Genomic DNA, 144,179 nt, shown 5'->3' with positions numbered 1-144,179 from the left:
CTGACTTCAGAGAATGAATTGATAGCTTATTAGGTTTAAACTACTCTTATTTATACTAAGTAGTATTATTATTAACTAAAAATAAGATAAGCATAAGATAAAACCTAATTATACTCGACACTATCCTCTCTCGCTGTAGCTAGTACTCGATCGAGCATAAATCCACTCGATCGAGTAGATTCCAGCGCACATTTCCTGCTTTGCGCACTGAACTTCAAACGGCTGCCATTTCTTCGTTACTTGGGCAAACAGGGCGATTCCGGTGGCGTTGGAAAGCTAAGAGGACAAGATTTCATCTCCAATTGGAATCACCTGAATATCTGTTGTAGAACTCAAGATATAGCTCTCCAAAGTAGGCACTAGCAATTTGAAGTTCTTCCTTTGCTCGCCTAGCTATCTTACTTCTTTGCGCATCTCAAGATAGCTACATTCCCGCTCCAAATTCACTCTTCCTCCAAATGCATGCTAAAAGGATGGTAAAAGGCTTGATTTCACTACTTTCTGGTTCATTCCTGCAAATAAGACAAAACAAACCAAAGTAGCATATTCGGGGCATTTCGTAGCATAAAACTACGATAAAAGCATAGGAATACGTGCATAAAATAGGCTAAAAAGACTATATAAAATGTACGTATCAGCATACGCTTAAGACCTTTGGAAGCTACATGTCGTTCATGTGTAGCCTGAGGTAGAATCTTTGTTAGAGGATCAGCAATATTATCATCTGTCCCAACCTTACAAATCTCTATTTTCTTCCTTTCAATGTAATCCCTAATCATTTGAAATTTTCTAGGTACATGTCTAGACTTGTTTCTAGACTTGGGTTCTTTAGCTTGAAAGATGGCCGCTCTATTATCACAATAAAGTGTGATAGGATCTTTGGCGGAAGGGACTACCCTTAGTCCTTCTATGAATTGCTCAATCTATACAGCTTCCTTGGCAGCTTCAGATGCTGGAATGTACTCAGCCTCCGTTGTAGAATCTGCAACAACTAGTTCTTTGAAACTTCTCCAGCTAACGGCACCACCATTGATCATAAAAACAAAGCCAGCCTGGGACTTCAAATCGCCCCTATCAGTTTGGAAGCTCGAGTCGGTGTAACACTTCACACTTAGCTCGGTATCACCTCCAAACACCAAGAATAAATCCTTAGTCCTTCTCATGTACTTAAGGATATTCTTCACGGCTACCCGGTGACTCTCACCTGAGTTGCCTTGATATCTACTTATCATACTTAAAGCATATGAAACATCGGGACGAGTGCATATTATAACATACATGATTGATCCAACATCGGAAGCATAAGGGATCAATTTCATGCATTCAACATCTTCAGGCTTACTGGGTGACTGAGTCTTGCTCAAGGTGATTTCACTGCCCATTGGAATCAAACCCCTTTTGGAATTTTCCATGTTGAAACGTCGAAGAATCTTATCAACATAAGATTCTTGACTCAATGCCAATATCTTTTTCGATCTATCTCTATAGATTCGGATACCTAATATGCGTTGTGCTTCTCCTAAATCTTTCATCTGGAAATGATTCCCAACCACCCCTTGACAGAGGTAAGCATAGGTATATCATTTCCAATAAGTAGTATGTCATCCACATACAAGATAAGGAAGACGACATTGCTCCCACTGATTTTCATGTATAAACACGGTTCCTCGACACTTCGAGTGAAACTATTCTGTTTTATCACATGATTGAAACGTTGATTCCAACTTCTTGATGCTTGCTTAAGACCATAAATGGATCGCTTAAGCTTGCATACCTTGTTAGGATTTTTCGGATTTACAAAACCCTCTGGTTGTAACACATACACTTCCTCCTCTAAATACCCATTTAGGAATGCGGTTTTGACATCCATTTGTCATATTTCATAATCATGAAATGCGGCAATCGGGAACATAATCCGAATAGATCTAAGCATGGCCACGGGGGCCAAAGTTTCATCATAGTGTAAACCATGAATTTGAGTGAAACCATTCGCCACTAACCTTGCTTTGTAGACATCATCATGCCCTTCTATGACATTCTTTATCTTAAATATCCATTTGCATTAGAGAGGTTTTACACCTTGAGGCAAATCAACCAAGTCCCAAACTTGATTTCCTTGCATAGAATTTATTTCGAATTGCATGGCTTCTTGCCATAAATTTGAATTTGGACTAGAGATTGCGGCTTTGTAGGTTGCACGTTCGTCACTTTCTAAAAGTAAGACGTCTAAGTTGCCATCTTCCTCGATAGTAACTATGTATCTATCAGGTTGGCGGCTGACTCTCCCTGACCTCCTAGGTTCGGAAGGAACAACGTTCGGATTAGACGAGGAAGGAACATCTTCTAGCGTCCTCTCTTCCGTTTGTGGCACTTGAACTTCATCAAGTTCAAATTTTCTCCCACTCTGTCTTCTAGAAAAAAATTCATTTTCTAGGAAGACAGCCTCACGAGCCACAAACACTTTGTTCTCGTTACGGTTGTAGAAGTAAAAGCCATATGTTTCCTTGGGATAACCTAAAAAATGTACACTTTTGAGATCTTGGGGCTAGCTTATTGTCAGTCTTGACTTTGACATGAGAATCACAACCCCAAATCTTAAGGTAAGACAAATTAGAGACCTTCCCTTTCCACATCTCATATGGAGTCTTCTCAGTGGCTTTAGTTGGGCTACGATTGAGTGAGTGGACGGCCGATTGAAGAGAAAATCCCCAAAAGGAATCAGGTAAATCAGAATGACTCATCATAGATCGAACCATATCAAGTAAGGTTCGATTTCTCCTCTCGGCAACACCGTTTAGTTGTGGCGTACCAGGCGGAGTGAGTTGTGACACAATGCCACATCTCTTCAAGTGTGAATCAAATTCATTAATAAGATATTCACCACCACGATCGGATCGAAGTGCTTTAATCCTTTTGTTCAATTAGTTCTCTACTTTGTTTTGAAATTCATTGAATTTAACGAAAACTTCACTTTTAAACTTGACTAAGTAGACATACCCATATCTACTTAAGTCATCGGTAAAAGTGACGAAGTATTCATAATTCCTCTAGCGGTGATAGTCATTGGTCCACACACATTAGTAAGTATTACACCCAATAAATCACTTGCTCGTGAGCCTTTACTACTAAAGGGGTTACGAGTCATTTTGCCTAGAAGACATGATTCGTATGTACCAAATGATTTAATTACACCAGTCGACACTAGTCTTTTAATACGCTTTTCATTTATGTGACCTAATCGACAATGCCAAATGTATGAATAATTTGGGTCACTTGTTTTGAGTCTTTTTGATTGCATGTTATAGATATTTTTGCTTGAGCTAGAAATTTCAAGAACATAAATGCCATTAATTGAAATGGCTTGGCCTATGACCATGTCATTCTTAGAAATTAAACAACAATTGTTCTTAATAGCAAAAAAAAAAAAACGCTCTATGTCTAACATGGCAACGGAAATGATGTTCTTAGATAAAGAAGGTACAAAATAACAATTATGTAAGTACAACTCAAAGCCATTAGCTAAAACAAGTACATAAGTCCCCTTTGAAGTGGTGGCTACCATAGCTCCATTTCCAAGTAGGAGATCCGCATCACCTTTGTTTAGCTTTTCCACATTTCTAAGCCCCAGTAAATGATTACAAAGATAAGAACCACATCCGGTATCCAATACCCATGTTGAGGTGGAAGTAAGATTTATATCGATAACAAAAATTTCGGAAGAAATATTACCAACCAGAGTGATGAGTCCAGCTTTAATATCTCCCAAATACTTGGGGCAATTGCTTTTCCAATGGCCTAGGTCATGACAATAATGACACATTTCGAATGGTTAGGCACCTTTCTATCAAGGAAGTAATAGAACTGATGATGTCATCTTCATGAGATTCATTATTTGCAGGCAAAATTATTGGAGTGGGAGGAGTTGAAGTTGTGAGATAGCAAAGATACCCATCTTCACCAATGCTAAAGCGTAATTCTCTAGTCGAATTGTGATCATAGAGGGAGCACTTAACATCAAATGATTTAAGCCAAGTATAAATGGTAATAGGTGAAGGAGAATTATATGAATCCATAACGGTATATCAAGATAACTACAAAACGGAGATGAAGGAAATAATTAACATTTATTGTTTTACTTGCAAACATTTTAACAAGATCTTAAAAGTATGCATTTATATAATGACCTCGCACCTAGATTATATAATTGATTCTGAGATCCATCGTTACACAAACATGGGCACGAAAAATCGATACAACCCACACTTGCATAAATTTGGTGAATTAACTCTTTAATTGATTCTACCATAGAATTCTCGGTCGATGTATTTCATAAATTCCATCTCTAGCCCCGTAACATAAGACTAGTCTTTATATCCCATTGAGTCCAACCAAATTTCGCGTGTAATAACGTTTTATTACCCCACTTACCCAATGAAAAATGAAAGTACCACGGGAAACCGAATCTACCCCAAATGTCAAAGGGACTCATGAGTTCTACTATTTGGTAAGGCTAATCTCAATTTTAAATATGTGTGAGGTCTTGTCTATTTATTTTCTATCATCTCTAAGTGAACTAAGTCGATGAATACTCGATAATTATAATTGACAATAGTCAATAAAACGATTAAATATTCATGTGTAGTTATGGCGATTTGGCAATGCATGCAAACATATAAAGCAAGCAAATAAAGAAAACAAAATTCCTAGTATGGCCTTTCCTAAAATAAAAAATCTTATATTCTATTATATATTCGGAAACAAACTCCTTTGGTCCCTTAAATCTTCATTTGACATGCCTCCCAAGGACAAACATCGTCTTGATCGGAACTCCTTTCCGAATGGCACCGTCTTTAGGAAAATCCGGGATTACAAATAATTAAATAATAAAATGTAAACTTTACTTCCTATTATACATTTTTAAAATGAAATACAATAAAATAAAATAAAAGTGTTACGAGATCACAATAAATTACAATCGAATCAATATTCCCTTACATTACGGGTAATATCGATTAAACTAAGGCCACACTAAGATAAAATTACATAATTCAAAATTATATAAAAGAAATATGACATTCATAAATGAAAAAAGCAGAAATATAAAATGTGTCTAACACGCCAATTATGTGCCAAATCGCCCTATAGAAACTTATAACATAAATATAATCCGGTTTTATGGATATTCGCAATTTTAATTTATTAAAATTACACAAAATATTACTAAAATTTAATTTTAGTCCAAGTTAATTATTCTAACCATTTAGGATTCAAAAATTGGTCATAACTCAATTTTTGACAATAATTCAACTTGATTGCTCATTTTAGACTTTAATATCATAACATTTTATGAAATAAATCCATATTTAATTACAATAATTTCAAAATTTGAATTTTAAATTTTTTGAACATTGTGGAAAAATTCTATGACACTCATAATGTCAAAAGTCTAGGTTAAAATTGTCGAATTTATTTCAAGAAAAATATAGTTGCAATTTATCGGTTTTATCTAATAAAATATTTAAAGCATATGAAAATTAATCGAATCAATGTTCCAACTTTATATCTGATTTGTGGGATAATAATGCAACCTAAAATAATTTTCTCATGGCATGTAATTGGTTTTAGCTATTTATGCTAAAATAGTCACCATTTATGTCATTTTTACACCTAAAAATTCATAAATCATGCAAAATAAATCAACTTCATCTAAAGTTTTACACACATTGATTAATATGTGCATGTGATAACATATTAAAATTTTATGCCCTATTTCGAAGTTTAACTAATTTTAACCATTTTACCTCCATTTATGTTATTTTTATCTCATAAAAATCATAAATCATGCAAAATAAATCAAATTTATACGAAATTTTACATAAAATAAGTAAAATATGCATGTGAGGTCATATAAAAAATACAAGGTCAGAGACAAAGTTTATCTATTTTTAGCATTTTAAACACCACTTTCATTAATAAAATGTAATAAAATTACTAAAAATCATTAAAATGAGCTAAAAGTACCATAAATCATCAAAATGACCTAAATTCATTTTATGACCAGAATATATGACATGCAAAATAATTTCGTGGATTAATCATATAAATCACAAATTTCTAGTTTTAATTTAGTCGGAAAAACTAAGCCGATTATGCATGCAACAACCAAAGCTCTGATACGACATGAAAGGATTCAATAACCCTCATTTTAAACTTTTTAATCGCAAATCTAATTACTCATTAATTCTATATGATGATCTTAAGCATGCATAACAAAATATAACTAGATAAATATAGAATGTGCTACTTACATTGATGAAAAACGGTTTAAGGGCACAAGTAAGAACTCCTTTCATACTTGTTCTTGAGTTTAAAATAAATGGATGATCCTCCTTGTCTCAATAATGTGAGAACCTCCTTTCAATTGCACCAAGACAAACCCTTAATTCTAATTTATATATTAACTAGATATATTAAATTAGAGACCTTAAAAATCATCTAATGATTTATCTTATTACTACCTTTAGTAACTAAATAATATTAGATGAGAACAATTTATTCTCTTTTCTAAAACTAATTTTAGAGAGATAAAGAGAGAAGAGTGAGTTGTGTATTATGTAAGAATGAATGAATAAAAGTAAGAACAATTCGTATCTTATTGGGGTGGGAAAAACCGGTTGGGGTGAGAGGCCATAGAGCCAATGCATGCACATTTTACTTTTGCAATTTTTTGTTCTTCTCAAAATTAGCTAGAGTGTAGTTTTGGTTTTGAAGGTAATGATTGTGTTTACCACTAAAAACAATCTTAACCATTTCACCCAAACTACCCATAAAACCGGTGCCCCTAGGTTAAAATGGAGTCCATTTTATTTTTGTCAATTTGTCAATTTTGTCATATAATGTGTAACATGTAACATGTAACATGTTATTAATAATATTAATGATATTTAACAATTAAATATCATTACATATATTAATTTAATTATATACAACAATTGACTAGTAATTCACAATTACAAGTAAATAAAATGGTTCATGTTAATATAATCTGCAACATATTGCAATTATAATTTACTGTTCATTCTTAATTTTATTGTTTCACAAACAAAGTTTTAGTAATATATGACATTTTATTTACTAAAATGAATCTCATTTAATCGAATTACAATAAGATTCATATTCTTAGTCACATTCGTGAATTGTTCTATTTTAAGGAATTAATTAATCTGTATCATTATACAATTAATTAAATTATCTATTAAGGGAATTGTCCTTTAGGTGTGACCTTAAGGGATCAACTGAGCACCACCGTCAAACGATAGTAATTCAAACTCTAGTCAGCCAATCATTACCGATTAATGTTGATCAGTTGATGTATAAAATGAATCATCCCTTTATGTATTCTTAGTGTGAGTTTTACTAATGTGATCGCACTATTGTCGAGGAAACATACTCCAGCAGTAAGGTTGCGACACTTATCTCCTTGGTCATTGCAACTGGACCCTTGGAACGACAAACCAGCTTTCAAGTGGTCGACATAGACGCCTCCTACAACATGCTTCTGGGACGCCCCTGGATTCACGCCGTCAAGGCCGTTACCTCAACCTTTCACCAGAAGATCAGGGTCCCTTTCAACGGGAAGACAATCACAATTCCCGCTTCCCCAATCAAGGCTATCATGAAAAAGGGAATAGCCTCCCATGCCATTGAGGAGGACGACAGCAAAATGTGGGGTTTCCAAGGTGTGAACGCCCTAACCAATGAATCAGCACCTTTTGATTGTGACCCATTCTCCAACCTCACAGTCAACCGCATTCTGATGCGCCAGGGTTATTTCCTGGGTCTACCCCTCAAACCGCTAAAGAGCACCTTGCCTCCCTTAAAACAGGCTAAGGTCCCTAACATCCCCTTCGGGCTAGGCTATGAGCCTACTGATGAAGACATCCAGGAGATGAACCTCGAAGTACGAAAGTGCAAGAAGCACGGAGTCCTTCTCCGTCCCTATCGTTGGACTCTCAATGGATACTTCGTCCCCGGGGGAGAATCTGAGCTCTACCACGACTTTCCGAAGCCGATCTATGACTCCGTGGCCAAAGTCAGATGCCTAGATGTAGAAGTCTTTCAAGACTGCTACTTCATCCCTGACAACACCAAAGTTATGTCGACCAAATCTGATTCAACCCCATGCCTCGATGGACAAGCCGTCAGTCTCCTCTTCGGAGAGGTCAACATCAAGCACCTCGTCTACCAGGACATCATCAACATTGCTCTAAAGGACAACCAGTTCGATCCCAACACCTTAATCTCTGATACTGATCCAGAGAAAGCTACACAAGGCTGGAGGAAAACTGTCAAGTGGACCGATCGCCAAGGCCGCATTCTCAGGATTACAACTGGAGAAGGCCCTATGTTTAAAGAGGGAAGTGAAGAAGAGTCTAAGTCTGAGTCTAAGTTAGAGTCTGTCTTAGCTCCTAGCACTCCTGATATCCCAATCAGGGTCCCCTTTCCACTGTTCTATCACAAACTTGTGGCTGCTTCAGAGGCTAAATCAACTAGGGTCATCCCCACTTCCATGAAAGGTAGCAACCTGGAGCTTGTTCCAGGGGCCACCTTCTCCGCTGTGTCGCCTCTGACCACCCACGAGATGTATGGTCAGCTCAGAGCTTTTCGCTCAAGTCGACTTAATGAACGCTAAGTTTGCTTATGACTCGTCTCAATTAAACTGCAATGCGATTTTGAATGAATGTGAAGAATTTGACTTGAGAAACTACCCACCTCACCTAGCCAAAGAACATGACAATAAAAAAACTAGGACCCCCATCATTTAGGAGACCGAGCCTATTAACGTAGGAACCGACAACACACCTCAAGAACTTAGGATAGGGAAAACCCTTGACCCCTAAGAAAGATAACAGTTCATTGACCTCCTACACGAATATAATGACGTATTCGCCTGGTCCGATAAAGACATGGCTGGGATTGACAGGGAGATTGCGGACCACAGGATACCCATTAAACTCGGAGCTAAACCCGTCAAGCAAAAATTGCGCCGAATGCACCCTGAAAATCAAGGAAGAGGTGGCTAAGCAGTTCAAAGCTGGGTTCATCAAAGTGTCTGAATACTCTAACTGGGTTGCCAACATCATTCTTGTACCTAAGAAAGATGGGAGAATTTGGGTTTGCGTCGACTTCAGGGATCTAAACAAAGCAAGTCCATAGGACGACTTCCCTTTGCCACATGTTGACATCCTGGTGGACAATACCGCCGAGCACGCTCTACTATCATTCATGGATGGGTATGATGGGTACAACCAGATCAAAATGGCTGAGGAAGACATGCACAAAACTGCATTTACTACACAGTGGTGTATATAGTGCTACACGGTCATGCCCTTCAGTCTAATCCACACCGGATCAACTTATCAAAGAACTGCTACCACTCTCCAACACGATATAATGCACAAGGAGGTAGAGGTATATATCGATGACCTGATTGTCAAGTCAAAAGAACGGGATAGCCACATAAGCGCCCTCCAAAAATTCTTCGCTCGTCTAAGAAAATACAACATGAGACTGAATCCTCAGAAGTGCGCATTCGGGGTCACCTCCGGAAAACTCCTGGGACACGTTGTCAGCAAAAGAGGCATTGAGTTTGATCCAACCAAAATGAAAGCCCTTCAACAAATGCCTCAGCCTAAAAATGAGAAAAAGATTCGGGGATTTCTCGGTCAAGTCCAATACATCAGGCGCTTCATAGCCAAGCTCACCATGATTTGTGAACCAATCTTCAAGAAGCTTCGCTCCTCTGATCACACCGATTGGGACGATGACTGTCAAAAGGCCTTCGACAGGATAAAAGAAATCCTATCCAAACCTCCTGTCCTCATGCCACCTCAACAAGGAATCCCCTTATCCTTATACCTGACTGTCACCGACATAGCCATGGGAGCAATCCTAGCACAAACAGTCGACGACGAAGAACAAGCCATCTACTACATCAACAAAAGTTCATCGAGTATGAGACAAGGTACACCCAACTGGAAAAGACATGCCTTGCCTTAATATGATCAACAAAAAAGTTGCGACACTAAATGCTCAGCTACACGGTTTACATCTACTCCAAGATGGACCCGGTAAAACACACCTTCGAAAAACCCGTACTAAACGGAAGGCTGTCTAGATGGACGCTCATGTTATCTGAATTTGATCACAATTTCGTACTCCCCAAGGTTATTAAGGGAAAGGCAGTCGCCGATTTCCTAGCAGAAAATCCCGTCAATGAGGACACAACGACCGACACCTGGTCACTTCCTGACGAAGACATCCTTTATGCCGACTCCGACGCACGGGACCTATACTTCGACGGTGCATCAAATCTGAGAGGCTTCGGGATAGGAATCCTTCTAATATCACCAGAGGGAGAACATGTTCCGATCTCAGTCACACCGGACTTCGATGTCACCAACAATGCCGCTGAATATGAAGCATGCCCCATCGGCCTACAAGCAGCCATAGCACTTGGCATCAAGAGACTGAGAGTCCACGGCGATTCTTCACTCATCATCAATCAGGTGTCGGGATCATGGAAAATCCGACGCGACCACTGTTCGGTTCATATACCCTTATTAGACTCTTATAATGGTGATCTAAATAACTTATTAATTTAGAACTAGTTGATCTAGTTGCATGCATAACAAAATGAACAAAAATAAGAAGGAAAAACGATTTCCTTACATATAAATGTGACAGATTTAGGGCACTAGATTTGGACTCCTTCCAAATCTAGATCTTTAGCTAATGCCATTTTGGATGATCCTCCAAGAACCTTCATGCATTCAAATGTAGAATGCCTCCTTTAGTGAGCACTCAAGATTAAACACAAAATTACTACAAGTTTTAACCTAGAAAACTTGTAGTAATAACCCTTATAAAATATTACTACACTAGTAATTTATGAATAATATCACCGTATTATTTTAGAGAGTTTATAAGAGAGATATTAGAGAGAGTTTTTGCAAAAAATGAATTATCAAAAATAGAGCAACAAGTGCTTTATATGAAGAGCACCAAAACCGGCTCCCCTATGTGGGTGAGTAGGTTTTGCTTTTCAATTTTTTATTGTATGCATTAGACTAAGTGTAAGAGTAGGCTTGTGATAATAGAGAAAGTGTAATAATTTTGTTTTCAAGCATCTTTTCCAAACACAAAAGACAAAACCCAATGGAGTCATAAACACTCCTCATAACCGGTTTTGGGGAGTTTACGGGTCTATTTCGGTTTTTAACATTTGTTCCATAACTACTTATAAATCGTGCGTTTAATAATCTAGCATAAGTAAATATTAATTTGACCAAATAACTATTATGTGACAAATTAATAAACGATAAATATATACTCAACTTGTTGAGTAATATTCTATTATTATCACAACATATAATGGGTATCACAATTATGAGTTCCAAACTCATATAACTCAATATTTATAAGGGATCTATAACTTGCATCAAATACAAATAATTACTTTTTCCATTTGTGCGTCATCATTTAGGTGTGACCGAAGGGATCAACTGATCATCACCGTCAAACGACAGTAATGTTAAACTCTAGTCAGCCAATCCTTACCGATTAATGTTGATCAATTGACAATATATTTAAATCATCCCTTTTGTATTCTTGTTATGAGATTTAATATGTGATCGCACTATTGTTGAGGACACATAGTCCAACAATAGCTTAGCACCCTACCAAGCAAAAATTAATCAAGAGGCCGAATTCTTCGACCAAGTCGATTACTTCCACTTGCCACGAGAGGAAAATCAATTTGCGGATACCCTGGCAAAACTTGTCGTGCTCGTCAACATACCTGACGATATGGCATCGATGCCCCTATGTGTCGAGAGAAGGAGCGAAATAGCTCACATCTGCGTCATCAACAAAAACGAGGAAAACTATGTCAAAACTTAGTACCAAGCTATCCTCAACTATAAAACCAAAAACGAATTCCCTCCCAACTCTGATACAAGAGGACAAAGAGCCATCCGTTTACTTGCATTACAATTCGTGATAAACCAAGAACAACGATACAAAAGAACACCCCAAGGGATTCTTCTCCTTTGCATTGACCATCACAAAGCCAAAAAAGTATTGGGAGAGGTCCACGAAAGAGAATGCGGCCCTCACATGAGGGCAATGATGCTGACCCGAAAAATCATGCGCTTAGGCTACTACTGGACCACCATGGAAGCCACTTGTAGAGACTACTTCAAACATTGCCACAACTGCCAAATCTTCGCAACAATACAACACATACCACCTTTCCTTTTATACACCATGACATCACCCTGGCCTTTCTCGACCTAGGGCATCGACATCATCGAAAAAGTCAACCCAATAGGCACCAATGGGCATTGCTTTGTCCTCGTCGCCATCGACTACTTCACCAAATGGGTGGAAGCAAAGTCCTATGTAGTCTTGAGGGCCAAACAAGTGGCCAAGTTCATCTAGGACAACATCATCTGCAGATATGGGGTACCCCATGAAATCATCAGCGACCAAGGCTCTCACTTCCGAGCGGAAACACAAGCCTTGCTAGACAAATATAAAATCAAGCGACATCGATCGTGCCCGTATCATCCCCAAGCCAACGGAGCGGTAGAGGCAGCAAACAAAACTCTTGTCACCATCATCAAGAAGATGCAAGATAATTACCGCGATTGGCCGAGCAAACTTCCATTCGCACTTTGGGGGTACCGAACCTCCATTCGAAAACAAACAGGAGGCACACCCTTCTACCTAGCATATGTTATGGAGGCGGTTCAACCAGTAGAGTTGGAGGTCCCATCTCTATGCATCCTACTGGAGAGTCGAGTTCCTGAGGCGGAATGGATCCGTCGAAGGTTCGAATAGCTCACGCTTCTAAACGAATGGCAACTCACCGCTTTGCATAACATCCAACTATACCAACGGCGTATACAACGGGCTTTAAACAAAAAGGTCAAACCCAGGGACATCAAAGAAGGAGACTTGGTCCTCAAGTCGGTTCGAGCACCACTACCCATCGATCCGAGGGGGACGGGCCATACCTGGTCAAGAAAATACTTTCGGGGGGCGCAGTAAGACTGAGTGACCTAGACGGGGAGAATTTCACAAACCCGACCAACCTAGACCAACTCAAGAAATACTACCCTTGAACCCTAGCGACCAACAAACCTCACCCTAGTTTCACAAACTAGCGACCACTATAACCCTTTCAAGTCAAGTTCCTCAACGCGTTCTGATTTGAAATTGCATGTTTTATCGAGTATAAGTTGCGGCACATTGCCACGTTTCAAACGTCCTTTGTTCTGTCAAAGGCAACATCCAATTTCACTTAAACCAAAACACCTGAACAACGAGCATGGTTTGATTTCACCTTTTCAGGTGGATACGTAGGCAGTCCCTTCTTACACAAGAGGGATACAACCAAAAAACCCAAATAAATTTACGAAACTTTTCGAACTACGATCATGGTTTGATTTCACCTTTTTAGGTGGATGTGTAGGCAGTCCTCTCTTGCACAAGAAGGATACAACCATCCCCATAAAAAAAAAAAAACAACCATATCAACTTAAAAAAAAACAACAAAGGAAAAGGGAAAAGATATTCCCTTTCCCACGAAAAATACAAAAAAGAAGCCTTTCTCCCTTCCCACAGAAATCCCATTTCCCAAGTGCAATGTTTAGGATAATCCGAACCGAATTGCCTTTACAAAATGGATAAAAGAAACAAGCGTTCACAATATCTTCTAACACAAGCAATACTCTTATTTAATTAATAATGGGAAGGATTACAAATTTGACAACAAATAAAGCTAAGCAAGTCTACAACTTGTCAAAGCTAGAATGTCGACTAAGACACCTCACAAAGTAAAACTAGCACAAAACACACAATACATAGCTAGTACCACATAATAAAAACTCACAACACTAATACAACATAATAATAAAATGGGTAATGGACGTCTTCATTCTTCCATTCTACCCTTGCCTTTCCCTCGGGGCACATCTTCCCCTTGTTCTTCTTGTTGGCTCGCCAAACATGAACTTCCTCTTCTGAACGGATCCTCAACGGATCTACAACGACGACGGCCTCCTGTCTCTTGCATGACCCCATACTCGGTCCAAAACGAGCCCATGCATGGCCCACTACGTATTTGGGACTCGAGCTTCTCCTCTTTGGTGGCCTCATCACACCCGGGCTAGCTCAATCAACAAAGTCGTCAAAGAAGGCACGGTTAGCCTTGCCGACCTCTCCATACTTCAAATCGACTACCTCGTCCTTGCGAGATTTGGACCTTTCTGTTAGGTTCATATACCTATTATTAGGCTCTTTTAATAGTGAACTAATTAGTTCTTTATTTGTGTTCTTTAGATCTACTACATGCATAACTAAATAAGTGATTAATAAGGAAAAACAATGTCCCTTACATTGCAATATGGTTTGAAATATAGGGCACAAGTAAGGTCACTTTCCTTCACTTGTTCTTGAGCTTATTATGATGGATGATCTTCCAAGATCCCAAGTATAGAAATCCTCCTTAGATTGCACCCAAGACTTACCCTTAAACTAGTATACTAATTATTAACTAGATTATTATACTAGTATCCTTAAAATGTATTCTAATATGGTTATTATTACTACACTAGTAACCTTGTTTTAATATTAGAATGGATGAACAATTTATTGTGAATCTCCAAAAACTTGTTTAGAGAAAACTAGAGAGAAGGATGAGAAAAACCCTTGCATTTTTATATGAATGAATGAGTAAGTATAATAAGAGACCAAAATTCTCTATGAAGAGAATTGAAAACCGGTGGGAGGGGTTAAGGAGAACAAAACAAAAGATGGAATCTCCTTTCCCTTTGTCTCTTATCAATATGTAGGTAGTGTAAGCTATATTAGGCAAGGTGCAATTGTTTATATTTTATCACATATAATAAAATAATCACACCCACTTACACTCCCTCCATTTCGGTCCACATACAATAAAATGGACTGTCATTTTATTTTGTCAATTTGTCATTTGTCACACAATATGTCACATGTAGTAAGTTACATGTTATTAATTAATTTTAATGCATATTTATCACATAAATATCATTTTACAAATTAATTAAATTACATACAACAAATTGACTAGTGATACTTGATCACATAAATAAAATGGGTCATAAAATTATAATTCACAACATCTTGTAATTATAATTAACTATTCATTCTAATCTCTATTGTTTCTCAAGCAATAAACAATTTTAGTAATAAAGCATTTTTATTACTTAAAATAAATCTTATTTAATCCCATTACAATAAGATATCAATATTCTCTCTCACAAGTAAATTGTTCACTTTTAAGGAATTGATTACCATGTATCATCATACAATTAACCAATTTATCCATTAAGGGAATTGTCCTTTAAGTGTGACTGTTGGAGCTTGTGTTCTGCACAGTTAGTGTGATAACATATATAAATCTCTTATAGGTTCACAAGGGTATACTTGGTATTTTATCAGTTGATTAACGTTTACTTAATAACGGTTGGCTTGCTAAAAGTTTGACGTTATTATCATACAGATGGCGGTGATCAACTGGTCCCTAAAAGTCACACCTAAAGGACTTGTTTGAGAGATGTGATTGTATGAAAATATAATCACATTGATGCCTTATATGACTAAAAGGTTAGTCCATGTTTTTGACTAAACAGTTAGTCAATGTGATGATGAGACGATTATTTAATACAATTAAATAATATTAGATGAGAAGAATTAACTATCAATTCGTAAATTGAATATAAACTGTTATATTTAATTAATGTATATAATGTTAGCTTAAACGAATTAAGATGTTAATTCGTAATTAAACGTAACCAGTTATATTTAATAATAAAATTATAAATATGCGATATTTATAATTAATGTATATATTATACGATATTGTCATAATAAATGTTAACAGACCGGTATTAATAAATCGACTGCAAACTGTTGTTTGTGGACTTATTAAATACATATTGACATAATTGACAATTGATAAAAATAATACACATTTATATACATTATGATAACTACCAAAAATAAGGAGATTTTTCTCTCCTTATTTTTGGAGTGCCACGGCTCAAAAGAAAAAGAAAGGAAAAAAAAATAATCTTCCCCATTTCTCTCCTTTTTCGGTTATATTAGGTGAGAAGGAGGATCATTTTTATTCATTCCATTTTGACCTAATTTTCTCTCATCACACAAAAACACAAAACCCTAAAATTAATTAAGAACTTTTGGGGATCTCATTCTTGCAATTTGAGGGGCATTTTCTCAAAATATTTTGGGTTCAACGATTAGGAGAATATCGATTTCGATATTGTTCTTAGGCCGAATTTGCTAGGACTAAAGGTTAATTCTTAATCTTTATACTTTTTGTTTATGTAAATTCGTTTATGACTAGTTTTTCATAATTATAATTTCATTATAATCCGAATTTCTTAAAGGAAGTATACCGATATTTCCCACAAGTGGTATCAGAGCATAGGCCACGAAATTATTTTTATATGATTTTCATAAATGGATTGAAACATAAAATTTTGGAAAAGAAAAAAAAATCAAGCGGCCGATTTTTATTTTTTTTGCCGAATTCAAATTTTTTTGGGCCGAGTTGATTTTTGTTCTTGTTTTGATGTTTTTGTTTCCATTTTGATTTATTCATATTGTTGTTTTAATTAGTTAAGATGATAATATGATAATTTGTAGATATTTTGATTTAATGAGAATTAAATTAAAATGTAAATGGAAATTGTTTTTAATTGTTGATGATTTGTTTTTGCTATATAGTTTTGGCATACAAGTTAATTTAATTATGTTCAAAACAATTGTGATGAATCATATATACGGATAATCGATTTAATCATAATTTGGATATTCATTTTAAGAGGTTAAATTGAATCATCTAGTTTGAATCCAATTTTAAATTAAAAGATGATGTTTATGCCAGTCTTGTCATATTAGCAACAATAAACAAATTTGTTCATCTAAAAGATTTTGTTTTCTAAAAGAAAAAAAAACTGTTTTTTTTTTAAATTATGGCTAAATGCCGAGACAAAAAAAAATAGGAGAAAAAAAAATTTCTGTTTTTTTTCGGGTTTTGTTGATATGCCGAGAGAAAAAGGAAGGAAAAATTTCTGTTTTTTTTATATTTGGGCAAAATGCCGAAAGAAAAAAAAATATTTTGGGTATTTTGGCTAAAAGCCGAGAGCAGGAAAAGGAAAAAAAAGGGCTGTTTTTATTTTTGCAAAATGCCGTGAGCTGGTATTAAGAAATTTTTTTTTTCTTTGGTTGTTTATTTATGCCAATATCTATTATACATTAAATTTATAATGTATGATTAATTGTTGTGAAAAGGTTCACAAATTATGGATACCTAAATTATTTTAAAGAGGTTTAAAATAATGTTAGATTAATTCATATTATAGGTTAAATGTGAATTAAGATTGGAATTATTGTGAGTAATTGAGGAATTATCACATAATTTGATCATTTAAATAGGTGGTTTAGATAAATTACTCTACATAATTAAGGAATTATGTCTTGAATGTTTAATTTATAGTTGATGCATTTTATATAGTTGAATGAATCGTTGAATGGTTTTATTTACGTATTTTTGCAATCGGTTGTAATTTGTAATACCTAGTGTGGCCTTAGTTAATTATGTTTTCGTAATGATGGAAACATAATTTTAATGTAATTTTGAGATCTCGTATCTCCTTTTGGTTTTCTTTAAGTATTATGGTTTTGAAATTAGAATGTAAATAGGTTCATTTTGTAATTTATTAATTGTAATTTTAAGAAGACTAAAGATGGAAATTGGATTGCTCACTCCCGCTACATGGACCAAGATGGAACATCAAGACAAGCTTCTCGGGTCCTAGGAAGGATTCCAAAGTTGTATTTATGTTCATTTTGATAGAGAGGCCACACTAGGATTTTTATGTTTTTCCATTTTTATTGCTTTTCGTTGCATGATAGTTAGTGCATCATATTCCGCCTAAACCAAACCACCTACTACTTATATGCATGAAAATTGACTCATATAGCTTGGATGTTAGTTTTAATTGACATACAGATGTCACACAAGTTTAAGCCATCACCTTAGTTTATTCTTTCTCGCATGCTAGATATTAGTTCACTTAAAATGATTTAAAATAAAGTTGATGGGATCTTCCTCTAAAACTGAAATTGAGGCAATTCTTTATAAGGGCAAACAACTATGAATCCCTTCTTCGTCGGTAGGCATATAGGACCTTACTCTCCATATGACCCCTTCTACGTTTGGTAAGTAGTTTGTGTTGACTTAGTTTACCTCAACATTATAGTCCGAAGAGTTTCTCGTGATTATGATGGACTAAAGATAGAATTTACATAAATTTAACGACCAAGAATTCTAAAAGTAGAATTAGCCAAAAGCTTGGCTTATCAATTTACAGATAATTGAGTCTTGGGATCATTTATATAATTCTTTAAGGAGGTCAATTGTATAAATGCTCGAGTCTTCGCGTTATAACAGTATTGCATTAGACTTAAATCATAAACGATGAGTATGCTTATTATATTTTTATTCTTCTTTCGCAGTGTAGAATTCGTTTTATATCGATAATACTGTCACAACAAATGGCTGGAAATAACGAAATCCCTATGCCAAGTGCCACACTTGGACGCAAGTCCTGGCTAAAAGCTTTCATGGACCACGCGAATCAGTTCACACGACTGAAAAATGACGGGTCCAACTTTGCGGACTGGGAGGCATCATTGCGGAATGCTGTCATTGCTGACGGTAAGCTCAAGTACTTAACTAAGCCAATACCGCCAAACCCAGGCCCTAATACAAGAGCCAACGAGTCAATTGCTTATAGTGACTTCGTTATGGAAGCGGGTGAGATAAAGAACATACTCATTTTTGCAATGGAAACCAATTTGCAAAGACGCTTCATTGCCCAAGGTGCAAACAAGATTTTCACCACGCTCACTAATGAGTTCTCAAAAGCACCGAGAATCGTTACTTATGAGCATACATGTCGCTTCTTTGATGCGAAACTCCAGAAGGGCCAACCGGTTAGCCCTCATATTCTTAACATGATTGAGAATGTCGAGAATTTGGAGGCACTTGATTGCAAAATCAGTGAGAGCATAGTCATTGACCGTATGCTTCATTCACTTCATGATTGTTTTGCCTTTTTCAGGGCAAATTACTACATGAATGACATGAAGAAAAGTCCTCATGAGCTACACTCACTTCTCGTACAGACCGAGAAGGATATGAAATTGAGTGGGAGCATGAAGCAAGATGTTCTCATGATTTCCAACAAGAATAAGGGTAAGGGCAAAGCTCACGGCGACCTAACTGTAGGAAAGCCGAAGTTTAAAAAGTCGGGAAACGGTAAGAGTGGGCCTGGTGAGACTAGTGGCTCACTAGGCAAGGCCAAGAGCAAGGACGGTAACGTTGAGTGCCACCATTGTCATAAGACTGGACATTGGAGGAGGAACTGTCCCGTGTACCGTGAGGACATAAAAGCAGGCCGCGTCACTCCTGTTGGTATGTCATCTTATATTCATATGATTGAGATTAACCATGCAAGTTTCGGAACTTGGGTACTTGATACTGGTTGTGGTTCTCACCTGTGTGATCATTTGCAGGGCCTAAAAAACATCACACCTCTCGTAAAGGGTGATGTGGACCTGCGAGTTAGGTATGGAGCTAGAGTTGCTGCAGTCTCAATTGGAACATACGTAATCCAACTCCCAAGTGGTTTTGAGTTATATTTATATAACTGTTACTATGTACCCAGTTTATCTAAGAACATTATTTCTGTTTCCGTACTTGAGAAAGACGGTTTTTCATTTTCAATAAAGGATAATAGCTGCATTTTCTCTTTTAATGAAATGGTTTATAGCAAAGCAGTTTCCATGAATGGAATTTACATCTTAGATCAAACCACAGATATATTACATGTGAATAATAAGAAATTAAAGGTTGGTGACAAAGATCAAACTTATCTATGGCATTGTCGAATGGGACACATAAATGAAAAACGTGTAAAGAAACTCATCGAGAATGGGACTATTCCCACATTCGATTTTTGTACATTTGGCACGTGTGAATCATGTCTTATCGGCAAAATGACTCGAATTTCCTTCAAAGGTGTTGGAATGCGCGCTAGTGACCTATTAGGACTCATACATACTGATGTATGTGGACCTATGTCAATTACCGTTAGAGATGGCTATAGATATTTTATCACTTTCACGGACGATTTAAGTAGATACGGATATGTCTACTTAATGAAGCATAAAAGTGAGTCCTTTGAAAAATTCAAGGAATACCAGAATAAGGTTGAGAACCAACTGGGTAGAGAGGTTAAAGCACTCCGTTCAGATCGGGGTGGCGAATATCTTTCAAATGAGTTTGATAAACACCTTAAAGACTGTGGAATGGTTTTACAGTTAACTCCACCTGGAACACCTCAATTAAATGGTGTGTCCGAACGGAGAAATCGAACACTACTTGATATGGTTCGATCCATGATGAGTCACACGGTAGTACCTGATTCATTATGGGGCTTTGCTCTTTTGTCAGCCGCTCTTATACTTAACCTGTAATACTCCGTATTTTATATTACTATTTAAGTCGGGTAATTGTTTAGTCGATAATTACGTTAAGTTATTTTACTTGACTCGCGTTGTATCGTAAGTTCGAGTTGTTTCGTAAGTTAATTGAGACGGGTTTACATGGAATTCGAGATGTGAGCTAACCCATTTACCCTCGACCCATTGGAGTTTACCCAATAACATGTTTAACCCAACACCCAACATCATGTTTTAACCTAATTCTTAACCTAATTTTTACCCTAACACTACACAACCCTCATCTCACCCGCCTCCCTCTTTTCGACGCACACCAACACACACACACACACGATCCTTTCATTTGATTGAAGATTGCTCATCGATTCCAACCTAATTCGATTCCCTGTTTGTAAGTCGATTTCATTCCATTGTTTATACTGTTTTAAAGTCGTCTTTTTCAAAAAGTTTGAAAAGAGAGTCCTGTTTATTTGATGTCTAGTTTATGCATATAAAATCTCATAGTCAAATTCTTTGTGGTTTGTCGTAGGTGATTTATTTATGAACATGTCACTGAAAAGTCCGCGAATCTGATTTTGTTGTGGAAAATGATTTGAAACCTTAATTTTTATGTCGATTCAGTTATGAGGCTTCTTCATACATAATCTCTGTATAGTCTAGATGATAATAGGATTTGGAATTACTGAAAAATAATGTTTTAAACTCGTTTTATGAATCAATACTTTTTATGCGACGGTTTCTGTCAGTTTTTGGAAATCAGTCTGGGAACCCTTGATAAGTATGGAATTCGGGAAAAACACGTTAGATATAATTTGTAGCTAAGACTCATGGGGTTCCAATTCAATTGGCCTTGTATCAATTTGATTTTTCGGGAATTAGTTATGTATTTTATTCCGAGTCTGTCATGTGCTGGAAAATCAGGAAAAATCGTGTTTGTTCTTTAAGTTGATATTCCTATTAAGTTATGATGAGTCTAGGTTATGTGCATGATTATTTGATTGAGTAGGTGGTAATTATATATAATTATGTTATGTAGGTGATGGATATGTGAAGGTTCATAATTGATTGCTTGTGTGAGCTTGGATTGCGAAAGGTAGGGAAATACACTTGACTTATTATCGTTGTTGTCGAGTTGTGTTGACTTGTTGTATTTCATATGACCTAACTGTGAACGTTGACTTGATTCGTGGTTGTTGATTTATGTTCTAATTCATATACTGGAATGTGATTGACTGAATTGATCGTATTGAGTATGTTATCACAACATTTGGTAACCGGCATGATTTTATGATTGATCAGTTCAACGATATACATATTGTGTTGCATTAATTTCTTTTGAGCATTCATATGCATTGGAGATGGAGGATGTTGTGGCGATGTGGTGTGGTGATGATAATGTTGTGATAAGGCCCAGGCGGGTTCTGCAGGACTTGCCCTGGTGTCCTCAGTTGCGAGCTGGCAGATCGGCTACGGTCGATATATAGTCTACCGGGGATCGGTATGGCTGGGCGTTCCGGGTTATGAAATATGAGTTGAGATGGAGATGAAGGTGACGGAGGAGCATGCATATCATATTTTGTTGTTTCATTGTATTCCCTACTCAACCTCGTGGTTGACCCCCGTATTCGTGTGAACACCTGTGATGATCCAAATATTGGGGAGCAGACTTGACAGGTTTATGAGATAGGATGGGAGCTTGATGGGCGTGAGACACTGGATCAGAAGACTTAGTAGCTAGATCGTTATTTAGAAGACTTTCACTTTTATTAGTTCTTTGTAATGTGATGTAAAGGAGGTTTTGTAATAATTAAGTTAAAGTAATTATATAATTTGCCTTGGAGTTCAATTTGTTATTTACTACCTCGGGAAACCGAGATGGTAACAGTCCGGTTTATTAGGGAATGTCTTGCTAAAGGCTCCTTCATAAATCGGGGTGTTACAAAGTGGTATCAGAGCGAACGATCCTCAGGCCTAAACCAATGAACCCAATGAACGTAGGATGTGTCTAAATAAAATGAACCCCTGGGAATAAACTGTTAGGAGCTCACAGTGCGGTTAAGAAGGCGCCCTTAATACGTGCTCTTTTGCCCTCTCAGTTTTGAACCAGGTAACCCGAGATAAATTGAGTGAATGTGGTAGTTAGAAGGAAAACCTTGGATATAATCGAGTTGATGTATACCTTGAGACCCTTATATTCTAACCATGCTGCATGACAACGTTACGGTAAGTATTTTGTATGAATGATGGCGTGATCATGTGATGTTGTGGAGATGAGAATTAAAATTTTCGTGTTCAGGTTGATAATTGTTGGATTGTGGTAATCGTGAGCGTGAAAATAATTGCGAATGGATGATATTTATCTGGATGGATGTCGAATGACGTGTTGATAGTGCTATTATGTCTCGTGATATGCGGTTATGTGATCCCGAAGCCATGCTAGTATAGTATTGTGATAGTAATGAGAAACACTATTGAATTGCATGTTTCTAGTCATAGCAATCGTGATTTAGATGTAAGGAGTAGATCGAGATGCTTAGGGATGCTATGGGATAGATGTTTACGTAAGTACAAAGTGTGAGATTTAAGTTAGGATGGGTTAGTATCGATAGTGTGGTTGTAAGAGCTTGGAACATAGTAAATGAATGACCTAGTGCTGAAACACGTTTTGTTTGATTTTACTCTCTAATTGATCTTACTGCCATTCGTTTTCTGTTTGTCGCCTATGGATGAAACTTTTCTGAGAGATAGCCTCGTGAGTTAGTGTTCATTTGGCGTTGGTTTCATGCTTATAGGATATACGGATTAGGAGTAATAAATATTTTAGTGGGCTGTGGTCAGGAAGTTCCTGTGCAGTGATGTTTTGACCAACGATTTTGTAAAAATCCTCATTTAAATTGTATTAATAATTTTTGCATAATTCCAACTCCATCGATCAGAAGATTCGCATATGTTTTAAAATTGATAAGCCACGAAAATTCTTGATGTCTCTATCTTAAATGGTAAGTTTTGCAAACTGGCCCAAGTTTCGGACCAATTGCTGTCACATACTTGTTTGGACCAACTGAGTTGTAAAATTCTTTAAAAATGGAATTCTTGTGCTTTAGACCTAATTATTTTTCCCCCTGTTTTTTTAACTCTCCGTATTTTATAAAAGTAATATGAATCAAGTTTTAATCGAACGGTTATTTGTTCGTGGTCTTTGGAAGTTACAACGTGAATCATGACTTGTAAAATGTGCGTTCTATGTTGAGTTTTCATACAATTGTTTGGTTATTTCATGAGCCTTATTAATGTGACCATATAATGTTTTTATATGACGATAGTAGCACGCATGATCGGTAGTTATGTATCTTAACAAGTGACCAAAATTAAAGCTTAGTTGATAACATTGTTGGCATGATGGTATGAGTGAAATTGAATAGCTTAATTTGATCCGTAACCAAGGGTGAAATGTTTATTACGAGTCCGGTTGTTTGCATATTTTATATATGTTTGGCATGTTGTAATATCTCTGGTGTTCATCATATTTGTATAGTGGTCGGATATATATATATATATATATATATATATATATATATATATATATATATATATATAAATATAAAGCTATATAGTCATATCTTGGTAAAGTTGGTGGCGTTAAATGTTAACTTGATTGTTCTAATATACTCGCACGAATATTTATAATAATTATGTTTAAATGTTTACACATGGATGGTAGTAACGAGTATGTCTAAATGTTCACACATGTAGTATGCCATCTGAGTTCTAATGTCTTTAATGTGAGTTTGTGTGCCCATAGTTATATTTAATACCTTCATCGCATTAAATTATTTCAGTTGAATCTAAACTTATGATATGATAATAAAATAGTGTTGTTGTTCCTTATTGGATATGTTCATAGTTGTATTATCGTAAAATGCTAAAGTGATTCTTGCAATTGTATGGGCGTGATATAAAGGAAACTGTTGGATGTAGCACGACATTTGACATATCTATATTCTCGAGTCGTTGCTATCAATTATATTCTAATGAAGATTGTTTATGATAACTATGCTGGCAATTATAATGGGATAACCCTTTGATGATTCATATGATATGCGTTGGTTTAAATGATAGCCGTTATAGTTACATTCAACTGAGTCTACGAGTTGCCTAATTATTCAAATCGTGCAAATCGGAGAAGTTGTTCAAGTTGCTAATCTTTTATCATAGATAAGGTTCTACAAAGTATATGATGGCAAATGTGTATGTTTAAGCTATTTATGCGATATCTTTTGTTTTGCTGAAAAGGAGTTATACTAAGTTGCTGGACACAACTGAACGATATGGTTGCTAAAATGTTAAACACATGGGTGATATGGAAGTAATGTAGTGTTGTCATGGATCATATGTTGTAACTTTTATTGGGAAATATGTTTCCAGAATTTATATCATACAAACTGACTAACTCGTGTTGCATGCCTGATGAGTCAAATGGTTTTAATTATGTGTTACGTTTTCTATGGTTTCAAAGTGTTTAAGTAGTGCATATGCACCGCATGTTTTAATACTCCAGGTGATTGATTAGTAGTAGGGCGGAATGATTGCGCATATGGTTCAATTGTTCGGAATTAGTAATAGTTTTGACTTGGGAGAGGAATTTGGTGGGGTCAATGTTAGATTGTATGCTGGTATACGTGTATCCTTGTAGTTGACCTTTCTAAGGTTGTTGTTCTCTGGTAGATAATGCGAACTGTGATGATCTTGAGTTGACCAAAACCCTGGTATTACAACAGCTACTCTGAAAACTTGTTATATAACTTTCGCACACTTAAACCTCGTGAATGTATCCTCTATCTTAACACCCTTCTACGGTAGCATCCTTGTGTCTTAATTTCTTTAACTTCCCACTTTATAGGATGAATCCCTACAATGTACACCCGCGAGACTGTTACATGTCACTTGATGCTGACTTCAATGAGCATTGTGAGAAACTTTGTGCTGCCATGGACAAGTATGGCCATAATAGGCACCCTGAGTACTTAACTAATACTCAGTTAAGAGCGTATACCCTTATCGATACTATCCCTGACTCTGGCATACTAAAGAACGGCAAACACTTCTATATGAGAGAGTTGTCCACCCATTGTATGAGGTTATGCCGTGACCCCAATTATCATCGCGGGGGGGCCGATTTACCCGCCCGAGCATACCTTTGACTTTATATCAAAGGGCGACTGAGATACGAATTTTATGCTAATGTACCTGATGCCGAAAGTACGACTGAACCACCCAAACCAGACTTTGGGGAAGAGGTGAACCAGGAAGGGAATGACATAGAAGTCACCAGAATCAGAGTAAGCGCGACCTAAGGACTGTTATGTTAGAACTAGTAACACCATGATCGGTTCGTTATGAAACCGTGTAAACCTTTGGTTCTTTTCTTGTTGTTCTTTTAGTTGATGTTGTGTTTTAAGTTAAGAATGAGCTAAGTAATAAGTGTTCCTTGTTGACAATCAGTTAATTCCATATTAAAACCTTGTTTTCGACTTTAATGTTAATGCGCAGTCTCTTATCATGTGTTCTTTTCTGTTACATGTTATTGACAGTGATTTTGTTGCATACGTATATGAAAGTTGAAAAGAGGTTACGAGGACGTAACCATGTTTTTAGTTGGGTAGGATTGTAAAATCTTAATGTTATGTTGCACTTGTTTATAGATTGTGGTTTTGATCAAGTTGATGTTTCGTTGTGTGGTACCCATGCAAATGAGTTCTCTATGTTGTGTTCTTACTTCTGTTAGTTGGTTGATGTGTAAGAGAAGCGTGTAGTTAAACTACTGGTATGGTGCTCTAATAGGTTGAGGTGAACAACGGTAGTAGGATGATGGAATGATTCGTGGTGATATGTTTGCATGAAGTAAGTTCCGGGACGTAACTTTCTTTTTAGGAGGGTAGAATGTAACATTTTGTTTTATGGGCCTAAGTTCTTGAGTTCTTATACTAGAAAATCTGTTTTTGTACCCACGGTGATGCTTGGAGGTTTGATAGATGAGCGAACTTCGGTTTGATAGATGAGCGAACTTCGGGACGAAGTTCATTTTAAGGGGGGAAGACTGTAATACTCCGTATTTTATATTACTATTTAAGTCGGGTAATTGTTTAGTCGATAATTACGTTAAGTTATTTTACTTGACTCGCGTTGTATCGTAAGTTCGAGTTGTTTCGTAAGTTAATTGAGACGGGTTTACATGGAATTCGAGATGTGAGCTAACCCATTTACCCTCGACCCATTGGAGTTTACCCAATAACATGTTTAACCCAACACCCAACATCATGTTTTAACCTAATTCTTAACCTAATTTTTACCCTAACACTACACAACCCTCATCTCACCCGCCTCCCTCTTTTCGACGCACACCAACACACACACACACGATCCTTTCATTTGATTGAAGATTGCTCATCGATTCCAACCTAATTCGATTCCCTGTTTGTAAGTCGATTTCATTCCATTGTTTATACTGTTTTAAAATCGTCTTTTTCGAAAAGTTTGAAAAGAGAGTCCTGTTTATTTGATGTCTAGTTTATGCATATAAAATCTCATAGTCAAATTCTTTGTGGTTTGTCGTAGGTGATTTATTTATGAACATGTCACTGAAAAGTCCGCGAATCTGATTTGGTTGTGGAAAATGATTTGAAACCTTAATTTTTATGTCGATTCAGTTATGAGGCTTCTTCATACATAATCTCTGTATAGTCTAGATGATAATAGGATTTGGAATTACTGAAAAATAATGTTTTAAACTCGTTTTATGAATCAATACTTTTTATGCGACGGTTTCTGTCAGTTTTTGGAAATCAGTCTGGGAACCCTTGATAAGTATGGAATTCGGGAAAAACACGTTAGATATAATTTGTAGCTAAGACTCATGGGGTTCCAATTCAATTGGCCTTGTATCAATTTGATTTTTCGGGAATTAGTTATGTATTTTATTCCGAGTCTGTCATGTGCTGGAAAATCAGGAAAAATCGTGTTTGTTCTTTAAGTTGATATTCCTATTAAGTTATGATGAGTCTAGGTTATGTGCATGATTATTTGATTGAGTAGGTGGTAATTATATATAATTATGTTATGTAGGTGATGGATATGTGAAGGTTCATAATTGATTGCTTGTGTGAGCTTGGATTGCGAAAGGTAGGGAAATACACTTGACTTATTATCGTTGTTGTCGAGTTGTGTTGACTTGTTGTGTTTCATATGACCTAACTGTGAACGTTGACTTGATTCGTGGTTGTTGATTTATGTTCTAATTCATATACTGGAATGTGATTGACTGAATTGATTGTATTGAGTATGTTATCACAACATTTGGTAACCGGCATGATTTTATGATTGATCAGTTCAACGATATACATATTGTGTTGCATTAATTTCTTTTGAGCATTCATATGCATTGGAGATGGAGGATGTTGTGGCGATGTGGTGTGGTGATGATGATGTTGTGATAAGGCCCAGGCGGGTTCTGCAGGACTTGCCCTGGTGTCCTCAGCTGCGAGCTGGCAGATCGGCTACGGTCGATATATAGTCTACCGGGGATCGGTATGGCTGGGCGTTCCGGGTTATGAAATATGAGTTGAGATGGAGATGAAGGTGACGGAGGAGCATGCATATCATATTTTGTTGTTTCATTGTATTCCCTACTCAACCTCGTGGTTGACCCTGTGTATTCGTGAACACTTGTGATGATCCAAATATTGGGGAGCAGACTTGACAGGTTTATGAGATAGGATGGGAGCTTGATGGGCGTGAGACACTGGATCAGAAGACTTAGTAGCTAGATCGTTATTTAGAAGACTTTCACTTTTATTAGTTCTTTGTAATGTGATGTAAAGGAGGTTTTGTAATAATTAAGTTAAAGTAATTATATAATTTGCCTTGGAGTTCAATTTGTTATTTACTACCTCGGGAAACCGAGATGGTAACAGTCCGGTTTATTAGGGAATGTCTTGCTAAAGGCTCCTTCATAAATCGGGGTGTTACATAACCGAAGTCCGTCTAAAGCTGTCGACAAGACTCCATATGAAATGTGGAGGGGAACGGTCCCTAACTTGTCCTTTATTCGGGTTTGGGGCTGCGAGGCTTATGTCAAGTGGAGACACGAGGATAAGCTCGGCCCGCGATCGGTCAAGACATACTTTATTGGTTATCCATAAGGAATGTTTGGTCATTACTTCTATTCGCCTACCGAACATCGAGATTTTGTTGCGGCTAGTGCAAAGTTCTCAGAGAAATAATTTCTCGAGAACAAGTCAATTAATAGAACCTTCGAGCTGTCGGAGATTCCAGAACCAACAACCGAGGAACAGATGGAGGAAGTTGTTCCTTCAACTGATGATACGGTTAATATTCCTCAGGAACCTAGGAGGTCGGGTAGAATCTCTAATCTTCCAGACAGATACATTGGTATGGTCGAGGAAAATGACGTTTTGCTTCTAGAGAGTAATGAACCCGCTACCTATAAAGGTGCCATGGCCTGTTCCGACTCAAAGCTATGGCTTGAAGTCATGCAATCCGAGATGGTCTCCATGTATGAGAATGACGTATGGGATCTTGTTGATTTACCTAACAAGGTACGACCTCTTCAGTGCAAATGGCTTTACAAAATAAAGCATTCTGTAGAGGGGCAACCAGATACCTATAAGGCACGACTAGTGGCAAAAGGTTTCACTCAAGTGCACGGATTGCATTATGATGAAATTTTTGCACCCGTAGTTATGCTGCGTTCCATTTGGATAATCTTAGCGATTGCCGCTTTTCATGACTATGAAATTTGGCAGATGGATGTGAAAACCGCCTTCTTAAACGGTTATTTGGAGGAAGCGTTGTACATGGTGCAACCCGAAGGTTTCATAGATCCTGAAAATCCTAAGAAAGTGTGCAAGCTTAAGCGTTCCATTTATGGACTTAAGCAAGCTTCTCGGAGTTGGAATCATCGTTTCGACCAGGTGACAAAAGAGTATGGTTTCACTCGATCGGTCGAGGAACCATGTTTATATGTCAAGTCGAGTAGGAGTAAGATTGCTTTCTTGATATTATATGTCGATGACATACTCTTGATTGGGAATGACATTCCTCTCTTATCTTCGGTTAAAGGATGTTTGAAGAACCATTTCCAGATGAAGGATCTGGGTGAGGCACAACGCATATTGGGAATCCGTATCTATAGAGATAGATCACGACGGATGTTATCACTGAGTCAGGAGTCTTACTTAGATAAGATTCTTGAAAGGTTCAGCATGACCAACTCCAAGAAGGGGAACCTTCCAATGACGTATGTGATGCATTTGAGCAAGTCTCAGTCACCCACGACACCTGAAGGGGTTGAATGCATGAGTTGTGTTCCTTATGCATCTGCAATAGGATCAATCATGTATGCCATGATATGCACACGTCCAGACGTGGCATATGCATTGAGTATGACGAGTTGGTACCAAGGCAATCCAGGTGAAACACACTGGACAGCTGCTAAAAACATCCTCAAGTACCTACGGAGGACTAAGGATTGGGTATTGACTTATGGAGGAGATACTAAGCTATGCGCAATCGTTTACGCAGATGCTAGCTTCCAAACAGATCGAGATGATTCGAAATCTCAGTCTGGATTCGTCTTTACTCTTAATGGTGCTGCGATCAGCTAGAAGAGTTCCAAACAGAATGTTGTAGTAGATTCTACTACTGAATCCGAGTACTATGCCGCTTCAGAAGCAGCAAAGGAAGATATATGGATGCGTCAATTCTTACAAGGACTATCCATAGTTCCTAGTTCGAATGACCCGATCACTATCTATTGTGATAATAGAGGTGCCATCTTTCAGGCTAAGGAGCCTAAGTCTAGCAACAAGTCTAGACATGTACATCGGAAGGCTCACCTGATCCGTGATTATGTGGAGCAAGAAGAGATAGTGATTGACAAGATAGCTTCAGATGACAACATCGCGGATCCTCTCACTAAACCATTATCATATGATAAACATGAAGGGAACGTTATTTCCATGGGAATTAAATGTGTTCCTGAGTTGTACTAGTTGATTATGGATTCGATACATTATCTTTTTCATATGCTATTTATAACGTCATCGTTTTATTTCATATTTTATTTTTTCATGTGGTTTATACGACAACATTAAACGACACAAAGTGAACAGAATTACATTATATTTGTTTTGATCCGTAATCGCCTACATGAGCTGATAACTCTGTCTATTATATTGTGCAGTCGATTGATGGTGGGTTCAACGAGCCATAAGTCAAACGGTTGGCTGATCGATAACAGATGCGAGTTATAACGATACCTCGTAGGACAAATTTTTGTGACAACATAATGGAGTCCTAAATGTTTAAAACATTCGGTGCCAGGTCGTGGATTGGACGTCTATTGTGTTCCTAGAGTCGATTCTTTTGACTATCGGCTGTCTCTTGAGATTAAGGCAGTTTTTGGGTGACTTTGGTTTCATTCTCATGGTCGACCGTAACAGGAGGCTAAGCAGATTTTGGAAGTAATATTTACGTATCTCATTGAAATTAATTAAAATGAGATACGGTCTGAGTAATCGAATTGTATCATTACTCAGATGAAATTATTGTTTAAGGAAACAATTAAATTTGAATGAATTATTATACAAATTGTTGTGATTTATAATTGGTAAAATATTTTGGTACAAGTAATTATGAATTACTAAGTCGGTTTTTTTATATGACGTATTTTTAATAATACGTTGATTTTTAATATGTTAAAAATACATTACAACTTTATGTAACATATGACATGTGACATATTGACAATTGACAAAAATAAAATGGATTCCATGTTATCCATATGGACCGAAATATTGGGTGTGATTAACATATTCTTATAATGTTAATTAAAATTAGTGGAAGATCTAATCATTTTTTCTACAACTAGGCATGCATATATAGTGTCTCTTATGGAAGAGCACCAAGCCCATGCATTGGCCTTCCTCCACCCTCCTACCCGGTTTTCCCTAGAAAAGAACAAAGGTTCTTTTGCTTAAAATTGATTATTCACCATATGCATGTGTGTGTGTGTGTGATAATTTTATTCATTCATCTCATCAAAAATATTTTTAGAGAGATAAAAATATTTTCCTTTCTTCCTCTTTCTCCTACCCGGTTTTAGGAGACAAAAACCAAAATTATTTTGGGTCAATTTTTCCTACAAAATTAATATTGTACTAGTATTTATAATATTGATTTTAATTAAGAGTGTGCTTTGGGTATAATTCCTTAGGAGAGATCCTATACTTGGGTCTTTATTCATCCAAATGGAAAGCTCAAGAACAAGAGAGAAGGTGATCTCTCTTGTGCCCTAAAACCGAAAATCCAATGTAAGTATGGATGTTTCTTCCTTATTTTGTTTGTAAGTTTGCATGCATAAGATCATTTGTTAATTTTATGACAAATTAAATTAAAACATATATGAATATGTTAAGTATATAGATCTACTTTTCCTTCAATCGGTATCAAGAGCCATGGTTGTTTGCATGCAAATCGGTTAAAAGTTTTTCCGAGTTATAAAGATTAACATATAAAACTTGTATAATTTGTGTTATTATGATATATCACGAAATTAATTTATGCATGTTAAAATTTCTGGTCCTAAAATTTTTTTAGGATATTTTGGTTAATTTATGGATTTTTATTGTTCATATTATACAATAATGGCATTAAAATATGATTTTATGAGTAAAAATGTCATTTTCGGACTAAAATTAGCTATACTTCGTATTTTCCAGTGCTTTTTGGATATGTTGTCACATATATTATTTTGAGATAACCTGTAAATTTTCATAATTTTTGGACTTCTTATGCTCGAAAAATGGATTTTTTCATTATTAAAATCGGATTTAAGTGAAAAATAGGTTAATATGAGATAAATTTCGAATCTGGTCATAGAAATTTAGTATGTTGTCACATGCAATTTTACAAGATGTGTGTAAAATAATAGGCTATATTGAAGTCGTTGTGCATGATTTATGATTTTTTGAAGAAAAATAGCATAAATGGTGACATTATTAGTGAAAAATTAATAAAACATAATCTATGACTAAGGAAAAACGTCACATGTTGCATTTTATTGTCTTTTTTAGATCTAAAGTTGAAAAGTTAATGAATATATATTTTTCTCATGTTTTTATGATTATTTTGTTAAAAAACCGATAAACCGCAACATTGTTTTTCTGGATAAAATTCGAATTTTTTAACCTAAGTTTTTGAACATTATGAGTGTCATGGTATTTTTTTTCCAGAATGTTCATGGGTTTAAATTTCAAATTTCAAATTTATTTGAAAATTTGTGATTTATTTGAAGTTTATCGCTTTTTATTATAATTTTAAGTCCATTTATGAACAAATTTTAGTAATATGAGTTAATTATGGTCAAATAATTAGTGAAGACTAAATTTTGAGTCCTAAGAGGTTAGAGTAATTAACTTATGCATAAATATGAATTTATGTAATTTTGTGATTATAAAATGTTGAAATCACGCAAATCCGTAAAAACCGAGTAATATACGATATTGGCTAATTAAAGGCGATTTAGCTTAAAATTGGGCATGTTCATACATATTATAATGCTGCATTTTCTTTATGATTGTCATAATTTTAATTTATGTAATTTTTGAATTATGTAATTTTACTTAGTATGGCCTTAGTTTTTAATTGGTATTTCCCGAAATGTATGGGAATATCGATTCGGTTGTAATTTTATTGTGATCTCGTATCACCGTTTTGTAATTTAATAGATTTATTTTAGTTAAATGTATAATAGGAAATGATGTAATTTGCTATGTAATTTAATTTATCTCGGAGTTCCCAAAGACGGATTTCTTCAAGATGGCGATACATAAAGACGGTGTTACCTCGAGATGCGTGCCACAACCGAAGTTCAAGGGACCAATGGAGTTGGTTTCCGAATATGTAATAGTTAAATAGTTTTTCTATTTTAGGAAGGCCATACTAGGATTTATTTTATGTTTGCATTTTATTTATATGTCGCATGCATCGCTAAATAGCCATAACTAAAACATGCATTTTCTTTCATCGAGTTTATCGACCGTGTCAATTAGAATTATCGTAGTTCACCGCTTTAGTTCACTTAAAACGTGATAGATAATAAATTGACATGACCTCTCGCTAAAACAATTAATTGAGACATAGCCTTACCAAATAGTAGAAACCATGAAAACCTATTTCGCGAGGGAGTGCACTCGGCCCTACCGGGGTACAAACCTTGTTACGTAGGGGAAGTGGGTGATAAATGTCTATCCACCGTGTTCATATTGATGAGGGTTTCATCGGCCATACCGTGCCTAAATTGATGTGGACTTGGATCATGGACACATTTATTCGAAATTTGGATTGAACTCAACAAAAGTTTTTGATAAGGGTTTCATCGGCCATACAGTGCCCTTGTCGGATGTGTTTTGGGCTAAATATAATTATTAGAGTAATTTTATCGACCAAGAGTTCTAAAAGTAGAATCGATTAAAACGTTAATCCACCGAGTTATATTGATAAGGGTTTTATCGGCCATACCGTGCCCAAGTTAATATGAATTTGGATCTTGGAATCATTTATGATAGTTGGGTAGAGGTCACTATATAAATGCTCATATCTTGTTAATCTTTTACAAGTATGATTTAAAAAGACAAATGTTAATATTTTCTTTTCCTCCATATTTGTAGTTCATTACAATGAATCCATCAAACGCTACCGCACCGATAACTATTGAGTCTTACCATAATGTTTTTGACGACGTTTGCTCCAACAATGATTTCGACACTACTAGAGAACTTCATTTTGGGATAGGTTCGGATTGAAACCTTAACTTCATCACTTCTTCTAAACCACCTACTACTACTACTAGATCTCGTGTGAGCCCGTCTCAGGAAGACCACCTCATACAATCTATAGGGTCTTTGTCTCTGGAAGATAAAGATGCCAAAACTAGTGGGAGCTCAAGCAATCAAGCTCTTGCTTCAAAGGGCAAAAAGTTCAAGAAGAAGGGAAAGAAAATCAAAAACTTCAAGCAAGTTAATGATGAGTGCCATTATTGCTATGGCATGAGACATTGGCTTAGGAATTGTCCCGTATATTTGCGAAATATAAGGGAAGGAATCATCACTCCAAAAGGTAAAATTCCTAAGGAACTTTATGTTATTGATATAAATTATACTTCCACTACGACATGGGTACTAAATACCGGTTGTGGTTCTCACCTTTGTAATCAATTACAGGGTTTAAGAGATGTGAAGAGGCTTAGCAAGGGAGATGTGGATCTACGCCTTGGAAATGGAGCTCGAGTAGCGGCCGAATCCAAAGGAACTTATGTTTTAGCTTTGCCTAACGGATTTGAGTTGTATTTATATAATTGTTTTTATGTGCCTACACTCTCTAAAAACATTATTTCAATCGCCATGCTAGACATGGACGGTTTTTGTTTTGTCATTAAGAACAATCGTTGTACTATTTCTAGGAACGACTTGGTTATAGGCCAAGCTTCCTCTATCAATGGCATTTAAATTTTAGAGACCTGAAATCCGACTAATGATATTTATAACATTCAATCAAAGAAACTCAAATCAAGTGACCCAAGTGAAGTGTTCATTTGGCATTGTCGATTAGGTCACATAAACAAGAATCGCATCAAAAGATTAATTTCGACTAATGTGATTACACCATTTGATTATCAATCATATGGTACATGCGAATATTGCCTACTTGGCAAAATGACTCGTAATCCTTTTAGTGGTAAAGGGACACGAGCTAGTGAGCTATTGGGACTCATACACACCGATGTGTGTGGACCAATGAGTATCACCGCTCATGGTAATTATGACTACTTTATAACCTTCACCGACGACTTAAGTAGACATGGGTATGTCTATTTAATGAAACATAAGAGTGAAGCGTTTGAGAAATTCAAGGAATTTCAAAACAGAGTAGAGAACCAATTGAACAAAAAGGTAAAAGCACTACGTTCAGATTGTGGTGGAGAATATCTTAGCCTTGAATTCGATTCACACTTGAAAGATTGTGGTATTATATCACAACTTTCTCCACCTGGAACACCACAATTAAATGATGTTGCCGAAAGGAGAAATCGAACCCTACTTGATATGGTTCAATCCATGATGAGTCAAACCGAGTTACCGAACTCGTTTTGGGGATTTGCGATTCAAACCGCAATTAGATCCTTGAACAATAGTCCCACTAAATCCACCGAAAAGACTCCATATGAGATGTGGACGGGAAAAGTTCCAAATATATCCTATATGAGGATTTGGGGATGTGATGCTTACGTCAAAACTAAGAATGACCACAAGCTTGCCCCAAGATCCGAAAAATGCACCTTTGTAGGTTACCCCTCGAATTCTCGAGGATACTACTTCTACAAACCTCAAGATAACAAAGTGTTTGTGTCTTGCGAGGCTGTCTTCTTAGAAAGAGACTTTATTTCTAAGAGACAGAGTGGGAGAAATTTTGAACTTGACGAAGTTCAAGAGCCACAAACCGAGGTAGAGACGCAAGAAGATGTTCCTTCGTTGTCTAACGCGGTTATACCTCCTCCACTAAGAAGAACGAGTCGACTAATTCGCCATCCCGATCGATATGTGGGACTTATCGAAGAAGATGAAACACTTGATGTGTTGCTTATAGAAAGTGACGAACCCGCTACCTAAAAAACCGCAATCTCTAGTCCTAATTCCTCCTTATGGCTTGAAGCCATGAAGTCCGAAATGGATTCTATGCATGAAAACCAAGTTTGGGACTTGGTAGATTTGCCTAAAGGGGCAAGACCCCTTCAATGCAAATGGATATTCAAAATCAAGAATGGCATAGAAGGACATGACGATGTCTACAAAGCTAGGCTAGTGGCAAAAGGATTTACCCAAGTCCAAGGTCTCCATTATGATGAGACCTTCTCCCCGTAGCCATGCCATGCTAAGATCCATACGGATTTTGTTAGCGATTGCCGCATTTCATGATTATGAAATATGGAAAATGGATGTCAAAACCGCTTTTCTAAATGGGCATTTAGAAGAGGAGGTGTACATGATACAACCCGAAGGTTTTGTTGATTCTAAAAATCCTAACAAAGTGTGCAAGCTTAAGAGATCCATTTATGGTCTTAAGCAAGCATCTAGAAGTTGGAATCATCGATTCAATCATGTTATAAAGGAAAATGGTTTCACTCGAAGTGTTGAGGAACCGTGTTTATACAAGAAATTTAGTGGGAGAAATGTTGTGTTCCTAATCTTGTATGTCGATGACATACTACTCATTGGAAATGATATTCCAATGTTGTCTTCTGTTAAGAAGTGGTTAGGTAACCACTTCCAAATGAAGGATTAGGAGAAGCACAACGCATATTAGGTATCCGGATCCATAGAGATAGATCCAAGAGGATATTGGCACTAACTCAAGAGTCTTATGTTGATAAGATTCTTCGACGGTTCAGCATGGACAAGTCCAAAAGGGGATTGGTACCTATGGTAACCGGGACGATATTGAGCAAGACTCAATCTCCCTCTGAACCCCATGATGTTGAACGCATGAAGATGATCCCTTATGCTTCCGATGTTGGATAAATCATATACGCCATGATATGCACACGCCCTGATGTCTCGTATGCGTTGAGCATGACGAGTAGATATCAAGGAAATCCAGGTGAGAGTCACTGGATAGCCGTCAAGAACATCCTTAAGTACTTGAGAAGAACTAAGGATTCTATCCTAGTGTTTGGAGGAGACGCTGAGCTGCGTGTTAATGGATACACGGACTCAAGTTTTCAAACAGATAGAGATGACATGAAATCACAAGCTGGTTTCGTTTTCATGCTCAATGGTGGTGCCGTAAGGTGGAGAAGCTTCAAGGAAGCTGTAACCGCGGATTCTACAACGGAGGCTGAGTACATTGCAGCATCAGAAGCTGCTAAGGAAGCTGTGTGGATCAGGCAATTCACGGAAGGTCTAAGAGTAGTACCTACCGCCAATGATCCCATCACTCTCTATTGTGATAATAGTGGGACAATCTTCCAAGCTAAGGAGCCGAAGTCTAGTAATAGATCTAGACATGTACTTAGAAAATATCATGTAATAAGAGATTTCATTGAAAGAAAGGAAATTGCGATTTGTAAGGTTGGGACGGATGACAACATAGCCGATCCGCTCAGCAAACCTTTATCGCAGGCTAAGCATGATGGACATGTTGTGTCCATGGGACTTAAACGTGTACCAAGTTTTTGCTAGATTTTGAAATGAAATAAAAGTGTTGTTTTTGTTCATGTTCACAATCACATTTGTCTTTTATCTTTAATTTATACATTGTTACATCCAAACGGGTTATAGTGACAATTGAACCCCGTTAAAGTGAACGCGGATTAATATAGTATTTGCCCATAGTCACTTGTATGAGGTGACGTCTCGAAGTGACTAGAGTGTGATGCGATTGATGACAAGTTCAAGTGCCATAGAGGCATGTGAGATGACTAGTTGATCACATAGGCAGACTGTTAGGAACATTTTGTCGGGCCTTATGAGCGCTTATAGAGTTCTGGCAAATTTATATAGCCTGGTCGTGGCGAGAGCTGCTATAGTATTCAAATGAGTCGATTCTTTTGACTAAAGACTATTCGCCTAAGATGGCACATTTGATTAACTTTGATTTGTGTTACTACGACCTTCATAAATGGGGTCAAATGGGCATATTTTGGGTTATGATGGCTGTGGCTAGTTGAAGGGAATGAGTGCGATAGGAATTGTCCACCCCTAGTCAGGGTTATAACAATATCTCAGGGCCACTCGAGGAGTAATGAACTGGAAATGCGTGGCCATGCTCGGAAAGTATCTATGATAGATAAGTCCGGTCAATCAGTTATTCTCCAGATCGAGGAAACCACTCTCGATATGATCACTTGCAAGTACGACCTGAAAGACACCTTGCATTGAGTGGGAGATAGTAATAGGACAAGGGAATTGGTGACGCACACTTGTCGAGGACAAGTGGGAGATTGTTGGAATATGTGTCCTCCGACAATAATGCGATCACAACTGTTGATCATGATGATCACATGTTTAAGTCTCATTTTAAAGAATACAATTGGGAAGTAATTTTTACTGTCAACTGATCAACATATATCGTTAATGATTGGCTGACTAGAGTTTGACATTACTGTCGTGCGACGGTGGTGATCAGTTGATCCCCTAGGTCATACCTATAGAGCAACACTCTTAATTGATCAATTAATTGATCGTATAACGTTACGAGTCAATTAATTTAATTAAAATTGACGGACGATTTTGGAAGTAATATTTACGTATCTCATTGAAATTAATTAAAATGAGATACGGTCTGAGTAATCGAATTGTATCATTACTCAGATGAAATTATTGTTTAAGGAAACAATTAAATTTGAATGAATTATTATACAAATTGGTAAAATATTTTGGTACAAGTAATTATGAATTACTAAGTCGATTTTTGTATATGACGTATTTTTAATAATACGTTGATTTTTAATATGTTAAAAATACATAACAACTTTATGTAACATATGACATGTGACATATTGACAATTGACAAAAATAAAATGGATTCTATGTTATCCATATGGACCGAAATATTGGGTGTGATTAACATATTCTTATAATGTTAGTTAAAATTAGTGGAAGATGTAATCATTTTTTCTACAACTAGGCATGCATACATAGTGTCTCTTATGGAAGAGCACCAAGCCCATGCATTGGCCTTCCTCCACCCTCCTACCCGGTTTTCCCTAGAAAAGAACAAAGGTTCCTTTGCTTAAAATTGATTATTCACCATATGCATGTGTGTGTGTGTGATAATTTTATTCATTCATCTCATCAAAAATATTTTTAGAGAGATAAAAATATTTTCCTTTCTTCCTCTTTCTCCTACCCGGTTTTAGGAGACAAAAACCAAAATTATTTTGGGTCAATTTTTCCTACAAAATTAATATTGTACTAGTATTTATAATATTGATTTTAATTAAGAGTGTGCTTTGGGTATAATTCCTTAGGAGAGATCCTATACTTGGGTCTTTATTCATCCAAATGGAAAGCTCAAGAACAAGAGAGAAGGTTATCTCTCTTGTGCCCTAAAACCGAAAATCCAATGTAAGTATGGATGTTTCTTCCTTATTTTGTTTGTAAGTTTGCATGCATAAGATCATTTGTTAATTTTATGACAAATTAAATTAAAACATATATGAATATGTTAAGTATATAGATCTACTTTTCCTTCAATCGGTATCAAGAGCCATGGTTGTTTGCATGCAAATCGGTTAAAAGTTTTTCCGAGTTATAAAGATTAACATATAAAACTTGTATAATTTGTGTTATTATGATATATCACGAAATTAATTTATGCATGTTAAAATTTCTGGTCCTAAAATTTTTTTAGGATATTTTGGTTAATTTATGGATTTTTATTGTTCATATTATACAATAATGGCATTAAAATATGATTTTATGAGTAAAAATGTCATTTTCGGACTAAAATTAGCTATGCTTCGGATTTTCCAGTGCTTTTTGGATATGTTGTCACATATATTATTTTGAGATAACCTGTAAATTTTCATAATTTTTGGACTTCTTATGCTCGAAAAATGGATTTTTTCATTATTAAAATCGGATTTAAGTGAAAAATAGGTTAATATGAGATAAATTTCGAATCTGGTCATAGAAATTTAGTATGTTGTCACATGCAATTTTACAAGATGTGTGTAAAATAATAGGCTATATTGAAGTCTTTGTGCATGATTTATGATTTTTTGAAGAAAAATAGCATAAATGGTGACATTATTAGTGAAAAATTAATAAAACATAATCTATGACTAAGGAAAAACGTCACATGTTGCATTTTATTGTCTTTTTCAGATCTAAAGTTGAAAAGTTAATGAATATATATTTTTCTCATGTTTTTATGATTATTTTGTGAAAAAACCGATAAACCGCAACATTGTTTTTCTGGATAAAATTCGAATTTTTTAACCTAAGTTTTTGAACATTATGAGTGTCATGGTATTTTTTTTCCAGAATGTTCATGGGTTTAAATTTCAAATTTCAAATTTATTTGAAATTTTGTGATTTATTTGAAGTTTATCGCTTTTTATTATAATTTTAAGTCCATTTATGAACAAATTTTAGTAATATGAGTTAATTATGGTCAAATAATTAGTGAAGACTAAATTTTGAGTCCTAAGAGGTTAGAGTAATTAACTTATGCATAAATATGAATTTATGTAATTTTGTGATTATAAAATGTTGAAATCACGCAAATCCGTAAAAACCGAGTAATATACGATATTGGCTAATTAAAGGCGATTTAGCTTAAAATTGGGCATGTTCATACATATTATAATGCTGCATTTTCTTTATGACTGTCATAATTTTAATTTATGTAATTTTTGAATTATGTAATTTTACTTAGTATGACCTTAGTTTTTAATTGGTATTTCCCGAAATGTATGGGAATATCGATTCGGTTGTAATTTTATTGTGATCTCGTATCACCGTTTTGTAATTTAATAGATTTATTTTAGTTAAATGTATAATAGGAAATGATGTAATTTGCTATGTAATTTAATTTATCTCGGAGTTCCCAAAACGGATTTCTTCAAGATGGCGATACATAAAGACGGTGTTACCTCGAGATGCGTGCCACAACCGAAGTTCAAGGGACCAATGGAGTTGGTTTCCGAATATGTAATAGTTAAATAGTTTTTCTATTTTAGGAAGGCCATACTAGGATTTATTTTATGTTTGCATTTTATTTATATGTCGCATGCATCGCTAAATAGCCATAACTAAAACATGCATTTTCTTTCATCGAGTTTATCGACCGTGTCAATTAGAATTATCGTAGTTCACCGCTTTAGTTCACTTAAAACGTGATAGATAATAAATTGACATGACCTCTCGCTAAAACAATTAATTGAGACATAGCCTTACCAAATAGTAGAAACCATGAAAACCTATTTCGCGAGGGAGTGCACTCGGCCCTACCGGGGTACAAACCTTGTTACGTAGGGGAAGTGGGTGATAAATGTCTATCCACCGTGTTCATATTGATGAGGGTTTCATCGGCCATAACGTGCCTAAATTGATGTGGACTTGGATCATGGACACATTTATTCGAAATTTGGATTGAACTCAACAAAAGTTTTTGATAAGGGTTTCATCGGCCATACAGTGCCCTTGTCGGATGTGTTTTGGGCTAAATATAATTATTAGAGTAATTTTATCGACCAAGAGTTCTAAAAGTAGAATCGATTAAAACGTTAATCCACCGAGTTATATTGATAAGGGTTTTATCGGCCATACCGTGCCCAAGTTAATATGAATTTGGATCTTGGAATCATTTATGATAGTTGGGTAGAGGTCACTATATAAATGCTCATATCTTGTTAATCTTTTACAAGTATGATTTAAAAAGACAAATGTTAATATTTTCTTTTCCTCCATATTTGTAGTTCATTACAATGAATCCATCAAACGCTACCGCACCGATAACTATTGAGTCTTACCACAATGTTTTTGACGACGTTTGCTCCAACAATGATTTCGACACTACTAGAGAACTTCATTTTGGGATAGGTTCGGATTGAAACCTTAACTTCATCACTTCTTCTAAACCACCTACTACTACTACTAGATCTCGTGTGAGCCCGTCTCAGGAAGACCACCTCATACAATCTATAGGGTCTTTGTCTCTGGAAGATAAAGATGCCAAAACTAGTGGGAGCTCAAGCAATCAAGCTCTTGCTTCAAAGGGCAAAAAGTTCAAGAAGAAGGGAAAGAAAATCAAAAACTTCAAGCAAGTTAATGGTGAGTGCCATTATTGCTATGGCATGGGACATTGGCTTAGGAATTGTCCCGTATATTTGCGAAATATAAGGGAAGGAATCATCACTCCAAAAGGTAAAATTCCTAAGGAAATTTATGTTATTGATATAAATTATACTTCCACTACGACATGGGTACTAAATACCGGTTGTGGTTCTCACCTTTGTAATCAATTACAGGGTTTAAGAGATGTGAAGAGGCTTAGCAAGGGAGATGTGGATCTACGCCTTGGAAATGGAGCTCGAGTAGCGGCCGAATCCAAAGGAACTTATGTTTTAGCTTTGCCTAACGGATTTGAGTTGTATTTATATAATTGTTTTTATGTGCCTACACTCTCTAAAAACATTATTTCAATCGCCATGCTAGACATGGACGGTTTTTGTTTTGTCATTAAGAACAATCGTTGTACTATTTCTAGGAACGACTTGGTTATAGGCCAAGCTTCCTCTATCAATGGCATTTACATTTTAGAGACCTTAAATCCGACTAATGATATTTATAACATTCAATCAAAGAAACTCAAATCAAGTGACCCAAGTGAAGTGTTCATTTGGCATTGTCGATTAGGTCACATAAACAAGAATCGCATCAAAAGATTAATTTCGACTAATGTGATTACACCATTTGATTATCAATCATATGGTACATGCGAATATTGCCTACTTGGCAAAATGACTCGTAATCCTTTTAGTGGTAAAGGGACACGAGCTAGTGAGCTATTGGGACTCATACACACCGATGTGTGTGGACCAATGAGTATCACCGCTCATGGTAATTATGACTACTTTATAACCTTCACCGACGACTTAAGTAGACATGGGTATGTCTATTTAATGAAACATAAGAGTGAAGCGTTTGAGAAATTCAAGGAATTTCAAAACAGAGTAGAGAACCAATTTAACAAAAAGGTAAAAGCACTACGTTCAGATCGTGGTGGAGAATATCTTAGCCTTGAATTCGATTCACACTTGAAAGATTGTGGTATTATATCACAACTTTCTCCACCTGGAACACCACAATTAAATGATGTTGCCGAAAGGAGAAATCGAACCCTACTTGATATGGTTCAATCCATGATGAGTCAAACCGAGTTACCGAACTCGTTTTGGGGATTTGCGATTCAAACCGCAATTAGATCTTTGAACAATAGTCCCACTAAATCCACCGAAAAGACTCCATATGAGATGTGGACGGGAAAAGTTCCCAATATATCCTATATGAGGATTTGGGGATGTGATGCTTACGTCAAAACTAAGAATGACCACAAGCTTGCCCCAAGATCCGAAAAATGCACCTTTGTAGGTTACCCCTCGAATTCTCGAGGATACTACTTCTACAAACCTCAAGATAACAAAGTGTTTGTGTCTTGCGAGGCTGTCTTCTTAGAAAGAGACTTTATTTCTAAGAGACAGAGTAGGAGAAATTTTGAACTTGACGAAGTTCAAGAGCCACAAACCGAGGTAGAGACGCAAGAAGATGTTCCTTCGTTGTCTAACGCGGTTATACCTCCTCCACTAAGAAGAACGAGTCGACTAATTCGCCATCCCGATCGATATGTGGGACTTATCGAAGAAGATGAAACACTTGATGTGTTGCTTATAGAAAGTGACGAACCCGCTACCTAAAAAACCGCAATCTCTAGTCCTAATTCCTCCTTATGGCTTGAAGCCATGAAGTCCGAAATGGATTCTATGCATGAAAACCAAGTTTGGGACTTGGTAGATTTGCCTAAAGGGGCAAGACCCCTTCAATGCAAATGGATATTCAAAATCAAGAATGGCATAGAAGGACATGACGATGTCTACAAAGCTAGGCTAGTGGCAAAAGGATTTACCCAAGTCCAAGGTCTCCATTATGATGAGACCTTCTCCCCCGTAGCCATGCTAAGATCCATACGGATTTTGTTAGCGATTGCCGCATTTCATGATTATGAAATATGGAAAATGGATGTCAAAACCGCTTTTCTAAATGGGCATTTAGAAGAGGAGGTGTACATGATACAACCCGAAGGTTTTGTTGATTCTAAAAAACCTAACAAAGTGTGCAAGCTTAAGAGATCCATTTATGGTCTTAAGCAAGCATCTAGAAGTTGGAATCATCGATTCAATCATGTTATAAAGGAAAATGGTTTCACTCGAAGTGTTGAGGAACCGTGTTTATACAAGAAATTTAGTGGGAGAAATGTTGTGTTCCTAATCTTGTATGTCGATGACATACTACTCATTGGAAATTATATTCCAATGTTGTCTTCTGTTAAGAAGTGGTTAGGTAACCACTTCCAAATGAAGGATTTAGGAGAAGCACAACGCATATTAGGTATCCGGATCCATAGAGATAGATCCAAGAGGATATTGGCACTAACTCAAGAGTCTTATGTTGATAAGATTATTCGACGGTTCAGCATGGACAAGTCCAAAAGGGGATTGGTACCTATGGTAACCGGGACGATATTGAGCAAGACTCAATCTCCCTCTGAACCCCATGATGTTGAACGCATGAAGATGATCCCTTATGCTTCCGCTGTTGGATCAATCATATACGCCATGATATGCACACGCCCTGATGTCTCGTATGCGTTGAGCATGACGAGTAGATATCAAGGAAATCCAGGTGAGAGTCACTGGATAGCCGTCAAGAACATCCTTAAGTACTTGAGAAGAACTAAGGATTCTATCCTAGTGTTTGGAGGAGACGCTGAGCTGCGTGTTAATGGATACACGGACTCAAGTTTTCAAACAGATAGAGATGACATGAAATCACAAGCTGGTTTCGTTTTCATGCTCAATGGTGGTGCCGTAAGGTGGAGAAGCTTCAAGGAAGTCAGAATCATGGATTCTACAACGGAGGAGTACATTGCGGATCGGAAGTCGCTAAGGAAGGCTGTGTGGATCGTCAGCAATTCACGAAAGGTCTAAGAGTAGTACCTACCGCCAATGATCCCATCACTCTCTATTGTGATAATAGTGGGACAATCTTCCAAGCTAAGGAGCCGAAGTCTAGTAATAGATCTAGACATGTACTTAGAAAATATCATGTAATAAGAGATTTCATTGAAAGAAAAGAAATTGCGATTTGTAAGGTTGGGACGGATGACAACATAGCCGATCCGCTCAGCAAACCTTTATCGCAGGCTAAGCATGATGGACATGTTGTGTCCATGGGACTTAAACGTGTACCAAGTTTTTGCTAGATTTTGAAATGAAATAAAAGTGTTGTTTTTGTTCATGTTCACAATCACATTTGTCTTTTATCTTTAATTTATACATTGTTACATCCAAACGGGTTATAGTGACAATTGAACCCCGTTAAAGTGAATGCGGATTAATATAGTATTTGCCCATAGTCACTTGTATGAGGTGACGTCTCGAAGTGACTAGAGTGTGATGCGATTGATAACAAGTTCAAGTGCCATAGAGTCATGTGAGATGACTAGTTGATCACATAGGCAGACTGTTAGGAACATTTTGTCGGGCCTTATGACCGCTTATAGAGTTCTGGCAAATTTATATAGCCTGGTCGTGGCGAGAGCTGCTATAGTATTCAAATGAGTCGATTCTTTTGACTAAAGACTATTCGCCTAAGATGGCACAGTTTCAGATTAACTTTGATTTGTGTTACTACGACCTTCATAAATGGGGTCAAATGGGCATATTTTGGGTTATGATGGCTGTGGCTAGTTGAAGGGAATGAGTGCGATAGGAATTGTCCACCCCTAGTCAGGGTTATAACAATATCTCAGGGCCACTCGAGGAGTAATGAACTGGAAATGCGTGGCCATGCTCGGAAAGTATCTATGATAGATAAGTCCGGTCAATCAGTTATTCTCCAGATCGAGGAAACCACTCTCGATATAATCACTTGCAAGTACGACCTGAAAGACACCTTGCATTGAGTGGGAGATAGTAATAGGACAAGGGAATTGGTGACGCACACTTGTCGAGGACAAGTGGGAGATTGTTGGAATATGTGTCCTCCGACAATAATGCGATCACAACTGTTGATCATGATGATCACATGTTTAAGTCTCATTTTAAAGAATACAATTGGGAAGTAATTTTTACTGTCAACTGATCAACATATATCGGTAATGATTGGCTGACTAGAGTTTGACATTACTGTCGTGCGACGGTGGTGATCAGTTGATCCCCTAGGTCATACCTATAGAGCAACACTCTTAATTGATCAATTAATTGATCGTATAACGTTACGAGTCAATTAATTTAATTAAAATTGACGGACGATTTTGGAAGTAATATTTACGTATCTCATTGAAATTAATTAAAATGAGATACGGTCTGAGTAATCGAATTGTATCATTACTCAGATGAAATTATTGTTTAAGGAAACAATTAAATTTGAATGAATTATTATACAAATTGTTGTGATTTATAATTGGTAAAATATTTTGGTACAAGTAATTATGAATTACTAAGTCGATTTTTGTATATGACGTATTTTTAATAATACGTTGATTTTTAATATGTTAAAAATACATAACAACTTTATGTAACATATGACATGTGACATATTGACAATTGACAAAAATAAAATGGATTCTATGTTATCCATATGGACCGAAATATTGGGTGTGATTAACATATTCTTATAATGTTAGTTAAAATTAGTGGAAGATGTAATCATTTTTTCTACAACTAGGCATGCATACCTAGTGTCTCTTGTGGAAGAGCACCAAACCCATGCATTGGCCTTCCTCCACCCTCCTACCCGGTTTCCCCTAGAAAAGAACAAAGGTTCTTTTGCTTAAAATTGATTATTCACCATATGCATGTGTGTGTGATAATTTTATTCATTCATCTCATCAAAAATATTTTTAGAGAGATAAAAATATTTCCCTTCCTTCCTCTTTCTCCTACCCGATTTTAGGAGACAAAAACCAAAATTATTTTGGGTTAATTTTTCTTACAAAATTAATATTGTACTAGTATTTATAATATTGATTTTAATTAAGAGTGTGCTTTGGGAATAATTCCTTGGGAGAGATCCTACACTTGGGTCTTTGTTCATCCAAAAGGAAAGCTCAAGAATAAGAGAGAAGGTGATCTCTCTTGTGCCCTAAAACCGAAAATCCAATGTAAGTATGAATGTTTCTTCCTTATTTTGTTTGTAAGTTAGCATGCATAAGATCATTTGTTAATTTTATGACAAATTAAATTAAAACATATATGAATATGTTAAGTATATAGATCTACTTTTCCTTCACCCTCCTCCACCAATCACGAGGTCCAATAGGCCTCAGAGGATGCAAAAGTATCCGAGTACAATTTGTTCCTCATAGTAAGGTGACGGAAGGAATAAGAAGAAGCATCAGTCGGAGGCTCTACATACCTTAGCCTCTCCAATAGCCACAGTTGGAGGATCCTTGGAGTTCCGAACGAAGGAGCTTCTCCACTAAAGCCTCTCTTCTCTAAAGCTTGGATGATCTCGCCAAGAACCAACCATGATGGATCCCTACCATGCTCCATTTGTTCAACCACATGCACGAGGGTCATACTACCATAACATTTGAACCACTCCTTCTTCATGGCATCAACAAAGAGGTATACATGCACTAGGCAAAAGGCAAGAGCCCTTCTCCTAGCCACCTACGAGACATTGACATCTATCCGGTTTGAGAAAATGTTGATAAGAGCCAACATATCCTCACCATGGGGAGCAAGGAGAAAGTTGAATTAACTCGTTGACAAGCCCAACATTGAACGAAACTTCTCTTTCTAACACAATCGGGTCGAAGGAAGCACCGGAGTACAACCCGACCATCCAGCAATGGCACCTACACCTTCGCCAAGAGAACAAATTTCACCTTTCGGGAAAACGAAAACATGATGTTTCAAATCCCAAAACCGAGAGCATGCTTCAAGAAACGGAGATTGCACCTTAACTTGATGGAGCACCAACAATTGACCCACTCCCATTACAACAAGTTGATACTTTTCGGGAGGTGACAAATCCCGACACCAATGTCGCAACCTATTTTCGAAAGCATCCATGAATAATTTTGTGGAAGAAGAAGAAAGGTTTTTGTATGGATTTTTTTCGTGTTTCGGATGATGAAACAATGAAGCACAAACGTCCCTATTTATAGAAAACAATCAGCGCTTTTTTCCAAAAAAAAAGGGGAAGCTGACTTCCATCGCCCGTGGCCTCGCACCTCTTTGGGCTAGTCCTCAGGATCCACACCTTGAATTGTCTCTTTCAAATTGTGTTTCTTCCTGACACCTCAAACCTCCCGCCGTAGGACTCGGGCCTCTTCGGGCCTGTCCGGAAGTTTTTGTGTTTTCTCATACCCACATTTCCTTGTTTTCGCGTTTCACGAAATCCGACACGGTTTCTATGACGCAGCTTTAAACATACGGATTATTTTTTTCTTTTTTTAAGGGGGAAGGGCTAGTCGGCCCGATCTGCGCCAGATCATTTCCATGTTAGCCAAAACAGAACATTTCAATGTCAGTCAAAATGGATCATTTCCATGTCAGTCGAAAATTTCGAAATTTTTTCGCTTAAAATTGATAACACGACGTCAATTTTCTTCAAAAAATCGAGCTCTTACAAATCCAAGTCTTGCGCTCTCAAAAATCAGTTCAAATACATTCGCAAAAATCTATTTTAAAATTCTTCCGTGACGGATTTATTTTTACTTTTTTCGAGTCACAAATCAATTTCAGCAAAATTCGATGCAATTTAATTCAGACACGAGTTAATTGCTCAAATTTCAAATTAATTCATTTTAAAGAAATCCAAACGTGACGACCTGTCGCGGAATTTTTTCGATTTTAACTTCGAGTCATCGCAGTTATTTTGAATTTCTTTTTTATCAAATGCTTTCGCGTGTTAACGTTCGTGCGTACGTGCTACCTATTGTCTGTTTTCTACACTAACAATGCAGGAACAAATGTGAAGCAAAAGGGGAACTAACAGCCGACAATGCTTCTGATGTGACCATTATTTGAGCATATTTAGTCCCCGAATTAGCCTTGTTCCCATGCTTTTTAGTGCATATTTAGGTCATTTATTGTCTTTAGTCCTTTGTTTTGCATATTCTTTGAGGTTTTGTCCCCTTGGTAGGAAAGGAGTGCAAACCTTGCATTTTCATGGCAAAATAGAGCTAAATTGATTGAATTCAATGACAAAGCTTCAAAAAGAAGACACGACTAGAAGGCCTTTGTACATATTATAGTAGTTGGGCAATGATGAGAAAAGATCCTTCCATCTCCGACAAAATCCCCGAGGATTGTTGGAAGGAGGAAGAAAAGAATAAAGGAAGAAGCTGACTTAGAATCCGAGCAGATTACGCTCAGGACGCCCGTCCAAGACAATGAATCCGAGCGTCTTCCCCAAAGGGACGCTCGTCCAAAGATGCTAAAATCCGCCCGTCCAGCCAATGAATCCGCTCGTCTAAAAGCCAGACAATCCGCTCGTCCCGTGCCCTAGACGCTCGGATTGTGTTACAGCTATTCCGTTTTCTTCTTGTTCTATGAAGGATGGACCGGCAAAAAGGAGACTCGCATATTTTTCTGAGAAGAGCGATTCCTCAAGGACATAATCGTCATTTTAGCCCTTAGTAAACCCTAATTTTTGTACCTAATCCCCACTATAAATACCCCATTAGTCTAATTAGAGAAGCATATACTTCTTTTCAATTGCTAGTGTAGTTTATATCATTCTAATCTCTTTTTAATCTTGTAATCAACTTTTAATCAAATCTTAGTACAAATCTCATTTCCTTAATCTCTCTTTTGTTAATCTTTTATTTGGTTAATTGAAGATTATTTGGGTTATTATTAGGAGATTGACAACCTTCCAATCAATCATCAAGTACTTCTATTATTCTTTGCTTTATTATTGGAATCATTAGTAGGTATAATTTTCTTAATCCCTCTTTAATTATTGTTAATTATCTTCATTTATTCATCATGTCTTGCTTTGGTAATGTGATTGACAACCTTATTAACATGCTAAACTTAATAATGAGTGAGTAGTTTCCTTAACTAGGGTTAATGGGTAATTAGGGGAAACCTACATGGGGGTTGACTCATGCTTAAATTAATATGTTTTCATGGTTTATTTGCTTGCTTGTTGTGATCTCAACTCATGCACATGTTATGTTTCATGAAATGCGAGCCTATGAATCCTTGCATTTTTTACCCATCACCTACCTTTTCAATGAGACTTGTAAGACATAAACCAACTCGAGTCTCGTTAGACCATGCATGTAGTTGAGTAGGGAAGATTAAGTCGACTTGTAGGTGTTGTACAATCTAATCGATTCAGCTCCGGGACCCAAACTTTCCTAGGATTGTAAGATATAAACCAACTCGATACATCACAACAATAATTGCTTGCTTATAATTTGAGAATATGTTTGTATGATCAATTCCCATGAATTCCCTATGACCCCATGACACCCTAGTGTCTTTTATCAATTGTTTATATCCCTTTTTTACCATCTTGCTTGTTTACTTTCATTGCTATTTAGTTTAGTGATCTTCTATTCCAACCCCAAATTGTGACACCCCTAGACACTGCTACTTACAATTGAAAATCTCATTTCAATACCCGTCCCTTGGGATCCGACCTTTACTTGCCTCTTTACTAATTGTAGAGTTGTTTGTGAAGTTATAAATATAGTTTTGGTCTAGGTGCTCCTAACGACAAGTACCGAAAACTAAACCTCCAAGTGAGTCCGACCAAAAATGGCGCCGTTGCTGGGGACGGTGTTAACTTGATTTAGATTTTCTTAGATTGTTATTAGTTGTGTCTTTCTTTGCCTTGGGGAAGTAAAATCCTCAAGGTTTGTTCTAATCATTTTCAAGTTGTTCGATATTTTGCAAGATGGATCTTATAGATTGTTTTGTAGAGGACCACTTAAGTATACCTTTCTTCAAAGACCCCATGCAAGCATTGGAAGCCTTGGAAGCAAGTGAGGCTAAAAATATGTATTGGGAGTTGGAGGTAGATCTTTTTGAGGCCGCTCTAGCTAACAAAGAACTTACTCATGAGCAATCCGAATTAGTACATAACATCCTTGTGGAGTCATACCAACCTATAGAACATGAGCAATCAATCCTAGAAGACATCTTACAAGCCCAAGAGCAAGAGGAATTCGCCATGAAATTCGAGTATGACGAAATTGATGAGACCGAAGAACAAGTCGAACATGCCATGAGAATGGAGTGTCTAATGGAAATGGAACAAATTCTCAATGAACCTTCAAAGGAGGAAAGTGAGGAACAAATCCCTACTTTAAAACCCCTTCCCCCAAATTTGAAATATGTTTATCTTGATGAATCAAAGAGCAAACCGGTAATTGTTAATGATAGACTTGATGAAAGCCAATTGGGAAAGTTGCTTGATGTGTTGAAGCAACATGAAAAGGCTATAGGTTATAGTCTAGATGACCTTAAGGGGGTAAGTCCCAACTTTTGTATGCATAGAATTCATCTAGAGGAGAACCATAGACCTACCATCCAATCTCAAAGGAGATTAAACCCCCACATGCAAGAAGTTGTCAAAGGAGAGGTTATGAAATTACTTGATGCGGAAATCATATATCCCATATCAGACTCTTTGTGGGTTAGCCCCATTCAAGTGGTACCTAAGAAAGGAGGTACCACGGTGGTGACAAACGAAAAGAACGAGCTAATACCCACAAGGAAGATCACCGGTTGGCGTATGTGCATTGACTATCGAAAATTGAATTCCGCAACAAGAAAGGATCATTTCCCCCTACCATTCATTGACCAAATGCTTGAGAGGTTAGCCTCCAACAAGTTCTTTTGTTACCTTGACGGGTATTCAGGATTCTTTCAAATCTCTATACACCCGGATGACCAACATAAGACCACCTTCACATGCCCTTATGGTACTTTTGCATATAGGAGGATGCCTTTTGGCTTGTGTAATGCCCCTGCTACTTTTCAAAGATGCATGATGAGTGTCTACTCCGATTACCTAGAGACCATAATGGAAGTTTTTATGGATGATTTTAGCGTTTTTGGAAAAGACTTTGACTCATGTTTGCATAATCTTTCTCTTGTATTGCAAAAATGTGAAGATGTTAGTCTTGTTTTAAATTGGGAAAAGTGTCACTTCATGGTAAATGAAGGAATTGTTTTGGGTCATTTAATCTCGGAAAAGGGCATCGAGGTCGATAAAGCTAAGGTTGAGGTGATAGAGAAACTCCCACCTCCCGTGAATGTTAGAGGGGTGAGAAGTTTTCTCGGTCACGCGGGTTTCTATCGCCGTTTCATAAAAGATTTTTCAAAAATAGTGAAACCCCTCACTCAACTCTTACTTAAAGATGCCCAATTCCATTTTACTGATGAGTGTGTTGAAGCCTTTAATAGAATCAAGGAAGCACTAATCTCGACACCGATCATTCAACCTCCAAATTAGGAACTACCGTTCGAGATTATGTGTGATGCTAGTAACTACGCCGTTGGAGCGGTTCTTGGCCAACGGGTAGGAAGAGCTCTTCATGCCATCTACTATATAAGCAAGACTCTTGATCCCTCCCAAGTTAACTACGATACCACCGAGAAAGAACTTCTTGCCATTGTCTATGCTTTGGACAAATTTCGTTCCTACTTACTTGGATCCAAAGTGATTGTCTTTTCGGATCACCGTGCTCTCCGACACCTCTTGATAAAGAAGGAGGCAAAACCAAGGTTGTTAAGATGCATTTTGCTTCTTCAAGAATTCGACATGGAAATAAGAGACAAGAAAGGAGCCGAAAATGTAGTGGCGGATCACTTGTCAAGGATCCGGTTTCATGATGAACAAGGAGAAACGCCTATCAATGACTCATTTCCCGACGATATCTTGATGGCCATTCAAACACAACTTGAAAGGCACATCACCCCATGGTTTGCCGATTATGCCAACTATATCATTGGAAGAGTACTCCCTCCAAATTTGAATTACAACCAAAGGAAGAGGTTCTTATTCGAAGTAAAAAGGTACTTTTGGGATGACCCAAATCTCTACAAAGAGTGTAGTGATGACCTCTACCGGAGGTGCATCCCTCAATGGGAAGTCCAAGGAATCTTGGAAGGATGGCACTCGTCACCTTACGGTGGGCACCATGGAGCAAGGAGAACTATTGCGAAAATTCTTCAATCAGGCTTCTATTGGCCTACGATGTTCCAAGACACAAGGGAATTTATCATTCATTGTGATGTTTGACAAAGGACGGGGAATATCTCTTGGAGGAATGAAATGCCATAAAGGGGCAAACTAGAGGTGGAGATCTTGGACGTTTGGGGGATCGACTACCAAGGGTTGTTTGTGACATCCAATGGGAATAAATATATCCTTGTGGCCATAGACTACGTCTCAAAGTGGATAGAGGCAATTGCTACCCCAAATGTTGATGCAAAGACGGTCACCAAGCTCTTCAAGAAAATAATCTTCCCATGATTCGGAGTCCCTAGAGCAATCATAAGTGATGGAGGAACGCATTTTCATGAAAAGAAGCTCGCATCTCTTTTGACCAAGTATGGTGTTCAACATAGAACCGGCCTAGGATATCATCCCCAAACAAGCGGTCAAGTTGAAGTTTCGAATAGAGAGATCAAGCAAATTCTTGAGAAAGTTGTAAACAAGACCCGAAAGGATTGGAGCACAAAGCTTGATGACACTCTTTGGGCTTATAGGACGGCCTATAAGACTCCCATAGGAGCCTCTACTTACAAGCTTGTTTATGGAAAAGCATACCACTTGCCAATCGAATTAGAGTACAAGGCTTTTTGGGCAATCCGAGCCCTTAACCTTGATCTCAAATTAAGTGGTCAAAACAGGATGATACAAATTCAAGAGTTGGAAGAATTCCGACTACAATCTTATGAGAATGCCAAGATCTACAAGGAAAGGACAAGATTGCTTCATGACAAGAGGATCAAGCAAAAAGCCTTGCACAAAGGGGATAAAGTCCTTCTATTCAATTCCCGATATCGACTCTTTCCCGGGAAGTTAAACTCTAGATGAATGGGTCCCTATGTGATCACCGAGGTTGGAAAGTATGGGGATTTTGAAATCAAGGCGGAAGATGGAAGCAAATTCAAGGTCAATGGCCAAAGATTAAAGCCATATTATGAGGGAGCATTTATTGAAGAGGTCGAGGTCACCTACCTCGGGCCTCCTCATCCTTAAAGGAATCATCAAAGGGAGAGTTTGGTGGAGTCCTCCCTAAACCACCACTTGTAAAAATACTAACCACTCTAACTTGTGTTTATAATTTTGTTGCATTCTTTTTATCATAAACATAAATTCTTTCTATGAGAGTAAGTGAGGAAGGGTCACTAATGATTTTTGATGAAGGAAGGAACTAGTTTTCAAGTGTGGGGAAGCTTTTTATCGGAGTCAAGAAAATTAAGGAGAATTCGCAGCAAGGAATCTGAGCGTCTAAGGAGGAAATCCGCTCGGTTTGTACAAAGACACCCGTATTATTGATAATCCGCTCGTCCAGCAGGAATCCGAGCGTCTGAAGAAGAATCCGCTCGTCCTTTCGTTGCAATACTTTATGAAAAGTTCCTGTAACAGAATCCGCTCGTCTTTAAGAAAAGACGCTCATCCTACTTCAGAAAAGACGCTCGATCCGCTCGTCTTGGCTGCTTCAGTTTTTGGAAAAATCCGCTGTAAGAGAATCCGAGCGTCTTCCCAGGAATCCGCTCGTCCCAAATCAAGGAAATCCGAGCGTCCCAGGCCCGAATCCGCTCGTCTCCTTGCGGCCTTCACTCCCGATTTTTACAATTTTAATTCTCCCCACCACACAATTTGTGACACATCACCCTCCCTTCCACTTGTATTATAAAAACCCACCTTCTTATGACTCCAAAGCATATCCCAAACACTCTTTCATTCAACAAAAACAAAAACCCCCAATTTCAAGGGTTTCAAAAGCAAGATTCAATCGACAAAGAACATCTCCGTACTTCAACAAATCAAAATTCCAACTCCACAATCAAAGAATGGGACCAAAGGGATCTTCATTTAGGGATAGAAGAAGACCAAGAGTAAGAGGGAGCTCTTCCACTTCTCACATCAACACTCTAAGGAGAGAGCATGAAGAAATTGTGGATCTTACCAAGCTTGATGACTTCTCTAATGTTGAATTCGTAAATAATGAGCAAAGACTCGTTTTTCACCGGCATCTTGGTAAGAACATTCTCCCTACAAAGTTTTTATGCCATAGAACTTTAAGGAAGCTTGTGATTTACCATCAAATGGAAGCCCTTTTTGAGTTGTTTGGTCTCTCTACCCTATTTCGCATGCACGAGCAAACCTACCGATCCCTTGTTCTTGAATTTTTAAGCTTTTTGAAAATCACAACCTTTAATAGAAAGATTTGCATAAAATTTAGGTTGGAAGGTGTTTCGAGAATGATGACTCAAGTGGAATTTGCTAATGTGCTTGGCCTTGATGTCTCGCCTACCCGGACATCAAAACCGAAGAAATATAGTGTTGCACCCCTATGGAGAGCCATGACCGGCTGAGATTTCATGTAGATTAAGGAGTGTCTAGCTTTCCACATTCAAAATCCTATTTTAAGACTCACCTACCGGTTCCTTTCCGACACCCTCCTTGCACGCCGAGACCCGGGAATTGTGAACGAACTCGATCTTGTGTTCATGGAGTCTTATCTTGATATCCAAGGAAGGGGTGGGTACCATTTTAATGTCCCGCTTGTACTACTTGAGAAGTAGGCTAAGTTTAGAAACGGAGATGATGATAGGATGAAACATATCGTTAATAGAGGACTCATTACAAAGATTGCAAAGCATTTCAATCCAAAATTTAATGAGAACAATGAGTACGCTACTCTTTCCGGGAATACAAGGATAAATGAAGAGCTTCTTCTTGTGCATCACCATTGGATAACCCTTGAGGGGGTTGATAAAAGGATCAAGTGGATAACAAAGGGGAGAGATCCAATCTACCTACCAATGACCGGTCTACCAAGAATCTCACCAACAAGGGGTCCTTTATCACCGATCCCATCCTACCTCATCCCCGCAAACCCAACCCAAGCAAGGCAAGCACCACCACCACCAAATCGCTAACAACAACAACAAGAACAACAACATCAAGATGAGAAAATCAAGATACCTCCCTACCCTCTTCCATATCAACCATACAACCACCCTAACCCCTTTATCCTCCGCCGTGATGACTTTGTAACGGGAATTCTCCAAGACTTGCATTTCCGACAATATGAAGCTACCGTGGATAACTATTATGCACTTTACCCTCAATTCCACGATATGATTCAACGAGGGAAGATTAGTGAGGAGGGAGTGTTTCCTTCTTGGGCATAAATGGATATACTCTTCCCAAATTCGGAAAAAGCAAATGAAGGGGCAAATGGGCAACAAGATGAAGGGAGTGACAAATTTTGCGGTGTGGATACTGATACCCGTCGTTGTGAGTACCAAAGATAAAATTAATAATTCCTATTAAGACTAACCTAGGCTAGTGGTAACAGGGTCGAACCACAAGGAGGCAGATGTAAATTCTAGTTGATTTGTATTTAGTCTAAGGTAACAATTGTGGGGGTTGAGTTGAGATGGTCTATAGCTAAGAACAAATAAAGAAAATAAACTAAAAGGACGGTTTAACAGATAAAGAAAGGGGTACTAGGATGATCGGTTCATTATAGCTTTGGCGGCAGCAAACTAAGTCGGTCTGAGTCAACACAAGTGAGGCGGGAAATAAAGAGGTCCTCTCGGTCCACTCTTAACAAATAGCATCTTTCGATCTCGCTATAGGTCCCTAAAATCACTAATACTAACTTTCGTTCTGAAAAGTGACTAACGGTCTAAACTATACCTATCTTTCAATCTTAGCACAGTTTAGTCGATTCAATTGATGGTCTAACAACTTACCCTATCTTTCGATCTATTGGGTCAGTCATAAAGGGGTACTTAACTGGTCGCATGCATTCGATTCGTTAAATACAACAATTAAAATCAATTAAAACGAAAGGTAACCTCACGAGGTCAGTCGATCGACCGGGTAAGGTGGTCGATCGGCCAACACGCGGGTCAGTCCGTGTATAATCTATTGCCACCTATGCCATAAATCGCCTACATCCTAGCACTATAGAACTAGCTACTCATGCTTAGGGTAGAAACAACAACATAAACGATAAAGCTAACTACTGAATTCATGCTTAAAACAGTAAAATAAACAATTAACAAAAACAATGATAACGGTTGCGGGAATCTACTTAGCAATTCTAAACTATTGATAAAATAAAGATGAACTATAATTAGGGCAGAAGAATACCGAATTGCAGAGGAAAGATTAGTTATTAAGAACCGAAAATCCAATGCTCAACAATCCCAAACCCTAAGTATCAAGAACCGTATGCGAAAACTTAATCTAAATTACTGAATAAAACTTTGAATGAAAACTGAATAATAACTTGATGATGATTGAATGTTTCTAGGTTACATTATGTAGCAACTAACGTAACCTTATTTCCTAAACCTAGCATAACTTTGGGCTTCAAGATTCACGGTCTTTTAATTCTTGTCTGGAATAGCAGCCTGGTCGATCGACTAAGGTAGGTGGTCGATCGACCACTCAAGAATGAACAAAGGGCTTCGAACTCAGCGCATTGGTCGATCGACTGAGGGTGATGGTCGATCGACTACTTGAGCTGCTACTTGACTTCTTAAAACTCGTGGACTTGTCTTTTGGGCCTTGGATTGCGCACCAAGCTCGTTCCTTAAGCGATTCCTTTACGTCATTTGCAATGCAGATTACTCGGGGACGGATTTGGCTTGATTTCCCGTTGAATTCTTCACATTTCTGCAATAATGTACAAAATACGGAAGTAGACGGAAATAGGGAGAAATGTAGCATAAACTACAAGAATGATCTCTGAAATGCGTGTAAAATGGGATGTAAAACATCATATAAATGACACGCATCAAACTTCCCCAAACCAAACCCTTGCTTGTCCCCAAGCAAGAACTAAACTCGATCTAATAACCTAATGGAACGAGTTCAATCTCAGAGCGAAATGCAAACTGTTAAGCCTAAACCAATTTTAATGCACAACCAACAATCAATTAGTAATGTGAATCATGCAAACGAGTTATGAAGCCGTTAAAAACATGCTGAACCGCCAACTGTAGAGACTTATCCATTTGGACTCTCACGGGTCGCTCAAATCACTCAATAAGTACAGGTGAATATATGTAAGATAGAAAGAATTAATTTTGTAGTGACTCTCACCTAACTACGACCTATGAAGACATGCCAGCAATAAAACATGAAAGAAATCTCTATGACCGTACATATGCATTCCAACCAAACAGATGACTAATGACACATGCCGAGGTAAATATGGGATATGTGAGGTATGGGTAAGAAGAGGCAAAACATTTTGTGGAAAAGTGGAGGTACATGTGATCAAGCTAGTACCAAAACGGAACCAAATGGCAACATCCAACTTCTTGCTCATAATCAAACGAAACGGTGCTATAGCAAGCACAAAACTCACAATCTCCAAACTAACAAATCAATAAACTCCCCATAGGATATAAATGAAACATGGGAGCAAAAATCGCCAAAAGATAAGGATTAAATTATGCGAATTGACTTCTTCCTCGAATCTACGTCGATCGACCAAAAGGGGCAGTCGATCGACTGCTATGAACAGTGCAGAACCTCTTTTTCTTTCTTTTTCGAATCATTTTTTTCATTTCTTTCTTTTTTTTTTCTTTTTTTTCTTTCTTTCCTTTTTGTTTTCATTTTCCAATCATCATCTCAACAGAGCAAATGCCACCAAAAACGAGTAACAACCCCAAGAACACAAACTACTAGCTTGACAAAGGTAGGCTAAATGTAGGATGTAGTAAACGGGACAAACAGGCTATTTTTGGCAGTGTGGAGCTTATGGGCAAAATGAATAAAGGAAACCTCTTCCACATGTGTCAACTAACCACAAACCGAATGCATAAAGGTATTAAGTAGATCAAATTCATATTTATGCAAATTAAGGAAGCATGTCTCATAAGGAGTACTACTCACATTCCTAAATAAACCGGTCATAGATGTCACCAGTTATAGGCTCTAAATCTCAGAATGTATGATGTGGCTTGCCAATTTTCTAAGTCAAATCTCAAGTTCAGCAAGAATGTAACGAAAACTCGTAGATATGCATTTACGATTCTACTAATAACATGTTAATCTAGCAAGGCTCAGGCAAAACAGGTGCAAATGCAAAATCATCATGGAAATACTACCGTTCCGACTCGACCTATATGCTAAAATAAACGTGCATTTTATGGAAATTTTTTGAAATTTTTCAATTTTTTGGAATTTTGTATATATAAGAGAAATGAAATAAAACAATGCAAAACAAAATTAAACGTGAATGCAAACAAATGATATGCGACGCAAAACCCTTCCCCAAACCAAATCGCACAATGTCCCCATTGTGCAAAATCATATAATGAAGAAAAGAGAAATGGAAATTTGTGGGAAATAAATAAATATGACATGAAGTAAAGAAATCAGGAACTCACAAGACTTTAAGCGCAAAGGAAACCTCCCCAAACCAGCGTGAGCTAGGAGGTTTCAAAGAGTGCAACGTGCTACCATAAGTGCCTGAAAAGACAGAAATTACCACGCATAAGACTGAGAAAACAATTTTGAAGCGGTAAAATTGTGCATAATTGAGAAAATAGAAGAAATAAGGAAAGGGACGGAAAGTAAAGTGGAGTAGAAAACTCCCTTAAGTCCGCATATCGACCAAACACAGCAGGGGAGAGGTCGTGAATAAGTACAGCAGCATCATCGGTCGATCGACCACTTAACCCAGTCGATCGACCAGGTATACATGAACAGTGTCGTCTGGAACCTGCAGATCAGTCGATCGACTACTAGAACCAGTCGATCGACTGAAAGCACTGCTGCAACCTCATATTTCTTCGTAATTGCTCAATGATTTGAGCTAACAAGCTCTAAATACCTGCAAGTACACAATAATACGCGCCCAAAATTGCGCAAAACCCAGAACAAAGTCTAAAGCACTCAAAAATCCTAAATAAGCGAAATAAAATGCGAAGTTTTCGCGCACACAAAAGCAATAAAAATTGTTTTAGCAAAAGCAAATAAAATGAAGTTTATAACGAGCTCGATCAACTAATAGTTGATCAAGAAGGACCACGGTATGGCCCACTTCGTCGGCTTCTGGCTACTAGAGGTAGCCTCAATGGTGCTCATCTTATCAGTTGCACCCTTCTCATCTTCAACAGTCGGAGAGCTCAACGGATCAACTTCGTCATCTCCCCAATCAAGGACTTCCTTGGAATCGTCAGAATCCAAATCAGCCCATCTCACCTTGGCTGGCTCATCTTCCACTTCCTCATCAATCCCATAGCTTAGGCATCCAAGGCCTCCTCTTTGAATTATAGGCTTTGTCGCAGCTAGAGTGACCTGCAGCTCATCCTTCCCCAAACCAGTTCCTGCAATGTCTAAAACAACAGATTCTTCCTCCTTTTTGCTCCCAGTCCGGGGCGGAGCGGTTAGCACAGAAGTAGTAATAGAGACAGGCAATTCAGGAAGCACAAAGTACGATTTCTTTTCAGAAACCGTATTACAAGTAACAGGCCACATGGGATCCTTCTTTTTAGCAGGTTGGGCAAAAATGATAGAATGTTTCCCAACTTTGAAGGTCAAAGTTCCAGAGCCTACGTCAATAATCGCACCAAAGAAGTGTGCGAAAATGGCCTACCTAGGATGATCGGTATATGGGCATCCTCAGGCATGTCAAGGACAACAAAGTCAACAGGGAAGAAAAACTTCCCTATTTGGACGGGTATGTCCTCTAGGACTCCTATAGGCTCGACCGCAGATCGGTCGGCCATCTGAACTGTCATGTCTGTGATAGCAAACCGGGTCAACTTGAGCTTCCTAGCTAAACTAAAGGGCATGACGCTTATACTAGCCCCTAGATCACACAATGCCTTCTCAATAGAGAAGGTACCTATTTTGCAAGGGACGGAAAAGCTACCCGGATCCTCTAACTTATGGGGCGCAGTGTGGGACAGATAGGAGCAAGACTCCTTAGTAAGTGCGACAGTGTGCACTGTTTCAAGTGACCGCTTTTTGGACAAAAGTTGTTTCATAAACTTAGTATAAGTGGGTACTAGGTTAACTAACTCGAGGAAGGGGACTTGTACATTCAGACTACGGATAACTTTTTCAAATTTGCTGAAAGATACCTGTTACTTGGTCGGCACTAGCCTCTCCGGATATGGGGCTGTAAGGAGTAACTTAGCCCTTTCCTCTAAATCGCGCGTGCCGGTATCCTTGGACTTTGGCTGGAAGTCCACAACTTTTTCCTTGTTGAAGCTTGACCCTCCCTCAGACCGTCTCAAATGAGAACCATTAACTGTCATTGGGTCGAACTTCGGAGCCGGGATTGACCCATCAGCACTCGGGTCTTGTCCTAAAGTCTTCGGGACTGTGGTACCCCGAAACAAGTGGTCTCGCAGATTATTTGGCATCAAAGGACGAAATTCCTCAAGATCGCAGCGATCTCGCCGATCGACCCACGATCCTCGATCGATCGATCGAGATGTACGATACCGAGCTCCTCAACCCGTGCTTCAGTCGATCGACTAGGTATATCAGTCGATCGACTGAAATACCTGGTAGACGCCTTTTTCTTTGATTTGTTCGTTGAAGCTTTCTCTTGACTTGTTTCCGGGTCATCTTTTTTAACAGTGTCCTCAACCATGGCAGGTCCCTCCAGAGTGGACCCACTCCTCAAAGTGATGGCATTTAAGGTCTCCTTTTGGTCGGTTTGAGTCGGCAAGTGTCTGGGAGCTCGAGTGTTGCTTTTACTAGCCAATTGAGCTATTTGGCTCTCTAGTAGCTTCATCCCGGCCTCTCTTGCTTGGGACTCCTTTAGCAACAAGTTCTTCAGCTCGGAGAATTCAGAATTCTGTGATTGTTGCTGCTGCGGCACATAAGGAGATTTCTGATATTGTTTTTGCTTTTGATGAGGGGGTACATAGGGTTGCTGCTGCGGCGGAGCTTGAGTTGGGTTCATGACATTTTGGCTCCTTCAACTCAAGTTCGGATGGGTATTCGGCTCATAGTAGGTGTTGGTCTGCCTATAGTGTTGAAAGGCGGCACAAGATTCAAAGGGACTAGGGCGATTTTCGAGACATGGCCCTCACCTCCACACCTTTCACGAGACGAAAGGACCGTCGACACAAATTGACTTGGTACATCCCACCTTTAGAAGCTCCTCCTAGCTCATACTTGTCAAATCTCGCAGTAAGAGCCTCAAGCGCAGCGACAGAGGAAGATTCAACAGCTCTCCTCTGGTTCCCTCTAGAATTTCCATACTCGGCCTTGTGGGTAGCTAGATCGTCAATGATCTTCCACCCCTTGGTTGCTCCCAAATTCTCAAAGAAATCGTCCATTGGGCTGCAGATCCAAAATGGCCCTCTGATCGTCGTACAACCCATTGTAGAAATGATTGCACAAGCTCCACTTTTCGAACCCATGGTGCGGTATGGTTCGCACCAACTTCTTAAATCGGACCCATGCTTCGTGGAAATTCTCATCTGGCCCTTGTTTAAAGCCCGTGATTTGAGCTCTAATAGTAATCGTCCTTGAAGCAGAAAAGTACTTCTTGTAGAATGCCAATGCCAATGAATTCCAATCGGTGATCCCCCGAACGGTTCGGTCCAAATCTCTATACCACTCCCTTGCAAAGATCACGAAGGGAAAGATGAACATGGTCTCCTTGATTTGGTCCTGGTCACGCCACTGGTGGGGGTATGGAACAAAAGTGAGTCAATAAAGGTCTCCATATGCTTAGCTGCATCTTCATTTGCGACCCCCGAACCGGTTCTTCTCAACCATGCTAATGTATGAAGGCTTTGGTTCGAACTTCCTGGATCTCCTGGTAGTTCGAACCCCTTATATAAGTTTTCAGCTGTCGGCTCAGAATGACTAGCTATACTCGCTTCCTCGGCCATGACTGGAATTTCTGGAGAAGTAACTGTCTCGGCCAAGAAGTGGAAACGGTGAAGATCAGGGTCTTCTTCAACAGATCGTTCTCGTAATAGCTTGACAGAGTACTCAGCTCTTCCTCTGTCGGTAGTACCCTTTGTGTTCGTCTCAACTCGCGCAAGGATTTCTCTATCTCAGGGTCAAATGGCACTAGTTCACCACCTTGTGACCTGCGCATAAGAGGAAACTACAAAAAGAATATAAGAAAAGTTTAAGGAACAGAAGTCCCTTAAACTAAGAAAGACTAAAAATAAAATAACTAAAATTAGGACTATTGCCTCCCCCAAGAATCTTGGCGCCAAAATTTGATACCCGTCGTTGTGAGTACCAAAGATAAAATTTATAATTCCTATTAAGACTAACCTAGGCTAGTGGTAACAGGGTCGAACCACAAGGAGGCAGATGTAAATTCTAGTTGATTTGTATTTAGTCTAAGGTAACAATTGTGGGGGTTGAGTTGAGATGGTCTATAGCGAAGAACAAATAAAGAAAATAAACTAAAAGGACGGTTTAACAGATAAAGAAAGGGGTACTAGGATGATCGGTTCATTATAGCTTCGGCGGCAGCAAACTAAGTCGGTCTGAGTCAACACAGGTGAGGCGGGAAATAAAGAGGTCCTCTCGGTCCACTCTTAACAAATAGCATCTTTCGATCTCGCTATAGGTCCCTAAAATCACTAATACTAACTTTCGTTCTGAAAAGTGACTAACGGTCTAAACTATACCTATCTTTCAATCTTAGCACAGTTTAGTCGATTCAATTGATGGTCTAACAACTTACCCTATCTTTCGATCTATTGGGTCAGTCATAAAGGGGTACTTAACTAGTCGCATACATTCGATTCGTTAAATACAACAATTAAAATCAATTAAAACGAAAGGTAACCTCACGAGGTCAGTCGATCGACCGGGTAAGGTGGTCGATCGACCAACACGCGGGTCAGTCCGTGTATAATCTATTGCCGCCTATGCCATAAATCGCCTACATCCTAGCACTATAGAACTAGCTACTCATGCTAAGGGTAGAAACAACAACATAAACGATAAAGCTAACTACTGAATTCATGCTTAAAACAGTAAAATAAACAATTAACAAAAACAATGATAACGGTTGCGGGAATCTACTTAGCAATTCTAAACTATTGATAAAATAAAGATGAACTATAATTAGGCAGAAGAATACCGAATTGCAGAGGAAAGATTAGTTATTAAGAACCGAAAATCCAATGCTCAACAATCCCAAACCCTAACTATCAAGAACCGTATGCGAAAACTTAATCTAAATTACTGAATAAAACTTTGAATGAAAACTGAATAATAACTTGATGATGATTGAATGTTTCTAGGTTACGTTATATAGCAACTAACGTAACCTTATTTCCTAAACCTAGCATTACTTTGGGCTTCAAGATTCACGGTCTTTTAATTCTCGTCTGGAATAGCAGCCTGGTCGATCGACTAAGGTAGGTGGTCGATCGACCACTCAAAGAATGAACAAAGGGGCTTCGAACCCGAACATTGGTCGATCGACTGAGGGTGATGGTCGATCGACTACTTGAGCTGCTACTTGACTTCTTAAAACTCGTGGACTTGTCTTTTGGGCCTTGGATTGCGCACCAAGCTCGTTCCTTAAGTGATTCCTTTACGTCATTTGCAATGCAGATTACTCGGGGACGGATTTGGCTTGATTTCCCGTTGAATTCTTCACATTTATGCAATAATGTACAAAATACGGAAGTAGACGGAAATAGGGAGAAATGTAGCATAAACTACAAGAATGAGCTCTTAAATGCGTGTAAAATGGGATGTAAAACATCATATAAATGACACGCATCAGATACGATGGAGCTTAATAGCGAGGAAGATGAGTTCATGGACCCTAATACAGTTGATGCATCCAAGGAAATATGGGATAGTGACCTAGAGGGGGATGATGGTGATCGCTAGAAGATCTCTTCATAGTTAGATGGAGCGGACATGAGGCACCCATCTCAAGCTTAAGTGAAGTTTCCTTACTCTCTCTCTCTCTCTTTATTTTCAATTTTCATGAAAGAATTTAATGCTTTGTTAACTTGTACAATATTTGTCTTTGGTTTGTTCGGAGAGTCCTAGCAACACGGAGGACTAACACATTGGCTCCATTGAGATGTTATTTTTTGTTCCCACTTGAAAAATCCAAAATGACAATATATAGTTTCATGCATTGCATTTGGTGTGCATGAACTACCCCGAAATTTTAGACATTAGAAATATTGTCTATTTTGGTTTGGGGAAGTACATGCATACGCAACGGGAGGTAATCTAAATTACGCTCTCCGCCATAACAAAAAAAAACCATGCATCATGTAGTGTAGCTTAGTATAGCTTGCATTTAGTCTAGAAATCATGCATCATTCTTGTATAATTTCCTATCATATTGGCCATTGAGAAAAATGCCCATATTCAAAAAACCAAAAAATCAAAAAAATTCGAAAAAATCAAAAAAAATTGAAAAATTGAAAACCCAAAAACATGTTCATTTCCTTTGTAGTGTAGTCTTGTGTTTATTGTTCGTATATATTATGTTTGTCTATCCTTGTTCACATAGATCGACTACGCCACATCCGAGACATAAGGATATTGAAGACCGCATGGTATGATCTTTCCAATCTCCTTTTTCCTCTTTATGTTAATGACCATGTGGCTTTATTTTGATTGATGCGGTATAAACAATGTGAATTTAGGACTTGCATTTAGATTATTTGGTATATTAGTTGGTAGAACCATATGCATTAGGATGTATATATGTTAGTTGCATCATGGCATATAGTTGCATGTTAGAAAAATTTTGTGAAACCGTCTACTTGGGAAGCTTGACAAGTGTATATAGGTCCTAGTAAATGCTTTTTCTTCTTAAGACTTTTCTTGTTAGAATACTTGTAAAACACCCTAGGATGTGTCATGCTAGTATCCTTTGACCCATGGATTAAGGACTAGTCAAGAGTACCTTGTGGTGTGATAACTCCTTGGCTACCGTTTATTCCAAGGTGACCCTTGAAACCATGCAACCATCACTCATCCATGTTCTACCATATTTTGTCATCAAAGGGAATGGGCACAAAAATTGTTCAAATTTGAGTTCAAGAAATGAAATGAAAAGTGAAAGAAAGTTTGTAAAATGCATCAAAATAAAAGAGGAGTAACAAAAATGAAAACTCCTATGCTTCAGATTTAAGGCACCATCGTTACTAATTGGGGTGAATTTGAGAATGTTCAAAAGAAAATGCAAAAAGTTGAAAAGTTGTCAAGTATTGAAATACCAAAAATCAAAAGAAATGGCAAAAGAAAGTGTTCTCAAATGTTATATGCCACACGAAATTGGGGGGGAAAAACAATAACAAAATCAAACTCCCAAAATGAAACTCAAATTCTATCGATCCCTTTATCCATCGTATCCATTTTTGTGCATGGTAGAGAGGGGACGACCCTTCTTCTTGTCTAGGCAAGAGGGGAAATTCCGCGATCCTCCAGTGTTTCTAACACCATAGGGAGTCTATTCTTGATAAAAGCATTTAACGATTGAGGACAAAGGTACCCTAGCTTGACACAATTTGGAGGTGATTTATTGGTATCCTTCTAGGCTTAGTAGTTTGAAGAAATTGCATCTATGAAGGAGTGTGTACCCTTGAATTACTTACCTTGTAGGTAATTTCCGCCACTTAGATGAGGAAAGTGGCTATTCTTTTTAGATGCATCCATTACTTGATTTTATGTGCTTCAATGATTAGATGTGTCGCCATTTTGGCAAGATCCACCTTGCCTTGCAAGAAGGCATCCTACCTCATGGTTGTCTTGTTGTGAGTGGAAGGGGCGGAGTGAGACCCGCTAATTGTCTCATATCGGCTATGCTATTAGGTTAGTTTAAATAACGGTCCTAGTCTTTGTCACTTCTTTACTCGGGACGAGCAAAGGTTCGGTTTGGGGATATTTGATGTGACCATTATTTGAGCATATTTAGCCCCCGAATTAGCCTTATTCCCATGCTTTTTAGTGCATATTTAGGTCATTTATTGTCTTTAGTCCTTTGTTTTGCATATTCTTTGAGGTTTTGTCCCCTTGGTAGGAAAGAAGTGCAAACCTTGCATTTTCATGGCAAAATAGAGCTAAATTGATTGAATTCAATGATCAAGCATTAAAGAGAAGACAAGACTAGAAGGCCTTTGTACATATTATAGTAGTTGGGAAATGATGAGAAAATATCCTTGCATCTCCGACAAAATCCCCGAGGATTGTTGGAAGAAGGAGGAAGAAAAGAAGAAAGGAAGAAGCTGACTCAGAATCCGATCGGATTACCCTCAGGAAGCCCGTCCAAGACAAGGAATCCGAGCGTCTTCCCCAAAGGGACGCTAGTCCAAAGATGCTACAATCCGCCGTTCCAGCCAATGAATCCGCTCGTCCAAAAGCCAGACAATCCGCTCGTCCTGTGCCCTGACCCTCGGATTGTGTTACAGCTATTCCGTTTTCTTCTTGTTCTATGAAGGATGCGCATATCTCGGAAAGACCGGCAAAAAGGAGACTCGCATATTTTTCTGAGAGGAGCGATTCTTCAAGGACTTAATCGTCATATAAGCCCTTAGAAAACCCTAATTTGTGTACCTAATCCCCACTATAAATACCTCATTAGTCTAATTAGAGAAGCATCTTCTTCTTATCAATTCCTAGTGTAGTTTATATCATTCTAATATCTTCTTAATCTTATAATCAACTATTAATCAAATCTTAATACAAATCTTATTTTCTTAATCTCTCTTTTGTTCATCTTTTATTTGGGTAATTGAAGATTATTTGTGTTATTATTGGGAGATTGACAACCTTCCAATCAATCATCAAGTACTTCTATTATCCTTTGCTTTAGTATTGGAATCATTAGTAGGTATAATTCTCTTAATCCCACTTTAATTATTGTTAATTATCTTCATTTATTCATCATGTCTTGCTTTGTTAATGTGATTGACAACCTTATTAACATGCTAAACTTGATAATGAGTGAGTAGTTTCCTTAACTAGGGTTAATGGGTAATTAGGGGAAACCTACATGGGGGATGATTCATGCTTAAATTAATATGTTTTCATGGTTTATTTGCTTGCTTGTTGTGATCTCAACTCATGCACATGTTATGTTTGATGAAATGCGAGCCTATGAATCCTTGCATTTTTTACCCATCGCCTACCTTTTCAATGAGACTTGTAAGACATAAACCAACTCGAGTCTCGTTAGACCATGCATGTAGTTGAGTAGGGAAGATTAAGTCGACTTGTAGGTGTTGTACAATCTAATCAATTCGGCACCGGGACCCAAACTTTCCTAGGATTGTAAGATATAAACCAACTCGATCCATCACAACAATAATTGCTTGCTTATAATTTGAGAATATGTTTGTATGATCAATTCCCATGAAACCCCTATGACCCCATGACACCCTAGTGCCTTTTATCAATTGTTTACATCCCTTTTTTACCATCTTGCTTTTTTACTTTCATTGCTATTTAGTTTAGTGATCTTCTATTCCAACCCCAAATTTTGACACCCCTAGACACCGCTACTTACAATTGAAAATCTCATTTCAATACCCGTCCCTTGGGATCCGACCTTTACTTGCCTCTTTACTAATTGTAGAGTTTTTTGTGAAGTTATAAATATAGTTTTGGTCTAGGTGCTCCTAACGACAAGTACCGAAAACTAAACCTCCAAGTGAGTCCGACCAGCTGCTCCGAAACACAAAACAAAAAAGCCCAAAACACAAATGAACCACAATCCAAAAAAAAATATACAAACCGCCTCACGCAAAATACATTGACACACATTTGATACAAACGACTGACCATACAAACAGGATCCGGCACAAGTATTTATCATACAGACACTGGCCTAAAAAACAACGAACCGGGGGCTATCCGCCGCCTACCGAACTAAGCACTCCCTACCCTTCCGACTGAAAAAGAAAAGGAGTAACATGGAAAACAAAGGAGTAACAACAAAAGCAGAGGTGGTTACCATGGCGGTAATAGCTCGTTCCTACTCTACGACAAAAAGAAAAACAATGCCTGGCAGATTTCAGACGATGTGACAATCAGGAATTGTGACATAAGGCGCTACCCCGATGTTGAACCCCAATCATCTGAATTCAACGACGATCGAAGACGGTAACGTAGAACAATGCACCTGTCTTGACCCTCAATCATCAAACGTCCGAACCTTTGAAGACAACAGCCAATGATCGATACTCGATCAAAAGATGCACAAAGGCCACCAGGGAGAAACACAACCAAGCCTGTAATAAAAAACAGCCGTCTGTCCTCCTCCAGGGTCATCCTAGTCCTCCAAGAACACTCCCTAACAATCGGGACAAAACAAAAACGTCAGCAGAAATTTCGGCATTACGACGACACAAAATGGACAAATCCAAAAACCCTGCAAAATAGAGCAAGGGCAAACCCGCCCAAACCCAACCAACAAAAAAACAACAAACAAAACACTTCACTAAACGCACAAGAACGGCTCGCCCTTCTTTTCTCGCAAAAGACAAGTCAAAACAACAACAAAATATTCAAAATATCACCCAACATCTCAAGGCCTACACAAGGCCCGCAAAATAAACAAAAAAACCCCCGACGCAATTGGGTATTTCTTATAGTTCGAAAAGGCCATTTCGCCCCAATTCGGGCACAAACAGGTCAAAAAATTCAAAATACGACCACCACAAAACAACGTGATTTAACTACTTCCCGAAATGACCTAAACTACCGTTAAAGTCCATTTCAAAAAAAACTGACTCAATTTGAGCTTAAACAGACGCGCATTTCATCAGATATAAGACCGTCGCAAAAGGCAAAAATTCCAATTTTTGCCCACAACGCCCAACAAAGGTTCAATATGGCAAACACGGTCTTCCCCGACTACAAGACAACCTAGTGGGGCACACAACTCAAGCAAACAAACTTGACATTGTGAAATAAGACGGTTTTACCATCTCATTCATCTTTTTTTCGCATAGGGAGTGGGAACGGGGACTAAAATGCAAACTAAAAGCACCCCTATACTCCTAAGCAGGTTTCTAACCTAATGCAATCATCAATTTCACTAGAAAATGGACTAATAAAAAATGCTCAATTCGATTTTCGAAGGTTTAGGGTTTTCGCCCTAATCCAATCAACAAAAAGGCAAACAAATTCAAGTTGATTCAAGAGGATTTACATACCTTGAGATGACATGATGATAAGAGCACAAAAACAAGCAAGGGACGAGATCAAAAATGGCAATTTATCGACTTTTTGGTTTGTTTATCGAAGAAGACGAAGTGAAGAGGAGCCGTCCTGATTCTCGCGTCTTTTTTAGAAAAATTGGGGAGCTCCCTTCCTTCGCAACTATGCTCGCGCCTCAACGAGGCACTCCATGCTTCATTCAGTAAAATTTTGGGCTTTGGCCCAATTTCTCACACAAATTTCAAATTTTCAACGACGGCAATAAAAACCGTCATTTTAAAAAAATAGTGAAATTCCCATTCGCTATTTTCTCAATTTTTCAACGACGGCAATAAAAACCGTCATTTCAAAAAATATAGTTAAATTCAAATTCGTTATCTTCTTAAATTTTCAACAACGGGAATAAAAACCGTCATCCTCAAAAAAAAATAGCGAAATTCAAAGTCCGCTATTTTCAAAAATTTCATCGACGCCATTAAAAATCGTCGTTTTCCAATACAACAGCATAATGGCGAAATTCAAAATCCGCTATTTTCACAAAATTTCAATGATGGCAATAAAAACCGTCATTCTCAAAAATAATAGCAAAATTCAAAGTCCGCTATTTTCAGAAAATTTCAACGACGTCATTAAAAACCATCGTTTCTCAAATACAAAAGCAAAATAGCGAAATTAAAAATCCGCTATTTTCACAAAACTTCAATGACGGCAATAAAAACCTTCACTTTTCAAAAATAATGGCAAAATTCAAAATTCGCTATTTTCAAAAAATTTCAACGACGGCATTAAAAACCGTCAAGCCTTCAAAAAGGGTGGTGAAATTCGCTACCCTTCACGGATCTCGAATCATAGGAAGGTGAAAGTAAAATCGTTCTCCCCAAGCACCCACCAGACAACAGAGTACACATATGTCCTTTTCCTACAAAACAAACGTCAATAAAAACCGCTATCTCTTTTAGAGACTCAAAATCACCGCCGACCACGGGGGCCAGGCTCACAAACCTTTCCCTTTCCGGCACCACAAACATTCAACACAAACGCCGAAATTCCCTAACAGGATATAGGAGGCTTCCTTACGGAGCCCGCTAATTCAGATAACTTCTCGAAATGGACCCATCTGACGCGGCCATTTCCCACAGTCAACTAATCGACATACGACACGGCTGGCGAGCCTCAAAACGCGTCACATTCAGAGCGGCTGGTGAGCCCTTTCATATACGCACCGCGGCTAGTGAGCCCCTTCATATACGCACCTTGGCCCCTTCATATACGCACCGTGGCTGGCGAGCCCCTTTCATATACACACCACGGCTGGCGAGCCCCTTCAAATACGAACTGCGGCTGGCGAGCCCCTTCATATACGCACCGTGGCCCTTTAATATATGCACTGCGGCTGGCGAGCCCCTTTCATATACGCACCGCGGCTGGCGAGCCCCTTTCATATATGCACCGCGGCTGGCGAGCCTCTTTCATATAAGCATCGGGGCTAGCGAGTCCCTTGATATACGCACCGGGGCTGGTGAGTCCCTTGATATGTGCACCGCGGCTGGCCAGCCACTTCATATATGCACCGCGGCTGGCGAGCCCCTTCATATACGCACCGCGGTTGGCGAGCCCCTTTCATATACGCACTGCCGCTGGCAAGCCCCTTTCATATACGCACCGCGGCTGGCAAGCCCCTTCATATACGCTCCGCGGTTGGCGAGCCCCTTTCATATACGCACCGCGGCTGGCGAGTTTCATATACTCACCGCGGCTGGCGAGCCCCTTTCATATACACTCAGCAGCTGGCGAGCCCCTTCATATACGCAACGCGGCTGGCGAGCCCCTTCATATACGCACCGAGGCTGGCGAGCCCATATATATCCGCAACATGGCTGGCGAGCCTTTGCCCGCAAATAAAAAATAACTCAACCACATATCCCGAAGATACCTCAGGTATGACTCCTTCTTATGGCTGGCGAGCCTTTATACGTAGACTAACAGACTTTAAACGACCCGCACGGATAGTCGACAGACTCTAAATTGATCCCGACGACATGACATTGACCCGTACCCTCGAGTCGCCTTGGCGTCACCCTTCCCGACAGCAGGTCCTTGGCCCGATTCCTTTCGAGCCGCTTTGATATCGCTTAGGTCTCCAGGTTGTAATCTTCGATTGACCTTAGGGCTATACTTTGACTTTCGCCCTGTCCAAGCCTCAGTCAAAGTGGGGGCTCTATAGATACCCAGTATCTGCCGAGTCACCAACAAACACCTATTGATTATCGAACTACAACATGGTTAGGAATCGCAGCGTTTGATCGATAGTTTTGTACAACTATACTTCGAAAAACTTAAAACGATTTCGAAAATAAAATATTTCAAAACTTTTCGAAAGTACCTGGAGTGTTTAATGCATGACGATGGGGTCGCAATAACACTAATTAGAGTCAAAACAGACACCGGACCAAAAACAGACTCAAAAATTCAAATCCCGACTCCAATAATGAGTCAAACCGAGTCAAACACAAAAAACAAACTTTTCAAAGACTTCCATGTTAAGGTTTACCAGAATCCTTAGTGGCCAAGTACCAATCAAGTTCATCCAAAACATAGGATATAACAAATCATGATTTCAATTGCATGATAGTGACAAGACACCTCGAAGACCCGCGAAATGACTCGCGCCTCTTCGAGCAGCCCATGCGGCCACGTCGCTCAAAACGCACACAACCACCCATTTTCCTATAAATACCCCTCAAATGCCACAATTTTGAGAGTTACGCGAGTGTCCGCCCTCTCATCTCTCCCTTAAAATTCTAGACTCGACTTCTCCAGTCACAAACCGACACGTGTTTCTGACTTACCGATCGAAAACACAAGCCTTACACATTGTTTGGCACCGTCATCGTGCATTAAATCACTTGACCGACCATGTCGACCAACTACATCATCACTAAACTTAAAACACTCTTTTACATTGATAAAACGGTTTTCAAACCGAGTTTTCTGACCAAACATGTTGATACACTTTCGTCGATTTATCGTCTCAAGCCTAGCATGTAAGTATGAGGGTGTAAAAATCATCTTTCATTATGTTTTTCATTTGTTTCATGACTATAACATGCTAAAACATGCATAACATGGTCCAAACATGGGATAAATGAGCCAAAACCGGATTTTTGGTTAAGGTAAAGGTTTCTTGTATAGCAACCAGGCTCGCGGCCTAAAGCGCCTCTCAGCCAAAATCCAAACGTGTTTGGTCTCTTCTTCCCCTTTCGTTTTCATTTCATATTTGTAATCGGTTTTTACCATTTCAAATATTTCAAATCTCTTTTTCTATGACAAACTTTTAACCATGAAACATTTTCACCCTTGGTTCCTAATACCATGACGTTTTAATCCGTGTTTCGGTGATAATATTTGGTTAATTACATTTTAAAGGGTATTTTAAAGCCTTTTATTTCATTTCTTTACATTTTCAAAACAAATGCGTTACTCATGAACACAAAATCATCCTTGGTTCTACATACCATGTCGGATTTTAACCCGAGTACGATGAGAAATATTGACTAATTATAAGCAAATGAACTTAAAACAATTAGTTCATAACCATTTTCAAAACTATTCATGTCAAGCTTGCAAAACCGAAGCCGACGTCGAATATTGTCAAAACAGTTATGATTATTCAAGTCTTGTTCTTCACATCAATATAAAAATGGTTTAAAACGAACTTTTCAAATCACGACGAGTTCAAACACCCGCTTTTCAATACATTTTACGAACTTTTTCAATGGTCAGAAGACGTCCTTCAATCGTCTGTTGATCCACGCCTAAACAGGCCACTCCTTTTTCTATTTTTAAACCTGGGTAGACCTGCTTGCATCGCCTGATGGCTCGGGCCTATATAGGCTGTCTGTTGTAGGGTCTGTTTTCTTCTAGCATTTTTCTAGGACGATCCCGACTTCGGTTAACCCGAATACAGGACGGATAAGATGACAAATCTGCCTATTTTACATCATATTTGCAAAAGGCCTTACTAAGACAAATGGATCACGTTATGCACCATAAACCTAACCCGGTAAATGGATGTTTAATTTCCGTCTTGCATGCAAATAAACATTAAATCCAACTCGACATAAAATACTTGATACTTGGATTAAACAACCGACATAGAAAGCTCACATGTTAGTTTCAAACTCGTGGATGCGTATTCATGCATTTACTCGTTTGATCAACTTTTGCATTTAACCAACCAAGATCGATCAGTAGAGGCCGCTACCGCGGGCGGGATTAGGTGTCCGATTAAAGGGCTTCTCAATACGTACCTTCACCTCTTACTCAGAAACTTTGGATAATGGACGACCTTATCCAGGGCGTAGGAGATTCGTTCTAGAGAAAGGATGCTAAAGAGAGACGATTCCTTATTTTTAGTACCTATGTCAAACACAGCTTTTTGCATTGGTTGACCTAGATATAATGTGGATTCGAACGGGTTCCAAGTATCCCACAAATACATGGTGGCGACTCTGAACATCTCTTGCATCATTTCGAGACCCTTGGCGAGATGAAATCGACCGATCTAAAACGATTCCGTCGAAAGCATTTTTACGCCGCTGAGCATGGCTTTCAGAAAGACCGCTGCCGCATCCTGCAGATCAGTCGGGCGTTGCAGGTGGGCCATGTCCACACAAGGCTCCTCAAGAAGAAGCACAACTAGAACTAGACAAAAGAACGATTCAAATACACAACACCGTCCCCGGCAACGGCGCCAGTTTGATGAAGCGTGTCGTTGTACGCTCTCAAACACATTTATACCCAACTACTAGCATAGCAAGCAAGTCGGAGTCGAACCCAAATGACGGTGGGTACTCAAATTGTTTAATCTAATTGTAGTTACACTTAGGGTTGTCACAATTGAAATGGGTTGAAGATTCTAATCTAATAAAAGCAATAAGGTAAAATAAGCAACAAATAAAAAGATGTAAACAAATGATAAAAGGCACTATGATGTCATGGTTTCATAGGGGATTCATGGTGGTGATCATACAAACATGTTTCCATAGTTGTAAGCAATTATTGTTGTAGAGGAACCGAGTTAGTTTATGTCTTACGGTTCATAGGAAGATTTGGGTCCTGGAGCCGAGTCGTCTAGACTGTACAACACCTACAAGTCGACTTACTTTCTTCTTATTCACTTCTATGCATGGTTTAACAAGACTGGAGTTGGTTTATATCTTAAAAGTCTTGTTGAAAAGGTAATAGATGGGTAAAAAATACAAGGTTTCATAGTATAGCATTTAATCAAACATAACATGTGCATAGGTTAACACTACAACAAGCAAGCAATCATATGATAACATATTAGATTAAGTATGAATCTACCCCCATGTTATAGTTCTCCTAATCCCCCACTAATCCTAGTTAAGGAACTACTCACTCATTATCATGGAAGACATGTTATCAATGGTGTCAATTATTTTAACAAGCGTAAACATGATTAAAGAGTAAGGAAATAAACAATAAAGAGTATAGAGTATAGAGATTATACCAACATTAAGATGAACAAATGGAAAGGAAAGAATAATAGAAGAAAACTTGATTGATTGATGAAGAGTTGTCAATTCTACAATAATAACCCAATAATCTTCATTTACCTAATAATAAACTTGAACAATAATTTAGAAAAGAATAACGTGTAATTTTGTGGAATGATTAAAGAATAATTTATTCTAATCTACTCCTAATCTAATCTAATAGAGGTTTTCATCTAGGAGAGAATTGGTTTTAATCTAAGGGGACTTGGTTATTAGCTAGGGCATACAACGGGGTATTTATATTAAAGATTAAGTACAAGAATTAGGTTTACTAAGGGCTTTAAATGACGATTAAGACCCTAAGATAAGCTTGATGATTTGCAAATCCTAAGGGACATGCGCGGCCTGAGTAGCAACTCCCCAGGGACACGCGTGTCTTGGCTCAGTACTTGCTCGTGCTGCTCTGCGATCCGACCGTCCTAGGATCGGGACGCCCGGATTATGGCCTTGGACGCCCGTCTTGTGGTCGGGACGCCCAGATTATGGGACAGCTTGGTTCTTATTCTCGTGACGGCTTCAAGACCCATGGGGATCATTTAAGGGGTCGCGGGAGTCGGTCGCCATTGCCCATTTATTGTGGAGGACACTCACTCCAACATAATCCACTAAATTCTTTAATTATATTAATTGTTTCTTCTACTCCGATTTCACCGCCTTGGGAAACCGAGATGGTAACATATCCCAATTACCTTGGTCGGGTAAGAAGGGGGTGTTACAAAGTGGTATCAGAGCTACGATTTTAGAACCTAAACCAATGAATCAAAATGAATCTAGGAATGTCTAATAAAAAGAACCTGAAATGTGTACAATAGGAGATCGGTTTTGGATGAGTAGGCGCCCTCATATCAAAACTAGTCTCTATTGTCTCGGTTGGTCACTACGTTATGAGTATGGGGGAACGCGGTGTGGAACATTATATGGTTGCATGATTATGTGATAGTGTTAAGCTTATTGCATGGTATAGTTGTTTCCAATGACGTGTGACTGTGTAGAGATGTTGAATTCTTGGATTAATGTAAATAGCATGTTTAAGAATGGCTAATATGTGTTGGTATATGGATAGTGGTTTAACTCATTGAATTTGTACTACGTGTTAATTGAATGCTTATTAGTGCTATCGATAATGTGTGCGTAATAACGGATGTTGGTAGAGAAACCACTTGTGCTACGGTAGTGTACCAAAGCCGGTAAGTAGGATGGCGTATGGATAAACTCGGGTGAGTCACCGATAGCCGGTGGACTCCCGAACCTCTTGTTGTATTGCAGGAATTATGTCGATAGAATTTTGTTGAGACGAACCCAACGAAATCACTGGACTGACTACGAGCACCAACTGAATCGAGTAAACAGGCACTCGACTGAGTGGAGCTTGACTCGACCGAGTGGACAAAATCCGGGAATTAGTACATTTTTGGAAAAACGTCACTCGACCGAGTAGGCCGTCTACTCGACCGAGTAGAGTTGTACTCGACCGAGTGCACTCGGCACTCGATCGAGTAGATTTACACGGGTGAGGGTCACTCGACTAAAAGCCCTCTTTGCTCCATAATTCATTCTTATCCTCTTATCTTCATACCTTCATCGCCTTTCTCACCAAAAACCTAACAAGAACATCCTTTGTTGCACTCTTGTTGCTTAGGACTCATCCAATTGCTCCACGTTTCTTCATTCATCACCACTAATTTGACAATGTAAGTATGCTCATCTTGTTTCATTTTTCCCCAATTCGATTTCTCTTTAGATCTAGACTAATTTACTTGAGTTTTGTTAATTAGTTGCATACTTTTGTTTAATTCATGATATTAATAAACTTTCTACACCATTATTGTTGATGAAAATCAAATTTTAGTATTGAAATTTTGTCAACCATTGATGAACTCGAAAATATTGTTCTTGGGTCAATAATGTGATTTTAGTGCTTGTTGTTGAATTTAATTGAACGACAAAGGCTTAACCTTTGTTGTTATTGATGGATCTTATTTGGTATGTGAAAATTTCGTCTTAAAACTCCGTCTTAAATTTCGAAATCTAGGTGAGTCATGCCCAAATTATGATTTTTCATGAATAAACTTGGTTTATTTGCCTTAAAAGACTACCATCCTTGTTGATAATGGGGTATATGGGCTCAAAACGAAACAAATTTTGTCTTAAAATTTGGGTGTAATTTTCGAAAATCTCTTATGTACCCATGAACAATTTTAATTTGTGTCTTAAAAATGATTTAAGTATGTTGTTAGGCTATAAGTTTGATGGTTATTGTTATACTATGAGATAAACTAAAAATTTTGCGTCTAAAAAATGTGACCAATTTCTCAAAAATTCAGTACGAGCCATGTCAAAATTTTGATTTTATGCTCACTACATGTTTTACTTACTAATGGTTACCTTAAGCCTCAAACTTATGATTCTTGGGGAAGCTTTACATTGAAAATTATCCCGTCTTAAGGACTGTAAAGAGTCGGAAATAAGCATTTTCTTTACCCGGAATTTTCACTTTAACAAGTCAATTCTCGTCTTGATTACTTCTTAATAATTTAAATTGAATTACGATAACATGTGACCTCTTATGTTAGAATTTTCCATCTTAAAATTTTTAAGATTTTCAAGACAAATGACCATTTTGCTAGGAGTCTAGTGTTGTACTTCATTGTTGAGTTGAGTTTGAACAAAATGGGATGATAAATAAGGATATTACATGTGATTAAGTTTATGTTTTAAGCCATTTTATGTCACAAGAATTTCAATTTCCGGAACAAAATTTGTAACATGAGAAAATTTTGAGTGTTGGTTAAAATACACGGGAACTATGTTAGAAATTTCATTTAAATTGCCATTTACCAATTTAAGAAATTGGAGAAAATTTTCATTCATATCCAAAGTTGGCTCAGATTCTTACCTTTCCAATTCCATATCTTGTGTGATTTCATCTTGTAGCATGTCGGGGAACACTAGAACCGGCCGTGGGGGGAATTCCCATCAACCACAACAAGAGGCACCACCCGCCATTACCCTTCCGGGCTACCCGGCGATAGCCTTTTAGAGCAAAGATCACCGGAGTAACTTTGAGGTCCTAGCAACTAGAAGGATGGCCGCGATGAAGTGTATGTCGGTGAGTAATTTAGAGGCCTTGGGAATAGAGAGAGAGGTACATGACACCTTCTCGGTCCTTGGGTTGGAAGGATTGTACAATCTAGAGGAAATAAGCTACTATAACCTCACTCTCGTGTTTTTAAGCTCTTTCACCTATAATAAGGATACCCATGCCGTTAGCTTTTGGCTCAAAAATACCACCTTCAACCTAGCTAGTGACGCCTTTTCAGACCACTTAGAGTGGGTAAGCGAGTCGAGGGTCACCATGAGAAGATTGAGAAAGACATGAAAGCCTCAAGGTATTTTCACCTCTATATGAGTAAGGGAATGACCGGTGTGAGTAACATGAAAACAAGTGATGTCGAGCACCCCGTCCTAAAAATATTTTTACACTCCTTGACCAACCTCCTTTGTTGGAGGAGGGACCCGAAAAAACTCAACTCCACGGAGGTGTTAATCTTGAGTTCTTACCTTAACCCCCGCCATGAAGAGCGTTACTACTTTAACGCCGTGTCTCTAATGTGCCTTGCCCTTGAGAGGATGACCGAATCGGAAAAGTACTCCTTAGATTGTGGGGCCTTGGTGACTCGGTTAGCTAAGAACCTACTAGATTATGAGCCGGGGGCGGTGGACGCCCCTATATCTAGCGGAGTCGTGTTCTTCGATTTTGCGTTGTTGAAAAGTAAGTCTTGGATTGTAGATGGGCGGAGGAGGGTATTTATTCATGGATGGTAGACGAGCATTGTCATATGAAACTCCCCGCCGATGGAAGACTACCCCCGACTTCTCACTTGGAGAGAGAGGGATCACCTTGTCCTTGTTCCCAACGCTACACCATTCCTAGTAGCCTCACTTTTGACATTGACGATGCGACCATGGAATGAGAGACCCCTACACTACCTTCTTCACCTCGTGCTTCAGTTGAATGAGCTCTTACATCGTTCCCTAATCCTACACCTACATCGATGATGCCTCCACCTTATGCTGGGAACTTTGGCCAAACCTAACCCATCTTTGACTCCAACTACCCCATGTGGTACCTCATCCATCGAGTGAACACCGACCTTGTGTTGAGAGACATGCACGAGGCAGACTATAAATAATGAGTGCTTAGTCCATCAATAAGAAGAACAACTAAAAATAGAGGCAAGAACAATTGAAACACACAACCCCGTCCACGGTAACAACGCCATTTTGACAAGCTAGTCGTTGTTCACTCTGAAACACATTTATATCCAACTCAGTATAAAAAGTAAGTAGAGTCGAACCCAAAGGACGGGGGTATTAAAATTGCTGAATCTAATTGTTGTTGTGCAAAAGCAAGTAAATAGCAAGAATTAAATCAACAAGAAGGAAAACTAGGAAGAGTGGATTCATATAGGTTATTAAGGTAACTACAGAATATTGGGTCACATGTTGATCGTAGTCTTATTTTGGCCATTGGGTTGAGGCTCTCGATCTTACAACCCTACCATTGACCAACTCTAGCTAGCTCTTGCATACACAAGGTTGGTCTACGCGCAATATACAAGTTCTAATACAATCAAAGGCTCTCGATATTATGGGGGCATATAAACAAGTAGAGAATCTTGCAAGTTGGCCACACAAGCATTTCATCAAACATAAAGAGTGCATATGCTACAAGCAAGACAAGTAATCAACAATTGAACCCAACATACATATATTAACGCATAATCAAGTCCATAATCCCCCATTAATCATAGCAAGGTTACTACTCACTAATCATCATGAGAAACATGTAAACAATAACAAAAAAAATAAGGAATCTTAACTAAGCATGATGATTGAGACAAGTAATTACCCAAATAAATAAAGGATTAACAAAGAAATTAAAAGGGATTGGAAATAATACAAACCAATAAAACAATAAAGGAAAAAAATCTTCAATAAATGTGAAGACTTGTCACTTAATCTTGAAGCAAAACCCAAGAGATTCAAGAATAAACTAATTAATGAGTAGTGAAAGATTGAATATTGAAAGATTGATGCAAATTGATGAAAGATTAATGTAAATTGAGAATAGATTAAAACTAATCTAAAATGAGATATAAACTAAGAAGGCTTAATCTAATCTAAAGGGGCTTCCTCAGACTAATGAGTCTTAACCCTAGAATTATTACAAATAGGGTATATATAGTAAGTACAAGATTACTTTAAGGAATGATAGATTAGGAAAAATGTGAAATAGGAGAAGTAAACAATAGCCATGCTCGAGCGGCAGAGGAACTCCTGCGAGTTACGCAGTTTTGGGCTGTATCTCGAACGGGTTAAAATCAACTCGAGCGATTTTATTCAAACTGCTCCTATCTCGAGTGGGATAAGCTCTAGATTCCTACTCTTGGCTTCTAATGGCTCCACAACTCGTTGAGGGTGACTTGTAGTCACAATGATTCCACATGCTTCTTCTAAACCTCATACCGAACATCCATGGGTCATCATTCTCACCTCCTCCTCATGCTAATCTTCTAGTGTCGTCAACTAGCTCCCAAGTGTGCGCAATAGACGGGAATTCTGCCACTTTTACCCCCTTCCGTACAAGACATATAGAATGTACTAGGAAAGCAAATAGGAAGCAACTGACTAATAAAATGACTATAAAAGTCCATAATAGCGTGCAAAATAAGGTTGGTTAAGGGTTAAATGTGTGTAAATATGAGCCACATCATAACTACTCGAACCCTCTTAAGCTTAAGACGGATATACCCATATTAAATAAGAATTTGTGATTATTCTTTACTTTCGTACCTATTTAAATAACACGTGTTGGATAGTAACCCCAACATTGTTGAATGACTTAAGTTAGTAATATATACAATCTTTATGTTAAAATTGTGTTAAGTTCTTACTATTTATGTTAGGAGTAAGACTAGTAAGACATTAAGACTCTAAATGTGACTATATTGGAGTTATGACTTAGGACCTTATATATAAAGGTCAATAATAATGTTGGATAAGATGTGAGTGAGCTTAATATCCCGAGATAAGCGTAGATTGAAATCTTAGCTAGTAGCTAAGTGTTGGAGGATTTATTGTATTATTGTTAGTTACGATTGAATAATAATATAAAGTTCGGTTGTGCATAAAAAAAAATAATGTGTCTTTGCTTTTTATATTATTTTTACCAAAAACCCCAATAAGTAGTATCAGAGCTACGACTCGAACGAGAAAATTTTTGGTACAAATAAAGTTTGAGATGGAGTTGTTCAATGGTAAGAACAATTTCGCGTTATGGCAAAGCATCATCAAGGATGTTCTCATATAGCACGGGTTATATGCGACTCTGATGCGGTCAAGAAAAGTTCACTTTTAACCCATTATTGAACCCCGTTTCACATGCTTTTTCGTGCATTTTAGGATCATTTCAGCGTCTTTAGCTTCCTATTTGATTTTCTATAAGATTTTAGCCCATTGTAGGAAATGAAGAAAATTAGGCAGAAATCATGCAATTATGGAGCATCTAGGAGCTATGTTAATGGTACTAATCACCAAGCATGGAGAGCAGATGGAAACTAGAAGGCCGTATCAATATTTTAAGGCTAATGGAGTCAGTCCCCACAGCCTAAAGCCATCCCTCATGGATTATGGGGCGGCAATAGGAGAAGGAAGGAACTAGTAGAGAAACCCGGGCGGGCAGAGCCATAACCAGAGCCATTTGTTGTGGTTAGAACTTATGCACATGTTATGTTTGTTGAAATGCTACATTGACAACCTAGTATGATTCTCTACCTCTTCAACAAGCCTTGTAAGACATAAACAAACTTGAGGATTGTTAGAATATGCATGATGTTCAATAGGAAGAAATAAATCGACCAAGGAACCATAAGAGCAAAGCCAAATTGGTTCTAATCCAACACTAATCCTATATGTGACTCATTTATGTGTTCTACCATGATTTCCCTTATGATCCTATGAAACCCTAGTGTTTTCCCTTTTGTTGATTTAATTCTTGTTGTTTACTTTCTATGCATTAATTTAGATTACAAACTTCCTTTAATTATGACATCCCTAGCACAACTACAAGCTGACTTAATGATTCGAATACCCCTGTCATTTGGGTTCGACCTCTACTTAGTTGCTATGTCAAGTTAGTTGATATATCAATATTGTTTGATGGTTTGACGACAACATCGAAAAGGTGTTGTTGTCGGAGACGGTGTTGTATATATAAATTGTTCTTGTGTCTAGTATTAGTTGAGCCTTAACCTTGAGGAACTTGTTCCTGAAGGCCTTTCTTACCATTTTCATGTAGTTTCCATGTTTGTAGTTGTTTCCTTGTTCTAGTAACAATGATGACACAAGGCTTTCAACAAGGCGTTTATGAGCAAGATGAAGGAAATGGGTACCACTTGTATAAATGAAGAAGGTTTGCTGAACTAGAAAACAGACCCATACCCTATAACTTCTACAATAAAAGCCCAAACTACCCCATAAACTTCTCTTGTGAAAGCCCCTACATTCAAAATCCACAATATCCACCCTCCCAAAACCCATTTTACAACCAAAATCCTCACATGCAAACCTTGGTACTACAAATGCTTCAAGATCGATAAAAATTCTTCGAGCAAGTGCAAAGGGAAAGCAAAGAAAAAGATATGTTGTTAATTGACGCCGTGGATTATGGGAAAAAATTGGAAACTCGATTGGGACAATTGAAGACCATCTAAGAACCTCTCGATGAACAGAGTAATGATGAGGAAGAGTATGGAGGATATTATGAAGCTACTCTTTTGAGTAACACACCAACTAGACCTCACCAATTCTTAAGCATTGACCATCCTATATTCCAATCAGTACCTCACTTTGTAGACATCAAGCTTGAGAGTAAAGGTATGACCTATGATATGGATAAGGTGAAGTCAAAGGAACCAAGTCCTTTGTACCATTGTGAGTATGAGGGAGTGTCATTTGATGTGGACAACAAGATGATAGAGGAGGAGCTAACAAGGGGAACCAATAGTCACAAGGAGTCTTCAATGAAGGTAGAGTTTGGAAATGAATAAAAGCTACCCCACTAATCAACTTTTATTCATGAAGCTTAATCGACAAGAATCCCCATATTCCAATCCATGTCTTGCCTTAAGGAGGTTGTCTACCATTGCGAATATCAAAGTGTAGTGTTTGATAAGGAAGACATGAAGTTGAACGGACCAAGCACTCCTAGCTTATGTGAATATGAGGAGGTTACCTTTGAAGTAGAGTATGAAGTGGTGGAGAAAGAGATAATGAAGAGGATTTAAGCTCTTATCTATGATTCCTATGAGAAGAGTGATGATAAGGCAACAATGGATGATGGTGAACATGAATCACGCTATTGTTCATGGAATGGGGAAGTAGGATTAAAGAGCACATGGGACAACGGGTTTATTCTACTTGTGTGGACATGGCCCACCTGCGTATGCCCAACCGATCTGTGGACAATGGCAGCTGTCTTTTTTGAAAGCCACGCTCGGCGGCCTAAAAATGCTTTCGACCGGATCGTTTTAGATCGGTCGGTTTCGTCTCGGTAAGGGTCTCGAAATGAGTAGAGATGTTCGGAGTCGCCACCAAGCATTTGTGGGATGCCTGGAACCCGTTCGAAATCCACTTTATACCTCGGTCAAATCGAAGCACAAATCAGCGTTTGACATAGGTACTAAAGATAAGGAAATCGTCCCTCTTTAGCATCCTATCTCTAGAATGACTCTCGTACGCCCTGGTTAAGGTCGTCCACTATCCAAAGATTCTGAGTAAGAGGTGAAGGTACGTATTGGAAAGCCCTTTAATCAGACACCCAATCCCGCCCGCGTTTTGCGGCCTCTACTGATCGATCTTGGTTGGTTGAATGCAAAAGTTGATAAAACGGTTTAAATGCATGAATGCGCATCCAATGATTTAAACCTAACATGTGAGAGCTTTCTAAGTCGGTTGATTTAATCCACGTATCAAGTATAAGAGGTCGAGTTGGATTAATGATTGATTTTCATGCAAAACGGAAATTAAACATCCATTTACCGTATTAGGTTTAAGGTGCATAACATGATCCATTTGTCTTAGTATGGCATTTTGCAAATGTGGTTTGAATAATCAAATAGTCATTTGATCCGTCCTATATCCGGGTTAACCGGAGTCGTGGTCGTCCTGGACTAATGCTGGAAGGGAACAGGCCCTGTACCAGACGGCTATAAGAGGCGCGAGCCAGCCGGCGGTGTAAGGGGCCTCCCTCTGGTTTTGAAAATGAGAAGGAAAAGGCCTGCTTGAGGCGCGGGTTAGCCAACGGTTGTATGCCGTGTTCTGACTGTTTAGAAAACGTTATAAAACGTGTTAAAAATAGAGTTTTTGAACCCGATTTGATTTTGAAAGGGTCGTTTAGACCGCATTTGTTGATTTGAAGAACTAGACTCGAATAATCATCATTATTTGATAATATTCGGTGTCGGGTTCGATTTGACAAACTTGACATGAATAGTTTTGAAAATGATCATGGACTAATTGTTTTAAATCCATTTTGAATGTAATTAGTCGATACTCATCATCGCACCCGGGTTAAAATCCGGCATGGTATGTAGAACCAAGGATGATTTCGTGTTGGTGACTAATATGTTTGTTTGAAAATGTAAAGAAATGAAATAAAAGGCTTTAAAATACCTTTTAAATGTCATTAACCAAATATTATCACCGAAACACGGATTTAACCGTCATGGTATGAGGAACCAAGGGTGAAAAATGTTTTATGGTTAAAACATGTGAAACGAAACAAAAAGGTTTCGAAAGTACTTTAAATGGTAAAAACCGATTACAAATATGAAAAATGGATTAAGGGAAATGACGAGAACAAACACGGTTGATCTCTGGTCTGAGTACCCCATTTAGGCGCGAGCCTGTTGGCGACCTAAATGGCTTCTGCCTCTGACCAAAAATCAGTTTTGGCTCGTTTATTCCATGTTTTGGTTCATGTTATGCATGTTTTAGCATGTTAGAGTCATGAAATAAATGAAAACATAATGAAAGAGGATTTTTACACCCTCATACTTACATGTTTGGTTATGGCGAGTGACCGACGTAAGTGTAACAACTTGTTTGATCGGAAAAAACTCGGTTTAAAACCGTTTTGGTAAGTAAAAAGAGTGTTTTAAAAGTTTAGTGATGGTGTAGTGGTCGAAGTGGTAGGTCAAGTGGTTTAATGCACGATGACGGTCCCAAACAATGTGTAAGGCTCGTGTTTACGATCGGTAGGTCGTAAACACGCGTCGGATTGTGACTTTAGAAGTCGAGTCGAGAATTTTAAGGGAGAAAAGAGGGGGCGGACACTCGCGTAACTCTCAAATGGGTGGCATTTGAGGGGTATTTATAGGAGAATGAGTGGTTGTGTGAGTTTTGAGCGACGTGGCCACCTGGGCTGCTCAAAGAGGCGCGAGCCACGTCGCGGGTCTTCGAGTTGTGTTGTCGCTTTCACAACAAAGCAATCATGATTTGTTCTATCCTAGGTTTTGTAGTCACATGTTTGGTACTTGACCAACATGAATCCGGGAAAACTTAGCATAGAAGGCTTTGAGATATTTTGTTTTTGTGTTTGACTCGGTTTGACTCGTTGTTGGAGTCGGGATTTGAATTTTCGAGTCGGTTTTTGGTCCGGTGCCGGTTTTGACTCTAGTTAGTGTCATCGCGACCCCGTCGCCGTGCATTAAACACTCCAGGTATTTTTAAAATGTTTTGAAATGTTTTGTTTTCGAAATCGTTTTAAGTTTTCCGACGTAAAGTTGTACATAAACTGTCTATCAAACGCTGCAATCCCAAAACATGTTGTAGTCCGATAATCATCGGGTGTTTGTTGCAGTCTCAGCAGATACTGGGTATCTATAAAGCCCCCACTTTGACTGAGGCTTGGACAGGACGAAAGTCAAAGTAGAGTCCCCAGGTCAATCGAAGATTACAACCTGAAGACCCAAGCGACGTCGAGGCGGCTCGAAAGGATTCGGGCCAAGGACCTGCCGTCGGAAAGGGCGACGCCAAGGCAATTCGAGGGTACGAGTCAAAGGATCTGTCGTCGGGAACATTTTAAAGTCTGTCGACTGTCCGTGCGGGTCATTTTAAAGTCCATTAGACTACGTACAAAGGCTCGATAGCCATAAGAAGGAGTCATACCTAAGGCATCTTCGGATATGTCCTTGCATGGTTGCGGATAAATGCTCGCCAGCTGCGGTGCGTATGTGAGGAGGGCTCGCCAGCCGCGGTGCGTTGTAAGGCTCGCCAGCCGAGACAAGGAAATGTACCCGAGGCATCTTCGAGATATGTCCTTGAAAGGTTGCGGAGAAAGGCTCGCCAGCCCTGGTGCGTATGTGAGGAGGGCTCACCAGCCGCGATGCGTTGTAAGGCTCGCCAGCCGAGACAAGGAAATGTACCCGAGGCATCTTCGGGATGTGCCCTTGAAAGGTTGCGGACAAAGGCTCGCCAGCCCTGGTGCGTATGTGAGGAGGGCTCGCCAGCCGCGATGCGTTGTAAGGCTCGCCAGCCGAGACAAGGAAATGTATCTGAGGCATCTTCGGGATGTGCCCTTGAAAGGTTGCGGACAAAGGCTCGCCAGCCCTGGTGCGTATATGAGAAGGGCTCGCCAGCCGCGATGCGTTGTAAGGCTCGCCAGCCGAGACAAAGAAATGTACCCGAGGCATCTTCGGGATGTGCCCTTGAAAGTTTGCGGACAAAGGCTCGCCAACCCTGGTGCGTATGTGAGGAGGGCTCGCCATCCGCGATGCGTTGTAAGGCTCGCCAGCCGAGACAAGGAAATGTACCCGAGGCATCTTCGGGATGTGTCCTTGAAAGGTTGCGGACAAAGGCTCGCCAGCCCTGGTGCGTATGTGAGGAGAGCTCGTCAGCCGCGATGCGTTGTAAGGCTCGCTAGCCGAGACAAGGAAATGTACACGAGGCATCTTCGGGATGTGTCCTTGAAAGGTTGCGGACAAAGGCTCGCCAGCCCTGGTGCGTATGTGAGGAGTGCTCGTCAGCCGCAATGCGTTGTAAGGCTCGCCAGCCGAAACAAGGAAATGTACCCGAGGCATCTTCGGGATATGTCCTTGAAAGGTTGCGGACAAAGGCTCGCCAGCCCTGGTGCGTATGTGAGGAGGGCTCGCCAGCCGCGATGCGTTGTAAGGCTCGCCAGCCGAGACAAGGAAATGTACCCGAGGCATCTTCGGGATGTGTCCTTGAAAGGTTGCGGACAAAGGCTCGCCAGCCCTGGTGCGTATGTGAGGAGGGCTCGCCAGCCGCGATGCGTTGTTAGGCTCGCCAGCCGAGACAAGAAAATGTACTCGAGGCATCTTCGGGATGTGCCCTTGAAAGGTTGCGGATAAAGGCTCGCCAGCCCTGGTGCGTATGTGAGGAGGGCTCGCCAGCCGCGATGCGTTGTAAGGCTCGCCAGCCGAGACAAGGAAATGTACCCGAGGCATCTTCGGGATGTGTCCTTGAAAGGTTGCGGACAAAGGCTCGCCAGCCCTGGTGCGTATGTGAGGAAGGCTCGCCAGCCGCGATGCGTTGTAAGGCTCGCTAGCCGAGACAAGGAAATGTACCCGAGGCATCTTCGGGATGTGTCCTTGAAAGGTTGCGGACAAAGGCTCACCAGCCCTGGTGCGTATGTGAGGAGGGCTCGCCAGCCGCGATGCGTTGTAAGGATCGCCAGCCGAGACAAGGAAATGTTCCCGAGGCATCTTCGGGATGTGTCCTTGAAAGATTGCGGACAAAGGCTCGCCAGCCCTGGTGCGTATGTGAGGGGGGCTTGCCAGCCACGATGCGTTGTAAGGCTCGCCAGCCGAGACAAGAAAATGTACCCGAGGTATCATCGGGATGTGCCCTTGAAAGGTTGCGGACAAAGGCTCGCCAGCCCTGGTGCGTATGTGAAGAGGGCTCGCCAGCCGCTATGCGTTGTAAGGCTCGCCAGCCGAGACAAGGAAATGTACCCGAGGCATCTTCGGGATGTGACCTTGAAAGGTTGCGGACAAAGGCTCGCCAGCCCTAGTGCGTATGTGAGGAGGGCTCGCCAGGCGCGATGCATTGTAAGGCTCGCCAGCCGAGACAAGGAAATGTACCCGAGACATCTTCGGGATGTGTCCTTGAAAGGTTGCGGGTAAAGGCTCGCCAGCCCTAGTGCGTTTGTGAGGAGGGCTCGCCAGCCGCGATGCGTTGTAAGGCTCGCCGCCGAGACAAGGAAATGTACCCGAGGCATCTTCGAGCTGTGTCTTTGAAAGGTTGCGGACAAAGGCTCGCCAGCCCTGGTACGTATGTGAGGAGGGCTCGCCAGCCGCGATGCGTTGTATGGCTCGCCAGCCGAGACAATGAAATTTACCCGAGGCATCTTCGGGATGTGTCCTTGAAAGGTTGCGGACAAAGGCTCGCCAACCCTGGTGCGTATGTGTTGAGGGCTTGCCAGCCGCGATGCGTTGTAAGCCTCGCCAGCCGAGACAACGAAATGTACGCGAGGCATCTTCGGGATATGCCGTTGAAAGGTTACGGACAAAGCTCGCTAGCCCTGGTGCGTATGTGAGGAGGGCTCGCCAGCCGCGATGCGTTGTAAGGCTCGCCAGCCGAGACAAGGAAATGTACCCGAGGCATCTTCGGGATGTGTCATTGAAAGGTTGCGGACAAAGGCTCGCCAGCCCTGGTAACGGTCGGTTAATGGACCATAGGAGTAGCCACGTCGAATGGGCTTGTTTTGAAAGTAGCGAACTCGTGATGCCGCTGGGGAAATATTGGGTATGGATTTTCATTACCACTATTTTTGGAATGAGTGGGTTCCGCGAGGAAGCCCCCTGCTGGTATTTGAAGTAATAGTGAATTTGGAATTTTCACCATTCGTCGGCTTGAATTTGCAGTGGCGGTTTTGATCACCGTTTGTTTTAATTTTGAAGGAAAATAGCAAATTTGAGTTTGCTATAGCGTTTGAAGTGACGGTTTATGTGCCGCTGTTGACATGTGATGGAAATAGTGAATTTGGAATCTTCACTATTGAAGTGACGGTTTATGTGCCGCCATTGACATTTGAAAGAAATAGTGAATTTCGAATCTTCACTATTGATTGAAGTGACGGTTTTTGTGCCGCCGTTGACATTTGAAAGAAATAGTGAATTTGGAATCTTCACTATTGAATGAAGTGACGGTTTATGTGCCACCGTTGCTTGAAAAATAGCGGTTTTTGAATTTTCGCTGTTATTTTTGAAGTTGGAGGAAAATAGCGATTTGAATTTTTGCTATTATTTTTGAAGTTGGCGGTTTCGATCGCCGTTTTGTTTGAAGTTTTTAAAAATAGCGAATTTGAATTTTCACTATTTGGTTTTGTTTGTTTTTCGAGGAAATGACGACATTCAATATCGTCAACGAAAATTCGAATTTGTTGTGGGGAATTGGGCCAAAGCCCAATTTTCGCTGAAAAAGCAAAGGGGAGGCCTGGTTTAGGCGCAAGCCATCTGGCGATAGAAGCCGGCTTCCCTATTTTCTGTTAAAAAGACGCGAGGTTGAGCTGCGGATGATCATTCATCTTTAACCTCAACAATCTCGCAAAATCACCATTAAAGGACCTTCTAGCATGCTTTCTCTTGTGCCATTGTCAACAAATGTCATCTCAAGTTAAGTATTCCCTCTTGAATCCTTTCAAATTTGTCGATTTTAGATTGGTTAAATTAGGGCGAAATTTTGCCCTAAAAATCGAATTGGGCGTTTTTTATTGAGCCAATTTCGAGTGAAATTGATGTTTGCATTAGGTTAGAAACCTGTTTAGGAGTATAGGGGTGCTTTTAGTTTGCATTTTGGTCCCCGTTCCCGCTCCCTATGCTCGAAAAACGTGAGTGAGGTGAGAAACCGTCTCATTTCACAATGCCAAGTTTATTTGCTCGGGTAGTGGGTCCCATTAGGTTGCATTGTAGTTGGAAAAACCTGTGTTTGCCATCTAAGGACCTTCGTTGGATGCTTGTGGGCAAAATTGGGTTTTGCCTTTTGCGACGGTCTTACGTCTGACAAAATAAGCGCCTGTTTGGGCTTGAATTGAGTCAGTTTGCCTTGAAATGGACCTTATTGGTATTTTAGGTCACCTTGGGGCATGATAAAATCACGTTTGCTTTTTTTGCGGTCATTTTTGAATTTTGACCGGTTTGGGCTCAAATTAGCGTATGAATTGCCTTTTTGAGCCATAGAAAAATCCCCATTGTGTCGGGGATGTAAAATCCCCATTGTGTCGGGAATGTATTTCGGGTTGTTGGCGGACCTTGTATGGGTCTTGAAATGCCGTTTTTTGGTTTTGACTCGTCTTTTGCTTGAAAAGAGGGGCGAGTCATTTTTGTGTTTTTTTTTGTGAATGGTTTGGGGTGGGATTGCCCCTTGTTTTTGTATTGCAGGTTGTGTTTTTTTGTTTTTGGATTTATCCATTTCATGCCGTCGTAATGCCGAAATTTCGGCTGACGTTTTTTTGTTGTAGGAGAGTGTTCGGAGCAGGCCGAGTTCATGGCTGCGACTCTTGAGGAGTTGTTCGGGTCGGGCCCGGTTAGTACTCCGGTTAGCACGCCCGCCGTGGTTGTGGACGACGTTACTGAGGAGGAGAGACCTCCTGAGCAGACTGCTGGGACCTCAGGGGCCGTCGAGGAGCGTGCGGAGCCCGTTGTTGGGGCTGTTAGCGCCGGTAGAGCTCAGACTGGGGCTGAGGCAAGTACCTCCGGGAGGAGGGTTTCTTTGAGGGAGCGACGTCCTCGGGCGACTAGGCGGACGTTGCGGGACGTCAACAGGGTTGTTGAGTTGGGCCATGTCTACTACGTTGAGTCTCGCGGTCACAAGAGGCGGAGAGCGGAGACGGCAGAGGACGATGCTGACGTCGCGACCTGGAGAGCCAGGCGAGTTACGGCCTCGCGGGGTTGGCTTTTACGGGCGGCGCCTGAGTGGGCCGAGGATTTTGACGGTAGCCAGTTGTTGTTTTGACTGGACCGGCACCTTTCCTACCGTGCTCACGAGGGTATGGTGAGTCGCATTCCCCAGTTGAATCTTGTCATTTTTGTAATGTCGAGCCTAAATAGGCATTCTGACGTTGTCTGTTTTTGATTTCAGGAGATCGGCACCATGAGGACTTTCTCGGGCTTTTCTACCTGCTTGGGCCTCTACGACGTTCTCTGAGCTGGGTCGAGGGCGTTGATAGAGATGTCGGCTTTTGGGCCGTTGGTGGCCGCTTGGCGGGACATTCACAGGTCCTCGATTAGGTCGAACCTGTGTTTGATCCGCGCTATGTTGGATCGGTACTGGGACACGACGTCGTCGTTCCACATGGAGTTTGGGGAGGTCGGCGTGAGTCCAGAGGACTTTGCCATGGTATCCGGCCTTCCCGGTGGTGAGCTGCCCATTGAGGTTACCGCGACTCCGGAGAGAGTGTCCTCTCCTGCGGTCACTGCTTTGATTGGTACTGCTTTGCCGGAGCCTTCTGACGTCACTCCGTACCTGATTGCGAGTTCTTACGTGAAGGACCACTTCACTGAGAGGGTGGCAGGTGTTGTTCCGGCGCCGTTGGCGAGCCCGGAGACAGAGGTTGAGGCCGACGCGAGGGAGGCGCGGCTGTGGTTGTGGTACTTCTTGGGTGCCACGTACTTTGGTGACATGGGCGAGCGCTTGTCGACCAAGGTGCTTCCTCTTCTTGCCGACCTTGACACTTTTGGTCGGTTTGACTGGGTTACGCCGGCTTTGGCGAGTTTTACCCGGTACTTGCACGCGGCGGTGCGTCCGAAGACAGTGGGAGCGGGTAGTTCTCCTGCTCTGGTTGGTCCCGGCCTCATCTTCGAGGTACGAGCGCTTTTTGTGGTAGTTTTTTAATTTTTGATTTTGGTTTTGACTTTGGCAATTTTGAGAAATTGGCTAATTTGTGTTTGCTGAGTTTGATTACAGGCTTGGTTGTATGCTTACATCACTCCTCTGCGTCCGGGGACTACAAACAGTGTTCCCTCGGCTTACCCTGCTGTGAAGGGTTGGACGGTGTCTCGGAAGAAGTCGACCAAGTCGACTTACGAGGACTGCAGGCGTCGTGTGAACAAACTTCGGGTTGCTGATGTAAGTTCTTGTTCTCTTCCCCTTTTTCCCTTAGATAGAGATAGGGCGATTAGGTAGCTTAAAGAGCCCCCAGTTAGCTGGGTAGCTTTGTTTCTAATGCAGTTTATTAGGCGGCCCTGGGAGCACTACACGGGTGTGCCGGCTGCCATCACGGAGCGTTTGTGACCTCGCAGCTCCCCGCGCTTGTACTTGGAGACGGCGATTGAGCCGGTTTGGTACTTACGCGAGCGTCTAGTTCGCCAGTGCTTTACCGAGACCTTCATCGTGCCGGTTGACCCGCCTGGGGTGTTGTTCCAGGAGTCAACTCCTGATGAGGTTAAGGAGCACCCTCACGGTCGGGGAGGTGAGGAGCTGTTGCTGCGGGACGCTGACTGCGACACCTTCCGGCTGTCGAGGCTTGCTTGGTACCCGATCGAGGTATGTTTTCCTCTTTTCTTTTGTTTTCATTACCTCTCTTGATAGAAGGGTTTGTCATTTTTGATGTGGATCCAAATGGCAGGGAGTCGACCCGCTGATGAGGACTCAGCCCCCAGCTTTCCCGACGGAGACCACTTTTCAAGGGCCAGGTGGCGAGGAGCTTCAGTTGCGTTTACCGGAGCCCGCGGTGGCCGAGGTGGCCGATGCCAGCATGGAGTGGAGGTTGACTGTTCTGAGGGTGAGTTCCTGACTTGAACATTCTCTCCATTTATGCCTTGCCTTTCAATGTTTTGATGGACATTTTTGTTTTGCAGGTGACGACTGTCAGTCACCAGGACTTGTAGAGGATGGCCAACCGCTGGAGGGCGCTTGCTAGTGACCTGGCTACGAGGGAGGCTCGGCTTTCTCAGGTACGTTTTGTGTGTTGTATTTCGTGTAGTTGGTGTTGTATTTCAAGTTTTTAGATCTTGAGGATCTGTTATTGTGTTTTGCAGGGCACTGCGGATCCGGCGGAGCTTGCTCGGGTCCGTGCTGAGTTGGAGGCAGCCAGGTCGATGATCGAGGCCCAGGGGTTGGGGATTACCCGTCGAGACCAGGAGTTGAGGCGTCACGAGGACGCGTTGCGGAGTCGAGACGCGGAGATTGCCTCTTTGAAGGCTCAGTTGGCTGCAGCGGAGGAGCTTCACGTCGAGATGGAGCGTGAGATGCTGGAGAGTCCTAGTGAGACCAGGACTGGTTCGATGGGAGACGTCGAGTAGTCGTTGTAGTTTGTCCGTGTCTTGGACTCTTGTCTGTACATATTCACATTTTCCGTGAGGCGGCTTGTATATATGTGTTTTTGGATTGTGGTTCATTTTGTGATTTTTGGCTTTTTTGTGTTGTGTTTCGGAGGAGCGCTCTCGGCTGTTGATTCTCCTTTTGCTTTGCACTAGTTCCTGCATCGTTAGCTGTAGAAAATAGGCAATAGATAGCACATACGCAAAAACATAAACACGTAAAAGCATTTGATTGAAACAAAAATTAACCAAGATGACTTGAAGTTAAAATTTGAAAATTTGAAAATTTCGTGACAAATCGTCGCGTTTGGAATTCAAAAGGAATTAATTTGAAAATTTGAGCAATTAACTCGTGTCGTGAATAAAATTGCATCGAAATTTTGAAAATGACTCGAAAAATATAAAACTCAAACCGTCAGGAAAGAATTTTAGAAAAGGATTTTTACGAGTATATTTGGCTTTTGATGTCAAGACTCGAATTTGTGAGTGCTTGAGTTTTTGAGAAAAATTGATGCCGTGTTATCAATTTTCGATTTTGATTTTTGTCGGAAATTTGCGAAAAAGCGAAAAAAAATTCGTAATTTCGACTGACATGGAAACGATCCATCGCGGATCGGGGCGACTAGACCTTCCCCCCTTAAAAAAAGAAAGAAAAATCCGTATGTTTAAAGCTGCATCATGGAAATCGTGTTGGATTTCGTAAAACGCGAAAACAAGGAAATGTGAGTATGAAGAAACACAAAATTTCCCAGAATCATCCCGAAGAGGCGCGAGGTTCCTGGCGGGAGGTTTGAGGTGTCAGGAGAAAACACATGTTGAAAGAGACAAGTCAACAGCGGGAATCCTGGAGGAGCCTCAAAGAGGCGCGAGCGTCTTGGCGATGGAAGCCGGCTCTCCTCTTTTTCTGAAAAATGCACTGATCATTTTGTATAAATAGGGACGTTTGTGCTTCATTGTTTCATCATCCGAAACACAAAATCATCTCCACAAACCTCCTCTTCTTCCATAAAAATATTTCATGGATGCTTTTGAGAACGCATTGCGACAATGGTGCCGGGATTTGTCGCCTCCCGAGAAGTATCAACTCGATTGTATGGGAGTTGGTCAATTGTTGGTGCTTCGTCAAGTCAAGGTGCAACCTTCGTTTCTTGAAGCATCTTCTCGGTTTTGGGATTCGAAACATCATGTTTTCGTTTTCCCGAAAGGTGAAATTTGTCCTCTCGCCGAAGAAGTTGGAGTCATTGGTGGGTGGCCGGGTTGTGCTCCGGTGCTTCCTCCGACTCGGTTGTGCTACAAGGAGAAATTCCGTTCTATGTTGGGCTTGTCAACAAGCCAAATCAACTTTCTTCTTGCTCCACATGGCGTGGATATGTTGGCTCTTATCAACATCTTCTCGAATCGGTTAGATGCTAATGTCTCGGAGGTTGTTAGGAGAAGGTCTCTTGCATTTTGCCTTGTCCATGTGTACCTCTTTGTTGATGTCTTGAAGAAGGAGGGGCCAAGATGTCATGGTAGCATGACCCTTATCCATGTGATTGAGCAAATGGAGCATGGTAGAGATCCATCATGGTTGGTGCTTGGAGAGATTATCCAAGCTTTGGACAAGGAAGGCTCTTGTGGAGAAGCTCCCTCTTTTGGATCGCCAAGGATCCTCCAAGTGTGGCTTTTGGAGAGGCTAAGGTATGTAGAGCCTCCGGTTAATCCTTCTTCTTACTCCTTCCGTCACCTCACTATGAGGAAGAAGTTGTACCCGGATAGTTTTGCTTCCACCGAGGCCTATTGTGCCGCAAGATTGGCGGAGGAGGGTGGTCCTCATATCCGTTGGGTGGTGCCGTGGTGGCACTTGAGGTCCTTCATGGGGTTGCCCGCTTCGGGTGCTAGTCCTCGTTCTTTGATAGCGGTGGGTTTGAAGGTTGTTTCCTTCATTTATCCCGAAAGGCTCATGAGGCAAATGGTGCGTCAACAAAAGGTTCCCGCTCAAGATACTCTTGTCCAAGAGAATGTGTTCCGGAACTCCGAGCTTGTGGAGTTCTTCGAAAGATGGTGGGCCACTCGGCCGCTTTGGGAGGTGCCAAACCCCACTGCTACGACATGGGTGACTCCCGCTTTTGTCAAGTGGTCACGTGCTCCGTCCTTGGAAGAGAGATCCAAATTTCGAAAGGACGAGGTTGTCGATTTGAAGTATCAAGAGGTTGGCAAGGCCAACCGTGCCTTCTTCGAGGAGTATGTTGATGGAGCTACCCCCGATGTGATGAGACCACCGTAGAGGAGGAGTTCCGGCCCTAAGAATATGGTGGGCCGTGCATTGGCTCGTCTTGGGTCGAATATGGGGTTTTGTGCTAGACCGGAGGCCGTCGCCGTCTTAGATCCATTTAGGATCCGTTCCGAGGAAGAAGTCCATGCTAGGCAGGCCAACAAGAAGAACAAGGGGAAGATGTACCCCGAGGGAAAAGGAAAGGGTAGAATGGAAGAGTGAAGACCTCCATTACCCGTTTTATTATTATGTTGTATTATTGTTGTGAGTTTTTATTATGTTGTACTAGCTAGTTATTGTGTGTTTTGTGCTAGTTTTATTATGTGAGGCGTGTTAGTGGACGCCTTAGCTTTGAAAAGTTGTAGACTCGTCGAACTTTATTTGTTGTTGAAAATGTAGTCCCTCCCATTATTAATTAATTAAGAGGATTGCTCGTGTCGAAAATTGCGAATGCTTGTTTCTTCCATCCATTTGGTAAAGGCAATTCGATTTGAATCGTCCTAAACGTTTGCACTTGGGAAAGTGGTATTTTATGGAAAGGGAGAAAGGCTCATTTTTGTATTTTTGTGGGAAAGGGAATGGTTTTCCTCTTCTCTTTTTTGAAAGTTGATGTGGGTGATGTTTTTTTTATTGGGGGGATGGTTGTATCCTTCTTGTGTAAGAAAGGACTGCCTACGTATCCACCTGAAGAGGTGAAATCAAACCACGATCGTAGTTCGAAATGTTTTGTGAATTCGAATTGGGTTTTGTGGTTATATCCCTCAGGCATAAGAGGGACTGCCTACGTATTCACCAGAAGAGGTGAAATCAAACCATGCTCGTAGTTCAGGGGGTTTGTTTTTGTAGTGCAAATGGACGTTGCGTTTGACGGATCAAAGGACATTCGAAACGGGCAAGGTGCCGCAGCTTAGACTCGATAAAGCATGCAATTTCAAATCAGAACGTATTGAGGAACTTGACTTGAAAAGGGTTGAGGTCGATGCTAGTTGTAAAACTAGGCTAGGTTGTTGGTTGCTATGGTTCAAGGGTAGTATTTCTTGAGTTGGTCTAGGTTGGTCGGGTTTGTAAAGTCCTCCCCTTCTAGGTCACTCAGTCTCACTGTGTCCCCCGAAAGTATTTTCTTGTCCAGGTATGGCCCGGCCCAGTTGCGCTTGAATTTTCCCCTTGGATCGACGGGTAATGGTGCTTGAACTGACTTGAGGACCAAGTCGCCCTCTCGGATGTTTCTGGGTTTAACCTTCTTGTTGAACGCCCGTTGTATACGTCGTTGGTATAGCTGGACGTTGTGCAAGGCGTTGAGCCGCCGTTCGTCTAGAAGAGTGAGTTGTTCGTACCTTCGACGGGTCCATTCCGCCTCAGGGACTTGACTTTCCAGTAGGATGCGTAGAGATGGGACCTCTAACTCTACCGGTTGAACCGCCTCCATACCGTATGCTAGGTAGAAGGGTGTGGCGCCTGTCGGTGTTCGAATGGAGGTTCGTTATCCCCAGAGTGCGAATGGGAGTTTGCTCGGCCAATCGCGGTAGTTGTCTTGCATTTTCTTGATAATGGTAACAAGAGTTTTGTTCGCTGCCTCCACCGCTCCGTTAGTTTGGGGATGGTAGGGGGATGATTGATGTCGTTTGATCTTGTATTTGTCCAGCAAAGCTTGAGTTTCCGCCCGAAAGTGGGAGCCTTGATCGCTGATGATTTCATGGGGTACCCCATATCGGCAGATGATGTTGTTTTGAATGAACTTGGCCACTTGTTTGGCGGTCAAGACTGCATATGTCTGTGCTTCCACCCATTTGGTAAAGTAGTCGATGGCGACGAGGACGAAGCAATGCCCCTTGGTGCCTATCGGGTTGACTTTCCCGATGTTGTCGATGACCCAGGTTGAGAATGGCCAGGGTGATGTCTAGGTGTATAAAAGGGATGGTAGTATGTGTTGTATGTTGGCGAAGATTTGGCAATTGTGGCAATGTTTGACGTAGTTACGGCAATCGGCTTCCATGGTTGTCCGGTAGTAACCTAGCCGCATGATTTTCCGTGTAAGCATCATTGCACTCATGTGAGGGCCACATTCTCCTTCGTGAACCTCTCCCATGACTTTTTTGGCTTTGTGATGGTCAATGCAAAGGAGGAGAATTCCTTGGGGTGTTCTTTTGTAGAGTTGATTTTGGTTTATCACGAATTGTGATGCAAGTAAACGGATGGCTCTCTGTCCTCTTTGATAAGAGTTGGGAGGGAATTCGTTTTAGGTTTTGTAATTGAGGATGGCTTGGTACCAAGGTTCATCATGGTTTTCCTCGTCGTCAATAATGGCACAAATGTGAGCTGGTTCGCTCCGTCTTTCGACACATAGAGGCATTGATGTCATGTCGTCGGGTATGTTGACGAGCGCGGCAAGTTTTGCCAGGGCATCACAAATTGATTTTCCTCTCGCGGCAAGTGGAAGTAGTCGACTTGGTCGAAGAACTCGGCCTCTTGACTGATCTTCGCTTGGTAAGGAGCTAGGCTATCTGATCGGATTTTCCATGATCCGGATACCTAATTGATGATGAGTGAGGAATCACCATGGACCCTCAATCTCTTGATGCCAAGTGTGATTGCTGCTTGTAGGCCGATGAGACATGCTTCATATTCAGCGGCGTTGTTGGTGACGGCGAGGTATAGCTTGACCGAGATCGGAACATGTTCTCCCTCTGGTGATATTAGAAGGATTCCTACCCCGAAGCCTCTCAGATTAGATGCACCATCAAAGTATAGGTCCCATGCGTCGGAGTCGGCACAAAGGATGTCTTCGTCAGGAAGTTACCATGTGTCGGTCGTTGGATTCTCATTGACGGGATTTTCTGCTAGGAAGTCGGCGACTGCTCTTCCCTTCATAACCTTGAGGGGTACAAACTTGAGATCGTATTCGGACAGCATGAGTGTCCATCTAGACAGCCTTCCGTTTAGTACGGGTTTTTCGAAGATGTATTTAATCGGGTCCATCTTGGAGTAGATGTGGACCGTGTAGCTGAGCATGTAATGTCGCAGCTTCTTCGTTGACCATACTAGGGCAAGGCATGTCTTTTCCAGTTGAGTATACCTCGTCTCGTACTCAATGAACTTTTTGCTGATGTAGTAGATGGCTCGCTCTTCGCTACCAATTGTTTGTGCTAGCATTGCTCCCATGGCTGTGTTGGTAATAATCAGGTATAGGGATAGAGGAATCCCTGGTTGAGGTGGCATGAGGACAGGAGGTTTGGATAGGATTTCCTTTATCCTGTCGAACGCCTTCTGACAGTCGTCGTCCCAATCGGTGTGATCGGAGGCACGAAGCTTCATGAATATCGGTTCGCAAATTATAGTAAGTTTGACAATGAACCGGCTGATGTATTGGACCTGACCGAGAAATCCCCGAATCTCCTTCTCGTTCCTAGGCCGAGGCATTTGTTGAAGGGCTTTGATTTTGGTTGGATCAATCTCAATGCCTCTTTTGCTTACGACATGTCCCAAGAGTTTTCCGTATGTGACCCCGAATGCACACTTCTGAGGATTTAGTCTCATGTTATACTTCCGCAGACGAGCGAAGAATTTCCGGAGGGCATTGATGTGGTCGTCCCGCGCTTTTTATTTGACGATCATGTCATCGACGTATACCTCTACCTCCTTGTGCATCATATCATGTAGGAGAGTAGTAGCGGTTCTTTGATAGGTTGCCCCGGCGTTGATGAGGCCGAAAGGCATGACCGTGTAGCAATATGTACCCCACTGTGTAGTGAACGCAGTCTTGTGCATGTCTTCCCCAGCCATCTTAATCTGGTTGTACCCAGCATACCCGTCCACGAATGATAGGAGAGCATGCTCGGCAGTGTTGTCCACCAGAATGTCAACATGTGGCAAAGGGAAGTCGTCTTTTGGACTCGCCTTGTTCAGATCCCTGAAGTCGACGCAAACCCGAATTCTTCCGTCTTTCTTTGGTACCGGCACAATGTTGGCCACCCAATCCGAGTATTCAGACACTTTGATGAACCCAGCCTTGAACTGTTTGTCCACCTCTTCCTTGATTTTTAGGGCCCATTCAGGACGCATCCGGCGTAGCTTCTGCTTCACAGGTTTAGCTCCGGGTTTAATGGGTATCCGGTGCTCTGCAATTGCTCTGTTAATCCTAGGTATATCTCTGTAAGACCAGGCGAACACGTCCTTATATTCGTGAAGGAGGTCAATGAACTGTTGTCTTTCCGAGGGGTCCAGGGTTATCCCTATCCTAAGTTCTTGAGGTGTATTGTCGGTTCCTACGTTAATAGGCTCGGTTTCCTCAATGATAGGGGTTCTGGTTTCCCGCTTGTCAAGTTCTTTGGCTAAGTGAGGTGGGTAGTCACTCAAGTCAAGTTCCTCATGATCATCCAGAATTGCATTGTAGTTAAATTGAGACGAGTCATAAGCAAACTTAGCGTTCATTAAGTTGACACGAGCGAAAAGCTCGGAAAGGACAGACATCTCGTGGTCAGTCAGAGGCGACACGACAGAGGAAGTGGCCCCTGGAACAGACTCCAGGTTGTCACCTTTCATTGGAGTGGGGGGTGACCCTAGTAGACTCAGCCACTGAATCAGCCACGACTTTACGATAAAACAGTGGGAAGGGGACCTTGACTGGGATATCTGGAGTGTTAGGAGCTATAACAGACTCTGACTCCGACTCAGACTCTGACTCGGATCCTTCTTCACTTCCCTCCTTGAACATAGGGCCTTCTCCAGTTGTTATCTTGAGAATGCTGTTAGAAATCTATATCTCATTTTTAACATATTCAAATGTGTTTCAATTTATTTAGTCATAAATTAAATTGCAAATCTTATGCATGCAAACTAAAATAGATAAGTGAAGAAATCATTTTCTCACCATATGAATTTCGGTCAAATGGGCACCAACAAGATCTCCTTCTTGTTAGTTCTTGAGCTTTCCAATATTGGATGAACATACATGACCTCAAAATAGAAGCCCTCCAATTAGTTGCACCCAAAACTATCCCTTAATTCCACAAACTAATATGTACTAGATATTTGTAATGTGGTTTACCTTAAAATTGATTACTAACACTCATATATTACATTAATAATTTTAGTAATCTTTTAGAATAAATTTGAATCAAAAACTCATCTTTTTGATGAAGATTAAAGAGAGAGAAGAGAAAAAAAAACATGAACTTTTTGCATGTGTTATTAGAATGATAAAAGTAGGAAAAACTCTCAATAATGATCATAGATTAGAGGGTGGACGGTTTGGGTGGGTAGTATAGGGCATCTTACTTTTTCTTTTTGTCTTCACAAGAAAAATAGATGTGTAAGATGTGTAAGACTAGTTGTAGGTAGGCATCATTATGTCATTTTATCAAATAAAATAAAACAACCATAACCCACTAACTCACCCTCCATTTTCGGTTTCAATAGTATAATATGGAGTCCATTTTATTTTTGTCAATTGTACAATTGTATGTCATGTGACATGTGACATGTCTTATGTCATGTTTTAATTTAAAATGCATATTTAACAAATTAAATATCATTTACAAATTAAATAAATCATATTTAACAAATTGACTAGTAATATAAAATTACATTCTCATAAAATGGTCATTTAATTACTAGTTAGTATAATTCACAATATCTTGTAATTGTAACTAGTTATCATTCTCTTCTCGCGTGTTTCGCAAAACACCGATTATTTTTAGTAATATAACTTCTTAAATTACTAAATAAAATCTCATTTAATCACATTATAATAAGATGTCATTTTCTCTCTTATGATAATTTGTTCAATTTTAAGGAATTAATTAATCAGACGGTACGGTATACAATTAATCAACCTTTTCAATTAAGGGAATCGTCCTTTAGGTGTGACCTCAAGGGATCAACTGGTCACCACCGTCGCACGACAGTAATGTCAAACTCTAGCCAGCCAATCATTACCGATATGTGTGGACCAGTTGACTATATATGTAATGTATCATCCCTTTCGTATTCTTGGTATGAGATTTAATAATGATATTTAAATCATGTGATCACACTATTGTTGAGGACACATTTCCGAACAATCTCCCACTTGTCCTCAACAAGTGTGCGTCACCAATTCTCTTGTCCTATTACTATCTCCCACTCAATGCAAGGTGTCTTTCGGGTCGTACTTGCAAGTGATCATATCGAGAGTGGTTTCCTCGATCTGGAGAATAACTGATTGACCGGAATTTATCCACCATGGATACCTTCCGAGCGTGGCCACGCATTTCCAGTTCATTACTCCTCGAGTGGCCCTGAGATATTGTTTTAACCCTGACAAGGGGGTGGACAATTCATATCGCACTTATTCCCTTCGACTAGCCACAGCCATCATAACCCAAAATATGCCCATTTGACCCCATTTACGAAGGTCGTAGTAACACAAATCAAAGTTAATCTGAAACTATGCCATCTTAGGCGAACAGTCTTTAGTCAAAAGAATCGACTCATTAGAATACTATAGTAGCTCTCGCCATGACCAGGCTATATAAATTTGCCAGAACTCTATAAGCGGTCACTGCCCGACAAAGTGTTCCTAACAGTCTGCCTATGTGATCGACTAGTCATCTAACATGACTCTATGGCACTTGAACTTGCCATCAATCGCATCACACTCTAGTCACTTCGAGACGTCACCTCATACAAGTGACTATGGGCGAATACAATGCTAATCCGTGTTCACTTTAACGGGGTTCAATTGTCTCTACAACCCGTTTGGATGTAACAAAGTATAAAAGAAGTTTTTAAAGTAAAAAACTCGAACGACAAATGTAATTATCACATATGAATAGTCAATGCCTGATTACTATTTCATGTTCTATAATCTAATTTGATCTTGTATGTAGTTGTTCATTTCAATTCAATTGAAATGACATGACTCATCATGTTAAGCCTATGAGAAGCCTTTGGTTAGTAGGTTTTATCAACTTCTTGTACCTTACTCAACCTTACTACATACTCGTTCTCCTTTGTAATGTATACATTTGCATTACAAAACTTTCTGAGTACGTGTCGAGATCCAATCAAGACATAGGCCCTCTAGCCTAAGAATAGCTCCCACTGTTTTCACAGTGTGCGGGACTCATTCTCTTGCACATCTCATGATTGCAAGTGTACTCAATTTCCGTTATAAATATCTCTCATTGTTCTTTATTGCCTAGAACGATTCTAGAAAATCTATTTCTTAAATAACATAGCCACAATGGTATCTTAACCATCCTAATGTGTTTTGATTATGGTTTTGTCGGAAACCATGCGCAATCTCAATTGTCAATTGTCACTTGTGTAACACCCTTACACAAAATTGCATCAAAAACACTTTGCTTTACTTCCTTAATGCTTTTGCAAGCACTTAAGGGTAAACTTTATGGCTTACTTGGTAAAGATTACTTAAATTCGATTTTGAAAACAATTCATCATACTCAAAGCATATGAAGTGTTATACGTCATTTCTTTTTAATTGATTCGGCAGCGGAAGCAAATGAAATCAATCAAATATGTTCAATTTAATTGAACTAGTCATGAATCTTATCAACACAAGACTTCTTACTGACGCTAATATCATGTGGATTTATCTTCATAAATCCGGATATTCAAGATGTATTATAATACTCCAAAAGTCTTAAATCATTCTCAATGATCAATATATCATCCACATATCGGACTAATTAAAATTTCCGTAACTCCCACTAAACTCCATGTATAAACACAACTTCTCGACTTATCGAGAAATATTTTATCACATGATCAAAATGTTGATTCCAACTCATTGATGTCCTACTTAAGACCCTCTCTTAAGTTTCACATTATCTTAGGATTGCAAGAATCTACAAAACTCAAGACATGTATTGAATACATTCCTTCTAATTGAAGAAGTGGGTTTTAGATTCACTCGCTATGTATTTCATAATAATAATGAAACACAATCCCTAAGAAGATCCAAATAGACTTAAGCATTTCAATTGGTGCAAAACTCTTTGCCACCAATCTTGCTTTGAAATCTTTCTTTATTAGTGCAAAACCCTTTGTCACTAATCAAGCCCTTTTATTTCGGATTTTCATGGCTCTAAGCCTTGTATTGAGTTGTGACTTAAACACTCTTATGTAAGTCATATGTTCATTACTTTCTAGAAGTAATAAACTTGAATCAAACAATTTCTTTTGTAAGTTATAAGCTCTTTACTTTCTTAAAAGTAGCATGAATTCATCATCTTTAACAAGTGACGAATTTAACCTCCTAGGTTTTGAAGAAACAATGTCTTACACAAAACGTCTCATGTAGCCAAGAAGACCAGTTTCTTGCGACATAACATTCTCTGTGGCATTCTTTGTGGCTCTTGAATAATTTCTCCCACTCTGTCTTCTAGAAATAAACTTGTATTTTAGAAAGACAGCTTCACGAGCCACAAACCCGTCGTACTCGTGATAATTGAAAAGGGAAAAATGAGCATTTGTTTCTTGTGAAAACTTACAAACATGGTACCCTTACCATTTCATATCTCATATGATTCGATTTAGTGGAAAAATAATTTAGACAAAAATGATCCAAAAGGATCAAGTAACTCAAAGTAACTTGATTGAAGTCCAAACCACATCGAATAGCGTTTGATTTCTTATCCAACCACACATTATTCCATAATGCGTGCTAAGAGAGATTAACTTGTGATACTATATCACATTTCCTTTGGCTTATATCAAAGTCTTCACTTTGATAATCCCATCACGACTAAATCGTGATTCCTTGAACTCTTTAAACTTCTTCAAAGATTTTTCTATTTACCTTATTAAGTGAACGCATTAGCGTCAACTTAAATCTTTGGTAAAAGAAAATGATCAACCTATTTTGGATCGATGATTTACAACCTCGATCTCCTTTTCAACCAAAAGGCACGAGACATCTTGCTTTGAATACAAGATACGCATATACCATTAACAATCTAATGGTTTCAAGAGTACTCAATAACTCTTTGCGTTCATCATTCCAAAATTTAAGGTTTAATCTTGGGTTACCAATTTGAATCTTACATCATCTACATGATATATCATTCTAGTTTGGTTTAGAATATAATCACCACCTTGATAATGGGCTAGCCATACATCAAATCGTGGTGTATAGGGTCACAAAAGTGAAAACCCACTACTACAGATACAGGCTATAACAACGGTCAAAAACCGTTGTTATATAAAAAAGCGGACGTTGTTAAAGCGTCCGTTGTAGAAGGTTTTAACAACGGTTAGTTTTCTTAAGGAAACCGTTGTTAAAACTATTAACAACGGTTTTATGTATAAAAACCCGTTGTGGAAAGTGTGACTCAATTTTGGGGGGAAAGTTATAACAACGGGTTTTAATATACAAAACCGTTGTTATAACTAAAGACAACGGGTTGTTTGTAAATAACCGTTGTTGTTTGTTCTTAAAAAATAAAAAAAAATTAAATATTACTAGATGCATGCATAATTACGGCCCGTTAGAATTCCGATGCATGCATTATTACTAACATCACTGTACATATGAACGGATAATATGGAATGAGAAGGGTTAGTAATAAGATTTGAAGCATCATTATTGAGAGATATGATGATGATTATGGCACAACTTCCTAGCATATATATTAATTAAAAATCAACTCAACCCACACATTGCTTAGTATAAATACATTGCATTATCTCAACTAACATTTCCATTATCTCAATATATTCATCTCCAAACCCTAACTGCTAAAACAAACTCTACTTAATCTTTCAAAACAAACTCAAAAAACTCCAACAAAATGAATGATTTCATCCTTAAGACTCTTACCATGATCGAGAACAACAAAAACTTCATCCGCCGGTTCCTTCATATTGAGGAAAGTTTCAGGAGCTACCTTGCGGATGCTCGATCCGCACTGAAGCACGCCAAAGAAGATGGGTTGACGGAGCAGCAGCAGTTGCAGCTATATGAAGATATAGCAACTGCTGAACGGAACCTCCAAATAGCCAAGGAGGAGAGGACGGATACGATAGAGCAGAATAAGATCCTCTCTGAAAATATAAGAATTGCATTTTTACATATGTAATTTTTTTTTTTAATTTATATATTTATAAATATATATATATATATATATATATATATATATATATATATATATATATATATATTAATTATGTTTATCTTACTTCTTCATCTTGATTCTTCATTGTTTTACTAACTAATTATGCGAACAATACTTAAACAAATAACATAATGGTCGATAAAAACACATACATGCAAAAGAAATAAATAGAAAAAGAAAATAATGACGGCGAGATTTACCTGATAAATACAGAACGTAATAGACGATGAAATCACAGTGACGGCGAGAAGATAAAGCGACGATGAGAAAGAGAGAAAGAGAGAAAGAGAGAAAGAGAGAAAGAGAGAAAGAGAGTGTGTATGTGTTTTGTGTTTGTTTGTCTGCTGTGTTTGTGTTTGTGTATTAAGGGTTGTGTTTTGTGGCTGCAGCAGACTTCTGTTTGTGTGGTTTATAGTATGGAAGGTATTGACAACGGTTATTAAACAACAACCGTTGTGAAATATGTTTTAACAACGGTTGTAAAAAACACCCGTTGTTAAATAAGTTTTAACAACGGGTTTCAAAAATAACCGTTGTGATTACTTTTCACTAACTTTGCGCCAATTTTGCGCCAAATTATTAACAATGGTTGTGCATGTGTAACCCGTTGTTAAAACTAATAACAACGGTTTTTATAACCATACCCGTTGTAATTTATTTTAGTAAAATTCGCGCCATACATTCTACAACGTCTATTGTGATTTTCCTGAATAATCGTTGTTAAAGGGGCGTTGTAGTTGCCTGGATTTGTAGTAGTGACCTCTTTTGTATCTTAACAAGTTTATATTCTTATTTAGAGTTTATGCACTTAATAGTCACAATTAAGTACAACTTTAAATCCAAAAACTATATTGAGTACACAATTACTCTATCTCTCGACATTATTGTTGCTAGTCGTCATATTCTTATCATCTTATGTGTCGAATACAATGATGAAAACCTCCACTGGTTTCTAATATTGACGAAGTGGTACTAGCAAAATTTATGTTTAATCAAATAAACATTTAAAGAAGAAGGTCCCATTAGATGTCCCACAACTAACTTGTTGATTCTTCAATAATTTGGGGTAGTTTCCTTTCTTGTGTCCAACATTTAAGACAATGGAAACTTTATTGGTCGGGATTGATAGGTTTAGTATCGTCATTTCTCAATAACTTTACTTTTAACATTACCTTGTATCAATTCCATTATCATCTTTACTTCTTGAACCTCGTCCTCATCTTAACGGTTTAAGAGAATGCTCCCACTTATTTCAATGAGTCTTTGCTTTGAGAAGCAAAATTGAATTTATGAAGATTACTCTTCATTTGTTCGTTTTAGTCTTAAAACTTTCATTGAAGTGGTTGCGTTATTTTGGTCAATTACGAATTCTTGACAAAACTAATTACCAAAACAATTTATCGCTTCAAGGTACTTAATTCATTTAAGTACATGAAAAACAATCCATTGTAAGTAGATGTGTTAGTCTAGAATCAAAAACCTGTTCGATAATGAATAACTTTAATCTATACTCTTTGCAAGAGATCCTTAGCAATGGTTAATTCGAGGTCTTTAGAAGAAAATTCAAATTTTGTCTTTAGTTACGATGTTTTAATGGAGATTTTGAAAAATCGAAATGATATCGTATATGAATTGTGGTAAAGAAATAGAACAATAATAACGGAATAGTGGAAAACTTAACATTTATCGTTTTATTAATACTTGTAAATAACAAGTAAAGCATTTACATAGTGACCTCTACCCAACTATGATAAATGATTACAAGATCCAAATTCATATTAACTTGGGGCACGGTGTGCCGAAATACCCCTCATCAATATAACTCGGTGGATTAACTCTTTAATTGATTCTACTTTTAGAACTCTTGGTCGATAAAATTACATTAATATTTTATCTCTAGCCCGAAACACATCCGGAAATACGTCGTGAATACTTTCATTGAGTTCAACCCAAATTTCGAATAAATGTGTCCGTGATCCAAGCCCATGTCAACTTAGCGCACGGTGTGCCGAAATACCCTTTATTAACATAAATTCGGTGGATAGACATTTATCACCCCACTTCACCAACGTAACAAGGTTTCTCTTACGGTAAAGCTGGCTCAACTCCCTTGCGAAACTGGTACTTCATTGGTTTCTAATTTTTGGTAAGCCTAAGTCTCAATTGTTTATTTTAGCGAGAGGTCATGTCAATTTATTATCTATCACGTTTTAAGTGAACTAAAGCGGTGAACTACGATAATTCTAATTGACACGGTCGATAAACTCGATTAAAATGACAATGCATGTTTTAGTTATGGCGATTTAGCGATGCATGCGACATATAAATAAAATGCAAAGCATAAATAAAATAATCCTAGTATGGCCTTCCTAAAATAGAAAATCTAATTAACTATTACATATTCGGAAACCAACTCCATTGGTCCCTAGAACTTTGGTTGAGACACGCATCTCGAGGTAACACCGTCTTTATGTATCGCCTTCTTGAAGAAATCCGTCTTTATGGAACTCCGGAATAAATAAATTACATAACAAATTACATAATTTCCTATTATACATTTGTAATTAAAATAAAATAAATTTATTAAATTACAAAACGGTGATACGAGATCATAATAAATTACAACCGAATCGATATTCACATACATTTCGGGTAATATCAATTAAAAACTAAGGCCATACTAAGTAAAAATTACATCAAATAAAATTACATCAAAAAAAATTATGACAATCATAAATAAAATGCAGCATTATAATATGTATGAACATGCCCAATTTTATGCTAAATCGCCTTTAAGGAGCCAATATCGTATATTACACGGTTTTTACGGATTTGCGTGATTCAACGTTTTATAATCACAAAAATTACATAAATTCATATTTATGCACAAGTTAATTACCCTAACTTCTTAGGACTCAAAAATTAGTCTCCACTAACCATTTGACTATAATTAACTCATATTTATTAATATTGTTCATAAAAGGACTCAAAATTACAATAAAAATGCTATAAACTTCAAATAAATCACAAAAATTTCAAATAAATTTGAAATTTGAAATTTCAACTCATGAACATTCTGGAAAAATACCATGACACTCATAATGTTCAAAAACTTAGGTTAAAAATTTCGAAAGTTATAGGGAAAAACAATGTTGCGGTTTATCGGATTTATCAATAAAAAACATAAAAACATGAGAAAAATTATATTCATCAACTTTTCAATTTTAGATCTGAAAAAGATAATAAAATGCAACATGTGACTTTTTCCTTAGTCATGAAGTACTCCCTCCTATTCTAGATAAACCTCCTTATTCATGAGGGGCACTAAAATTAAGGAGATAGATTAAAATAAGGTAAAGTATTGTAGTGGGGTTTGGTAATTGGAGAGAGGGAATGTATTGTGGGGTATTATTGTGGGTGGGGTGATTAAAATAAGTATTGTTGTGGGGTAAGTTGATTAAAATAAGTATTGTTGTGGGGTGAGGTGGGGTATTGTTGTGGGGTAAGGTGGTTAAAATAAGTATAAAACTTTACTAAATAAGGAAATAGGGAAGGTATTGTGAATAGATGAAAAAGGAAAGAGGGAAGTTTATGTAGAATAGGAGGGAGTATGTTTTAGCAATTATTCACTAATTATGTCACTATTTATGCTATTTTTCATCAAAAATCCATAAATCATGCATGAAGACTGCATTATAGCCTATTATTTTACACACATCTTGTAAAATTGCATGTGATAATATACTAAATTTCTATGACCAGATTCAAAATATTTCTCATATTAACCTATTTTTCATCTAAATTCGATTTTTAACATGAAAAATCCATATTTCGAGCATAAGAACTCATAAAATTATGAAAATTTCCAGATCATCTAAAAATAATATATGTGAAAACATATCCAAAACCCACTTGAAAATTCGAAGTTTAGCTAGTTTTCGTCCAAAAATGACATTTTTATCATAAAAATCACATTTTAATGCCAATATTAAATAAAATGAACAATAAAAATCCATAAATTAACCAAAATATCCTAAATACATTTTAGGATCAGAAACTTTAACATGCATAAATTATTTTCGTGATATATCATAATATCACAAATTTACAAGTTTTGTTTGTTAATCATATAACTCGGAAAAACAATAACCAATTTGCATGCAAACAACCTTGTGCTCTTGATACCGCTTGTTAGAAATCTATATCTCATTTTTAACATATTCAAATATGTTTCAATTTATTTAGTCATAAAATAAATTGCAAATCTTATGCATGCAAACTAAAATAGATAAGTGAAGAAATCATTTTCTCACCATATGAATTTCGGTCAAATGGGCACCAACAAGATCTCCTTCTTGTTAGTTCTTGAGCTTTCCAATATTGGATGAACATACATGACCTCAAAATAGAAGCCCTCCAATTAGTTGCACCCAAAACTATCCCTTAATTCCACAAACTAATATGTACTAGATATTTGTAATGTGGTTTACCTTAAAATTGATTAGTAACACTCATATATTACATTAATAATTTTTGTAATCTTTTAGAACAAATTTGAATCAAAAACTCATCTTTTTGATGAAGATTAAAGAGAGAGAAGAGAAAAAAAAACATGAACTTTTTGCATGTGTTATTAGAATGATAATAGTAGGAAAAACTCTCAATAATGATCATAGATTAGAGGGTGGACGGTTTGGGTGGGTAGTATAGGGCATCTTACTTTTTCTTTTTGTCTTCACAAGAAAAATAGATTGTAAGATGTGTAAGACTAGTTGTAGGTAGGCATCATTATGTCATTTTATCAAATAAAATAAAACAACCATAACCCACTAACTCACCCTCCATTTTCGGTTTCAATAGTGTAATATGGAGTCCATTTTGATTTTGTCAATTGTACAATTGTATGTCATGTGACATGTGACATGTCTTATGTCATGTTTTAATTTAAAATGCATATTTAACAAATTAAATATCATTTACAAATTAAATAAATCATATTTAACAAATTGACTAGTAATATAAAATTACTTTCTCATAAAATGGTCATTTAATTACTAGTTAGTATAATTCACAATATCTTGTAATTATAACTAACTTATCATTCTCTTCTCGCGTGTTTCGCAAAACACCGATTAATTTTAGTAATATAACTTCTGAAATTACTAAATAAAATCTCATTTAATCACATTATAATAAGATGTCATTTTCTCTCTTATGATAATTTGTTCAATTTTAAGGAATTAATTAATCTGTATCGGTATACAATTAATCAACCTTTTCAATTAAGGGAATCGTCCTTTAGGTGTGACCTCAAGGGATCAACTGGTTACCACCGTCGTACGACAGTAATGTCAAACTCTAGTCAGCCAATCATTACCGATATGTGTGGACCAGTTGACTATATATGTAATGTATCATCCCTTTCGTATTCTTGGTATGAGATTTAATAATGATATTTAAATCATGTGATCGCACTATTGTTGAGGACACATTTCCCAACAAATGCGGCCTTGGCGATCGGTCCACTTGATGGTTTTCCTCCAGCCCTGAGTAGCTTTCTCCGGGTTAGTATCGGAGATCAAGGCAGTTGGATCAAACTGATTGTCTTTCAAGGCGATGTTGATGATGTCCTCATAGTCGAGGTGTTTGATATTATCTTCCCCGAAGAGGAGTGTGACAGCTTGTCCGTCAAGGCATGGTGACGGTTTGGACTCAGTTGATGCAGCTTCGATGTTGTCGGGAATAAAGTAGCAGTCCTGGAAGACTTCCACTCCCGGGTATCTAGCCCTTGCCAAAGTGTCATAGATCGGCTCCGGAAAGACGTGGTAGAGTTGAGACTCTCCCTCGGGGACAAAGTATCCGTTGAGAGTCAGGTGGTAGGGACGGAGGGTGACCCCGTGCTTCTTGCGTTTTCGGATTAGGAGGTTCATCTCCCGGATATCTTCATTGGTAGGTTCGTATCCCGGCCTAAAGGGAATATTGGGGACCTTAGCCTGTTTCAATGGAGGCAATGGGTCCTTTAGTGGATTGAGCGGCAAACCCGGGAAATAACCCTAACGCATCATGATACGGTTGATCGTGAGGTTGGTGAACGGGTCACACTCAGAGGTTGCAGGTTCATCAGCTATGGCGTTTACGGCTTGGAAACCCCACATTTCATTGTCGTCCTCCTCAATGGCTTGGGAGGCCACCCCTCTTCTCATGACTGCTTTGATTGGGGAAGCGGGGATCGTGATCGTTTTCCCGTTGAAGGGGACCCTGATCTTTTGGTGGAGCGTTGATGTGACCTCCTTGAAGGCGTGAATCCAGGGACGTCCCAGGAGCATGTTGAAGGACGCGTCGATGTCGACCACTTAAAAACTGGTTTGCCTTTCTAAGGGTCCGGTTACGACGGTCAAAGTGACTAGCCCAGCGACCTTGCGACGAGTGCCATCGTAGGCGCGTACTCCTTGATTTGTTGGGATTAAATCAGATTCCTTGATACCCAGCCTATGGGCATTTTTGAGAGGAATGACATTCACGGCGAAACCGTCATCCACGAGGACCATTGGTATATTCTTTTGGAGGCATTGTACGGTTATATACAGGGCCAGGTTGTGATTGGCTCCGAACAGGGGAATATCCTCGTCGGAGAAGACGACCGGGTTGCTCAGATCCGAGGCGTCTCTCGTCATGTGTGCCACTATTTCTTCTGGAGAAGAGGTGGAGGGCACAGTTAATTTTCCCAAGGCCTGCAGCAAGGCCTGTCGATGCTCAAAAGACGTTGCGATTAGTTGCCAAATTGAGATTTCGGCTTTTGCTTTCTGGAGCTGTTTCAGGATTGAGTTCTCGGGGGCCTTTGGCTGAGGGTTCACCTCTGGGACGATCTGGTCATTCGTTGTTAGAACGACCGTTGGATTGCTCGGATTCTGATAGGGACGTCCGGACCGGGTGAGGTGTCCAGTTTCCTTCATCCACTTTTCCTTCCCCGGGATGACATAGACATTTTCAACATCGTCCCGCCATATGCCGTTAATTTCAGGGTCTCGAGGATACCTTGGAGGGGTATTCCTCGGCGGGTAGTTCTTGTGGGGAATATTTTTGTGAGGGCGATTTTTGTGGGGATAGTTATTTTGAGGGTAGTTATTTTGAAGGTGGTTATTTTGAAGGTGATTTTCGTGAGGCCTATGCCAAAATGGTCGCGGGAGCAATCCATCCTGGGGTGGGTAGTTTTGAATGCATGGGGAATTCTCCCTCGGGCGCGGTGTTGGGGGATTGAAGATGAGTCGACGGTAGGCGTCGTCGAGTCGGGTGATTCTCACAGAGAGGCTGGCTATGGCCTCTTCAACTTGCTGAAACATAGCGAGCATGGTGGCAGCACTGAACACGAACACTCCGTCTGAAGGGTCCTTTTCCAGAACATTCGCCTCGTCGTCAAATGGCAAGATGAGATGAAAGCAGTCTAGGGCCGGCTCATCGTCAGAGATGGCGTGAATTCCCAGGGGATTCGTTTTGTTGTTCGGTTTGGTTGGTGGGGGTATGGGTAAATCTCCTTTCTCAATCATGTCCTGAATGAGGTGCTTGAGTTTGAAGGAATTTTTGGTATCATGCCCTTTCCCTCGATGATACTGGCAGTAGGCATTGGGGTTCTAAAATCGGGATTTCTTGGCATCGGTCGGATCCGGGGTGGGTCGGATCGGTTGTAGCTTCCCTTGGTCCATGAGCCTTTTCAGGGCACTTGCATAAGTCGACCCTATGTTGGTGAACACTCTCTGAGGGCGGTCGGTGTTCTTGGCAGATGGTTCGACGAGGTTGAACTCATCAATCTTGTTTGTCTGACCGTAAGGGCGAGATTCGGTTGAGGTGGATCCCTGGTAACCCCTGCCTGTGGACTTTGCTAAGACACCCTTTCGGAGGTCGTCCTCAATACGTGTCCCCAGAATCTGCAAATCTTGAAAAGTTTTGATATTCTGATACCTCAGCAGGTTGGCATAAACCGGGTGGAGGTTGTTGACAAATTTTTCCACCAGAGTTGATTCACTCGGCTTACTGACCAGCTGAGTACTCACCCTCCTCCAACGGGTTAGAAACTCAGTGAATCCTTCCTTGTCGTTTTGGGTTAGCACCTCGAGAGTACGGGTATTGGCCTGGATTTCGACGTTGTCGGCATACTGTTTGGCAAACATAACTGCAATCTCATCCCAAGTGGTAAGGTTTTTCGGATCCAAGGAGTAGTACCATTGGCGAGGAATCGGCTCCAGAGAAGATGGGAAGATCCGGGAAAAGAGCTCCTGTTTGACCCCCTTAATGGCCATGTAGTCTTTGAAAGCACGGATGTGGTTGAGTGGGTCCTCCACTCCCTTGAACTTGGGCACATCGGTCAGGGTGAAGTTGTCAGGTAACTGGTCCCCAACAAGTTCGAACCTTCGGTTATTTTCAAGGTGGATATTGTTGCCCCGGGCTAGGAGCTGCTCTTCCAAGAGTTTCAGCCTCTTCTCAGTTTTAGTCAGAGGTGGGGTATTGTGTTCCCCAATTTCCTTGTTCTCGAGGGCGTCGATACGGGTCTCGACGCGATCCAGAGTGACCTTAAGAGCGGTAAGCAGGCTGGCTAGCTGATCAGTTGTGACATCTCTGTTGTTATCATTGTTGTTGTGGTTGACAGACGAAGTTGAAGACGGGGCCATGGCTCTGAGGCAAAAAAATGGCTCACATTACAACTCAATCCGACACGGTTCCAAGACTGAACACAGACAACAAAGAGGACGAGACAAAGACAGACTCAACAAGACGGGGCGACCGTGTGTGGTCCCTCGGTGCTGACTCGATTTATTACGTGACGGTTTTTGACCGAACCTTTGACACGAGTCCAACATGACGGCATGACGCCATTGGACGGATCTCGTTGTGAGACGACTCATAAGTAAAGACCCATAAGTACGTTTGCTTTGACTCGATAGACACGAGGCGGAATTGGAATGGTGGACTGATGTTTTCGAAAATAGGAATTTTTAAAAAGATTCATTTGTCGCTTTAATGGGCGGCTTCTGAAGATAGAAATCTCCGCAAGTCGATCAGTTAAAAAGGGTTGTCTTAGGTTTATTTGCAAAAGACGGTTTGAGTTTGAGTCGGCTCAGAAAACAGTGTGTTGCTTCCCAAGACGGTTTTGAAATTCGAAACTGTATGTTTTGAAAATCGAGTTTGAAATGTTTGGAAAGGTCTCGGGGACGGTGCATGGTCCTCGGGATCTCGAAAGCGTCTCGAGAAAAGGTTGTGTGCTTTTGTCGGGTTTTGAAAGAGCCATTGTCGGCGCGAAACGGGTTAAAATCCGTGTCTAGACGCGGCAATTATAACGGCGTAAAAAGGTGATTTGAAACGGTTTATACAAAACCGGGTTTGAAAAATCGTCATTGTGACGGCCTAGAAAGGCGATTTGAAATGGTTATACAAAACCGAGTTTGAAAATCGTCATTATGACGGCCTAGAAAGGCGATTTGAAATGGTTATACAAAACCGGGTTTGAAAATCGTCATTACGACGGCCTAGAAAGGCGATTTGAAATGGTTATACAAAACCGGGTATTAAAATCGTCATTACGACGGCCTAGAAAGGCGTGCAACGGTCGGCGAAAGACCGATTTTTGAAACGGCCATTATAACGGCGCAAGATGTGTTTTTGAAAGTTTGAAAATGACACGGAAGGACTTATGATCAATTAGCACATAAGCACTCACAGTTTCATTATATTATGCATAATGCTGACACGGGTTTTGGCTTATAAGGGTGGGTTACACACCAAGCAATCAAACCCCGATTTGCGAGAGGGATACCAATCCAAACAAAATGTGTAAGGAGGGTGCCCTAGCCTCGTGCTCGAAAGTGATGAAAGCTCTTTGACGAAACAGAAATGTGTGACGTCAATGGTATGCTTGACTCAATCGGGATTCGAAACGCGGGGATGAGAAAACTCACGCCGACGAGACGAGCCAATTGGTCGAAAAGGGTTAGGTTGTGGGCCCGGACAAGGAACCCGACCGTGACAGTAATATCAATTAATGCATTCCAACCAAGACCTCGTTCGAGTCTCACCATCTAGGAATCACAAAGACGTAAGTGTCCTAGTTTTCCCAAGTGAGTCGCCAACTGTGGACATGGCCCACCTGCGTATGCCCAGCCAATCTGTGGACAATGGCAGCTGTCTTTTTTGAAAGCCACGCTCGGCGGCGTAAAAATGCTTTCGACCGGATCGTTTTAGATCGGTCGGTTTCGTCCCGGTAAGGGTCTCAAAACGAGTAGAGATGTTCGGAGTCGCCACCAAGCATTTGTGGGATGCCTGGAACCCGTTCGAAATCCACTTTATACCTCGGTCAAATTGAAGCACAAAACAGCGTTTGACATAGGTACTAAAGATAAGGAAATCGTCCCTCTTTAGCATCCTATCTCTAGAATGACTCTCGTACGCCCTGGATAAGGTCGTCCACTATCCAAAGTTTCTGAGTAAGAGGTGAAGGTACGTATTGGGAAGCCCTTTAATCAGATACCCAATCCCGCCCGCGTTTAGCGTCCTCTACTGATCGATCATGGTTGGTTGAATGCAAAAGTTGATAAAACGGTTTAAATGCATGAATGCGCATCCAATGATTTAAACCTAACATGTGAGAGCTTTCTAAGTCGGATGATTTAATCCACCTATCAAGTATAAGATGTCGAGTAAGATTACTGATTGATTTGCATGCAAAACGGAAATTAAACATCCATTTACCGTATTAGGTTTAGGGTGCATAACATGATCCATTTGTCTTAGTATGGCATTTTGCAAATGTGGTTTGAATAATCGAATAGTCATCTGATCCGTCCTATATCCGGGTTAACCGGAGTCGGGGTCGTCCTGGACTAATGCTGGAAGGGAACAAGCCCTGTACCGGACGGCTATAAGAGGCGCGAGCCAGCCGGCAGTGTAAGGGGCCTCCCTCTGGTTTTGAAAATGAGAAGGAAAAGGCCTGCTTGAGGCGCGGGTTAGCCAACGGTTGTATATCGTGATCTGAATGTTTAGAAAACGTTATAAAACGTGTTAAAAATGGGTTTTTTGAACCCGGTTTGATTTTGAAAGGGTCGTTTAGACCGTATTTGTTGATTTGAAGAACTAGATTCAAATAATCATCATTATTTGATAATATTCGGTGTCGGGTTCGATTTGACAAACTTGACATGAATAGTTTTGAAAATGATCATGGACTAATTGTTTTAAGTCCATTTTGAATGTAATTAGTCGATACTCATCATTGCACCCGGGTTAAAATCCGGCATGGTATGTAGAACCAAGGATGATTTCGTGTTGGTGACTAATATGTTTGTTTGAAAATGTAAAGAAATGAAATAAAAGGCTTTAAAATACCTTTTAAATGTCATTAACCAAATATTATCACCGAAACACGGATTTAACCGTCATGGTATGAGGAACCAAGGGTGAAAAATGTTTTATGGTTAAAACATGTGAAACGAAACAAAAAGGTTTCGAAAGTACTTGAAATGGTAAAAACCGATTACAAATATGAAAAATTGATTAAGGGAAATGACGAGAACAAACACGGTTGATCTCTGGTCTGAGTACCCCATTTAGGCGCGAGCCTGTTGGCGACCTAAGGGGCTTCTGCCTCAGACCAAAAATCAGTTTTGGCTCGTTTATTCCATGTTTTGGTTCATGTTATGCATGTTTTAGCATGTTAGAGTCATGAAACAAATGAAAACATAATGAAAGAGGATTTTTACACCCTCATACTTACATGTTTGGTTGTGGCGAGTGACCGACGTAAGTGTAACAACTTGTTTGATCGGAAAAAACTTGGTTTAAAACCGTTTTGGTAAGTAAAAAGAGTGTTTTAAAAGTTTAGTGATGGTGTAGTGGTCGAAGTGGTAGGTCAAGTGGTTTAATGCACGATGACGGTACCAAACAATGTGTAAGGCTCGTGTTTACGATCGGTAGGTCGTAAACACGCGTCGGATTGTGACTTTAGAAGTCGAGTCGAGAATTTTAAGGGAGAAAAGAGTGGGCGGACACTCGAGTAACTCTCAAATGGGTGGCATTTGAGGGGTATTTATAGGAGAATGAGTGGTTGTGTGAGTTTTGAGCGACGTGGCCACCTGGGCTGCTCAAAGAGGCGTGAGCCACGTCGCGGGTCTTTGAGCTGTGTTGTCGCTTTCACAACAAAGCAATCATGATTTGTTCTATCCTAGGTTTTGTAGTCACATGTTTGGTACTTGACCAACATGAATCCGGGAAAACTTAGCATAGAAGGCTTTGAGATATTTTGTTTTTGTGTTTGACTCGGTTTAACTCGTTGTTGGAGTCGGGATTTGAATTTTCGAGTCGATTTTTGGTCCGGTGCCGGTTTTGACTCTGGTTAGTGTCATCGCGACCTCGTCGCCGTGCATTAAACACTCCAGGTATTTTTGAAATGTTTTGAAATGTTTTGTTTTCGAAATCGTTTTAAGTTTTCCGACGTAAAGTTGTACACAAACTGTCGATCAAATGCTGCGATCCCAAAACATGTTGTAGTCCGATAATCATCGGGTGTTTGTTGGAGTCTCAGCAGATACTGGGTATCTACAACTTGAAGAACCCATTCTTGAGAAACTTGAAATGTGCTTGTATGAGAAGGATGAACAACATCCTTCCGCTTCCCATGAACTACAAGTTTAAAATTTTCATTATCGAGAAGCTTCTATTCTCTCCTATCTTCATTCATTGTTGAAGACAATGTTGGAGACCTTATCATGAAGGCCAAGCTTTGTTAAAAGGCTAATTGATGGAAGAAATCAAGGATGAGGCCATGGAAGAGCACGTGTACAAAAGTTTGGCACACTCAACCCCTATTGCTAAACCAATCCATCATCAAAGCTACAAGAATTATCCTTATATTCTTGAAGGATTGACAAATTCAAGCTCTATCATCATTATTGGAATAAAAGGAGATGGGAAAGAATATGAGCTTCCCGATGAAAATTTTAAACTTGTTGAATTAAGGAGCCAGAAGAGCGGCGGTGATAAGGCTAGGAAGAAGAAAGGGAGCGAGCCCTTTAGGAAAGATTGGCCATACTTCATCTTTGAGTGGCTAATTTCTTACTTATGCTTATTTGAAGCCTATTCAAAAACTTTTGACCGGTTATTGAGACAATTGAGTGGCATGGATATTGCCAAAGAAAGCAATTCTTCAAAATAGTTTGATAGAGTCCTACTGTGGACAAGGCCCTCGGGAACAGCGTCCGCGGGATCCACACTAGGCATAATCGACTCGAGGTTCTTTATAATCGAATTAAGACAAATTAGAGTCGCCACCAAGTTTTATGGGAACTTGGAACTGTTCAAGTCAACTTTACACCTTTTATCGAAAAGCATAAAGCTAATCGACTACGAGTGATTAAAGATAAAGACTTGTACCCTATATCACTCGATTCGAATGACTCTCGTAATCCAATGGTATTTAGACGGATCCACAAACCATAGATCTTGAGTAAGGGGTGAGGGTACGTGTTAGGAAGCCCATAAGGACACCTAACCCCGCCCGTCAATAACGGCCTCTACTAAGTCAACTATCGGATTTCAAACAAGGTCATAGCTACTACGATATATGATATGCAAACATCGTTTTTAAAACCCTAACATGTGAAGTTTCTATGTCGATTTAGATGCAACTAAACTAACTTTGTCAAAGTTGTAATTTAGCATGTGGGTTGATTGATCTAACAACATACAAAACAAAGCAAACAAGGCTTAGGGGGAATGGGGGAGCCGTTGGGATCTACCCTATTACAACCCAGGCATTTCATGCCGACACAACGAGAAATTAAAGATACAACTCGATCTAAATACAATGCTATACGCAAAACCATACACGACACACTATACGGCCAATTCGGCCTAGGGAAGCGTGCACAAGGGAGGTGGCCCACAGCTTACATGACTCACGGCCTTGGGTCACTCCTCGTAATGCGTGCTTTCACTTAATCTTATCGAATTAGACAAAGGGCCACACACCAAAGCATGCATTAGCATAAATCGGGCCATGTCGCTTTAAACAACATGCGATTTACTACGCTCTTACACGAATTGGAGCACAACCATCTAACCAAATAAGACTAAGGTTTTTGAAGAATCTTTTGACTCGATAAAAGTAAAACAAACTTGAAAGTTACAACTCGATGAACAAAATATAAATTACAAGCAACGAAACAATAAAGAACAAATGGTATAAAAAACGAAGCAAGAAGGACCAAGGAAACGGCCATCCTCACGGCCAAACCACGGCCACCCTAGTTCCTAGGTCAAGTTCATTAGTTAGATCAAATAATTGCGAAACGAGTTCGAAAACGGGCTAGAAAACAAGTTAGAAACGACGTTGATCGATTGAGAAGATGTCACGCGAATGTGTATTCTACACGGCCTAAAGGGGTCGAATTAGGTCACGAAGTTACGATATTAACGCTACTCATCGAGTGTTAATAGGAAGGTGCTAATCACGCACTCCTATGCTAGCGAGAAATCGAGTGAAAAGAGAGATGCGATCAATTAAGTTATAGAATTGTTAGTCGATTTTTAAAGCTATGTCGATGCCACCTAATATGTCTAATTAGGTTATTAAATTGATCTAATGTCGTCTAAATGAGTCATATGTTAACAATCAGAGGTCGAACTAACATGCGAAGGGTCCTAGGGTAGGTCGAATTGGTCGAAACAAACGAGGGATCAAAAGCGAGGAACGAAGTCAGAAATCGTTTTATTAATGCCCTACCTTGAACACGAGGATATGTAAATGAGACGGGGTGTACGACCGACCGATGTGGCAGATTTATTTTCCATCTCAAGTCAATGCGGGTGTTCGTGGTGGTACTTTAACTCATACTCGGACTAAACTAGTTTCATAGTTAACGATAACAAACGATAAACAAACGATAAACAAAATAAAACGAAACAAAAAAAAAAACAAACATAAAAAAGAACGAAATAAAAGGGAGAAGAGGAGGATTTGATGCACCCTCAACCTACATGTATCGTTGACACTGTCTTGGGTCGTAATCGATCGTAGATTTTATCTCGAGAGGCCGTCGTCGACGAAGGAACAAAGCAATAACACGTTTTTTGCAAATCTGGACAGCAACTTTCAAACTGCAATTTCTCACTCGTTTCACGGTGAAAATTAGATTTAAAAGATGTTTTGAAAACTATAAAGAGAGGAGAACAAATATCTTAAAACAATCCCTGCTCATTTCGAATTATTGGGCACGAAAAACGAGCACAAACAGAACTGGACAGACAGGAAAAGCCGCGAAAACAGAGTATATGTCACTCTGTTTTTCGAGGGGATTCGTGTACTCTCAAGGGCAATTTGGCTCGTGAATCTTTGTCTAAGATGTAGATTGATGTCGTGTAGTTAATTAGGAATAAGAAACTCGAATTTTTATGGAGGTTTGAGGGTTGAACGAAGGGTTCCAAAGAGGACACACAAACTGATTCTCAGTTTTGTATGTCGGTTTTGTCGAGGGTTTTTGAGAGGCAATTAGGGTTTGTTTCTTGAGTTTAAAGTTTGTAAGTGACGGTATTATGTATATAGAACTTAGAGAAATGAATGTATGGTGAAGGGGGGGTATTTATAAGGAGTTTCAAAGGGTAGAAGTAGGGCAACAAGCAGTCGGGCCTGTTTCGCATAGCTGCTGTCCATCAGCTATTTCGTGGGGGTTTTTAGGGTTTGTATGGGCGGTTTGCTTGGTGTTTAAGATAAGGTAATATGGGTAGGATACTAGGGTATGGTGTAGGGTTAATGGGCACGGGTTTAAGTGGTGTTTGGAGCGGGTTTTGGGCTCGGGTTTGAGCACGCAAAACAGGGGGGATGTTTGTGTTATTTGCGGGCTGTTTATGGAGTATTTGGGACGGGAATTGGATGGGTTTCTTGGTGGGTTTAGTGATGGGTTGTTGTGGGTAATGAGGATCAAGAATTGGGTTGGTTGTGGCGGGTTTGGGTCAAGCTTTAAAGCACACAAAACGGGTTGGAAAAGAGGAAGGGCTAACGCGGGTAAGGGGAAGTAGTTGGGCTGTTTTGTGTATGTTTGGGGTGAGATTTGGGACGTGGGTATGGGGGTTCAAACTGGGGTTGGATGGGTAGAGGCCTAGGTTGGTTAGTGTACTCGAGATTCGTGCCAACTCGTAAAGAAAACGGGCTCAAAAACGGAGCTATAATTGAGCTCCAAAACGTGTGGTTGAAACGAGTTTTCGATTTTCAAATTCGATTTTTCAAATCGATTAACACATTAAAATAAATGATTTTTCAAATCAAATATTTATTTTATTTTCAATAAAATAAACTTGAGAAAATAAATTCAAAATAAAGTAAAATGAATTCCCCTTAAAAAAAGCTTTAATTTAAATATCATTTAAATTAATAAAATACTCCGTCGACAACGCTCATTCTACATCGTAACACGAACCCAACTAATGACAATGACAACTAAAGAATACATGTGTCCTATCATCATCGGGTGTTTGTCGGGTTCTCTATAAATTCCAATATCGACGGATACGGGTATCTACAGAGCCCCCACATTGACTGAGGCTTGGACAAGGCGAAAGTCAAAGTATACCCAGGTCCCTCTCGACCTGAGGATTCTTCGGGTCATTTATAATCCATTAGACTTGCGTATATAAGCTCGCCAGCCATAAGAAGAGATCATACCTGAAACTTCGTCGGGGATTAACTCTTGCTTCTGTTCCGTCAAATTGTCATCATTGGTCGTCGACCCATAAATTGCATATATGGTGGATTGAGCCTTATCCTTAGGCGCATACGTATCCGTTTCTGACGGAATCAAACCCGCGTCGTAGTTCGACAACTGCTGACACATGCCCAAAGTTTATCATCTGCTGGCATTTGTCCAAAATTCATCATCTGTTGACATTTGCCCAAAATTTATCATCTCACCGGCGCTTGTCCGAATGGGACGGGACTTTCCAAGGAGGTTGCCGCCGCTTTCATCATTTGCTTTCCGCTACGGAATTCTTCCATTTCATACTCTTGTATTGAATTGAATTCTTGGTGGATGTCATCCTTTACATCTCGATAATGGTCTCTCGAAGCCAACGGCTTGAGCCCCCTGATTTGAATGGCTCTAAAGTCGAAGACTTTAGAGCCCCCAGTTGAAGCATATCCTGTTATATTTGAAACACAAAAACGTACTAGCAATAATCATCACATAAGCATATTTGGATCATCGACCTTGAAATTGGATCATTTGAAAGATTGGGTCATCGACCCGAAAATTGAATTTAAAAATTTTGAATAATTGGGTCATCGACCCGAATTTTGAATTTGTCATCACTTAGAATATTGGGCCATCGACCCAAAAAATTGAATTTGAATATTTGAATTTCGAAAGATTGGGTCATCGACCCACAAAGATTCGCAAAAAGTTTTTGGATTTTTGGAATTTTGAAATTTTTGGATTTTAAAATCGAACCTTTATGGGTGAGCATGAAATATGACTCAGACACTCCGTATGACTTGTAAACCACGTGGGCGTAGCCCGCTACCGTAAAACAAAAAAGGAAAATAAAACCGTAAGTGTGCACGGGTTTTAATTCAATTATTGACTTGTTGGGCGTGGAAATGTAAATTGGTCGTTCCGGCGCCAAAAGATGGCAAATGGGAATCACAAGGTCGTCGGACTTGGGACGGAGATATCGTATGTCATGGGCGTGCTCCCGAGGGCACATGGGAATCAAGATCACTTGGCATTGACAAGGAGGATTAAACTCACAGAGCAACAACGTTGGCTTCGCCCAGACACTAAACACAGACTGACTTTACGAGAATACTTAGACATCACACATCACTCTTGTTGAGAACATTTTGTCACTCTTCTCCTCGCCTCCTTTCTTTTCAGCGAGTTTTTCATCATTTTTTGCCACCGCCTTCTTTCTTTTCAGCGGGCTTTTACTAATTTTCTTCCACGCCTTCTTTCTTTTCAGCGGGTTTTTCATATTTTCTGTTCCCAACACAAACCTACATCTATATGACTCGGCATCTTTGCCTAAACCGTTAGATAAAGCTCATTCCGAGACTTGACATTACTCATCCGAACCTATATCCTTATCCTAGCCTATATCAAGTTCTAAGACCGACTCAAACAAAGGTGGCTTCATTTGGACTTGATTAAGACCCGTAAGAAACCGACAAGATGACAACTTGGTTGATGACTGGATTGAATCCCTTATTCTGAAGGACTGCCTACGTATTCGCGTGGAGCGAAATCAAATCCGACGTAGTTCGATCTTGGTGCATAAACATGGCATTTTGATTGTGTGTACACACTCAAAGGTTTCACCTAAGGTATCATGTCGTATCCCATTCTAGCCTGTAAGGTACTGTTAAATCCCGTGTCTAGGGTTGGTACAAAAGGCTATGGTTCTTTGGGATGTGGAGCTTGGTAAAAATAGGTTCGCAAGGTAAACTATCATTCTGAAGGTTCGTTTTGTGGTGCTAAGGCCAAGGGCTATGGCTGCTGATGTGGTTGGAAATGGTGTCTCGGGTTTGATGAAACCCGAGTGCAAATGGGTTGAAAAATTATGTGGGTTCAAATTTCCATGTCTGAACCCTAAAGGCTGGGTGTAACAACACAAGCGGAATAATTCTCAAAATTCCCAACTATCCCTTTGTAACTGTCTCAGGAAGGATTTAGAGGGTAAAGAGGTTACTACTTAAGCTTTTGGGCTTCGCCCATTGAACTTCAACTATGGGTACTTGACTTGAATTCTGGCTTCCGTAACTTCGACATTCAACCAAAAGCGTTCTGCAATAACTTCAAGTTCAACATCTTTTTTTCTTTTTTCTTTTTCTTTCATCATTTTTCTTTTTTTCATTTTTTTCATTTTTTTTTTCTTTTTTCTTTTTTCATTTTTTTTCATTCTTTTTGAAAAATGGACTTCTACTCATTCTCCTAGTCACAAATGGATACACCTTGAAAACCTGGCTTCGCCAACTGATTTAGGTCAGAACAAACAATTCCTTGTTAGAACGGGTTGGTTTCCTTTCTCTACGAGATGTGGAATGATTTTGTGGGTAATGGGCTTGCCTTATGTCATCGATATGGGATGCAGGGAGCTAGTCTAGCTTTGTCATAGAATCATCTAAGAGCTTGTCATAAGCACTTGTTTTGATGGAGGTTTTCTACCGCCAGACATGGAATAGGTAAAGGAATCAAACACGGGATCCTATTATACCTTACATTTTAAAACGGGACATATTTCTACCCCAGGGATGCCTTTGAGTGTATTGTGCATTTTATCATGTTTCGGAATGATTGAGGATTGGAAACAACACATATTTGGAAACGAAACTGTAACTTTTTATTGGAAAGGGAAATGCTTAACAGACTCGAAGGAACGATTCCTAGGACATAACCTAGGTCATCGCGGAAAAAAACGACTCAAATTCAAGAAAAGAAAATCCTAGACTCGACTCGACTAAGATAAGAAAACAGATCCCGACTCATAATTTTCAAATCTGGTCATGAGCTTTCCCTTGTTTAGCTGTCAGCTTAGATGCTCGGCTCTTGTCCTTGATCCCTTTGATGGTCGGCCTCCATCCCGAGGTAGTCCTCTGAGGATCTACGCCAGTGATGAAGGTTGGTGAATCGAATTGTCTTTTATTAACTTTGTTAACGAGAGGAGTACATTCTAGAGAAAGACTCCCGATTTGAATTTCATTCTTCGGGTTTGGCAAGAATTTAAAGCAATCCACAAATATCTTCCCGATAAACATCCCTTTCAAGTGACATGGGTGGATAAGATGGGAATAATCGACATTGTCTTCAACAGAAACAAAGTTGGCGTGATCGCCAAATGGATTGGTGATGTTATTGGGTTTAACAGTTGGGATCGGGAGTGTTCCATTCTCGATCATGTCTTGAATTTCGTGCTTCAGTCGATAGCACCTTTCAGTATCATGGCATTTCCCTTGATGAAAGGCACAGTAGGCATTTGTTTTATACCATTTACCTTATTGATCAGCGGGAGGGTCCGGAGTTGGACCAATAGGCTTCAGCTTTCCTTGGGCTATGAGCCTTTGGAGAGCGTATGCGTAAGTGCACCCGATATCGGTGAATACCCTTGGAGCTTGGCGCGGAGGCCTTTTTGACTTTCCATCTAAGAGATTGACAGTTTCAACAAAGTGGGACGTTGCTGGTGGTTTTGCTTTAGATGACGAGGCCCCTTGGTATCCTTTTGGCTTCTCAGCTTCAGCCATTCGGACGTCGTCCTCTACCTTTATCCCGATTCTTATCAATTCTTTGAAAGAACCAAAATTCTGGTATTTCAGAGCATTACGGTAAACAGGTCGTAAATTCTTTACGAACTTATCTACCATTTCAACTTCGTCAGGCTTCTTGGCTAACTTCACACTTTCAGCGCGCCATCTTGAAAGGAATTCAGTAAAGCCTTCTTTTTCTTTCTGTGTCATCACCTCCAATGTTCTTATGTTGGTTTGAATCTCGACATTATCAGCATAGTGCTTGCAGAACTCCACCGTAATATCTTCGAAAGTGGGGAAGTTCTTAAGTCCAAGTTGTAAAACCACGCCTTCGGTGTTCATCCGAGAGATTGAGCGAAAATTTCGAGAGCATGTCAAGCGGTACTCCCTTCAAAGTGCTAAGTACCCCTTATAGGCCTTAACATGGTGGATGGACCTTATGTGCCCTTAAACTTTGGGATATCAGTGAGTACCATGTTTGTGGGCAACTTATCCTGAACTGGGGCATAGGCCCTAGCATTTTCGTAGTGGATGTTCTTCCCCTGGGAGAGTTTCAGACGGTCTGCAATGAATTTGAACCGTTTCTCCAGATCAGTCAGAGGTGGGGTGGAGGAATCTTCACCCAGCTTGGATTCGATTGCATCCATTCTGGTCATCATGAGGTTCACGGCCTCAGTGAGTTTGTTAACAGCATCTTCCATTGCTTGAAGTCGGTTTTTGGCGGCCTTTCTACAAGAAAACCCCGAACCGAGTCAATATTCAAATGTAAGAGCCCCTGCATATTTAAGGACACGACACCAACTTGACTCAAACAAAGACTCGACTTATGACCGACTAACCAAAAGGTTCGACTCACGGTTGGATTTAGACCTCGATTCATTTTAGACTCGACAAGACGACATGACTCAAGTTGTCATAGCTCGATTCTAAACTGGACTCGGTGTGACTAAACCCGTGATTGGACTAACATAGCCCATAGGTTTAAGTGAAACGCCCTAAATGGCCTAGCTTGGACGTTTCTGTGGACTATCCTAGACCAATTGGTCGACCCACATGACTCGAAGCCCAAGAGGTGAGCTTGGGTGACCCAACAAGGTCCTGTTCTAGACTCTCGGGGCAAAACACGCCTAGCCTAACACGGTTAGGACCCGGACACGACTCGACGCATTTCATGCTTGGTTAAGGTTCGAGAAACATTTCGGATTGAATTTGAAAAAAAACGAGAGATCGATTTGAAAATGAGATTCAAAATGGGCAGCATGCCGGCTATAAAAGCTTATTTTGGGCCGAAAAATCTAGTCCTACTTGGGCAACATTCCGCGTTTTTAAAACCATGCTATTTTGAAAGTAAATTGTTCAAAAGTTCGGTTTTGAAATCGATACGGAAAATTTGAAAAGACTCGGGAAATTCATTTCGCACATTGTCATTCTCACGTTATAAGGATGTATGCTCCTAGACATCTCTAAGTCTCGGCAAGTCTTCTACAAGAAGGTCTATGCCCTCCATCCTTTTTGGGTCTTATAGAGCAAGGGCCTTTAGGTAGAGTACCTAGAAGAGCATCCCCACCATCAAGAACCACGACGAGGCGGAGCGGAAGCAAGCAATGTGCGAGTTCCTGGCATAGTGGGACGTCGCCCCCCACGCATCACAAAGAAACGCTGGGACGGCCCGGGAAAGTCCTTAAGGGTTTATGCATGAATCGTAGCACTATGAGTAATGTTTTACTTTCCAATACTTTCTTTTTAAGTTTCACCTCGGAGGAAAAGACCCTAGAAACAAAGTGTAACTAGTCCTCTTTTCCCCAGCGGAGTCGCCAAACTGTGGACAAGGCCCTCGGGAACTGCGTCCGCGGGATCCACCCTAGGCATAATCGACTCGAGGTTCTTTCGAATCGAATTAAGACAAATTAGAGTCGCCACCAAGTTTTATGGGAACTTGGAACCGTTCAAGTCAACTTTACACCTTTCATCGAAAAGCATAAAGCTAATCGACTACGAGTGATTAAAGATAAAGACTTGTACCCTATATCACTCGATTAGAATGACTCTCGTAATCCAATGGTATTTAGACGGATCCACAAACCATAGATCTTGAGTAAGGGGTGAGGGTACGTGTTAGGAAGCCCATAAGGACACCTAACCCCTCCCGTCAATAACGGCCTCTACTAAGTCAACTATCGGATTTCAAACAAGGTCATAGCTACTACGATATATGATATGCAAACATCGTTTTTAAAACCCTAACATGTGAAGTTTCTATGTCGATTTAGATGCAACTAAACTAACTTTGTCAAAGTTGTAATTTAGCATGTGGGTTGATTGATCTAACAACATACAAAACAAAGGAAACAGGGCTTAGGGGGAATGGGGGAGCCGTTGGGATCTACCCTATTACAACCCAGGCATTTCATGCCGACACAACGAGAAATTAAAGATACAACTCGATCTAAATACAATGCTATACGCAAAACCATACACGACACATTATACGGCTAATTCGGCCTAGGGAAGCGTGCACAAGGGGGGTGGCCCACAGCTTACATGACTCACGGCCTTGGGTCACTCCTCGTATTGCGTGCTTTCACTTAATCTTATCGAATTAGACATAGGGCCACACACCAAAGCATGCATTAGCATAAATCAGGCCATGTCACTTTAAACAACATGTGATTTACTACGCCCTTACACGAATTGGAGCACAACCATCTAACCAAATAAAACTAAGGTTTTTAAAGAAGATTTTGACTCGATAAACGTAAAACAAACTTGAAACTTACAACTCGATGAACAAAATATAAATTACAAGCAACGAAACAATAAAGAACAAATGGTATAAAAAAACGAAGCAAGAAGGACCAAGGAAACGGCCACCCTCACGGCCAAACCACGGCCACCCTAGTTCCTAGGTCAAGTTCATTAGTTAGATCAAATAATTGCGAAACGAGTTCGAAAACGGGCTAGAAAATAAGATAGAAACGACGTTGATCGATTGAGAAGATGTCACGCGAATGTGTATTCTACACGGCCTAAAGGGGTCGAATTAGGTCACGAAGTTACGATATTAATGCTACTCATCGAGTGTTAATAGTAAGGTGCTAATCACGCACTCCTATGCTAGCGAGAAATCGAGTGAAAAGAGAGATGCGTTCAATTAAGTTATAGAATTGTTAGTCGATTTTTAAAGCTATGTCGATGCCACCTAATATGTCTAATTAGGTTATTAAATTGATCTAATGTCATCTAAATGAGTCATATGTTAACAATCAGAGGTCGAACTAACATGCAAAGGGTCCTAGGGTAGGTCGAATTGGTCGAAACAAACGAGGGATCAAAAGCGAGGAACGAAGTTAGAAATCGTTTTATTAATGCCCTACCTTGAACATGAGGATATGTAAATGAGATGGGGTGTACGACCGACCGATGTGGCGGATTTATTTCCCATCTCAAGTCAACGCGGGTGTTCGTGGTGGTACTTTAACTCATACTCGGACTAAACTAGTTTCATAGTTAACGATAACAAACGATAAACAAACGATAAACAAAATAAAACGAAACAAAAAAAAACAAACATAAAAAAGAACGAAATAAAAGGGACAAGAGGAGGATTTGATACACCCTCAACCTACATGTATCTTTGACACCGTCATGGGTCGTAATCGATCGTAGATTTTATCTCGAGAGGCCGTCGTCGACGAAGGAACAAAGCAATAACACGTTTTTTGCAAATCTGGACAGCAACTTTCAAACTGCAATTTCTCACTCGTTTCATGGTGAAAATTAGATTTAAAAGATGTTTTGAAAACTATAAAGAGATGAGAACAAAGATCTTAAAACAATCCCTTCTCGTTTTGAATTATTCGGCACGAAAAATGAGCACAAAAAGAACTGGACAGACAGGAAAAGCCGCGAAAACAGAGTATATGTCACTCTGTTTTTCGAGGTGATTCGTGTACTCTCAAGGGTAATTTGGCTCGTGAATCTTTGTCTAAGATGTAGATGGATGTCGTGTAGTTAATTAGGAACAAGAAACTTGAATTTTTATGGAGGTGTGAGGGTTGAACGAAGGGTTCCAAAGAGGACACACAAACTGATTCTCAGTTTTGTATGTCGGTTTTGTCGAGGGTTTTTGAGAGGCAATTAGGGTTTGTTTCTGGAGTTTAAAGCTTGTAAGTGACGGTAGTATGTATATAGAACTTAGAGAAATGAATGTATGGTGAAGGGAGGGTATTTATAAGGAGTTTCGAAGGGTAGAAGTAGGGCAACAAGCAGTCGGGCCTGTTTCGCATAGCTGCTGTCCATCAACTATTTCGTGGGATTTTTAAGGTTTGTATGGGGGGTTTGCTTGGTGGTTTAGCTAAGGTAATATGGGTAGGATACTAGGGTATGGTGTAGGGTTAATGGGCACGGGTTTAAGTGGTGTTTGGAGCGGGTTTTGGGCTCGGGTTTGAACATGCAAAACAGGGGGGGGGGGGGGTTGTTTGTGTTATTTGCGGGCTGTTTATGGAGTATTTGGGACGGGAATTGGATGGGTTTCGTGGTGGGTTTAGTGATGGGTTGTTGTGGGTAATGAGGAGCAAGAATTGGGTTGGTTGTGGCGGGTTTGGGTCAAGCTTTGAAGCACACAAAACGGGTTGGAAAAGAGGAAGGGCTAACGCGGGTAAGGGGAAGTAGTTGGGCTGTTTTGTGTATTTTTGGGGCGAGATTTGGGACGTGGGTATGGGGGTTCGAACTGGGGTTGGATGGGTAGAGGCCTAGGTTGGTTAGTGTACTCAAGATTCGTGCCAACTCGTAAAGAAAACGGGCTCAAAAACCGAGCTATAATTGAGCTCCAAAACGTGTGGTTGAAACGAGTTTTCGATTTTCAAATTCGATTTTTCAAATCGATTAACACATTAAAATAAATAATTTTTCAAATCAAATATTTATTTTATTTTCAATAAAATAAACTTGAGAAAATAAATTCAAAATAAAGTAAAATGAATTCACCTTAAAAAAAGCTTTAATTTAAATTCATTTAAATTAATAAAATACTCCGCCGACAACGCTCATTCTACATCGTAACACGAACCCAACTAATGACAATGACAACTAAAGAATACATGTGTCCTATCATCATCGGGTGTTTGTCGGGTTCTCTATAAATTCCAATATCGATGGATACGGGTATCTACACCTACCTTAAACCATTATTTTTATAACACTCTTTTCCCTAGATTTTGCATAGAGTCTAATTAATGTGCATTGCATTTAATATTATAGTTTACATGAGAGAATGCGAGAGAGGGTATCTAACAATTTGTAAGGAGATTTAATAGGTGAAGAGAAGGTTTGGGCAAGAAGGGTTAGATGTAGCCTTTAAGAGTCAAGAAAAAAAGAAGAAAAGACAGATCATTCCACCAACCTGCCCGAGCAGACACTGAGCTCGCTCGAGCTGAAGAATTAGAAACCAAGGGTGAGAGCCTGATTAAGAACCCGCCCGAGCAGGATCTAAGCTTGCCCGGGTCCAACTATAGCCCGTCTGAGTAGAGGGGGAAGTCGCCCGAGTTGATCTACAGCCCATCCGGGAGTGAAAGTCACCCGTCCGGGTTTGATGAACAAATATGCATACTGGGCTGAAAATCGGCCTGAGCCCTCACCAAACCTGCCCGAGCCCACCTATTCTCGTTTTATATCCATCCATTTCCACACTTATTCCCCACCTTATCTTCATATAATCTCAATCTTCATCTCCTTCCCGAACACACCGCCGGAAGCGCTTTGAGGAACTACTAGGTATCCGCTATGAAATAACTCAATTTATAGTTACGGATATGTTGGAGATATTAGAGATTAGGCAACAAACGGAAACATTCTTTAATGTTATGGGGCTTTGAATGATGTTCTACATGCAAGGGGACACCTACCTTAGCCTCACTTTGGATTTTTTGTGTAGCCTTCAAGTCGTGAGCCATCGAACTGGAGGCATCACCCTTTGGTTCAGTCTTTGTAATATGACTCCCAAATTGTCCCTTTGCCGCTTCGCGGAGATATTTATGATTACGGTCCCCACTACCGACCTCAAGAAACCGTCAAATCTTAACATAGGCCACCTTCGGAGAGCCATCTCTGGAAGGGAATATGTTTCCCTAAACAAATGTTACGTCTTTGCCATCCAACATCCGGTGATAAGAATTACCGAGAGGTTTATAGCTGGAGTAATCTTCAGAAGGCATGAGCAACATGCTTGTACTCTTCTTGACTTGACCTTCCTTGAGTGTTACCTTAATATACAAGGGATGCGGTGATTCCATTTCAACACGTCCCTTGAGACGCTTACTCGTTTGAATGATTTTTCCAAGGCGCACACACAAGTCAAAACCTTTGTTTTGGGTGGACTTATAATCATCCTAGCTAATGCGTTGTGCCCTGGCTTCAACCAAGATGAGAGACATCGAGCACTTAAAGAGAGCACCTTGATTGATGAGCAAGCCATCTTTTGGTCCCAAATAGTGGTGTGTCTACAATGATGTGGGAAATGTGGAATGGCACACCAAGGGTTGCTCCCCAATTGTGCTAACGGGATGGAATATACCACCTACCGAGCCCTGTTTAAGCTCTTACTCTTAAGAGCCTAGTATCTCCTCCCGATTCGGTCAATTTCCTTCTACTCAAGACTTAGAGCATTAGGATAATTTTTGTTGAAGATAGGGATTTCAGTTTAGGATGTTTCAGTAGTTTTAGGGACTTAATGCATGTAGAAGTGGTCAAATTGTAATGGTGAATTGCTGTGGAAGTGATAATTTTGGTTCATGTTGTATATTTATGTTGCTGCTGATGTTGTGGTTACGTTAATGTTGCTGTTGTTAATTTATACAGGATTTTGAATGTAATGAAACGAATTTATATATTTTTTTTAAAACAAGAAAAAAAAAACAATAACAACGGTTATGATAATGGAAACGTTGTTATTATATTCCCACAAATAATACCCATGCAATATTTTCAAAAACAATTATGATAAATAAAAACCGTTGTCATTAACACTTTCAACAACGGTTATCAAAATTAATACCCGTTGTTATTAGCACTTTCAACAATGGTTATTATAAGTACAACCGTTGTTACTACTTTCCCACCAAAAATCATTCACCCTTTCCACAACGGATGACTCACAACAACAATGGTTTATAACCGTTATTAAAAGGTTTAACAACGGTTTATATAAATACCTAACTATTGTTAAAACCTTTAACAACAGAGGCTACAACAACGCCCGCTTTTTTATATAACAACGGTTTTTACTCGTTGTTGTCCCACATATCTGTAGTAGTGTAATCTCTCTTTATTTGCTTAATCATTGGCTTAATACCTTGCTTAATCATCATGTTTACTTATGTTACAATGTTTTACACCATTAATGACATGATATCTATGATGAGTAGAGAGTAGTCTTCTAGCTAGGGTTAGTGGGGGATTAGGGGATTAGTTATGGGATAGATCCATGCTTAATGAGTTCATATGAATGATTATTCGTTGTGGTTTCAACTTATGCACATGTTATGTTTGATGAAATGCTTGATTGACAACCTAGTATGATTCTCTACCTCTTCAATAAGCCTTGTATGATATAAACCAACTCAAGGATTGTTCGATCATGCATAATGTTGAATAGAGAGACTTAAATCGACCTAGGAACCTTAAGATCTAAGCCAACTCAGTTCTAACCCAACACTAATCCTATATGTGACTCATTTATTGTTGGAGCTTGTGTCCTCCACAATTAGTGTGATAACATTTATAACTCTCTTACAGGTTCACAAGGGTATACTTCGTATTTTATCAGTTGATTAACGATTACTTAATAACGGTTGGCTTGCTAGAAAGTTTGACGTTATTATCATAGTGATGGCGGTGATCAACTGGTCCCTAAAAGTCACACCTAAAGGATGTGTTTGAGAGATGTGATTGTATGAAAATATAATCACATTGATGCATGACTAAAAGGTTAGTCCATGTATTTGACTAAACAGTTAGTCAATGTGACGATGAGACGATTATTTAATCTAATTAAATAATATTAGCTGAGACGAATTAACTGTCAATTCGTAAATTGAATATAATATGTTATATTTAATTAATATATATAAAGTTAGCTTGAACGAATTAAGATGTTAATTCGTAATTAAATGTAACCAGTTATATTTAATTAGCTAATTATAAATATGCGATATTTATAGTTAAAGTATATATTATACGAGATTGTCATAATAAATTATTTTTTTTTTGGGGAAATGTAAGATTCTCATTAAAATGAAAAAAGTCCCATACACCATACAACATTAACCATCTAAACCATTCTTACTACTGTTCTAGGCCATAGTTAAGTATTTAACCCAGCCGAGTACTCTAGTATTTCTAGACTTAATGTCACACTGTCCAAGCCTCATTACAACATCATGCTTGACCTTACTACATAAAACATTTGGTCGCCAAATCAGTCCATCCACTCTGCTTAGATTACGACAATGCCAGATCTGAGACATCAGGCTTGCCATAATGACTGCCACTATCTTCTTCCTGCAAGCAGAAGTGTGTCTCCATTCAATCCACCATTTGATACAATCAGCATCAGGCAAAGGGCACAGGCACCATTCCTTCACCAGCTGCAGACACATTTTGCTGTAAATGCAACCAAAGAAAAGATGTTGTTGTCATAATAAATTGTTACAGACCCGTATTAATAAGTCGACTGTAAGCTGTTGTGTGTAGACTTATTAATACGGAATAAATTAAAAGACAATTTATAATTTATACACTTTATATATATTTTGTAAACTACCAAAATAAGAAGATTTAATCTCATTATTTTTGGTAGGTGGAAAAACCGAAAATAAGAAGACATTTCCTCTTATTTTTCGGTTGGATGGGCCGAAAATTAGAAAAGAAAAATCTACCCTATTTCTCTCCTAATACACGGTTTTATAAGGGGAGAGGGAGATCATTTTTCAAACCTAATTTTTAACCTAGCATACTCTCAACAAACAAAAACACAAAATCCTAAATTAATTAGTAAAAATTTGGGGATCTCATTCTAGCAATTTGAGGGGCATTTCTCGGAGCATCTTGGGTTGCAACTAATAGGTGAATATCATTTTGATATTGTTCTTAGGCCATCATTGCTAGGACCGAAGGTTGATTCTTCATCCCTATTCTATTTTGTTTATGCAATTCATTTATGACTAGTTTTCATAGATTATAATTTCGTTATAATCCTTAATTTTAAGGGAACTCTACCGATAATTCCCACAAGTGGTATCAGAGACAAGGCCACGAAATCATTTTTGATGATTTTCTTAAATGAATTTAAACAAAATTGTTGAAGAAACAAAAATTTCGGCTGTAAAAATTGTTTTTGTGCCGTGAGCTTTTTTTTTTCTTCTGCCGAGTTGAATTTTTCGTTTTTGATATTGTTGTTTCCATTTTGATTTATTCATATTGTTGTTTTAATCAGTTAAAATGATTATATGGTGAATTTGTAGATGTTTGATTTAATGAGGATTAAATTAAAATGTAAATGGAAATCGTCTTGTTTGATGATGTTAAATTTGTTTTTGCTATATAGTTTTTGGCATATATGGTTTTAAATCGTTGTTTAGAATCATGTCTCATCAATTTATATGTTCATGATTATGCCAATTTTGTTCTAATAGAAACTATAAACAAATTTGTTCATCTAAATTTTTTTTTAGGACATTTTGCCGAGTAAATAAAAAAAAAGTTTCTGTTTTTTTTTCGGTTTTGGAAATGCCGAGAGGAATTGAAAGAAAAAAAATAAAACCTGTTTTGTTTTGTTGTTTTTTATTAGTGAAAATTGTTACTTACCACCTAGTATTTTCCGTATTTTACAAACTACCACCATGTATTTTGTTTATTACAACTTACCACCTACATTACACCTTGTATATCCCATCTACCACCGTATTTCAATCCCGATCATCATTTTACTTAAATCCTGACTCGTTAAGTTAATAAAATATAAAAAGACCAGAATAACCTTACTTAAATTCATTTAAAAGACATATTACCACACAAATTAAAAGATCAACAATAAACAACACCATTCATCACTAACAGTCCAACACCCCCAATAGTTCATCATCATCAAAATACTAGAAAAAAAAATCATCATCAGATTGCAGCATCAACACCCCAATACCACCTAAGTACCCAAGCACCACCTCGCTACCAATCTCTGATCAATCAACCTAAACCCACCATTTCATCGCATCCCTAGATCTGCCACCGCCGCCACTAGTCGAGGAGCAGAGGTGGCGCAGGGTGGTTTCTAGTGCGCCAGCAATGGTGATGGTTTCGGGTTTCGGTCTGGGGTGCGGAATGAACAAGCAACTGAGGAGTTGGGCGGCGCAGTGATCAGAGGTGAGTCGAGGACAGGTTCGAAACAGTGGCGGGCTTGATTGATGATGCTGGTGCAACGGTGGTGCGAAAAGGAAGCCGGGAAGCAGTTGAATTGGTTGCGTTGCTGCCGTGGTGAGAGGTATGTTGAAGTTGGAACGCCGCTGGTGGTTCGTAGTTCGTAATACCAAGTCAGGGGAAGAATTATTTGGTAGCAGATCTAGGGATGAGATTATGTAAAAGATCATGAATGATTGTTAATTTGTTGGTTCTCTTGAAAGATGAGTTATGATTATTCGATTTTGACTCTTAAGTTAATTAGATTTTGATTGAGTTTTGGGTTTAAGGAGTTTTATTTTGTTTGTGTAATTGGTAATGAGTGTTTGGACTTTGGAGTGACTAAAAGTAAGGGTATTTTGGTCACATTATAGTTTATTAACTTAATGAGTCGGGAATTTTAGTTAAATGATAGTCGGGAACAAAATACGGTGGGAGTCTGGATATATACAGTGCAAAGTAGGTGGTTGTTTGTAATAAACGAAATACTAGGTGGTAATTTGTAAAATATGGCAAATCCTAGGTGGTTAGTAACAATTTTCACTTTTTATTATTGCTAAAAAGAAAAAAAAAATTGGAATTTTGGCAAAAAGGCCGAGATCTGTAAAAGAAAAAAAACGGTTTTTTTTTTGGGTGAAATGCCGAATGCATTAGAAATGAAAAAAATCAGTTTTTTTTTTGTATTTTGGAAATGCCGAGTGCATTAGATAAAAAAACAGTTTTTTTTTGTATTTTGGAAATGCCGAGAACTTTAATAAAAAAACAGTTTCATTTTTGTTTGTTTTTGGCCAATTATTATTATTATCTATAATGAATAATAATTATTGTGAAAATGTTCACAAATTTGAGATACCCATATTATTTTAAAGAGGTTTAAAATATAGGTGAATAATTCATATTATAGGTCAATATGAATTAAGATTGAAATTAATGTGAGTAATTGAGGAATTGTCACATCATTTGATCATTTAAATAGGTGGTTTGGATTAATTAATCTACATAATTAAAGAATTATGTCTTGTATGTTTAATTTTATAGTTGATGCTTTTTATTTTAGTTGAATGAATCGTTGAATGGTTTTATTTACGTATTTTTGCAATCGGTTGTAATTTGTAATACCTAGTGTGGCCTTAGTTAATTATGTTTTCGTAATGAAGGAAACATAATTTTAATGTAATTTTGAGATCTCGAATCTCCTTTTATTTTCTTTAAGTATTATGGTTTTGAAATTAGAATGTAAATAAGTTTATTATGTAATTTTTAATTGTAATTTTAAAGAAGACTAAAGATGGAGATTGGATTGCTCACTCCCGCTACATGGACCAAGATGGAACATCAAGACATGCTTCTCGGGTCCAAGGATGGATTCCAAAATTGTATTTAATGTTCATTTTGGTAGATATGCCACACTAGGACTTTATTTTTGTTTTACGTTTTTCCATTCTTATTGCTTTTCATTCACATGATAGTTAGTGCATCATATTCCGCCTAAACCAAACCACCTACTACTAAAATGCATGAAAATTGACTCATATAGATTGTATGTTAGTTTTCATAGACATACAGATGTCTCACAATTTAAAGTCATCACCTTAGTTTATTCATTCTCGCATGCTAGATATTAGTTCACTTAAAATGAATTAAAATAAAGTTGATGGGATCTTCCTCTAAAACTGAAATTGAGACTAGTCTTTATAAGGGCACACAACAATGAACCCCTTCTTCGTCGGTAGGCATATAAGACCTTACTCTCCATATGACCCCTTCTATGTTGGGTAAGTAGTTTGTGTGGACTTAGTTTATCTCAACATTATAGTCCGAAGAGTTTCTCGTGATTATAATGGACTATAGATAGAATTTATAGAAATTTAACGACCAAGAATTCTAACAGTAGAATTAGCCAAAAGGTTGGCTTATCAATTTACAGATAATTGAGTCTTGGGATCTTTTATATAATTCTTGAGGAGGTCAATTGTATAAATGCTTGAGTCTTCGCGTTATAAAAGTATTGCATTAGACTTAAATCATAAACGATGAGTATGTTTATTATATTTATTCTTCTTTTTCGCAGTGTAGAATATGTCTTATTTTGATAATACTGTTACAATAAATGGCTGGAAATAACGAAATCCCTATGCCAAGTGCCACACTTGGACGCGAGTCCTGGCTTAAAGCTTTCATGGACCACATGAATCAGTTCACACGTCTGAAAAATGACGGGTCCATCTTTGCGGACTGGGAGGCATCATTGCGGAATGCTGCCATTGCTGACGGTAAGCTCAAGTACTTAACTGAGCCAATACCGCCAAACCCAGGCACGAATGTAGGAGTCAATGAGTCACTTGCTTATAGTGACTTCATTATGGAAGCGGGTGCGATAAAGAACGTACTCATCTTTGCAATGGAAACCAATTTGCAAAGACGCTTCATTGCCCAAGGTGCAAACAAGATTTTCACCACGCTCACTAACGAGTTCTTAAAAGCACCGAGAATCGTTACTTATGAGCATACCTGTCGCTTCTTTGATGCGAAACTCCAGAAGGGCCAACCGGTTAGCCCACACATTCTTAACATGATTGAGAATGTCGAGAAGCTGGAGGCACTTGATTGCAAAATCAGTGAGAGCATAGTCATTGACCGTATGCTTCATTCACTTCATGATGGTTTTGCCCTCTTTCGGGCAAATTACTATATGAATGACATGAAGAAAAGTCCTCATGAGCTACACTCACTTCTCGTACAGACCGATAAGGATATAAAATTGAGTGGGAGCATGAAGCAAGATGTTCTCATGATTTCCAACAAGTATAAGGGTAAAGGCAAGGCTCACGGCGACCTAACTGTAGGAAAGCCGAAGTTTAAAAAGCCAGGAAACGGTAAGAGTGGGCCTGGTGAGACTAGTAGCTCACTGGGCAAGGTAAAGAGCAAGGACGGTAACATTGAATGACACCATTGTCACAAGTCTGGATATTGGAGGAGGAACTATCCCGTTTACCGTGAGGACATAAAAGCAGGGCGCGTCACTCCTGTTGGTATGTCATCTTATATTCATATGATTGAGATTAACCATGCAAGTTTTGGAACTTGGGTACTTGATACTGGTTGTGGTTCTCATCTGTGTAATCATTTGCAGGGCCTAAGAAACATCAAACCCCTCGCAAAGGGTGATGTGGACCTGAGAGTTGGGAATGGAGCTAGAGTTGCTGCAGTCTCAATGGGAACATATGTAATCCAGCTCCCTAGTGGGTTTGAGTTATATTTATATAACTGTTACTATGTACCCAGTTTATCTAAGAACATTATTTCTGTTTCCGTACTCGATAAAGACGGTTTTGCATTTTCAATAAAGGATAATAGCTGTATTTTCTCTTTCAATGAAATGATTTATGGCAAAGCAGTTTCCATGAATGGAATTTACATCTTAGATCAAACCACAGATATATTACACATGAATAATAAGAAATTAAAGGTTGATGACAAAGATCAAACCTATCTATGGCATTGTGGAATGGGACACATAAATGAAAAACGTGTAAAGAAACTCGTCGAGAATGGGACTATTCCCGCATTCGATTTTTCTACATTTGGCACGTGTGAATCATGACTTATCTGCAAGATGACTCGAATTTCCTTCAAAGGTGTTGGAATGCGCGCTAGTGACCTATTAGGACTCATACATACTGATGTTTGTGGACCTATGTCAATTACCGCTAGGGATGGCTATAGATATTTTATCACTTTCACGAACGATTTGAGTAGATACGGATATGTCTACTTAATGATGCATAAAAGTGAGTCCTTTGCGAAATTCAAGGAATACCAGAATAAGGTTGAAAACCAACTGGGTAGAAAGGTTAAAGCACTCCGTTCACATTTGGGTGGCGAATATCTTCAAATGAGTTTGATCAACACCTTAAAGGCTGTGGAATCGTTTTACAGTTAACTCCACTTGGAACACCTCAATTAAATGGTTTGTCCGAACGGATAAATCGAACACTACTTGATATGGTTCGATCCATGATGAGTCACACGGTAGTGCCTGATTCATTATGGGGCTTTGCTCTTTGTCACCGCTCTTATACTTAACCGAAGTCCGTCTAAAGCTGTCGACAAGACTCCATATGAAATGTGGAGGGAAACGGTCCCCAACTTGTCCTTTATTCGGGTTTGGGGCTGCGAGGCTTATGTCAAGTGGAGACACGAGGATAAGCTCGGCCCGCGATCGATCAAGACATACTTTATTGGTTATCCAAAAGGAATGTTTGGTCATTACTTCTATTCGCCTACCGAACATCGAGTTTTTGTTGCGGCTTGTGCAAAGTTCTTAGAGAAACAATTTCTCGAGAACAAGAAAAGTAATAGAACCTTCGAGCTGTCGGAGATTCCAGAACCAACAACCGAGGAATGGATGGAGGAAGTTGTTCCTTCAACCGATGATACGGTTAATATTCCTCAGGAACCCAGGAGGTCGGGTAGAGTCTCTAATCCTCCGGATAGATACATTGGTATGGTGGAGGAAAATGACGTTTTACTCCTATAGAGTAATGAACTCGCTACCTATGAAGGTGCTATGGCCTGTTCCGACTCAAAGCTATGGCTTGAAGCCATGCAATCCGACATGGACTCCATGTATGAGAATGACGTATGGGATCTTGTTGATTTACCTAATAGGGTAAAACCTCTACAGTGTAAATGGCTTTACAAAATAAAGCATTTTGTAGACGCGCAACCAGATACCTATAAGGCACGACTAGTGGCAAAAGGTTTCACTCAAGTGCACGGATTGCATTATGATGAAATTTTTGCACCTGTAGTCATGCTACGTTCCATTCGGATAATCTTAGCGATTGCCGCTTTTCATGACTATGAAATTTGGCAGATAGATGTGAAAACCACCTTCTTAAACGGTTATTTGGAGGAAGAGTTGTACATGGTGCAACCCGAAGGTTTCATAGATCCTGAAAATCCTAAGAAAGTATGCAAGCTTAAGCGTTCCATTTATGGACTTAAGCAAGCTTCTCGGCGTTGGAATCATCGTTTCGACCAGGTGATAAAAGAGTATGGTTTTACTCGATCGGTCGAGGAACCATGCTTCTATATCAAGTCGAGTGGGAGCAAGATTGTTTTCTTGATATTGTATGTCGATGACATACTCTTGATTGGGAATGACATTCCTCTCTTATCTTCGGTTAAAGGATGGTTGAAGAACCATTTCCAGATGAAAGATCTGGGTGAGGCACAACGTATATTGGGAATCCGTATCTACCAAGATAGATCACGACAGATGTTATCACTGAGTCAAGAGTCTTATTTGGATAAGATTTTTGAGAGGTTCAGCATGACCAACTCCAAGAAGGGGAACCTTCCAATGACATCTGGGATGCAGTTGAGCAAGTCTCAGTCACCCACGACGCCTGAAGGGGTTGAACGCATGAGTCGTGTTCCATATGCATCTGTAATAGGATTGATCATGTATGCCATGATATGCACACGTCCAGACGTGGCATATGCATTGAGTATGACGAGCCGGTACCAAGGCAATCCAGGTGAAACACACTGGATAGCTGTTAAAAACATCCTCAAGTACCTACGGAGGACTAAGGATTGGGTATTGACTTATGGAGGAGATACTAAGCTATGTGCAATCGGTTACGCAGATGCTAGCTTCCAAACGGATCGAGTTGACTCAAAATCTCAGTCCGGGTTCGTCTTTACTCTTAATGGTGCTGCGGTCAGCTGGAAGAGTTCCAAACAGAGTGTTGTAGCAGATTCTGCTGCTGAATCCGAGTACTATGCCGCTTCGGAAGCAACAAAGGAAGCTATATGGATGCGTTAATTCTTACAAGGACCTACGATAGTTCCTAGTTCGAATGACCCGATCACCATCTATTGTTGACAATAGAGGTGCCATCTTCCAGGCTAAGGAGCCTAAGTCTAGCAACAAGTCTAGACATGTACATCGGAAGGCTCACCTTATCCGTGATTACGTGGAGCAAGAGGAGATAGTGATTGACAAGATAGCTTCGGATGATAACATCGCGGACCCTCTCACTAAACCGTTGAATTATGATAAGCATGAAGGGCACGTTATTTCCCATTAAACGTGTTCCTGAGTTGTAGTAGTTGATTATGGATTCGATACATTATCTTTTTCATATACTATTTATAACTTCACCGTTTTAATATAATATTTTGTTTTTCATGTGGATTGTACTGACAACATTGAACGCCACAAAGTGAACTGAATTACATTATATTTGTTTTGGTCCGTAAT

Source organism: Silene latifolia, chromosome 9 (assembly GCF_048544455.1).
Source record: "Silene latifolia isolate original U9 population chromosome 9, ASM4854445v1, whole genome shotgun sequence".
NCBI classification, from domain to species: Eukaryota; Viridiplantae; Streptophyta; class Magnoliopsida; order Caryophyllales; family Caryophyllaceae; genus Silene; species Silene latifolia.
This window is presented reverse-complemented; position numbering follows the sequence as displayed.